At 39.3% G+C, this 118371-nt stretch overlaps 4 protein-coding genes across 4 annotated transcripts; 2 read left to right on the top strand and 2 right to left on the bottom strand.

The window, feature by feature from the left end:
• Window positions 1-14736: 14736 nt before the first annotated feature.
• LOC149081130 (uncharacterized) lies at window positions 14737-105463 on the top strand. Its single transcript, XM_089237924.1, has 4 exons — window positions 14737-15092; window positions 80771-80928; window positions 89080-89472; window positions 103956-105463. Exons 2-4 carry the CDS (start codon window positions 80898-80900, stop codon window positions 104180-104182), a joined length of 651 nt encoding a protein of 216 aa, XP_089094050.1. The 5' UTR covers window positions 14737-15092; window positions 80771-80897; the 3' UTR covers window positions 104183-105463.
• LOC149081133 (uncharacterized protein F54H12.2-like) lies at window positions 31123-32403 on the top strand. The gene has a single exon (XM_089238292.1). The coding sequence runs from the start codon at window positions 31123-31125 to the stop codon at window positions 32401-32403; it is 1281 nt and encodes a 426-aa protein (XP_089094418.1).
• On the bottom strand, window positions 39815-43156 carry LOC149081132 (uncharacterized). The gene is made up of 3 exons (XM_089237922.1): window positions 42885-43156; window positions 40536-40660; window positions 39815-39832 (listed from the first exon to the last, which is right to left on the bottom strand). The coding sequence occupies exons 1-3, from the start codon at window positions 43105-43107 to the stop codon at window positions 39821-39823; spliced, it is 360 nt and encodes a 119-aa protein (XP_089094048.1). The 5' UTR covers window positions 43108-43156; the 3' UTR covers window positions 39815-39820.
• LOC149081131 (uncharacterized) lies at window positions 43165-47124 on the bottom strand (the record flags this gene model as incomplete). The annotated part of the gene is made up of 2 exons (XM_089238291.1): window positions 46899-47124; window positions 43165-45167 (listed from the first exon to the last, which is right to left on the bottom strand). Coding segments are annotated over exons 1-2 (2229 nt in total), but the record flags the coding sequence as incomplete, so codon positions are not given.
• Window positions 105464-118371: the final 12908 nt, after the last annotated feature.

Below are 118371 nucleotides of genomic sequence, written 5' to 3'. Positions count from 1 at the left end.
GAGATATTTGATTCATGTTGCAGGGGTTACATAGTTATTAAAATAAAAATGTTAACTTTTTATGCGGACACCCTGTGCTCCAAAATCCAATTGGAAAGTTGTTTCCTGGTCTCCGACAAAAAAATTCAACGTGTCTAAGTTCAAATTTTCACTGAGATATTCGAAGAAAGTTGGAAAAAACAGCATTAGATGAGGGGAAACCATTTTACCCGCATCGAATGCTGTTTTTCCCCAAATTTCCTCAATTTTTCGAATTCGCATATCTCGGTGAATATTGCACTTATAAACGTGAAATTATTTTAGTTGGCATCGGGAAAGACAGAGCAACAACTTCTTAATTGGGTTCTTTGGCACACGGGGACGGTATAAAAAGTTTTTTTATTTTTATTTTATAGCTATACAACCCCTTACACCATGATTGACATATCTGAGTTGGACACGTGATTTGGATACTTTTTCTAGTTGGGTATGTCTCTAAGACTAATGGCTCACCAGTAAAGTGCCATACGCCCTGTTACCCATGCAGCCTCCAAATACACGTAAAAAAATAGTTTGAGACGAAATACAGTCGACTCTCATTTTAACAAATACCATTATAACGGGAAAAATATCGTTTTAACGAAAACTTTTCTAATCCCTCGGATAGGTTTACATAGGAACAATAAAAAAAATCTGAAATTCCTTTGTAACGAAATTTTGTTATTACGAAGTGATTTCTCGGGTCTCTTGGAGTTCCGGTCTAATGGGGTTTGACCAAAGCGTATTAATAAAGGGTCTTTAATAAGCTTTGGGTTTGACTATATTTCCCCCCAAAAAAAGCTGACATTTTTCAGTAAAGTAATTGAACTTCGGCAATTTGATCAGTCCTTTTTATAATGATTATGTCCTTTTTACTTTTATAAATTTAGGAAGGAAACAAAAGGAAGAAAGGGTGGGGAGAAAAAGAAAAATGGCCAAGACGGGCTCGGTTGTGCGTAAATGCCTCGAAATTCCACTTGTGCGCAATGGGATTCGTGCCTCACTCTCAGTTTTATGACAAAATTTCACATTTATGAGACTTTTGACTACGGGCACGATTAATCTCTATACATATAGCTGTCAATATTAAAATATTTCATTTATACGAAGCACAATTTCAATTATTTGACATTTTCATTTTGATTCGAACTCCAAATCTTTGGCGTTGAAACATAATTTCCAACTGTCAAATCCAAGCAGTTTTTGCAGATTGTGAAAACGCGCTAAATTGGTTTTGCATGCGTATTATCAACACTAAAAACCATAAATTTTAGGTTGACAGATACAAAGAGACGCATTGAGCGGGTTATTGACATTTCAAAGTGAAGACTTACGTGAGAATTTATTGCACTTTTTTTAAAAATCAGCAGATGCAGTGAGTCTCTAATAAACGGATTTAAATTGCTTTAAATGTAGTCATACGCCTTTTTAGAATTTTTTTTCCACAACATTGTTCTTGCAGGATAGGAAAATTGCATTGAAATTATTTAGGATGTGCTGCAAGCCAGTAGTAGGGCAGTTAAAAGGAAGCATTACAGTATCGATTAAAAAAACTTTAATGATGTGGTGTCAATCTTAGAGGAAGTCCCAATACAGGGGTGGCTCGAGCTTACCTGCCGCCCGTGTGCGAAGCCTCATGTGCCGCCCCTACTGGCGACCCTGCCAGGAGGCTGATAGGGATTCGGTGAAGGGCACCTGGAGATAAACCTGATTTTTTTGCAGAAGGAAGCCGCACATCATTGTTTACCGTGCAAAATGTGCGTGACCATACGTCCCGCTTTTGAAGTAGAAATTTTTTTTGTCTTTATCTTTTGTTCTAGAATTATTTTACCATTTTTTTTTCAAACCGAGCACAACTCAGGTCTATCGCCGTAGGCAATTTACTACCTTAGTGAGTTGTGCCGAAATTGTAAGTTTGTGTACCTAACAGTCTGAGTGCGTATCTAGTGTTGTGTATGATTTTTCAGTGCTGCCATCTATATCTCAGAAATGAAAGGAGTGATGTGTAGTGGCTGAATATTTGTACTGTTTGTAGGCCTGCTGCTCTTTGTGGTGAGACTTTTTAACTGGGAGATCGGCTCGCATTTGCGCCTCGAAGTTGGGAACCACAGAAAGCCAACTTCAGCCGACCCCGCGATGCGAGTCCGTCACTATGACCACTCGACCACCACGTCGGCTTATTATTATTTTACCATTCTTAATAAATGCCAGATAACTTAATCCTTGAAAAAACTCTTATTTTTGTGAGCCATCATCACTTATCCTGTGAAGATGATATTTAATGGGGAATTTAATTTTATTAAGAAAATTTTTTCAAAGGTGTTTCTGGTATTCCAGGGGCCGGACAAGTGAAAAACCAAATTTTTCCTTTGCCTTCATTTGATTATTGTGGATCAAATTCTCAGTGAGGGTATGGGCCCCTAGACTGGGATCTTTTGCCGGCCCTCTCCCAGTCAGATTTCTCACGGAACCTTCTATAGTTAATGTATAGCCTGAAAAAGCCAAAAAATTATGAGAATTATCCCGGGTTCTTGTGGGAGCCATGGGTGAGGGAACCAAAACGCACACATGGCCCTTGTAATAGAGTACAGGGGTGGCGATTGTCCATGAGACCCATTGCGGCCACACGGGGCACCGCTTAAGAGAATTCTAAATCCGGGGTGAATGGGTAAAAAAAAATTCCATTGGTCAAAAAAAACCAAACTGTCGGCTCTGGAGGGGCGCAAAATCCGAAATGAAAGGCCGAAAAAAATGTTTTGTTAGGAATTGTTTGGATAAATTGTGAGGGAGAGGCATGACCTTCTAAGGGTAGGGCTGACAGGGCTCCAGCTTGAGGCCCGGCACTAAATCCTTATAACTTTTCTTTTTTCACTCTATAAATTAACTGTAGAAGGGGCCCCGTGGAAAATCGGGCATGGGCCTCACGAAAGATTCCCTGACGCAGGAGGTAGGGGCTATGGAGGAAGCAATAGGTCGGAGGTGCAAAAAATAAGTCCCACACGGTTATAGATTTTGTCTTGAGCCGCCCCCAGATAGCTTACATTCTTGTTTCTGGTATTACGATAAGAGGCCTGGTTTACGGAAAATTTACCGCCAACAATTCACCGCCGGAAAATTCACCGACAACAATTCACCGCCATGCAATTCACCGCTAGGAAAATTCACCGACCAACAATTCACCGCCATGCTATTCACCGCTAGGAAAATTCACCGACCAACAATTCACCGCCATGCAATTCACCACTAGGAAAATTCACCGACCAACAATTCACCGCCATTCAATTCACTGCTAGGAAAATTCACCGACCAACAATTCACCGATATGCAATTCACCAACGACAGTTCGATGCGAGTCAGTTAGCGAGGGAATGAGCGATTGAGTTACTGAGTGAGTGAGTGACCCAGTGAGTGATTGACTGACCGAGTGAGTAAGTGATTCAGTGAGCGAGTGGGTTACTGATTCAATGAGCGAGTAAGTCAGTCCGTGAGTGAGTGAGCGAGCTGCTAAGTGAGTGAGCGATCTAGTGAGTGAGTGATCTATTGAGTGAGTAAGTGCCATGTCCTAAAGATATGGCGGAAAGTTTAAATAATGACTTTATGAGAAGAAATTCAGATGATACGGATTCGGGTTGCTGTATTTTTGAATTATATGACATCCATATTTATTGTGGGCATCTTTTTCTCAGCTACCTCGCTGGGCATTTTGCATGTTGTGGCCTTGTATTTGTATAAATTACAAATTGCTGTTGCCCAATACAAGATAGTATATTCAACAAAATTCCATTAACTCTGTTTTACTCAGAAACTTCTAATGAAATGTTAAAAGGGATAATAACAGAATTAAAAGATAATAAAGTAAGTGGATACGCGATGAATTAACTTCCTAAAAATGCTTAAAATCATCTCCTGTTATCACTTTGATGCTATAAAAAACATCGCTGTGATCATCAGTAACCAATGGATTTTTTTTATGCTGAACTAGCTGTTACCCGCGATTTCACGTGATGAACTTTCAAAAATCCCGCCTTAGTGCGTATCTAGTATATGTACTCTATATTTACTATATACGTATATATATACTTCCTATGCAACGGAAATTAGTGACGATTTTTTTTATTACGGGAGTCGGTGACTTTTTTTGAGTGATGGAAATCTGTTACGTTTTTGTGTTACGGAAGTCGGTTACGATTTTGGGGTCAAGTTGTCATTTAACTCTTGCATATATCTTGACCCATTTGACACATCGGGACCAAGTAATGTGCATGTACCCAGAGTTTCCCACATCCTACAGCAGGTCCCCTAAGCTGAAATAGATGGCGGGCCCCCAAACCAGCTTTTTCACGGGCCCCTCTGTGCTTAATTTATAGTGTGAAAATATCAAAAAGCGATAAGAAACGTTCCGGCCCCTGTCAGCCCTGCCCTCGTGGGGGTCATGCCGAGAGGTATGTATACGTAAAATATACATGTCACCAGTGCTCCCAACATACAGGGTCGGGGTACCCGGGGATTGCACATATACCTTCATGGGGAAGTTAAAAGGTTTCATTTCCAGGGGTCCTTGCGATAGTGGAAGCCCAAGGTATATCCAGTCTGGGACCCCATAAAATTTGCGAATTCAGTCAAGGGTAATTGCGTGGGGGGGGGCGGCTGGATTTTATTCGTTGGTAAAATGAATATTTGCAGTGGCCCTCACAGGGGGATGCCCGATTGGCTTCCGAGTCAGGGGTCTCGTTTCATTTTGGGGGCACTGGATGAATCTCATTCTTTTCTGTCGTTTAACATTGTAGAATTTTCAACAGCGGAAGCCTGAGATAAATCCAGTGTCTGGGTGCCCCACTAAATATCTGCGTATTGGGTCCCCGTTACTGGATGTGGGCCCTGGATTTATTTGTTTTAAAATTGATAAAAATTAAAAATTTTCGTGGCCACTCACAGGGGGTATGTCCAACAAGCCTTCAGGTCGGGGCCCCATGGGAAAAGTTGACAGGTTTCATTTCGGGTGTCCCTGGATGAATCTCATTGATTTTTGTTGTTTAACATTGTAAAATTTGCAACACATCGGTAGCCCGAGATAAACCCAGTCAGGGCCCCCACTACAATTCAACGAATTGGAGTTTGGGGACCCCCATGGGGAAGTTTTCTGGGGTTACTTGATGAATCACATTTGTTTTTTGTTGCTTTATTATTATAAAATTCGCTTCTTCTGTAAGCTGGTGCTTTCACGTGTCCCTTTCCATAGCACGCTGATGAAGTGAAACGAAATAAACAAGATATGTTATGAAGAGAAGGGGGGGGGGGGGTTGGCCGCCAAAGGTGGTAGGGGGGCAGAGCCCCCTAGTACTGTATATAAAATACCATGTCCTGACCGATTCATCATCGCCGAGCCAAAACCGCTGAAGCTGTAAATATCAAATTTTGTGAATAGTTTTTTTCACGACGTAAAGACTCACTACTCACTAAGAAATGGTTTTTCCATATTCGACAACCTAAGGGCGTCATAAGAGGGGAGGGGGGGGGTCAACGTTGAAATCATGCCGAGCCGAAACAGCTGAAGCTATAAATATGACATTAGATCAATATTGTAATATAGACTCATTGAGAAGGGATTTTTCCAAATTCAACCCCCTAAGTGGGGTTTCAAAAGTTATATGGAGCAATCAGCACTGAGCCGAAGTCGCTTAAGCCATAAAGTTAGTATTATATTTTATAACGTACATACACACTAAGACAGGATTTCTGAAAGTTCATCACCCATGGGGGTTATGAGGTGAGAGTAATTTTGAGATTGCAAAAACACACGAGTGCGAAGCCGCGGATAACAACTGGTAATAAAATATAATGCTTACTAAATTTTATATTTATGGCTTCAGGGATTTCGGCTCAGTGATGATTACTCCATATAACCTTTGAACCCCCCCCCCCTCTTTATTAGGGGGGATTGAATTTTGACATTTGACTTACAGTCTTAGACTTAAAACGAACATTCGATTATGTTGATTTAAATATTCTAACAAATAAAACACTTCTCAGCAGGCAAATGAGGTAATGTACTATATTGGTTTAAAACATATTACTACAATAGGAAACAAGCTGCCATAATAAATGGTAAAATCAGCACATTTGAAATATAATGAAAAGAGTCCCACAAGGATCGGCCCTTGCGTCATAATTATTTCTAGTTTATATTAATGATTTATGTAAAATTAAGTAGAACGGTAAAATAATTTCATTCGCAGATGACCCAAGCCTATATGTTGAAGACGGGGGTGGATTTAGAGCTCGCTATTGGTAGGGGTGATTTTAAAAACCTTTAAAAATCTAGTCTAAGCTTCGGTGACCACATGTCCTGCATTTTGTCTCGTATTTTCCGTGACAGTCCGGTTTTTCTGTTTTTTCTTCTCCATCCAGACTTTTTGAAAAATGTCACGGTTTTACTCGTTTATAGTCGAAGTTTTCTTGAATTTGTTGTTTAATTTTTTGTTGCAATATTACCATATAGAAGTTCCGAAAATTTCATAAAATATCGCATTTCGTTTGAGGGGAAATCTAAGGAGAACACCTACATCCAGCAGTGGATTGAAATTGGTTGTTGATGATGCCACACCTATTAAAACCAGTATTTTAAATACAGTTAAACTCGGTTATAACGACATCGAAGATTTTGCGGGATTTCGGTGTTATAACCGAGTCTGGCTGTATTGCTTTCACTTTTAGAATATTGTTCTAGAGCTCTTTTAGTTATTTTCTAACATTTACCGGTGATTATGTATGATCCCCACTTCATATTAGTTCACTACGACGCAGTTCGTTTTGTAGAGGCCATATAATTATGTCCTACTACTGATGTTGGAAAACAAATTAATGAAATAAAGTGAATATAAAGATAAGTTTAATTTTCTCAATCAGCAAAACTGGTAAAAGAAAGCCATAGACTCATATTGTTTAAAGTTATATGCGTGAGTTCAAAAATCGTATGAAATTATCTCGTTTTAAACATCCAATTCTTGGACATAAGGTGGACATAAGTGGACTCTTGGGTGACAAATAAAATTTTCGAAAACTGAAACTCACGGAACCACAGCTTCAAAAAACGATATAAAAAATGGCATTCTTTTTGGGCAATGTTAGAGGAGTATTTTAGAAGGATAATTTTCACACAGTTTTCATTACATACATATTTAATTGGTAATTTTCAATCAAAACCTACAACATTTAATTAGTAATATCTGACATAATTTTCATACAAAACATACAGTATTTATTTAACAATTTTCGACATGATTTTCTTCCTTACATATTTATAATTAAAGGGTTCCAATCTACTAATCTAGAAAAACAGATAACACGCAAATGTAAGTAAAAACTGGAGAAAAATATTCATTTCTCACAAATATTGATATCATAATTAAAATGATACATTATGAGCTATACCTCTCAAATAGCCTTTAATGTCACATCCTTGATGATACTTATCAACTAAATTCTTTAATCTCTGCGCAGAGTCCCGGTATTTCTTTCTCCTAATCAATGTGATGGTTTTGTCCACTTACAATTTGCTCCATCCGAACTTCATTCAAACTCTGTTCTCTTTTTATGGCACCAATGAACTTCCATATATCTGGGTGGTGAGCAGATAATTGCTGTTGGAACGCTCGATGCCATCCTTCTATAGAATTGTTGGTATTAGGGAAATCGTTATGCGTTCCTTGAAAGCAGTTCCAAATGTCAATGTCAAAGCGCGACGACCACCACGACGAAGAGGACGCCCGATCCAAGTGTCTTCAAATCTACACTTCATCATAAATACGTTTTCGGAACAATTGGATTTTTTAATCATTTGTGACACTACTAGGTTAAAAAAATTAACTAACTAACCAATTCACTCACTCCCTCACTCACTTACTGACCATTCACTCCCTCACTCACTTACTGACCATTCACTCCCTCACTCACTTACTGACCATTCACTCACTCCCTCACTCACTAACCAATTTACTCGCTCGCTCAATCACTGACTCGATCAACCACTTACTAACTCGGTCACTCAGTCACTACTGGGTCACTCACTCACCCGCTCAATCACTTACTCAGTCGGTCACTCAATCACTTACTTACTCGGTCACTCAGTCACTCACTGGGTCACTCAATCACTTACTTACTCGGTCACTCAGTCACTCACTGGGTCACTCAATCACTTACTTACTCGGTCACTCAATCACTTACTTACTCGGTCACTCAGTCACTTACTTACGCGGTCACTCAGTCACTCACTTGGTCACTCAATCACTCGGTCACTCAATCACTTACTTACTCGGTCACTCACTCACTTACTTACTCGGTCACTCACTCACTTACTTACTCGGTCACTCACTCACTTACTTACTCGGTCACTCACTCACTCACTGGGTCACTCAATCACTGACTCGGTCACTGGATCAATCACTCGGTCACTCAATCACTTACTCACTCGGTCGCTCAATCACTGACTCGGTCACTCAGTCACTCACTGGGTCACTCACTCACTCAGTAACTCAATCGCTCACTCCCTCGCATTGAACTGTTGTCGGTGAATTGCTAGTCGGTGAATTTTCCTAGCGGTGAATTTTCCTAGTGGTGAATTGCATGGCGGTGAATTGTCGGTCGGTGAATTTTCCTAGCGGTGAATTTTCCTAGTGGTGAATTGCATGGCGGTAAATTGTTGGTCGGTGAATTTTCCTAGCGGTGAATTTTCCGGCGGTGAATTGTTGTCGGTGAATTGCTGGCGGTGAATTTTCCGGACACGAAGAGGCCTTGTCTATTTTCTCAACGTTTCCGTTGTCGAGGTATAGTATGACTCAAAAGCGTGATGTCGTGAATTTTTACTGTGTTAAATTTTGTTGTCTTAAGTAAAGTCTACGCTGCCGCCCCTTACAACCTGCCACCCGGATGCGCCGCACCCCTTGCACCCTCGCTTAAGCCGCCCCTGTCCCAATACATTATCACAGCAATGTAGTTTTAAAAAATTTTAAATTTCGCGGGTATTTTTCCCCATGTATGATTTGGTCTCTTGGAGTTCGTTATAACTGAATTCGACTTTATTTCTTTTCAGCAGAGGCAATGGATTGGCACCCCCTTTCAAAATTCATAAAAAATACCCCAGAGCAATCATTCTCTATTCGATTTTTATAAATATATTCCCCATCAGACCACTCAGTGCTGGCTGAAGATAGCTTTGTGCTAAACTAGATGGCTATCAGTCTGTAATTGCATGAAAACAATTTGTTTTTTACAAGCTTTCATTTTTCACCCATCTACTTCTTGGATTACATTTACTACCAGCACTCAAAAGAATGTCAATGAATGGTCAACAAATCTTTGTCTGTTTTCTTTATGGCAACCCTCTTTGAATGAAAATTCTGAACACACAATTTTCTGTCTTTACAGTTATTCCATTTTGCTTAAACCTCTTCTATAGTTTGTGTCAGGGCCTACTATCACCCCCAAGTCGTAAACCACCGAGATTACATGAACCACTTTTTTTTATTTCCTTCTTCCTCATGTTAATGTTACTTCATGTTAATGTTACTTGAATGGGGAAAAATTACGAAAAATATATTCTATGCATTTTGTTTGAAATTAAATTTTTTTAGTCAGAGTGACTAAAAAAAATTTAATGTCAAAAAATTCTTTGTGGCCCCCGTATCAGTAGTCGTGGCTCTTCTTTTGCAAGATTTTCATCCGTGGCCCCCCCCCCGGAATATCCTAGGGCCCCCCTGGCACGACCACCTAGATAACCTATTAGTTATCTAGGTGGTCGTGCCCCTGGGGCCATATGGTCCCCGGTTGAGAACCACTGTATCCTTTGGCTCTGCCACAGGTGCTCTACTAAGTGTGTCTATATGTGTCATTTTGATCCTGATCGGTGACTGACCTCGAATTCCTGAATTAAATCGAACCACCTGGTTATTTGTGGATTCACGCATTTCTTTGCACTCATGTAAACCAAAGCTTGACAGTCAGTGAGGATACTGAACTTGATCCCAGTTAGAAATTGTCGCAATCTGTCCAACGTCCAAACAATGGCCATCAATTCCAATGGACTCGAGTGATATTTACTCTTGGATTTTGTGGTCTTCCTGCTCACACAATATACGATGGGTATTGTTGGAGCCATCACCCGCTTTTTTTCGATTCTGTCCACGCAGGCGTCCTTCCTTTACCTCAGGGTAAAAGTATTTTACAATAAATGAAATTCTGCAGTGTTGGGGCGATCAAGACACACGTTTCTTTCACTCGAATAAATGAATGCCAGCAAAAAAGTTTTTAAGGAAAATTTTTGTCCTTGTTTATGACTGATACCGGCAGATATGGGATAATTTTCTTATATGGTCTTGACAGTGGTCCAATTGTGCGTGCATTTATTTCCTTAGACCAGCGGTTCTCAACCGGTGCTCCGCGGTCACTCGAAGGAAATGAAATAAATCAATAAATTTGATAAATAAGTAAAAGAGACAAGCCTACGGAGCTCCGCTATAAAAATTATATGCTGAAAAGGGCTCCGCGAGTAGTGAAAAGTTCCGCTGCTTTAGACTGCTCCATTAATACTAACTAGTTTACACTAGTCTAGTATACTACTCTACTAACACTCGCCAGTTAAATAGGTACTGAGTTCTATTCATTTCCGTTCTCACTACTCTTTCGACTCGAAAAAGTCAAATTTTCAAAAAAGGATTCAAAAATATTTCATTTGATTGCAAATAAAATGCTAAAATTTCGCGTCAATCGTTTAATTTGTTCTTTCATAATTAAAGAAAGAAATACTGGATTATAGTGTAAACGTATACTAGAAAAAAGACTACGCGATTTTCTCAGATTGCAGTTTTTGAGCTCATCCGTAAGATTTAAAGAAAACTACTGCCCCAAAAATTCTGAATTTTTGCAAGAAAGTTTTGTCAATGTGTGTTAGTAGAATAGACCTCGGACTTTGATATCTGACCATTCGTTAGAATTTTATAAATTTTTAAAGTTTGGAAAAACATATAAATTTCAAAAAAATCTTAATTCAACATTTTTAAAAAATACTTTCCATTAGTCAATTGCTAAACCCGAGGTCTATTCTACTAACACACATTGACAAAACTTTCTTGCAAAAATTCAGAATTTTTGGGGCAGTAGTTTTCTTTAAATCTTACGGATGAGCTCAAAAACTGCAATCTGAGAAAATCGCGTAGTCTTTTTTCTAGTATACGTTTACACTATAATCCAGTATTTCTTTCTTTAATTATGAAAGAACAAATTAAACGATTGACGCGAAATTTTTAGCATTTTATTTGCAATCAAATGAAATATTCTTTGAAGTAATTTTTGAAAATTCGACTTTTTCAAGTCGAAAGAGTAGTGAGACCCCTTAAGGCCAGGAGCGGCTTAAGCAAGGGTGCAAGGAGTGCGGCGCGCCGGGGTGGCAGGTTGTAAGGGGCGGCAGCGTAGACTTTACTTAAGACCCCAAAATTTAACACAAAAAAAATTCACATGACATCACGCTTTTGAGTCATACCTCGACAACGGAAACGTTGAGGAAAATAGACAGGGCCTCTCTGACCGTAATATCAGATACGAGAATGTAAGCTATCTGGGCGGCTCGAGATAAAATCTGTACCCGTGTGAGACTTATTTTTTGCGCCTCCTACCTATTGCCCCCTCCATAGCCCCTACATCCTGTGTCAGGGCATCTAGGCTGGAATCTTCCGTGAGACCCATGCCAGATTTTCCATGGGGCCGCTTCTACAGTTAATTTATCGATTGAAAAAAGAAAAGTTATAAGGATTTAGTCCCGGGCCTCAAGCTAGAGCCCTGTCAGCCCTACTCTTGGAAGGTCATGCCCCTCTCCTTCACAATTTATTCAAACAATTTATAACAAACAAAATTTTCGCCCTTTCATTTCGGATTTTTCGCACCTCCAAAGCCTATAGTTTGATTTTTTTTCGGCCAATGGAACTTTTTTTATCCATTCACCTTGGATTTATCACCCCCACTTAAGCGGTGCCCTGCGTGGCCGCAATGGGTCGCATGGCCAAGCGCCGCCCCTCTACTCTATTACAAGGGCCATGGGCGCATTTTGGTTCCCTCACCCATGGCCCCCACAAGAGCCCGGGGCAGTTCTCATAATTTTTGGCTTTTTCACGCTATAAATTAACTTCCTTTTTTTTTTTTTTTTTTTAACCGAGCACAACTCAGGTCTATCGCCATAGGCGATTTTCTACCTAGTGAGTTGTGCCGGAAGTGTAATTGTGTGTACCTAACAGTCTGAGTGCGTATCTAGTGTTGTGTATGATTTTTCTGTGCTGCCATCTATATCTCAGAAGTGAAGTGAGTGATGTGTCGTGACTGAATATTCGTACTGTTTGTAGGTCTGTCGCTCTCTGTGGTGAGACTTTTTAACGGGGAGATCGGCTCGAAGTTGGGAACCACAGAAAACCAACTTCAGCCGACCACCACTGTGGCGACGGTAGAGCTCGAACCCGGGTCCCCGCGATGCGAGTCCGTCACTATGACCACTCGACCACCACAGCGGCGCTATAAATTAACTATAGAAAGGGTCGTGAGAAATCTGACTGGGAGGGAGGGGGGCCTGCAAAAGATCCCAGCCTAGGGCCATGCTCTAGAATGGTGGCCCATGCCCTGACTCGGAATTTGTTCCACAAAAGTCAAATGAAAGCAAAGGGAAAATTTGGCTTTCGACAAATTATAATAAGTATGTCGATAAATATTTATCGACAAAAAAAAATCTAATTTTTATAATGCACATTTTTCTATATCTTCTATATATATAAAATTGATTTTCTGTGTGTGTGTGTGTATGTTCTCTATACAAATCTACAATTTTAGATCGATCGTCGCCAAATTTTGCATATATACCAAATGGGACCCGACTTGAACGATAGGCTACTTTAAAATTTTGTCAGACCAGGGCAAATGCCCCAAATGGGCAAAAAACTGTCCGGCAACAATGGTTTTTGGGCCTCAACAATCACTTTCCGAACGTTTACTTTGGTTACCGTGGTTCCCTAGCGATGAGTTTCAGACGTGTATATGCCTTTACAATGGGTTGTCACTTCTTTAATCCTGTTAGTATATGTATATGTATATGTATAATAGTTTATGCCTTTATAATGGTTTGCCAATACTTTCAATACTACACAATACTACTATTCAATACAATTACATTTAAATACTCTCAGTAATGAGGCTTTTTGAATAGACGTCATAATCATCATCAGCATCGCTTTGAGGGTCACGAAAAGGGTGATACTCAGAAATCACTGTTGAAATTGCCGATTTTACTGTAGAAATGCTGAAATTTGGTGGGATTTTCCGCCACATCAATAATTTTAAAAATTGTATAGAATTCCCGATTTCTGAAATATTGTGTTTGTTTAGAGATATACGAAGCCCAGGAGATTGAATATGAAGTAATTAGTCGGATCTACTTTCGAGTTGGGTATTCATGCAATAACATTGATTTCAACTTTTTATTTATCTATTCTCAAGCATGAAAACTAATGTCTCCGTATTGTCTGTTAATATTGAACTGCATAAATTCACATATAGTTTAGGTTGTTTTAAAATTAATTATGGGCCCATAAAAAGTACATCGAAAAAATTCCGCAGCTTTAATTAAGCATTTTTGAAAGCTGAAACAGGCAGATAATAACTTGAAGTTTGGGGGGGGGGGAATAAAAATACATAGCGCCCCTTAAAAAGGAAAGAAAAGTATATATTCATTTCTATGTTTCTTTAAACCTAGATTTGTTTATTTCATGAGTCGCACAGGAAGTCGCTATATTGGTTTACTTAGACACGGTTTGCATGTCCCTCGAAGAAAGAGGGAGATATCACGTGTTTCTAACAGCCTCATTGAAGAAAACCTGGGCAGCGCCGGGTATTATAGCTAGTATATATATATAGGCCTATACTTAAACGAGAAATCAGTGATACTATGTATAAGTTGTCATGATTAAAAAACTGGTGGGTATTTGAGGAATACCTCTTACATAGCCGTGGAATATGGTAGCAAGTCGATAAGATATTCGCGAACTGTGCCACAAGTTGTGTATATAATATATATATATATTTTATTTTATTTTTTTTTTTTTGCGAGTAAATTCTCGGATGGAGACCATTTGCCCTCGGGCCGAATTTCATGCTCATATACTTTGCACTTTTCTACTCAGCAGAAACTGGATGTGACGAAATCTGTAACCATCCGCAGAAGGACCTAAAAGCAGCTTATACTTCAGCAAATATTGATTTGTAAACTTTTGTGTTGCTATACGGACAGAGCCTGATAATTATTAACTCACGTGGTTGGAAGTTGATGATGTGAGCTTTCTCAGAAGATTCGCGGAAATTCAAATCATTCACCTAAAGAAGAAAAGGGCGCAGTTGCTCTGACAGGAGGCGCTGTTGAAACCACATATACACGTTCAATTCCCAGTATACATACATACAGTACTTATTTTACTAGTTCGGACCAGCGAATATATCGGGCCCCGATGCCACTTCGAGTTCAAAAGTGACGCGGGCAACATTTCTTTTTCTTTTACTCCATTTCGTCCTACGGGGTAGGGTTCATGTTAACGATTTTTTGGCTCGTGCTGTTGGTCGGAACAAATGAGTTTGGCGATGGCCATTCCAATTGGTTTCGCCAACACGTTTTGTTCGGACGATTCGGCAGCCCTCGTGGACGAAGCACGACACGACACGGCAACCCTTTCCCAAGGTGATCCCGTCCGACAGTTTTTTTCCCCGGCAAGAGAGAGAGAGAGCGAGATAGAAGAAGCTCTTCTCCGGAATTTTTATTTTCATACTGAGCAAAGACGAAGCACTTATTACTCCGGGATTCTTTGAAAAAAAAAAGCGGGGGAAGAACTTCATAACTCTCTTTTCTATCATAAGGATGATAGTGTGCTGTCGGAATTAACTACACGACAGTAAAATGTCTAGCCGATCTTTGATAATGTGAATCACAGATTTATGGAGACGGAAGATGTTTCAAAGCAATAATAAGGAAGAGAAAGTGTTCACTACAGACCAACGTGAGTTTCTAAGTTTTCTGTTAATCTCATAATTTTTATCTCCGTTAAAATATAGCGAAGGATAATTCTATCGGTAACCGTCGTGAAATGTTTGAATGATTTTATCGGTTATTGTATGATTCAGTGGAAAAAAAACCAAACGTTTCATAAATTATTTTTTATTCTAACAATAAAAAAAATTTATGCTAAACAGTCATTAAAAATTGATACCGATCCATATGCTTTCGAGACTTTCAACAAGAACTGAACTCGGAAGCTCTTCTGAAAACTTTTCTCACCCAAAAAAGCTACATCAGAACTCCAGTTCGATATTTAAAAAAAAAATGCTTGGTTTTCTTTCTTTTTTTAAATTTCAAGTGAGAGAAATTTTTAGTTTTTTTTTTAATTTTTTGAGAAAAAAAGGTTGTTTCGGAAATGTTGTTTTTGTTGAAAATTTGTTGTTTGGATGGAATAAGAAAAATTTAGGTTCAGTGTCTTGCGGCTATCGAGAACCCTTTGGAAAACGATTTGACCAGATTCCTAGAACAAAATTTTGACATCATCATTGACGAAAATATTCGAAGAATATTATCATATAATCATATTTTAACATATGATTTATGAGAAAAAATCAATGAATGAGTTGCAATTTTTTTTTAGTCCGAACTATTACGGAATAAAATAATTACCTCAAATCGTATAATAGAACCGAAAAGCGCAATAAGAATCCCGAAAATGTGTTTTAATCATGAAAAAGTTTGAAGATCTCACCGTTGAAAAGTTAAAAAAAGTTATTAAACAGTTGTTGGAAAAAGGTGCGGCAATTTCGTGTTTTCAGCTTCCCTATGCAATGACGGTATTATTTCCGAGTATTAATTGTCCACCATTATCAACTAACTTTTCATCCAAAAACTGCGAAGAATGTTAGTATTCCGAACTTCATTTATATCGAGTAAACCAGCATTTCTCAACCAATGCGGACCACCTATGGTCCGCGGGCAGACCTGACGAAATTATTCACCCGTTGCAATTGATATTTGTGATATCCATATGGGTTCAAACAGAGGGGGCGCCCTGGTCCTTGAGTTGTGAAGGGCCCCGAAAAATCCCAACTTTAGACTTTTCACTAATTTAAGGGGCCCAATGGAATAAAATTATTTTGTCCTGAAGCGCCCCAACCACCTCTTGGTTCAAATAAAATGATTAGGTTCACATACATCATCGAGGAGAATGCAGGAAATTGCGATCTTAAATACTGGATATCATTAAATTTTGCCAAAAATTACAATTTGTTGCTTTAAATCAGGGGTGGCCAACCTTTTTCCGAACCATGCCACAATCCAGATTATTTTGTTGCGCGTGCCACTCTGCGTATTTTGATATTATTTCAAGCGTCCTCCTACGTTTTCAATTACCATTCTCTTCTCTTTAACAGCATTAACTGCTTCCACCAGGGGACCATTTCTTTCGCTTTATAGGAGCCATCTTAAAAATGTTAATTTGCTTTCAGATCACTACAAATAAATGAGAAAAAGTGGTACTTTAGGCGTTGTCTACAAAATGAGGTCTCAATATGAGATATCCCATATTAGGGACTTCATTGTATCTCATATTGGGCACAACCAATATTTAAGAAATATCATCGAATAAATCAAGAAATAAGCAAAACAATTGTGAAATCAATACATGAATATGAAACTACATGTAATGCTGAATATGTACTAATAACGAAATTTTTTAAAAACGACTTACATTGTGCGTTGTAAAACCCGTTGAAAAATAACTTCTAAAACTCTTGTGCAGAGAGGCTGCGCGGTTAAATATGCTCCTGATGCTGGAGCCGCATGCAAATGCGGTTTATGTATACGAGCCCGGGTGGGGGCCCATGCGTTGCGATGTCCCTGGTTTTGTGAGTATTTCTGCTAAATTCTGAGAGTAGCACCACACTTTTTCTCCCCATATTTCACTTAGAAGGTTTAATCCAGCGGTTCTCAACCGGTGCTCCGTGTGAACTCCCCAGGGGCTCCGCGGCAGCTCGAGAAAAATACAAAAAAACAGTAAATTCGGAAAAAATAATTATAAGTATTTTCGAATAATAATACTAAATCAGTAACCGATGAATGAATGAAAAATAGGTCTACGGGACTCCTCCATGGAAATTATATGCCAGAAAAATCTCCGAGAGTAAAAAAAGCTTGAGAACCGCTGGTTTAATCCTTCTCATCCCGCACGGAGATGTGGGAGCGTCGTATTCTTGTCTTACTATGATGCTAAAAATTTTCATTTTTCTATTTAGGTGTTAGTCCTTTTCCTATATATAATCTATACCGTATTCATAGGCCCAGAGGAGAAATTAAAGTGTAATAATTGGCACACAGCACAGACATATCAATTTAGCATCGTGAGTTGCCCCCTCTAGTTCAGATCCTGGGTACGCCCTTGACCGTGTTTTAAAATTTTTTATTTCACACATTTGCTGTCAATATTTTACCGGCGAACCCGCATCCATTTTCTGATCGTTTAATGTATATTTACCTATGTTTTGTTTACCATTCCGCCTATATGTTGTTTCCGGTTGAATCGCACCATCTCCGCTATTTTTTGTTAGAGGTTGTTCCATCATTGCATTTTCCCCGCTCTCTCCCACTTCCCCCCTATTCCTTCTCCTCTTGCTTTCTGGATATATCGAGTCGAATCCTGGTCCTAAAGCTATCCGCTCTCACAACTTGTCAAATACAAACCAGATCCAATTCCCTCTCCGAGGCAGTCAAAGATTCTTCCATCCTTCTTAACAGGGACGGCTCGAACTTACCTGCTCTGCCCGGGTGCAAAGTCTTATGTGCCGCCTCTAAAGACGACCCTAGCGGGAGGCTAACAGAACTGTATCCTAAGCACTGAGCAAAGTGGAGTGAGGACTGCGCGAGCCGTCGTCCTACGCGACCGCATCAACCTTTTGGAGCGAACCGGGCAAAACATTTCCTGACCATGTTAATGCAATGGGGCAATTCCAAATACGAGACATGTACATTCCGTTTTTTTTTTCACTTCTCGGCCAATAATTATGTATTCTTTATCTTCAAAAAAAAGTATAAAAATGAATACTTACTTTCGTACACGAAATACCCTTTCTTTTCCAAAACTTAAGAGGAACTATTTTTTTTATAAAAAACAACATATAAATACAACGCCACAACAGGCAAATTGCCCAACGAGGTGGCTGACTTAAGAACATCATGGATCCCCGAGCCATTTTTTGGAGGCCCTACCTACTACTGCTACACCACACATGCACCCCCCCCCCAACGAACCGGTACATGCGGGAATGTACGTGTAGTGCAACCTGACGTAAAGTTTGTTTCTGTGTAATGCTTGTTATGTGTAGTGCTGCCATCTGCCCCCAGTTTTTCTAACTATGAGTGAAGTGTTATGGTTGAATGATTTACCGTTGTAGGACTGTTGCTCTCTGTGGCGAGACTTTTTAACGGGGAGATCGGCTCGCATTTGCACCTTGAAGTTGGGAACCACAGAAAACCAACTTCAGCCGACCACCACTGTGGGGTTCGAACCCGGATCCTCGCATCACGAGTCCGGCACTATAACCACTCGACCACCACAGCGGCGAATTTCTAATTTTGTGCGATACATTTCTAATATTGTGTTTTTCATTTTGGTGAAGGCTTCCACTTCGAAAATTCGTATCCGTGAATATATCCGCGAATTAACTGCTGAAAAAAGAACTTTCAATGCAAGAAATTAAATAAAAATTAGAGAGAAAAAAAAGAGTTTAATATATTTTTTCAATCATATATACAACAATGTGCACATACAAGTTTTTTCCAATAAACAATTTACAAACAGGTCCACAGAGAATAATTTGGAATATTGAAATCACAATTCACAAGAGCACTCTATGTTTGCTATCAAATAATTACTTAGTTACAATGCAAACCTTTGTCTAGTATTTTACACAGACAAACTCTAAATTTGAAGGGATTTTTCCCTTTCCAACATATGCAATTATTCACAGAATATATAAGACAACATTCTTTAACATTTTCATTAGATTTATTTTCATCATGACTACAACTGCCATGCATTGCAAGGGTACCAGAAATGAACACTTTTTCCTCTGATTAAGACTTTGTAATAATTATTGTATACATAGCTCAGCAGTAATCAACACATTAAGGAAGATGACCAGGTGATGGCCCAAAATTTCAATAAAAGATATTTCACAGGCGATACATTAGAATTTAAATGAACTTGAAACTATCCAAAAAAACTGCATTAAATTGGCATTTTCACAATTATGCAATCGAAGCTCAAGGGGGGACCAGAGGTGCCAACATGAAGAAAGCAGGGCATTGTGTATTCATTATGAGTTGACATGGAAGAACATGAAGTCATTTTGAACATATGAGAAAGCTGCGCTCATGAAACCTGGGTAACATTCGGTAGAGCTCACCCAAGATCTCAGCATCGCTGGGTGGAGAAGAGTAAACTTTCTTCACAAATTTATATATAATTATATGAACAAGGAGAATAAAAATATAAAGTAAGTGCAAATTCTTTCATACACGATGTGTATCGTCTCCTACTCGGTTTCACATTTTTATTTTTTAGCTGATATACTAGGAGTTCAAATGGGACAACTCCAAAAGTGTCTTTTAACAAGGTAACAGTTTGCATGAGCATTCCACATACTTTTTGCACCGTTGTTAACACTGACGTAAGATCTGATATTTTTTTGTCCCTCCGTTTCAATCTTTACTGGAGCAGTTTTATTTTGCGCCCTCAGTTCAGCTTTGGTGGGACTATCTGACTTCGTCACTTCAGAACTGATCTGGCCTGGAAAATTAGGGCAAAATTAAGGATAATGCTGCAGCAGCTGCTTCAAATTCATTTTCAACATCTGATTCATCAGTGTTCGCCATGTTGTCATGATTGTGAACAGCAGTTTTCAACCTTTTAAAAATCTGCAAAAAAAAAAAAAATCCTAATTAAAATATTAATTTCATATACAGTAAACCTCTTATAATGGCCACCTCCGAACTACTGCCATATTTTGTTGAAACCAAAGGATTCCGTCTCAGACTTAACATTACAAGTAACCTCCGATCAACTATTTCCGAACGAACACTTGACACGGAGTTGAAAAAATATAATTAGCACAATGAGAAAAATTTAAAAAAAAATTCAAGTTGATTTTCAAGGCAGTTTTTTCACAAGAACGTCTTCAGCTATCGGACTGAACATAAAAATGCCCTGGAAAGAAGGCTTAAAATTATTTTGGATGGTCCTGTTAGTGGCCGCTGTTAGGAGGTTTCACTGTAATTTTCCATTATAGAGTTTGCAAATAAAATTGTTTCCAATTTTTACGCGAAACACAGAAGTTGCCAAAGATTTTGAAAATTATATAAATATACATATTGCACGTAGCCGGTCAATTTGTCGCACTCAACTTGTCGCGCTCAACTCGTCGCGCATCAATTTGTCGCAGTGCCAATTCGTCGCGGTACAAATTCGTCGCAGTGCCAATTCGTCGCGGTACAAATTCGTCGCAGAGCCAATTCGTCGCGGTACAAATTCGTCGCAGTGACAATTTGTCGTGTAACCAATTCGTCGGGACGTCAATTTATCGCAGAGTCAACTCGTCACGCGATCTGTATGTAGGTTTTTTGTCTCATACGTGAAAAAATAAACATGAAGAAAAGTTTTTTTTCCATCAAGAAATGCACACAGTTTATTAAATATTTTTTTTTGTCATTTCGAAAAAAATCATCGAAATTACATCGAAATTAAAATTGCAATTGATATTAATTTTTTATTATTCAATTATTGTAAATGTTAAAAAAATCATTTTTTCTATGATAAAATTTTAAAATTCTGTAAAAAAATGTCGGTGTTTATGATATTCCCCAAATTACAGTACTGTGGAGGCTCTCTTTAAGTGTAAACTTGTATCTGTCCCATGTGGAATCGAAACTCCCACCAACATTAACCACTACAGTATCTCCACAAGAACCTGAAATAATTAATAATTTAATTTAATTAATATTTCATTTTCACCGGATAAGCCACACTTGTCGCTTTCTCTCGAGATTTCCATTACTCGTAGCGAGGGGAGTTGGGGCGCACACCGAGATGATAAATTGCGATCACATACATTTTCAAAATTTAATTTGCACCGGATAAGTTGCTCAAGTTAAAAACTCAAAAAATCCAACCAATAAAGTTCATAGGTTACATTCGAGCAAATGCAACCGATAATCTTATTGGTTGAATTTTTCAAGTTTTATAAAAGGACTTTTAGAACACTTTCATAGTGTAATGCTGGCCTTAGATATATTGTCGGTAAAAAATTCCTCAAAGATGTATTCTCTACATGGCAGATACATATTCAATAGTGAATTAGGGCCATTCAAGTATTACGTAAGCAGATTTTCAGCCATTTTTGACCCCCCCCCTTGTCAGCAAAAATCAGCAAAACACTGACCCCCATCCCCTCCCCTGTCAGCAAAATTTCACCAGCAGCTTAGAATATTTCATATCTTCAAAAAGGTGAAAATTGTGGTCATACCGTGAAAATTGAATTTTGAAAATTTGTTTTATCGTAATTTATCATCTTGGTGTGTTCCTCCAACGCCCCTCGCTGCGAGAAATGGAGATCCCGCCAGAAAGCGGGAGTGCGGCTTATACGGTGAAAATTTAATTTTGAAAATTTATTTCATCGTAATTTATCATCTTCATGTGTTCCCCCAACGCCCCTCGCTGCGAGAAATGGAGATCCCGCCAGAAAGCGGGAGTGCGGCTTATACGGTGAAAATTTAATTTTGAAAATTTATTTCATCGTAATTTATCATCTTGGTGTATTCGCCCAACGCCCCTCGCTGCAAGAAATGGAGATCCCGCCAGAAAGCGGGAAGTGTGGCATGAATACCATGAAAACCGAATTTTGAAAATTTATTTGATCGGCGTACTGACTCTGCGACAAATTTGTACCGCGACGAACTGATTCTGCGACAAATTTGTACCGCGACGAACTGACTGCGACAAATTTGTACCGCGACGAAATGAGTCTGCGACAAATTTGCACCGCGACGAACTGACTCTGGGACAAATTTGTACCGCGACGAGTTTGTAGCACGACGAATTGACGCTGCGACAAATTGATTGCGACGAATTGTCGCGCGACAAGTACTGTGTACTATGGTGCACAATGGCAATTTGATTGTTAGCTGCATAATTGAATACACTGGTTAATCCAATATTATGTGCCAGAACTGTTGATAAATATTTAAGTGGGGCCGATTGTACTTAAGTTTGAAACCACTTAAACAAGGAGAAATAACTTAATATCTTACCAGTAGAGGGCGTTTAATAAGTGATCAGCGTCGCTTCTGCAAAGGTTGAGGGCGATGTGGAAAATTGAATATAGTAGAAACAGCATGTTCTTTCAAATAGCGTTGAGAAGAGGACTTATAGCTGTCAGCTACGAAATTCTAAGCTCAAATAACAAATGTTTTAGCAGGATGTCAAGACCTTCCTTTCACAGCTTCCACCCATTGTTTAAGAACTTCTTGGTTTCGAAGAGGGAACCTTTATTTAAAAAAAAAAGTATATTCATTACCAGGCTTCTCAAGAAAGCAATAGTATCAATCAATCATTGTTCATAATAGTAGCTTAACAATGATAACTGTTTGATGATTATAATACATTAACAATATAATTAGATGTGATCATAATTTGATGATTATGATTTTTCATATTTAGCAAAAACTGATGATGTAAATAATATTAATTTCATTTTACTACTCCTCATTCTCACATTATTTTTCCAAAATTATTTTTACCAGAAATAGAAAATTTTAGGTAATTTGTTTCTTTGATATTTACACGGGATAATTTTAGTTCTTTAAGGCATTATCAGTTTTTTCAGACATAAATGCATATGAAGCATATTTCGTCAGTATTTCTGTAATAAAAATTCTAACCCCAACAGTAATAAGCAATTTCTACACGGTTTCAAAAAATATTTTTGAAGTTTAAAATTCATGCGATATTAATTTGTTATTTTGAATTATGCTCATTAAACAGAAATTGAACGTGAAATGAAAACTACATGCGTTTAATTTTACAATTATAGTATAAAAATTAATGCATCTTTCAATATAAAACCACGTGTACTCACCTATGAAACCGAAGTTTATTTCCATCTTTCTTCAGTTTTCCCCATCGGTTGGTGCAAATATAGGCAGAACATGATATCAGCATTTGTGTATGTACAGATGGACGACTATATTAATGAAATAATATGAAAACAACTGAAAAAAACACCCGAAATGGAAGTTTCCCCTATTGTTTACGTGCTAAAATAGCAATGTTTGGCCGTCTCGCTCCGTCGCGCCCACTTTTGTATTCCTCCGCGTCGGCTCGCGCACGCCTGTGTTATTGTATAGGCAGTCTTCACTCCAGTTTACTCATAGCTCAGTGATCCTAAGAGGCAATTCTTTACCAAGAAAATGTTCTTGACCATACGTCCCGCTTTTGAAGAAAATGTTGCGTTTTCGAAGTAGGGATGTTGTCTTTTTTCTCCCGTTATTTTACCATTTTTGATTATACCAGATAACTCACAGAACAGCACTTACTGATGGGCCACTTTGACTTTCGGAAAAATTACTGTTTGCCTATTGTGATAGAGTACATTTTTATTTTTGGTAATACTGTTCAATTTCCTTGTCTTTTTTCTCCAGTTACCTCAACACCTTCGTTGTCAACGTGACGTCCTGCGAATTTTTACTGTTGGACATTTTTAAAATTTTTTGTGTCCAACGAAAGTCCAAGATGCCGCCCTAACAACCTGCCGATCGGGTGCACCGCACCCCTTGCACCCTCGCTTAAGCCGCCCTTGCTTCTTAATATACAAGATACTCAAATGACTATTCTCAATAAACTGACGCTTCTCTCACAAAACCAGGACTCTTTCAGTATCCAACTAAACGGTTTATCTCAACGAGATGTGGTTGAAGAGAAATTTTTCCCCATCGAAGACCTCCAAAAATAGGTTTCCGACCTTTCATCGGACTTCTCTGAATTCCAATCTTCCCTTGTCAGTAAAGTAATCGATCTCGAGGACCACTCCCTTCGTGCCAACTTAATTTTTCGTGGCATCCCAGAGGATCCCTCGGACTTGGAAACCCCCTCGACGCTTGAATCAAAAATAATCAAATACTGCTCCGATCTTTTGGAAATCATAATTTCTCCTTCCGATATTGATCGTTGCCACAGACTTGGGTCTAAAAGAGACGTCGATTCTAGACTCTCAATAATTAAATTTAATAAATTCAAAGTCAAAATCGAAATCCTTGAAAGCGCCTTCAAATTAAAAAATAGTGGCTCCGAGGATTTCTCGCCGGAGTTCCGCAGACTGCGGGGACAGATTTGGAGGGCTTCCCAAAAATTCCGCGATACTGGTTTCAAAGTTAAACTATTTCATAACTTTGCTCTTATCAATAACACTAAATACATTTGGGATCCCAACACTGAAGATATTTTCCCGATTTCCCTATCTCATTGTAGTCCTACCCCAGCTAACTCGGACTTCCTTCAATCTTCCTCCACCACCCCTTTAGGCCTCGCCCCGCGAACTTTGCCACTTCAAATTCCCTTGTAGCAGCTCAAAAGAATCCCTTCAAAATCGGAACTATTAATACAAGAAGAATTACTAATAAAATTCATTCTTTGGAATCCATATTGTTAGTTCATAATCCCAATTTTCTTGCTGTCACTGAAACCTGGTTACATAGCAATATCAACAATGCCGAATTCTTACCACCTACCTACCTTGCATTTCGTAAAGATAGAAACTCCAGTGGAGGGGTCGTTGCCCTCGTCTTTAGTAGCACCATCCCTCTTCTTGAACCCCAATTTTGAAATCATTGGTGCCGAGTGGCGTTACCCGAGCTGTACTCCTATTGCATTATTTTCTCTTTATTTACCCCCCACTCAAGATCTTCACTGTTTTGTCGAATTGGAATCAATTTTAGATAGATTTTATAATTCACACCTCTTAGTCATAGCCGGCGACTGAAACCTACCAGGAATTGACTGGAACAAAATGGAGTCCCTCTCGGGTAACCACTATATTAATTACAGAGATCTTTTTCTTTTCCCGAAGTTTAATCTCGTTTAAACTATTCCAGAACCAACAAGAATCAAAAAACCACTCTAGCTCTACATTACACCAAATTGCTGTTTCAAACAAAATCCCGGTTTTCGATTTCTCAGTTTTTGATGCCATTTCCGACCACAAAATTCCTTTTGTAAAACTTTTCCTCCATCACACTCTCCCTTCCTTTAAGCACACTGCAAAACTCAACTTTAACAAGGCCGATTTTCCCCTTATGCAAAATGTCCTTCGCACCCATTTCCCGGATTTCGTTTCATCATCTCCCTTAAATGATATTCATATTCTCTGAAGTAAATTCAAAGTGGTTATCGAAAAATGCAAAGCCTCTATTCCCATCAAAAATACCTCTTCTAAATGTCTCTTTAACCCCTTTATCAATCGTGATATTATCCATCTAAAAAGGAAAAATCGCCGAATTGTCTCCAAACTCAAATTCAATAACCCCCTTTCTCTCAGAAATAAGATCTCAGTCTCCACACGTAACCTTAACGATCTCATCTCTCACCGAAAAACAAATTACCTAACTAACTCCTTGCCTCAATACCTTAAAACTAACCCCTTGAAATTTTGGAATTTTCTTCGCCCTAAATCCGCTGGCCCTTCCTCCCTTAAAATTGATAACATTGACCTTACTTCTCACCTTGATATCACCACAGAATTTAATCGGGCTTTTTCATCTGTTTTTTCCTCTGACCCCATTCCCTCTCAGTACTCCTTTTCCGATTCATTATTCAATTCTTGTCCTATCTTCCTCACTAAAGTAGGCCTCCTGAATCTTTTTAAAAAATTGAAACCCCACTTCACTGGCCCCGGTGGCATTCCAAATCATATTCTGAAATTTTGCGCTGATAAAATTTCTAATTACGTTTTAGTTATCTTCAATGTCTCATTAAACTCATCTAACTTGCCCTCTGACTGGAAAATTAATAAGATTACCCCAATTCATAAATCGGGTTCTCTTTCGAATCCCCTTAATTTTAGACCAGTCGCTATCACATCCACATGCTGCAAACTTTTTCATCACATAGTTGCCAAGGAAATCCGCTTACACCTTGATTCAATAAACTTCTTTTTCCCTAATCAACACGACTTTCGATCATCTTTATCACTAACTACCCAATTAGTTCTTTTCATACATGATTTATCAAGCAGTATCGACAAAAGCGCCCAAATAGATATGATTTTTTGGATTTCTCTGAAGCTTTTGACAGGGTGCCCCACAATAAAGTTCTACTTAAACTCCAAAACCTTGTATGTGTTCAACTGTTTAAATGGGTAGAAGCCTTCCTTACCAATCGCGGTCAGTTTGTTTCTTTCAAGGGCCAGAACTCTCCATTTCTTCAAGTTAAGTCTGACACGACCCAGGGTTCGGTTCTCTCGCCATTATTATTTTTGATTTATATAAACGATCTTCCTAATTCCATCAATTTCCATATTGCAGACGATTGCGTCATCTACCAAACAGTGCACAACGAATCCGACCAATCATCTCTCCAAAACAATCTCAACATTATTTCGGAATAGTGCTCGTCCTGGCAATTACCCCTTAATTCTTCAAAAACAGTTTTTAAGAAACTTACGCGCAAAAGACTTCCTCTCTCGATTATTCTTACTCTATAAATAACTATCTAATCAACGAGCTTTCCTATTATATATGCCCGCTTCATTTTAAACTGTTGGTCGTCCTCCGTCTCCGTTACTGAACTCAAGTGCCAACTGAATATGCAACCGCTTTTCACCTGTAGATATATCTCTCGATTAACTTTTCTTCTCAAAGTACTTCGTGGCCATTTCCATATCTACACTTCCAATTTTTTTATAACTCCAACTTCATACTTTTCCAATAGAATTAACCATTCCCATAAATTGAAACCCATCTTTGCATCCACTGATTGTTTCAAATTTAGTTTCTTTCCTCGAACAATAACCGATTGGAACAACCTCCCACCAAACATTTTTGATTGTACAACAGTTTTCGATTTCTTTTGTAACATCAACCGTCTCTTCTGTCAAACCACATTCCCTTGCATAAGCCTCGACCAAGCAATATTGAATAAATAAATGAATATAAATCTGAAAAAATTTTCACAGCTCTCTGTTTCGCCCCCCCCCCCCCAGCATTCTGCCATGGTTCCCCTTCCATTCGATTTTACCCTTGCCCCCCCCCCTCGAAATATCCCAGTACCACAAGGAGGGGGGGGGGGCATATGGTTGTGGTAACAGGTTGCGAAGCATTGCTTTAAGGAATCCAACTATATTTCTTTTCACTTTTCTATAAAATGGTTCTAGAATGAATTTCAATGACATTTTTTTTGGTAGTCTCAAAATTGTCATTTTCTATGGAAAAGTGCGTCAAATTTTAGGCGAAAATCATGTAATATTCAAAACACGATTGCAAAAGAATGCTATGAAATGTGATGTTTTGCCATTCCTGTGCAAGAATTTGCATTTAGGCTCCTTCTGGTCCATTCAGGCCCATTTTGTCCCATAGGCCCATTTAGGCCCATACAATCAATACATTTTTATAACTCATGTTTCAAACTCAAGTGAAATGTCAAAAATAGCATTCTTTGTAAAAGCACGTTCAAAGTTTTTATGCCATATTAAAATTGGTGTTAAATTCAACACTAAAGTGGGGTAACTTCGGTTCTAGAGTCATATAAACAAAACAAGGCCTGCTTTGTAATAACATGCAAAAATAAAAAAAATAAAAAAAATAGCATGCCAACAACTTTTCCAGTGGAGTTGTCTCTCTCTCTCTCTCTCAGTATAAAATCTCTCCCTATTTCAACATCAAAAAGCGGATCCATGCATTTGGGCAGATGCACCGATCCCGAATATTATCAACTGGGTAATGAAACGTTGCAGCAATTAGATAAATGTTTGGATTTAGGTATTGCAATGAGCCGAATCCTAGATTTTATACGAACATCATTCACATTGGACAAATAATCAAAAAATATGGCTAATAAAATATTATACAATGCCCATAAAATGTATTTATGGTTGTCTCATGTCTAAATATGGATAGCTTCTCAATTTACCCAAACATATGATTATGGTATTTCTTTTTTAAACGTGTCAATTGTGTTAGAATTCATTACCCCCGAGGCTATTCGATTTATTAGCAACCCTATAAGTGAACAATTCCTTGCGACATCATAACCTAGAATTGTCCCTTACCAAACGATACTGGTGTCCCCCCTTATAAAAGTAGTTGATTGACGGCGTATTAATAATTCGTAGTCCATCCTATCCATCTCGTTGAAAATTTTTAACACTTCGATAATGTCTCCCCTTAGATCATATGCGCATACTTAGTCATATGCTTTCTGTGTGTATGTTTGTCCGACCCTGCTCAAGTTCTGCTCACAAGTATGGAGCCCTTAAGGCGCGTAAGTAGTATAAAAAGGACAGTTCAAACACAGGGGGAGGCGCGGAGGCGCGCGCCTCATATCCGGCCCCCTCACGCGCCTCACATCCACTCCCTCACACACCTCACATCCGCCCCCTCACGCGCCTCACATCCACTCCCTCACACACCTCACATCCGCCCCCTCACGCGCCTCACATCCGCTCCCTCACCGTGAACTTCATCCAAAACCTCATTCACCCAACCCTCATCAGCTGAACGTTGTCTCCCTCCAATCGATGGAGAATATTTATCAAAATCCGAGGAGCGTCGGAAGTTACGGTGGAGTGGATGCGTTGTACAGAGCGTTGAAAGGACAGGTGACACGAGCAAAAATAAGAAAGTGGTTGGAAGGAGAAAAGTCTTACACTCTTCACCGTCAGAGAAGGAAAAAATTTACCAGGAATCCCATTTTGGTAGGTGCCATCGACCAACAGTTTCAAGCCGATCTGGTGGACATGAGAAATCTAGAGAAATTCAACGATGGTCAGCGATACATCCTGACTTGTATCGATGTATTCTCAAAATATGCTTGGGCTATCCCGCTGAGAGATAAAACGGGGAGGGCTGTCGTGGGAGCGTTTCAGGAAATATTCCAGGAAAGACAACCGCAAGTGTTACAGACCGATAAAGGCACCGAATTCAAAAACAAGATTTTCCAGAAGTTTCTGAAAGAGAAGGGCGTAAAATTCTTCACGACTGAGAACGATGACGTGAAGGCTGCCATCGTCGAGAGATTCAACCGAACCCTGAAATCTAAGATGTGGCGGCACTTCACAGCGAAGAGCACGTATAGATATATCGACGTTTTACCGGACTTAATATTTAGTTATAATAACACTCATCATAGCAGCATAAAGATGACCCCTTCGGAAGTAGATAAAGAAAACGAGAAGTTGGTATGGGAGAACCTATACATGCGAAAGAATAGGAAAAAAGTTTACCAAAAATTTCAAGTTGGTGACCACGTTCGCATTACCCGCTCGAAACACCCATTCGAAAAAGGTTACGAGTCTAATTTTTCCCATGAAATTTTCGTAGTGGATAAATGTATCGAGAGAGAGGTACCCGTATATAAGTTGAAAGATTTAATGGGTGAAGAAATTAAAGGGACTTTTTATACAGATGAGTTGGTGAAGGTGAAATTGGATGAGACGTTCCCCATTGAAAAAGTGTTGAGGAAAAGAAAGCGGAATGGGAAAACGGAACATCTTGTGAAATTTCAACATTACGGTGACAAATTTAACATGTGGGTTGAGCTATAAATACCCCACTTCGCGATGATCTGGATTCATTACATCGACATGTCTTCTTTCTACCTCACGTTGCCCAGCGATGCTAGCATGAATTTTTTCCCCGATAATACTCTCTCAAACTTCACCATAAAGCTCCCGAATGCATTGGAACTCGAGTCTAACATGGAAGTAGCTCTCTCGGAGCTGATATTTCCCCATTCTTTCCACAACATAACGGAACGGTCTAACGGCTTTGAATTTGATTCTGGAGATGGTGAGTTAAATAAAGGTGTCATTCCTTGCGGTTTCTACGAGACTACCACCGACCTCATTAAGGCGATAACGAGAAATTTTAGAAAGGAAGACATTGATTTGACTTTCAACAAAACCACGAAAAAAGTAAAGGTGTTTACGAGGAAAAGTGCCAAGTTAATTCTGCATACAGGGATAGCAGAGAACCTAGGTTTTGAACCCGGTGAATATAAGGGAATGGTGACCGAAGGACCTTTCACGGCTGATCCGAAACTGGACTTTCATCTGTTGTACGTTTATTGTGATATAGTAGAACCGCAGATTGTTGGCAACACCCTCGCCCCATTACTAAGAATCGTGAAAACCGAAGGACATGATGGCGACATCGTCAATGCTGCATTCGAGAGAGGTCACTACATCCCTTTAGCCCGAAGGAGTTTTGAAACAGTTCACGTTCATATAAGGACACATACAGGTCATCTCGTGTCATTTGAACGTGGGAAGGTGATAGTTAAACTACACTTTAGACTGAAACATTTATAAACATGTCGTATCAACCATACCGCTGCTGTATAACCAGCGTTACCGATTATTACGTCAACCAGGCAGGTCAAGGACTTGGATATTATCAGGGTATACCACTACAACGAGGTTATGGTTTTGGATCCATTTTCAGCTCCTTATTCCGATCTGCTATGCCGCTACTGAAAAGAGGAGCAAAAGTTTTAGGTCGACAGGTTCTGAAATCCGGGGTCGATTTTGCGAACGATGTCGTGCAAGGTAGAGATGCGAAAACGGCAGCACTGGAAAGAGCCAAAGAAGCGGGTCGTTCGCTGAGCGACAAAGCGTCAACAAAGGTGAAGAAAATGCTTGGAGGTCATAAAAGAAAGCGTTTAGCGAGGAGAAACGTCATTCGCAAGAAAGCGAGGAAAGTAACAACACACGATATTTTTGATTGAAAAGATGACTCTAATCATGACAAACTCACCCGAGTGCTTGAAAAGCGAAGTGGACTTGTTTGCTTTACCTCCCACGCAAACCGCTATTGAAGGAGGTGAATGGATCGAATTTCTCCCGCTCTCAGGCATCAGAGACGGTCCGCTGGAGTTTAATATTGCTGGAAGCACTGAAGATTACATCGACTTATCAGCTACACAACTGTATATCAAGTTGAAAGTTACGAAAGATGGTAATCCTCTACCGGATAAAGATCCGGTCTCTCTCGTTAACCTCTCGCTACATTCTCTCTTCTCTCAGGTTGATGTATCTCTAAACGGGAGAAACATCACGAATTCGTCTCACACCTATCCGTATAGAGCATACATAGAAACCTTATTAAACTACGGTCGAGATGCGAAGATTGGGCCGCTCACGATGGAAGGCTATCACAAGGACACCGCGGGACATATGGCCGACGCAACAAATAATGATGGTATGAAGAAGAGAACCAAAAAAATCGCAAACAGCCGATCTTACGATATGATGGGAAGAATTCACTGCTCTTTATTCTTCCAACAAAGACTGTTACTCAATTTGGTGGATTTGAAAGTCCGTCTAGTGCGTTCTAAACCTTCGTTCTTCCTAATCGCAGCAACTAGCAATTATGACATCATCATTGAACATGCCAGCCTCTTCGTAAGAAAAGTAAGGGTTAGTCCCGCCGTTGCCATCGGACATGCAAAAGCTTTAGAGAAGACCACAGCCAAATACCCCATCGATAGGGTTCTCACAAAAGTCTATTCAGTGGCTCAGGGTAGCATGTCATTCGTGCAAGATAATGTGTACCTCGGTGCAATGCCGCGTCGAGTTACAATTGGTTTAGTGGATAACGAAGCATTCAATGGTACCTTTACAAGTAACCCGTTTGATTTCAAGCATTACAACCTCACCTTTGTCTCCGTATACGTAGACGGACGTCCGGTGCCTCATAAACCTCTGGAACCCAACTTTGAAACCGGGAACACAGTCAGAGCATACAACAACTTATTCAGAATCGAGGAAGATCGTGGCATCGATATAAGCCAACAGGAATTCCAAAACGGCTATACCCTCTTTTGTTTCTCGCTGCTCCCCGATCAAAGTGACTGCGGACACCTACATTTAGTCCGACAGGGTAACTTACGTGTGCAACTGAAATTTGCACAGGCATTACCCAAAACCATCTCGGTAATCATTTACGGTGAATTTCAGAGTCTAATAGAGGTTACAAAGTCTAGAAGTGTCTTGTGTGATTTCTCAAGCTAATGGATTCCGATCAAATTCGACGTGCTCTTCGAACAAACCCGATAACTAAGAAAACATTTGCAGATGTTTACGCTAGTAATACTTTACCCTTGAAAATACAGAAGTATCCAGCAGCTTTGATCGTTAACACTGATACTAACACTGAACCCGGAACACACTGGTTGGCGATTTATCTCCACGATAACATGACTGCAGAATTCTTCGATTCATTCGGAAGACCGCCTTCTAATTTCCAGAAAGGTAACATAACGAAATTCCTGAAAAGATATCAACGACTCAACTACAACGATGTGGCGCTACAGTCGGCTGATACACAAGTTTGTGGACATTACGTCATTTATTACGTGCACTGTAAATGTCTGGGAGAGAGCATGAATTCGATTGTATCCCGCTTCAATGTAACCAACGATTTGCGCGTGTTCAATTTTGTAAGAAAATATTTTTCTTTCTAATAAAACTGATTTACATAGTACGCATCTCGTCATTATTCAAAATGGAACCATTAACATTACACCACCCGTTCACGGCAGTCTGTGTCCGAGCAGAAGATGTCTAAACTATTCACTAAATACAGTCATCATAGAAATTTATCAGTGATTTTTATAACTCAGAACTTTTTTCATAAAGGGCTGCGGGAAATTACGCTAAATTCACATTATATATTTTTGTTCAAAAATAGGAGAGATTTGAACCAAGTCACTCATTTGGGTAGACAGCTGTATCCTACAAAAATTAAGTTCTTCCAAGAAAGTTACGCAGATGCTACGAAATCCGCTTATTCATACCTCTTGATTGATCTCCGACAAGAGACCGATGAAAAAATGCGTTTACGCACTAACGTGTTACCTACGCAGGTGCAATACGTATATCAACCGAGACGTTAAAAGACTGCGGCAATGAGCGGAGCTTCTTATTTAACGTCATGTCTACGAGAAAGCAACAAGTGTTGAGGTTGTTACGCGCATGTCCTCAAAAACAACGTGCGACATTATTAAAAAGACTTTCAAAATCAGATGTTAAAACAGTTTGTGAATGCGCGTTGAACTTGCTGCACGGTAATATTCCGGTATCGGTCAAGGAGAAGGAGAAACTTCGAAAATATAAGAACACACTCCGAGTGTTAGCAGAGAAGAAGGTACCTTTGTATAGAAAGAGAGAAGTCCTTATACAAAAGGGTGGGTTTTTACAAGTTCTATTACCGGCGGCTATCGGGTTGATATCCAACCTAATAGGATATGGAATTCACGAAAAAAATGGTGGTCACCGTCCCAGAAGAAAGAGTAAATCGTCACGTTGTCAAAGAGTCACAGCTTTCGGAACTTGACCGCGAGATGGACAAGATAATAAACAGTAAACTACCCGACGATGTTAAGATAAAGTTTTATCAACAAGTTCTGAATAAGAGGAACACCACGCTGGAGAATAACTCGCCGTTAAATCTTTCTTCGCTTATTGAAGAGGAAGAAGAAAAACCGAAAGTGCGCGATCTCGACAAACCGCCGGACCCGTTGCTGACTATACCGAAATCTCACCGTCCTTTTTCAGGAAAAATTTTGAATTATTTAAAAGACTTTCCAGACGTCATCCGATGGTCGCCGAATGGTCGACTCATATATAAAGGTGTGAAGATGAAAAACTCAAACATTTCCGATTTGATATCGAAAGTTGTTAGTGTACAAAAAAAGAAGAGCCTTCCAGCCGAAAAAGAATTCTTAGATGGTTTACAAAAGATACGCCTACCGCAACACTTGATAAGAAACAAGAAGTTCAAGAAGAAATGGTTGACTCTGTGAAGCTGCGTGTATTTAGAGGGCTGTTAACCGCGGCTTCTCTTCTCTCGCTGATAACGGTAGTGACACTTGTCTCTGAACATATCGTGCTGATATCAAAGAACTGTACTGTTTCCGAGCCGCTCGGTGATAATGTTTTTTTAACTCACTGTAACACAACATACGATGTTAGAATGTTTGCGAATAATGAAACGCAGATAATATTGAATTCAAAACAATTGCGTCTCTTGATAAACTACATTTGGAAATGAATAAAAAATTTATTCAAAATCGTCGTCGCTTTCTGACAAGTACCACAACCTGCCTAAATACTCAATCTCAGGCATCGATGATGTTGAGGGATCCCCAGGTGATCCAGGGTTTGAGGGCGATTCGGGGCTTGAGGGATCCCCGTGGTTTGGAAATGGTTCCGTTGATGCTTCATCATGAGGGGGTGACCATCGTGCATCATCATCTCTCTGGTGAGGAGGAGGCCAAAAGTCGATTGATGAAGAGCGTTGCGGTCCTTCATCATCATCATCATCATTTCTGCGGGTGGGGGAAGGCCAAAGATCAGCGGATGGTTCTGATGATGGCTCCGGAGTAACCCTCATCCTAGGGAACACAACAGCTACCGGTTTTACCACGACAACGGTTTGCTCTATCTTGAAAAAAAAAACAAAAAAAAACAAAAAAAAAACATTGGTTTTAATATAATTTCAATTTCTAAGAAAACGAATTGTTATTCAAGGGTGTTAGCCGGAGTGCCACCTCCGTTTCCGAGTTCGGTTGATATACGTATTGCACCTGCGTAGGTAACACGTTAGTGCGTAAACGCATTTTTTCATCGGTCTCTTGTCGGAGATCAATCAAGAGGTATGAATAAGCGGATTTCGTAGCATCTGCGTAACTTTCTTGGAAGAACTTAATTTTTGTAGGATACAGCTGTCTACCCAAATGAGTGACTTGGTTCAAATCTCTCCTATTTTTGAACAAAAATATATAATGTGAATTTAGCGTAATTTCCCGCAGCCCTTTATGAAAAAAGTTCTGAGTTATAAAAATCACTGATAAATTTCTATGATGACTGTATTTAGTGAATAGTTTAGACATCTTCTGCTCGGACGAAAGCTCAGACATAAGATCGTCAAAAATGAGCAACGCGTTATTAACCCCCTCAAAATCATAGTCGTTTCGGAATTCGACATCTTTAATTTCCGCGTGCAGTGGTTGGGATTCACCGTAGAACCATATTATTCGTTCCGGTAATGGTTTTATGAGTTTATCACGGTGTTCAAGCAACCCTTTCAGAAAATAAGTTTTTCCGCTGCCGCTTGCTCCGGCACAGACTGCCGTGAACGGGTGGTGTAATGTTAATGGTTCCATTTTGAATAATGACGAGATGCGTACTATGTAAATCAGTTTTATTAGAAAGAAAAATATTTTCTTACAAAATTGAACACGCGCAAATCGTTGGTTACATTGAAGCGGGATACAATCGAATTCATGCTCTCTCCCAGACATTTACACATGACCATAGAGCTAGGGAAATTCTAACTCCGAACCTATCTTGTGACGTAGTAGCCGAAGACCCGAACATTGCCGAAGAGGATTCGGAGCTTTGGATGTTACGTCACAATAAGTTTATTCCATGTGTATTTAGTGTTGCCACAAATTTTAGTTATTTTCTAACTATTATATTTTTTTGGTCCAACTGTGCTCGACGTATAAGCAAGCTGACCATACTTGCACGAGAAAAATACGTAAAATGGGGCTTCAAAACACTGAAAACACGCGTCATTACTAAGTTGACCATATTTTCTCGAGATAAATACGGGACATCAAGATTCCAAATACAGGAAAGTACGGGACATCGCCAATTATCGCTAATAATGACACCAAAACCAAAGTTGCCAAATATTGTTGAAATTACAGAAAAATAAAAATGGCGGGAAATGAACCATTACTGCAAATTGAAGTGGATTAAAATGAATTCCACGAAGAAAAACGTTCACCAAGACGAATGTGGGAGATTAATATTCTTTCATAGTTGTAATTATTATGAAATAATTTATGAGTTGAAAAATAATGTCAATCTTTGACTTCAATAAAGCGTAAATATTCAAATAGGCTTCGTGTAATATACGGGAAAAACCGGAACACTTTTGCCAAAAAGTCGGGACGACTAAAAACACAGAGAACACCGGGACTGTCCCTGTAAACACGGGACGTATGATCACCCTATTCATTACCAATTATCGCCAAAAGTAAGCAAAGTTGTTAACTCATGCTAAAATCACACAAAAGTTGCCAATCGAAGGAACAAAAGTGGCATTTCAAATTGCAGTGAATTAAAATATATTACAATTATGTGAAATATTCTTACTTGTAGTCCTACTTATCGTAATCTAATTTCTGAGTTGGAAATAAAATTTTAATCGTTAATTTGAAGAATAAAAGCTAAGTTGGCTTGAAAAACCACGACATTTTTACAAAAATTCAGGATAGCCGGAAAACAAAACTGTCCCGGAAAATACGGGATGTATGTTTACGCCACATGTAAGTCGAACCATTATAAATTGATTAATTATTAAATTGCTTTCGTCACCAGAAATAAGTAGTTTGTGAGCAGTTTGTTGATCAGGAAACCTGCTGTAGGAACCGATATTCCAATAATCACAAATTCAATTTAATACACGGTACTTTTTACCTTGTTGGGGGCCACACAAAATCACTTCGCGTGTCAGTTATTGGCGCCCCTGCTCTGGAACATACATGCTCAATCTATGGCCCGCGACAAGTAGCCAAACCACTCATGTGTGTTCCGTAGCACATATCAGGATCATTTGTGACCCCAAGCACATATTCAAATCACTCGACCGATCCGCGGCACATTTCCGAGTGACGCAAGTGGCCTGCTGCACACTTTCAGATTACCTGAGTGGCTCGAGGCATATTTTCAGATTACTGAAGTAGCCCACAACATGTTTCGAAACCAATAAAATGACCGCATTAGCCAAAAGAATGAGCACCCTTATTGTTTTAGAACTTCCTAGCTTATATGGCCCACTCAAACCTGTATGCTATATACAGGTAGATACATCTGTAAGGTATCCGACTACGTTGACAACGTCATTTTGGAAGAAAATATAGATTTTCATTTTTTTAGTTTTGATAAAAGCCCTATTTGTTGCGATTCCAAAATGGGCCTTGTTTTGTTTATGTGATGCTTAGAATCAAAGTTGCGTTCACTTTAGTGTTGCGTTTTTACATACAAGTAGTACGCTAATAAAGACTAAACGTGTTTTATGAAGAATGCTATTTTCGACATTTAACTTGAGTTTGTGACATGATTTGTAAAAATTTATTCATTGCAACCTTATACGAAATTTTAATGTGATATTTTACTATATATTGTTGAGGTTATGGGCCAAAATCTAAGGTCTATCACATATATTTTTGAACTAGTGTTTTATAGAAAAATTTTGTAAAAAAAATTAAAATTTTATAGAAAAATAAACAAAATTTAGGATGAAATTTCAAAAAATTCACACGTAAACAAACATATTTTGGTGTAATTAATGAGCATATCATGCAATCCTTTAAATTTTGGTTCATAACCTGCAACAGTACTAGCTAAATGCACTAAGAAAATCACAAAGCATTTCATTAACAAAATCTTTTTTTTTGCAATCATGTTTCGAATATTACATGAATTTTACCTAAAATTTGACATAAAAACGACGTTTTCATAGAAAATGTCATAGGTAGACCAAAATTTACCACAGTTTTCACTATTTCGAAACACTTTCTATCAAAAAATGTTATTAAAGTTCACTCCAGTACCATTTTAAAGAAAAGTGACAAGAAAGGTAGTCGGATACCTTAAGTAAAGCCCAGTCAGAAAGGTTGACATGCATCAGAGAACCACATAAAAACATACGTGAAATAAATTATATGGACCGCATTTGCTTGGTGGGGTGAATCACAAGGGTTGGATCGCCCTCCTTCCCTCCAACAGGAAAGGTGAATAAGATCATTAGTGACCATGCAATGAAGAAATTAGGGCCATGACGGTTAAATTTGTGAATTTATTTTTCAAGATAAAAAATAAAAGAATTATCGAAATTATTTAAATAAACAATCAATTAATTAAACAATCGATCATTGTTTATTAATTTGTCAAATTCAGCTCATTTTTATTGAGAGAGTTTTTTCCAATAACACACAATTCAGCCGAATCTCAGTTTATCTAAATTAAAAATGATTTTTTCAAGGATAGTGACTCAAAAAAGTAAAGTATCTCTAATCCACCAATGTGCCCCTCCCTTGCCATATATGCTATGACTATGCTTTTCCATAGGTGTGAAGTAGAATTTTGCCCGTAGGCCCAGGTTCCCTCTTAATATTTGACTCCATTTCCATAACAAATTAATTATTTAAAACAATTTTCACACAAGGAACAGTTCAAGTAACACCTCCATTTAAAGGCAGCTACATGCATAACTACAAGCGTGTATGCATGAAAGTAATAAAATTTCACACTTGAAACAAACAAAACTGAGGATTTGTACACACTTTTACAAGTCTTCTTGATTTGAGCGAATGTGAGCCGGTCCCCCTGTTTAAAAGTCTCGCCACAGAGAGCAAGAAGCTTACAATTATCCAATCATTACACTTTACTTATAGTCAGGAAAATAGATGGCAGATGGTAGCACCCACTAAACATAAGCATTAAACAGAAACAAAACTCACATTAGGTTCATAACATGTATAAGTACATTCTGGCATGTACCAATTCATTAGAAATTCCATAGAGAAATATGTATGAGATACATGTATGGCTAAGCAGTAGTCTTCATTATTCAGTAAGCTCTGCTTAGAGTTTTTTTTTGCTGTTTTTTTTCATACACAAACACACAGGCCGGTAAAGCAAGTGCATTACTATCCGAGCTCGACATATTCCAAGTATACTGGTTCTTGTATATGCATACTTGTACTGTGCAGTGAGGGAAGATAAAATAGTGAACATGCTTGTACGAAACATTTTATGCAACCCGCATGGTTGCAGTTATGTGTGTACACGGTACTGAAAAAACATGAAAAATTCTAGCATTTCCATCCTAACTACGGAAAATAGATGGGAGCATGACACGAAACAAGCATAACTTAACAACATAAATACATTAGGGCCAGACATTCAGGCATGTGCTGATTTGTTAGAAATTTCATGGAGGAATGTATATGGTTTAGTCGTTTGTGCGTAGCCACCTTAACCCTAGAATACTAACTGAAAGAAAAGCTGATAAAAAAACTATGCGAACGTTTCTGAGACGGCGAGTTAATATTCCTGGATGAAGTGGCAAAAATGCTTGTTCACTATAGAGGTTTCACTGGATAAATACAAAGCAAAACATCATGTCTACATTAATATAAATTTGAATGGAAATAATTTGATCAAAGTCAATTTTTCAAGGCCAAAATTTTTGGTTCAAGAGAATTTTGTCTTCAAACTACATTACATAATGCAACAAAAACATTTCAAATTGGCAACAAAACAAGTTGATAGTGAAGTTCAATATTTGATGTTATTTCTGGCTATAATCCAATGACTGTAATTCAAAGTTCCATATAACTTCTAACAATAATTAAGAGTGTTTCTGAAATGAAAAGAAAAATAAAACACAATATTATGGATTGGCATTCATACATGCACGTTTCTGTGAGGAAATAATATGCATACAAAATCAGCTAAGTTGGCCTTGACTGCCCTAAATATCAGACAATTTTAAACTAGTCTTTGCTGAAGCATCAGAAGTACTCTATCCCTGTGCCTGAGCAAAAAATCCTTGACAGTTGAATCATTCAAGTTGCATCAATACGCTTATTGTGAATTCATTTGAATTAAGTAAAATTATTATTTAATCCCTTAGTCAAATTTATAAGGGGGAGGATTCAAACAGCCTCAGCCCCAAGGTTCCAGCTCATACATATACAGCAGAGTTTCACATGTCTTTTTTATGTGAAAAAAAGATGAGAGTGAAACCTAGATAGATCCCTTCAGCCCCTAAAACGAGAAGGCTGCAACCCTGAGAGGGCCTTGGAATTTTATTTCAACTTATTCCACCATACTTTTTATAATTCAAGCATTTTGATAGCTTAAGTGACTATAGCCAACTTGATGAGATACGGTTTGAGATATAGGTAATTTTAAAATTTTTTTTTATCAAGACAAATTTTTGTTAATTTAAAATAATCAAATAATTTGTGCTGATCACTTGTACGTGATTGATAAATTCAAGGTTAAAAAAATAAGTGGTCAAACAATTGCCATAAGAATACCATACCCTTGTCTTATCTTACCTCTGGAATGTTTTCAACTTCCACTGTGGCTTCTGCTGGCGGGCCTACTGACTGACTTGTAACGGCTCCAACTTTCAGAGCGACCTCAGGGTCCAGAGCTGGAACGATGACTTCTTCCTGATGATCTGAAATGTTTGATAAATCTGTTACAAGTTTTGGTAATTCTTTTACATCAATTTAAGTGAATTTTTGCCTCATTAGTTTCCCAATCTGTTGCTTTTTTCAACTTGCTGTGTGTGGAACATTTGAAACGCAGGCATCTCAAAGCATTAAAATGGCAAATTAAAGCATGAAAACATGATGACAATGTTAAAAACTGATTATATTATTGAACGTTAAAGCTATTCTAATGAATCTGAATGGTATTGGATTTGAGGACACAATAAATTTCATCAAAATTCATACTTTACAATCTTTAAACACGTTTTTCTCAAAACACCTTTTGTCATTGCAGCATGATATCTCATGAACCATGTTTCCCATTTCCATAAAATTTGTCTAGTAATTGTACCTTGCCTAGGCGTATAAAATGAACTAGAATGGTTGGCATTCATATAAGTTTTTATTCAAATTTTGTAAAATTTCATAAAATTCAAATTCTGAATTTTTAAAAATACTTACATATCTTAAAAAGACTAGTTAATTGCATTAAAAAACATTTTAGGACATTAAGCAATGTTTTTTTACACAGAAATTAAATTTGGGTAGATGAAACCACGTGCGCAGTATATAGTGGTGTGTATAATAATTTTTTAACTTTTGATTGCAAGCAAAAACAAAAATATTTTGCAAATTTGATGCATGTACATGAAACTACACTAACTTTAAATATGACCCTTACAAATTTGAAGAAATTGGGTGAATTAGTAATTTTTGAGAAATTGGGTGAATTTTCATGCAGGATGAATTCGAGTATTTGGCCAAATGAATGGGGGTTATAAGCAAGTCCAAGTATATCATGAAACCCTCTTCCTCAACCCTGTCCTATCTCAAATCGTTTTTGAGTTATGGTGGATAATCAGTTATGGAAAAAAATATGTGATAAGTCTAAAATAACTTGCATTTGTGAAGTTTCTAAAAGACCTACACAAAAGCTAAGCACATATTTGGAAAGAATGGGGAAAATCATGCAAGATCACATCATTTTCATTGAAATATCTGGATGTATTGGCAAGCTACAAGCCCTGAAAGATTGAATTGTTCAAAATTGAATTGTCGTTAAAATTTTCTGTTTCCAATTACGTAAATACCCTTCTGGCCATAATCAGACAAATTCAACAAAAACTTGTTCATTGCACCAGTTTTTGAAAGAACCTACAATAAACCATATCAGTGTTCTATTTCAGGAGAAATTCAGTCTTTTGTTCGCAATACATTACTGGAAGAAGCGTTTGTATTGAGTAGATATCCAATGAAAATTTAGAACTGGCAGTTACAGATTTTTGTGAAAATTTGATTTTGCAGAAAAAAATCCTATAAAGTGACACTACCTCTGCCTACTGGATACCTATATTTATTGGCAAGCTTCAGGCACTGAGAGTTTGAGTGAAGTGAAAAATCAAATCGTCGCCAAAACCTACTAAAATTAATTTGACGAATGCAGATTTCAGTGATGTATTGCAAACTAAAAACTGAATTTCTCTTAAACTAGATTGCAGATATGGTTTATTGTAGACTGTTTTGAAAGCTGGCACAATGCACAATTTTTTTGTAAAGTTGACTGATTGTAGCTAGAAGGATATTTGCTTAATTGGTGATGAAACATTTTGGCGACAACTGAAATTTGAACTTTGCCAATCTTTCAGTGCTTGTCAATACATTAGATTTTTCAATGGAAATTATGTCATCTTACAGGATTGTTTCTGTTCTTTTCAAATATGTACTTAGTTTGCATGTAGGTATCTTAGATACTTCACAAATGTAGGTTTTTTTAGACGACACAGATTTTTTCCATAATTGATTATCCACCATAACTCGAAAACGGTTTGAGATAGGCCAGGGTGGGGTGTTCCATGATCCACTTGGGCTTGTCTATCACCTTTCATTTGGCAGAATAGGTCCGAGTCATCCTATATGCTCAATTTTTCTACATTTCTTGACTTTCACGGGTCTTGTGTCCCCTGCTGTAATGAAATAAGAAACACTTGTATTATTCCCAGACTCTAATTTAGCAATTATATATGTATAAAACTGAAAACTTTAGGTGTCAATACAGATTTTCTAGTTTGTGGCCTGGAATTTGTCTTAGCAAAATCAAATTTAGCATAAAAAAAATTCTCTCTCTCAAAATAATATGCAAACATGGGTTAGGGCGATACTAATTTTGAAAGAAATTAAGTCAAAAATTACCTTGTTGTCCAAATGGTTTGCTGTTCTCGTGATCCAGAACAAGAGAAAGTGCGATTTTCTGAGATTCTTCTGGTGTTGGCTTTGCGAACCTTTGTTTTCTGGATGCTTTCTTTACCGATATGAACCTTCTTTGTAATGAAATGTTCTTATTTGCTGGTATTTTACCTGAGTTGCCAATGGATGATTCTGTTGGCCTACTTTGGGATCTTGTTGCATGAATCATGGGTTGTATTTTTTTCAATTGCTTAAAAAATAACTGCGCTTCACTATTATTTTTTAGATCCCTCAACTGATTTTCTAAATGTTCTCTTATCTTGCTCTTCATACTCTCAAAAGATTGTTCTTTTTCTGATGAGCTGCTAGTATTATCACTAACTAAGCTTCTCATAATACCTTCTTCTTCACAGTCTTCCACAATAGTCAATTCTGACACTTCTGTGCTTGCAGGAATCGGATATTTTGTGCAAGCCAAATGAATATGCTTGCACATATTCCACTTGATGCAATAATCGATGCATGTGCAGCTGTATCGATGGATGCATATATTACATTGGCGGCACAGAATCTTGCAGTTGCAATTGACTGCATTTTCTTGGATTAAATAAACCCCCGACTCATCAGTCGAATTGATTATGTACCCATTATCAGTTTTCAGAAGTTCCGAAGAAAGAGACTCACTTAATTTATGCCTCTTTCTTAGAAACTTCACCTTACTTGATAGTTTTCCTTTGTGGTAAGCAATCAGCCTATCAAATAATTTATCTCTTATAAATTTCATTAACGCCACTATTGTTTTATCAAGTCTTTTCACGTGCTTACCCTTCAGGTAAATATGCTTGATAGTGCGGTGCATGCTCTCCACATGCATGTTTGTGTTGAGTCCTGCGTTTATTCTGTAACAAAATGCCCATGATTGGGGATTGTTCCCATAATATTTGGAAAAATATGTTCCAAATGAGTCTGTTTCTACATCATTCATAAAACATTCAATTGCTTTCTGAAGCATAAGGATGAAACTCTTTTCATCAGTTTCATAAAGAAGAGTTCTCAAAACTTTGTATGCTTCTGCCTGCTTTTCTAAATTTTTTATTTTACATAAATTTTTTCTCCATGCTCTATCAACATGCCAGCAGCAAAAGAGGCGTCTAGTAGGAGTGTCCATTTCTTCAATCCAAGCATTGTAGAAATTGTCAGCCATATCCGTCATGAAAACCTGTGGTTTTACTGTACCAGCTTTCATTTTAATGTGGGAAAAAAATTTTTTTAATGCTGTTTGGTCTGTTCTGTTTGATACCATGAAAGCACATGGAAAGCCTTGGCGAAAATCATCTAGGACCATGAGAGTTGTCAATTGGTAACCATATTCATTTAACCCATGAGTGCTGTCTATGGTTACACAATCTGATGAAAATTTTTTAAAAATCTCCAGCTGTCCCTCATTCATTATAATCAGCATGAAATCCTCTGCGTCCAATATAGTATGTGTGGTATCTCGTGCCTTGTAAAATAAAACAGCTTTTTTCATTTCATCCGACTGTACCAAAGTCTCCACACTAATCAAGTCATTCGTATGATTAGAAGTTGAGCAGGTCAAGTTTTCAATGTTACGCAAGTCTTGTTTTGTTAATATCTGGATTCTTCCAAAATCAGGACCCACATCATCACGTATGCCATCTAGAATAGCCTCAAATGGTATCTTAGATGCTATTTTGCCAGCGATAATAGATTTCTCTTCCTTGGATAGACGAAGATGTCCAAGATCAGCGTCGTGTCCAACATGGGTTAAACAGCAAGTGACTTCACACTTGCCTTTAAACACATTCACTTTCATGTAAGCAGGACAGTAGGCTTCAATTTTACAACTGCCTTTTCCCTTTAACTCGCGTACTCCTTTACCCTGTGGCGAGTATTCGCCAGAGCGACAGCATCTATAATAGTGATATTCGTTATCATTCAGTTTTTTTGATGAGAGTTTTGTATATCTTGATTTCGAAGTCTTTTCTGTACTTGTCTTCCAGTTATCAAAGTCCTGAAAAGTTTCAAACTGGAGTTGTTGGGTGTCAAGTCTAATGTCATGTGCATCATGTAGATGTGCATCCATGTCTTCCTTATGAAACTGCTGTACACATTTTGGACACTTATGTGTCTTCTTACTCTTACAGCTTTGTAATGTTATAGAATGTTTCATTTTCAAATGATACCGCAGATTTTTGAGTGCATTGAATTGCGATGTGCAAAAATCACAAGAGTGAGTGAAGTTTTCATTCTCAATTTCTCCAACAGCTGATGGGTGGGACAATTTAATGTGTTTACTCAAATTAACACCAGTTGAAAAATTCTTTTGGCAGACAGAACAAGTTTTCTTCACAGAGGGCTCTGGGGCTGAAAAGGGCCTTTTGAGTGACGAAGACATAAGTAGAGTTTAACAAGAAAAAGCTTAGAATATTTGAGAATAAGAAAATTACAACTATTGATTATAAAATATTGATACAAAAAAAATAATTGCAGGAAAATACACTCAATATCAAAATATAATTACAGGAAAATACACTTAATATAATAAAAATGATATAGAAAATATAATTACAGTAAAAGCAGAAAAATAATTACAGGAAAATACACTTAATATAATAAAAATGATATGGAAAATATAATTACAGTAAAAGCAGAAAAATAATTACAGGAAAATACACTTAATAAAAATGATATGGAAAATATAATTACAGTAAAAGCAGAAAAATAAATACAGGAAAACACAATATAGAAAATATAATTACAGTAAAATATAGTTAATCTAAAAATATAAATACTAACCTAAAAAATATCTAAAAATGTAAAAATAAGAACCAAAGAAAGAAAAGAAATGGATGAAAAAATTTAGGAAAGCGAAAAGCGAGCCCAAGCAGACGTTATAAGGGTTATAACGAAATAAACAACGTTGTGTCGTGACGTCACGAAATGCGGCGCATGCGCGTTATATCGTCGCACGAAGCTCGGAATTCCGAATAGGTTCCGAAGTCACCCGCACGAAATCACGAGAGGGTGTTGCTTCCCTAAGTTTAAGGCCTGCTGACATTTACAGTGCACGTAATAAATGACGTAATGTCCACAAACTTGTGTATCAGCCGACTGTAGCGCCACATCGTTGTAGTTGAGTCGTTGATATCTTTTCAGGAATTTCGTTATGTTACCTTTCTGGAAATTAGAAGGCGGTCTTCCGAATGAATCGAAGAATTCTGCAGTCATGTTATCGTGGAGATAAATCGCCAACCAGTGTGTTCCGGGTTCAGTGTTAGTATCAGTGTTAACGATCAAAGCTGCTGGATACTTCTGTATTTTCAAGGGTAAAGTATTACTAGCGTAAACATCTGCAAATGTTTTCTTAGTTATCGGGTTTGTTCGAAGAGCACGTCGAATTTGATCGGAATCCATTAGCTTGAGAAATCACACAAGACACTTCTAGACTTTGTAACCTCTATTAGACTCTGAAATTCACCGTAAATGATTACCGAGATGGTTTTGGGTAATGCCTGTGCAAATTTCAGTTCCACACGTAAGTTACCCTGTCGGACTAAATGTAGGTGTCCGCAGTCACTTTGATCGGGGAGCAGCGAGAAACAAAAGAGGGTGTACCCGTTTTGGAATTCCTGTTGGCTTATATCGATGCCACGATCTTCCTCGATTCTGAATAAGTTGTTGTATGCTCTGACTGTGTTCCCGGTTTCAAAGTTGGGTTCCAGAGGTTTATGAGGCACCGGACGTCCGTCTACGTATACGGAGACAAAGGTGAGGTTGTAATGCTTGAAATCAAACGGGTTACTTGTAAAGGTACCATTGAATGCTTCGTTATCCACTAAACCAATTGTAACTCGACGCGGCATTGCACCGAGGTACACATTATGTGAGACGAATTCGTGATGTTTCTCCCGTTTAGAGATACATCAACCTGAGAGAAGAGAGAATGTAGCGAGAGGTTAACGAGAGAGACCGGATCTTTATCCGGTAGAGGATTACCATCTTTCGTAACTTTCAACTTGATATACAGTTGTGTAGCTGATAAGTCGATGTAATCTTCAGTGCTTCCAGCAATATTAAACTCCAGCGGACCGTCTCTGATGCCTGAGAGCGGGAGAAATTCGATCCATTCACCTCCTTCAATAGCGGTTTGCGTGGGAGGTAAAGCAAACAAGTCCACTTCGCTTTTCAAGCACTCGGGTGAGTTTGTCATGATTAGAGTCATCTTTTCAATCAAAAATATCGTGTGTTGTTACTTTCCTCGCTTTCTTGCGAATGACGTTTCTCCTCGCTAAACGCTTTCTTTTATGACCTCCAAGCATTTTCTTCACCTTTGTTGACGCTTTGTCGCTCAGCGAACGACCCGCTTCTTTGGCTCTTTCCAGTGCTGCCGTTTTCGCATCTCTACCTTGCACGACATCGTTCGCAAAATCGACCCCGGATTTCAGAACCTGTCGACCTAAAACTTTTGCTCCTCTTTTCAGTAGCGGCATAGCAGATCGGAATAAGGAGCTGAAAATGGATCCAAAACCATAACCTCGTTGTAGTGGTATACCCTGATAATATCCAAGTCCTTGACCTGCCTGGTTGACGTAATAATCGGTAACGCTGGTTATACAGCAGCGGTATGGTTGATACGACATGTTTATAAATGTTTCAGTCTAAAGTGTAGTTTAACTATCACCTTCCCACGTTCAAATGACACGAGATGACCTGTATGTGTCCTTATATGAACGTGAACTGTTTCAAAACTCCTTCGGGCTAAAGGGATGTAGTGACCTCTCTCGAATGCAGCATTGACGATGTCGCCATCATGTCCTTCGGTTTTCACGATTCTTAGTAATGGGGCGAGGGTGTTGCCAACAATCTGCGGTTCTACTATATCACAATAAACGTACAACAGATGAAAGTCCAGTTTCGGATCAGCCGTGAAAGGTCCTTCGGTCACCATTCCCTTATATTCACCGGGTTCAAAACCTAGGTTCTCTGCTATCCCTGTATGCAGAATTAACTTGGCACTTTTCCTCGTAAACACCTTTACTTTTTTCGTGGTTTTGTTGAAAGTCAAATCAATGTCTTCCTTTCTAAAATTTCTCGTTATCGCCTTAATGAGGTCGGTGGTAGTCTCGTAGAAACCGCAAGGAATGACACCTTTATTTAACTCACCATCTCCAGAATCAAATTCAAAGCCGTTAGACCGTTCCGTTATGTTGTGGAAAGAATGGGGAAATATCAGCTCCGAGAGAGCTACTTCCATGTTAGACTCGAGTTCCAATGCATTCGGGAGCTTTATGGTGAAGTTTGAGAGAGTATTATCGGGGAAAAAATTCATGCTAGCATCGCTGGGCAACGTGAGGTAGAAAGAAGACATGTCGATGTAATGAATCCAGATCATCGCGAAGTGGGGTATTTATAGCTCAACCCACATGTTAAATTTGTCACCGTAATGTTGAAATTTCACAAGATGTTCCGTTTTCCCATTCCGCTTTCTTTTCCTCAACACTTTTTCAATGGGGAACGTCTCATCCAATTTCACCTTCACCAACTCATCTGTATAAAAAGTCCCTTTAATTTCTTCACCCATTAAATCTTTCAACTTATATACGGGTACCTCTCTCTCGATACATTTATCCACTACGAAAATTTCATGGGAAAAATTAGACTCGTAACCTTTTTCGAATGGGTGTTTCGAGCGGGTAATGCGAACGTGGTCACCAACTTGAAATTTTTGGTAAACTTTTTTCCTATTCTTTCGCATGTATAGGTTCTCCCATACCAACTTCTCGTTTTCTTTATCTACTTCCGAAGGGGTCATCTTTATGCTGCTATGATGAGTGTTATTATAACTAAATATTAAGTCCGGTAAAACGTCGATATATCTATACGTGCTCTTCGCTGTGAAGTGCCGCCACATCTTAGATTTCAGGGTTCGGTTGAATCTCTCGACGATGGCAGCCTTCACGTCATCGTTCTCAGTCGTGAAGAATTTTACGCCCTTCTCTTTCAGAAACTTCTGGAAAATCTTGTTTTTGAATTCGGTGCCTTTATCGGTCTGTAACACTTGCGGTTGTCTTTCCTGGAATATTTCCTGAAACGCTCCCACGACAGCCCTCCCCGTTTTATCTCTCAGCGGGATAGCCCAAGCATATTTTGAGAATACATCGATACAAGTCAGGATGTATCGCTGACCATCGTTGAATTTCTCTAGATTTCTCATGTCCACCAGATCGGCTTGAAACTGTTGGTCGATGGCACCTACCAAAATGGGATTCCTGGTAAATTTTTTCCTTCTCTGACGGTGAAGAGTGTAAGACTTTTCTCCTTCCAACCACTTTCTTATTTTTGCTCGTGTCACCTGTCCTTTCAACGCTCTGTACAACGCATCCACTCCACCGTAACTTCCGACGCTCCTCGGATTTTGATAAATATTCTCCATCGATTGGAGGGAGACAACGTTCAGCTGATGAGGGTTGGGTGAATGAGGTTTTGGATGAAGTTCACGGTGAGGGAGCGGATGTGAGGCGCGTGAGGGGGCGGATGTGAGGTGTGTGAGGGAGCGGATGTGAGGCGCGTGAGGGGGCCGGATATGAGGCGCGGAGGCGCCTCCCCCTGTGTTTGAACTGTCCTTTTTATACTACTCGCGTATACTTTAGTGCGCGGATCATGCAATGCAAGCATTCGCAATTGGTTGTTCGGTAGTTTGTACGGTGTTGTTAACGATTCTTGAGCTGTTTGAACTGGACTTACCTGGAATCAGTTTTTTCGACGAACACAAAGGAAGTGTGTGTACCCACGAACGGATTAGAACCGCTTCAGGGGGGTCGTACGTCACACGATTGGCGCGGTAATGTACATATGCGCTTTTACAAAATTAGACATAAAGCTCCTCGAAAAGCTACAGAGGTCCTTTACCAAACGAATAGCTGACAAGAGTGGCTAGTCTTATTGCGAGAGGCTTGAATTTCTGGGTTTGCACTCTCTGAAATGGCGTAGAATCGCTCCAGATTGTTTTTTCCACAGGTACAGATTCTGTGTTGCCAGAATATGGAACAATTTGTCATCAGAACTTGTATGCGCCTGCTGGGCAAGATTTGCTTCCGCTATTGAATGTTTCGACCTTTCTCGGTATGCAAAGTGCTTTCTCTACTATTTTTATTTTTTATTATCATTTATTTTATTTATATTTATCATTACTTTTCCAGTGCAAATGTATTTCATGCGTTCTGGGTTGCTATTGCAAATAAATAAATAAATAACAAGAAATGCGCAACTTCCATGAAAAAAATGAAAATAAATAAAATAGATATTTTCTTCGAAAATAATGTTTCAAACGCAATCGTATACTTTAAACTTAAAGTACCACTAATTTTTTAACCCCCGTAACATCCCTTACGTACGTTGTTGGGTCTTGGTATTTTGAAATTTAAAGGCTGCGTATAACTACTTCACCCTCTTACCAGATGATAGCACTATATGCATCACAGAACACAAAGATGTGATGCAAGAAAACACTGCTTGAAACAAAATGTTCCCTAATAAATGTATAAAACAAATGATGACTTTCATTGTGGTAAAATGAATAAAAATACATTATTGTGTATTATTTTACATTAACTGAATTAGTCTTCTTTATTTTTATTGTAAGCGTATAATATTGACGAAAATTTCAAGTACCAGGTAAATTAATTCGTTATGTACTAAATAATTTTTGGAAACTTTTTTTGTTTGTTTTTTATGTTTTAAATAGAAACAAAATAACCTACCAAAACATTTACATCTTCATTTCTTCATGTGATATCCGACAACGTTCAAAGCACCATTTTGATAGAAAATATTGACATGAAAGCCTTATTTCTTGTGATTCCAAAACAGGCCTCATGTTTGTTTATATGATGTTTAGAACCAAAGTTACGTAAACTTTGTGTTTTTGCATCAAGTAATCTGTGAATAAAAACTTCAAACACTTTTCGCGCAAAATGTTATCATTGACATTTTACTGGAGTTTGAAACAGATATTCTATCGTATATTGTTAAGGTTATGAACCAAAATATATTGAATGATCTATCACATGTATTTGTGTAATTACAGCGTTTCATACACACGATATGTTTCTCCATCCTTTACCATTTTTTCATCCTTCCTTTTCTGCTCAGAAGCTTGGGTGTCGGCTCAGAGGTCTCCTCGATCCCCAAAATCCCTTTGCATAAAAGGGTGTCTTTATACTAAACATGGCTGGGGAAACCGGCTTTGTAACTTTCTGTCAAAATTTCTACTCAACGAACTGCATAATTTGGAACAAAAAACAGCACCCTTTCTTCTTTGGGACTGCTCTTGTAATCAGTGATTGATATTTTTGTGAATATAAATTTTCCCCAAAAAATTCCCTCACACCAACTCTATGATATCTTGATTTCTCCTATCCAGAGCCGTACATCAACAATTCTATAACAACAGGACCTATATCAACAGTCCTTTTGCAGGCTTGCTGTAACTTTGTGTTGGGTTGCAACCGCTTTAACCACCATTGCCCACCATTGCCCCCCCCCCCATATACCCCACGGATTTTTTGCATTTCTTTTGTACCTGTCGGATGCTAATCTCCCTGTTCAATCACCTTTTTGATACGTCTCTCACCCCTCTCTTTCCGATGATTTAATAAATGTTTTGAACACCCAGCCAGATCGGAGTTGCGCGATTTCATTAATAAAGTAAAAACATGCGTCGATAACGCGCAAGTGTAAAATGTTTATTTTATTTTTAGATTTGTATATACATTATTTGATGTCTAGCTCTAGATAATCTGAATACCACACAGTGTCCTTAACGTGTATTATATCCGAAAAATCCATCCCCTCCCCACTTTTCTTTTTATTTTGTTCAATGCAGCTGCGTATTTATGTGTTTGCTCACGGGCTTTGGCCTCAAGCAGAAATAAATACATTTTATTTAATTCTACACGAATTTTGCTTAAAATTCAACATAAAAAATGTCTTTTTAACAGAAAATGACATATATATATCCTCCTTTTTTTTCACCATTTTGAGATACTTTCAATAAAATTTTTTTATTTCAGTACCATTTCCAAGTTCTCTCATTTCAGTAGCATTTTATAGAAAAGTGCTAAGAAAGGTAGTCAGATACGAGATAGATATACGAATTAGACTAATACAGATACAGTCGACATCGCTTACTAGAATCACGAATAATTTCATCATCCGGAATCGTCACTTTTGCAAAGAACGGAACAAACCAATATCATAACATGGAAAAAAATTCATTTATTGTTATCGGGACTTCGGATAATTTTTTTTTCCTATTCTGAAGCCAAGGTTTAACCAAACTTATTTTTTCATGTAAATGATCGTTATCAGACTGTAAGACTATGTAGGTGGCTATAGCAGGTGTTCTCCCCTCCCCTCTTATTGACAGACATTTCCGTACTTAATGTAATCAGTCAGTAGTATTCGCCGTGATCCATGTACGTGTGCAGCTGCTTTTGCAATGGTCTGCCTATAGTGTAGGACTGTAAGCAAATGTATAACAGAAAAAAAATCTTTTCTTCAATTCGTGATCAGCTGACCAGATTCCACAATTTCTTTTTCCCAGAGACTTACTCTGTATTGTATACACGTAATACTGTATTACATAATTTCATTCTAACACCTCACAATTGCTCGTAACAAAAATGCAGGATTTTAGCTCAAAGGAGGGGGGGGGGGCAGGGGGGCCGTTGCCCCCCATGGCTTTTGAAAATACACTAAAAATGTGGTATATATATATATATATATACAAATATATACATACATACATTGAGTACATGTGCTTTGCCCCCCCTCCACTGGAAAAAGTTGAAATGACGGCGCTGGGAGGGGGGGAAGAAGCCCGTTTTAGAACTGTAAGGTTCAGGAGAAAAAAGGTTGGAAAAAGGCCGAGGAGAAACAGGAGTCGCGAGAGAGAGAAACGAGAACGATTTGGGATATTCGAAGAAGATGGAGAAGTGTGAAAGTTGGTATCGAAGAGACAGGACGGTTTCGTTGGAGGTGTTGGATAATAAATTAAATAAAGTGCTGTTTTATTCTTTTGGGAGTCTAGAATCCAGTTATTTCGTCCTGGAATCGTAGTGGAGGTACAGCCGAGGACCTACGACCGATAAGAAGTCGGGGGAAAGTTTACTAGAACTGAATTTTAAAAAAAAATAGAACGATTGAACATTTCGCTACCAATTAGGTGGGAAAAGAAAAACGCGGTTGTCCCGTTTTACTATCCGTGCCATTCGACCAAACGGAATGTACGGTCACCGTACTTGTAAAACAGGACCTTTTTGGATATATTTATCATATGGTTATTGTTATCAGAAACTCCGAGTCCCGATGTGATCACATTAAGTGGCGGGACTGTATTCAGATAACAGAATGATATCAGAATGTTTGCATTCAAAGTGTTTAATCCGATTTTAGCTTGAAAGTTTAACCTAAAGATTGAAATTGGAAGTAAAACACGTGAGCTTATTTGTGGGACGACGGAACTGACGATTCGAAATCCAATCGTAGAAGAAACACCGGAATCCCGTCGAAGAAAATCGATGGCTCTGTGTGGGTAGAGCCGAGCCAGAGAAACACGTTTGCTCTGGTTAGAGTCAAATTCTAAGGAAGTTTATTATAGACATTGAGAATGAGTGGAGAATAATGGAAGGAAAATTTCGATGGCATGCCGGGAAGAGAGAGAGAGAGAGAGGTTCGAGTTGCAATCATTTTCGCTTTTCCGTCCGTCCCCCTCCAAATACCGAATGCCCTTCCGGATAATCATCGCCGACACACGATCGATTTATTCAGATCTTCCTTCCTTCTAAGCGTTTTTCCAAAAAAACAATTGTATTTTTTCTCTCGGATGCTTCTAGTCCAAGTCACCGTATGTCTGAAAGGTGATGGCCAAAAAGTTCGTCTCGCCATTCCTACTGTAAGCCTGGGGGTCTTCAACCTTTCAGACATTGCGGGCCAAATTATAACTTTTCATGAAGCCCAGCCCATGGGCTACCAAGTCATATCGTGGTTATAAATTATATTGCCCCGTTATTAAGCAGGCTCCTCCAAATTATTGAACACTTTTATTTACACTGAGATTATTTCTTTAATTAAATTTTTGAATTTTTATGTATTTTGAAGTGATTTCTTTTATTGAATGAATGAACGCCAGGAATTTACCATCGGACTTATCCAATTGCAGAGATCTCTTCCACCCCAGCTTCATAGCAGAGTCTGAACAAAGTGTGCGTACTTAACAGTCTGAGTGCGGATCTAGTGTAGGGTTACTATCCGTCCTCCTTTTTGATGTCGTTTCAAGCGTCCTATGACGTTTTAGAAAATTCATTCTTTTGTCCTTCTTTTCAGGCTGCCAGAATACTTTGTAGAGGAATTTTTTTCCACTCTGAAACATGTATCTCTTCATTGACATGAGTGTTTGCGTGTGTGTGTTTTTCCTCAACACATTTTACACGCTTTGACCAACGCCCTCGGAATTCCCAGAGGAATCCAAGTTGCATCTAAGCAAGATATATACTATTCTAACCATGGCCCAGCCTGCCCCAAGATAACACGAAAAAGACAGTCGGAAAAACAGCTCTGGAAGAAGAAAATTGCAATATTTTGAGAATACCATTGTTCACAACAGCAGATGCCGTGCACTGAAGGGAGGGGGGGATTACCTATTCCATTAAGATATATTTGATACAGAAAATAGGATGTAAACAACACTCAATGTTGATTTCTCAGGCAAAAAAAGTAAACACTCCCAAAAGATAGAAAAAAGAACTTCTGAGGTTATAGAAAGAAAACCCTCTCCTTGCTCCAGGCGAAGTAATAAAAGTGATAAGAAGGTGGGCACAATTCAATAAAAGCGAAGGTAGAAGGATCGTTATTATTTTTTCTTTTTTGCTCCAACTCATAATGTCCGTGTTAGAAATTTACGTCAAAATATAGAGACGTTTCAAGTATTGCACAGCTTTTTGGCATCCATCATCCTACTCCCCTTTCCACCTAGTCTGACATTCTGAAGGGAAAAAAATTAATGAATGAACGGTAACATTAAATAAGTTTAATTACGCATAACCACCAATCGTTTCGGTCAGTTTGATACATTTTTCTACATTTGTCACTTTTACCGGTAATTAAGCATAATTCCCGATGAGAAGTTCGTAAGTATGAATTAGATAAATATGGAAGAAGTCACGCGGGGAGAAATATCACTGAAATTTAATCACTTATCAGTTGCTTCCGCACTTGATGGGTGCACTACACATGTTTTGCCATAAAAACTAAAATACCGTATCTTAAACGGGTGTAAGGAACTCTCGTAACGGGGCTTGAAATTTGGAAAAAGTTTAAAAGACATATCTATCCACGTATAAGGAACGCCTCCGATTTTTGAAATCCAATTTTCGGCAAAAAGTGTTCCTTATACACGTTAAAATACGGTAAATGAAAATAAGTGTTATGAGAATAAAAAACACCGTATCATTTATTATCAGCATTGTAATGTTAGCCGTCTTCATTACATATTTATCAACATTTTTAAATATAAGTAGCATCACTGATTGAAACCATCATCCTAGACTGAAATTTGAGCAAAATTTCTGGTAAATTTAAATAATTTATACGACACGATTTGTATCATAATATCAGCTGAGGATTACACATAGTCACCAGTAAGTGAAAACAAAATTTATTAAACTTACAAAAATGGTTGATAACTATGCATAATAACCGGATTTATCAAATTTCTATGCTATATATAGTGGTTCTGTTTTAATTGGGAAAAATTATGGTGGTGGGTTTCTTTTTTTTTTAAAGAAGCGAAGAAAAGTGGCACCATCTGTTGTGAATATTAGGGAAAATGACGTCATCAAGAGTGCACGCACCCTCTTCCTCCTTTCTCAGTTTTTGAATATGGTAGCCCTAATCTGGTGTTACGTCTGATTTTTCAGTGCTTCCATCTATATTTTAGAAAATAAGTTATTTGTACCGTTGCAGGCCTGTTGGTCTCTGTGGGGAGACTTTTTAAAGGGGAGATCAGCTCGCATTCGCTTCTCGAAGTTGAGAACCACAGAAAACCAAATGCAGCCAACCACCACTGTGGCACCGGTAGGGTTGGAACCCGGGTTGTCACGATGCGAGTCTGTCGCTATGATCACTCGGACATCGCGGCGGCGAATTTCTTTTATTTCGATTCCGATTTTTTTATTGATTAATTCCTTTATTAATTCTGAAATTTGTCCCGATAATTCTGCAATTATTATTTTTCTCATTATTTATAAAATTATTTCTTTCACAAATGCTTAATTTTTTTTTTCACGAACTTTCACTTTTAACATTTCTGAAATTATTTCTTTCAGCAGTTTTGTAGCAATTTTTCAGTAATTATAAATTTTCAACAATTATGAAATTTTAGATAATTATTTTATTCGAACTAAAAAAATCATTTCTTCCATTAAGGGTGTTTTGAGCATTTTTCTGTAAATTCTGTAATTATGTAGCCTATACCTTTCGGATGCCGAGTTTTGCCCCTCGAAATATATCAAAAATCATCGGTTTTAAAAAGTGTTTTTTGGCTCCGGGTCCCCGAATTCGTTACGACGGCCCTTTTAATGTATACCTAATGCACAACATTACTATTGAGTCTGGAAAGTAATGCTGGCCAGCACTCTTTAACAGCCGCTGTGGTGTGGTCATAGTGACGGAACCACAGTGCTGGTGGTCGGCTGAAGATGGTTGGTTTGAAGAAGGCGCGAATGCGAGCCGATCTTCCCTTTAAAAAAGTCTCACCACAGAGAGCAACAGACCTACAAACAGTAAAAATGTAATTCAATCATAACACATCACTCACTTCACTTCTGAAATATAGATGGCAGCACTGAAAAATCAAACGCAACACTACATACGCTTTCAGACTGTTAGGTAGACACACACTTACGGCACAACTCACTTGTAGTAGTAACTCACTACATATGGTAGTTCACACTTTCCACTTATTATTTAGAAAGTAAGTGGCAGCAGTGACCGCACAACACGCTCAAGTTAGGAGAATTTACTACTTCCCGGCATGTGTTTTTCCGCACTGCAGCCGGGTTTTCCCAGGAGCAGGTTTTCTGTGCCGAGTGCAACGTGAATAGCCCAGCGCGATACGCCGTCCACTCACCAATAGGAAAAGCGATAGGCTACGACTGTTTTCTTACAGCACGCCAACACTATACGTTGGGCGTGATTGGCCGTCGATCCAGGCTCCGACTCCGACTTCCAATGAGGACAAGGCGAAGAAGGAGGAAGTCACGAATTAGTATTTAATTAAATAAGGGTGTCAGGCAGTTGAATGCATACAGTCGCTTTCGTGGCCCGGGGTATTGGGGGGGGGGACACACACACTCATACTTCCGGCACAACTCAATCGGTAGTAAATTGCCTATGGCGATAGACCGGAGTTGTGCTCGGTTTGAATGAATGAATGAATGTGTTTTCTTCCCCCCCCCCCACTTCGCAAAATCAAAGATACGTGGACATGCAGACGGCAGAAGAGATGATGCGCCACGCTAGGAAAACACAAACGTGTAGCGTGATAAAGTTACACGTTTCTGTCAACGTGAAATGGTACTATTCGGTTCACGTGGTGCCGTCCTATAGGAAAACCCGACTTGAAGCACCTATAAAAGAGAGCGGACTCATCGTCCACCTTTGAACAAACAACCGGTTTGTCGCTTCAGGTGGTGCCTCAGAAATCGTTGAACTAAAAAAACAGAATAGAGCAACTATTCATTACAATGATAATACTGACGTCACACTTTCGCTCAAAATATGACGGCGGATGAGCCGGCCTCGTGTTTCAAAAGGTGCTCTACTGCACACTAAAGCCAGGGCCACACTCGTGTCAAGATTGGCCTGATACGTTCCAAGGTTGGTCATAGGCAAGTAGTGCGACCACTCCACCATTGACAATAACTGTCAAATGTTGGAGCCTGTAAGGTATTGGAAGGCTAGTCGAACAGAACGACCAGTACCTTCCAACCAAAGTCGAAGGTGCTGCCTTCCTTCCCGATCTTCCAATCCGTCTGGCCACACATTTGTCGAGGAACGCCAACAGTCAAAACGCGGAGCGAGTTCTGGAAGCAAATATTCGCCAAGGAATATTGGCCAAGCTGGGCCAGTGTGTAGCCAGCCTATTCCGCTGCTGCTTTTGCATCAGGGGAAGGCAAATATTGGAAGCGAAATATTTGCGAATGACTATTGGGCCAGGCGTGACATAAACGTGACCATAGTTATGTCACGAGAGTCTAATCGAGTCTCCGAGACGAACGCCTCGGTTTGCGTGCAGTTCGGTTAACGAGCAAAAAAAATTGATTCGGTTTACGGTCAGTATTATCAACTTTCGGTTACGAACGTCTTGGTTTGTGAACATGCAAGCCGGGGAAAAAAAAACTAGACTAAATCCATAGGAACAATAAAGAAATTGAGAAGCACATGGCGGTTTTTTTTTTCAAGTTCTTTTCTCCAAATACGATTATCCGGTCCATGGATGCAGCATGTCATTTCAAACTTTGAGAACGTTTACATCAAAGAAATTTTTCAGAGATGTTTTACGATAATTTCTGACGCAGAATCGACACTCATTGGCTTCTGATAACCTCATTTCAATGTCCTTCATTGCTCATAGATAAAGTTTGGCAGTAAGTTGCCTTACAGAACCATGAATTCGGTTTAGAAGACATTATGGCCTTGCAGGCAGAAATTTCGGGGGATTTGACACTGAGAATAATAGATGAAATTAATGAGACTAGACGTGAGTCCGACTCTACCCTGGTGTAGGATATAAGCCCCTTATCTCGTAAGGTTCGCATTGTTTCTCTCTAGGGCAGTGGCTCTCAAACTTTTGTCACCCGCAGCTCTTTTACCCAATTCATGGTTCATGCGAGGCTCTCCAGAATAGTTTTGTGGCAGATATTTTCTCTTATAAAAAATCTAACGAATAAATATATAACTTAAAAAAATATGAATAGGCACAAAAATCAATCAGACCAACTTAAACAAGATTGCAGCATGGGCAAATGAATGGAGCATGACGTTTAGCGTAGATAAGTGCATGGTCGCTCATTTTGGTTCGAACAACCAACGGTTCTCTTACGAGTTGAATGGTGTCACTATCCCGGATGCAACTAGAGTCACCGATTTGGAAATTCTCATTGACGAGCGACTTAAGTTTTCTGAACATTGTTCAGCGGTTGTCAAAAAATCGAATAGAATGCTTGGTCTCATTTTCAAAAAGGTCTCTTCGCGTTCTCCTAAAGTCATTCTTCCTCTTTTTCGAGGCTTAGTTCGTCCTGGACTGGAGTATGCTGTAAGGTTTTGGAGACCATACCTACAGAGGGACATAGACTTGGTTGAAGGGGTGCAGAGAAGAGCTACGCGTGTCCTTATTGGCACACAGGGCTTGAGTTATGAAGAAAGACTTCATTTTTTGAATATGTTTACATTGGATGAACGCAGGTGTCGAGGAGATATGATCGAAGTGTTCAAAATTTTCAATGGGATGGATAGGATGGACCATGAACTTTTAGTACACCGCCAATCGACTGCTTTTACAAGGGGACACCAGTATCGATTGGTGAGGGACAATGCAAGGTTATGGTGTCGCAGGGAATTTTTCTCCAATAGGGTTGTTAATAAATGGAATAGCTTACCCCCGGAGGTAGTAAATTGTAACACAATTGACACGTTTAAAAAGAAATACGATAAACATGTTGGGGTAAATCGAGAAGCTATCCATTCTTAGAATAAGACAACCATAAGTAATCTTTATGGGCATCGTATAATATTTTATCATGTGTATATATTGTTTGTAATTTGTGTTAATTGCATTTTTAATTGGGTTGCTGTATTTTTGAAACATATGACAACCATATTTTTATGGGCATCTTTTTATCAGCCACCTCGTTGGGCATTTTGCCTGTTGTGGCGTTGTATTTGTATTTGTATTTGTATTTGTATCAGTAGCTCGCCGCTACGCCCTAGGTGTTGAGACGTACACTTTGAGAAACACTGCTCTACGGGAAAGTGTTTGCAGTGTTAATATGGTGATTTCAATTGGTTTCACGTTATTCTCACTTGAGCGTAAAACAGTGTTGTAAAAATTGACACTAGAAATCTCCGTCGTCTGTGGAATGACTTTCATTTTGTAACATCGACTCCTATGGGAAAAATTATTTCGGTTTACGAACCGACTTCAGGAACAAATTATGTTCGTAAACCGAGGGTTGACTGTAGTTGAAAAGAATCCTCGTGGTAACGTGGAACCGAAGACTGTTTTCTTTCAAGAATTTAATTTCGAACATTGTCGTACCTTCAAAATATCGAGTTTCGGCAAATTCCGCTAGTTTTTGAACATAGACGCTGAGACAATTTGAGCCCTCCCAATAAATTTTGTGAGGAGGGTGTATGTGCGTGTGCGCTGTGTATGTGTGTATGAGCCCCCCCCCCCCCGCAATAATGTCTGAAAAAAACAAAACAATGCAATGCACCTTCCCTCTCCTGCGTACCTGCTTGAGCCCCGTATATACGGGACGAACAGCAACTTTCAGGCTTCCCCTCCCCCAATGTTTTCTTCATGTCGGTACTTCTGTTTTTGAGCATCTCTGCTATTGACAGAAATTCCCGCCAACAGAAAAATAACTACAATTTTCTTTCCGAACACACAACGGGAGCAACAAGTTGCGTGATTTGACGAGTCACCAGTGGGGTTATTACCGCCAGCTTGTAAATCAAGGAGAGACAGGAAGAGAGAGCGAGAGAGAGATCACATTTTTCAGCCGTTCGATGGCTTTTTGCCAGAATGTACCCACGCAATAAATTCTCACACTTAATGAAAAGAGATAAGAAAATATCGAGGACGTATATGTATACATGTGTGATATATTATATATGAATGCAATGGGAGGGCGAGAAAATAAGAATCTCTGAGATTTCCGGCCATTACTTTTTCCGTGACTGTCGAGAAGAATGAATAGTGAATTAAAATCCCGTCTTTTCAGTCCATCTTTTATCTACCGTGTTATGAAAAGTAAAATAATAAGAAAGTTATAAAAATATAATTTATAATAATTAATAATTATCATGTATATATTATGTCTTAAGATGGCCCTGGTTTTATGCAGGGCCATTTCAGCACCATCGGGGAAGGTCCCTACTTCACTGGGAGTAGCTGTATACGAATGTACATACTTATTCTTGAAAAAATAGTATCAGTTTCATTTTCATGGTCAACACCCACGCATTTAAGGCCCAGGGATGTGTCCGGTGGGTGCCTGTGTTAAGGCGGCCCTGGCTCTACGGACAGTTCTACTTCATTCTTTATTGTCACATCCCCCCCCCATATTTCACTTGAAACTTTATTTCTTCATACCAGATTTTTTTTTTGCAGCACTTTGTGGCCCCGTTATCATCCTGTCTTGGCTCCCCTTCAACTTGATTTTCTGTTAGTACCATTGATGCTTTGCAACAGTTATTTTCTCTATATGGTTTACCCTCAGAGTTGGTTTCTGACAATGGTCCTCAATTGGTTTCAGAGGAATTCAGATCCTTTTTTAAAATCTAATGCAGTTATTCACATACTCTGATACCAACATATCAGCCTCAATCTAATGGACTCGCAGAAAGGTCAGTACAGACTTTCAAGCATGCATTGTCAAAAATGCAAAATGATCCAAATGATCATAGATCATTGAGTAAGAAAATTTCTCAATTCATGATGATATATCGTTCTACACTTCATTGTACAACTGGTGTATCACCCGCTGAACTGTTTTTGTCTAGACAACTCAGAACACCATTGTCTCTTGTGCATCCCAGTGTTCAAGCAAAGGTAAAAAAACAACAAGATTCACAGAAAATTTATTATGACCGTTGTCATAATGCAAAAAGGTATTTTTACCCTGGTCAGAAAGTTTTTGTTCGATCCAGTAAGAATCATCAATGGAGTCAGGGAACTTTAGTATCACCCAAGGGAAGCAAGACATGGATTGTCAACATCGCTAGGGAGAAATATCTTGCTCACATTGATCAGTTACGCCCCGATCATGCTTATAATCCAGTGACTACTAATAGTAGTGAATGCGATATTCCTAGGAAATCAATTGCAAGTGAAATATCTATTACACATGTTCCTGTTGATGAGAACATTACTCATTCATCACTTCCAAATCCCAGTCATGACAGTGAATCTTCATCTAGCTGTGGCAATTGTATTCCTGTGTCAGATGTACAGTGGAGTGAATTCTTTTGCTCTTGATAAGAACTGTGCAACAATAACTGATCCGGTGAATCATGATATTGCTGATAAAACTACTGTACCAGTGACTCGTCGATATCCATTGCGTGAGCGAAGAAAGAAGAAAGCCTTCACGTTTGATTTATTAACATTAACTTCTGTTTTGCATTCATACAATCATCTATGTGTTTCATTTTTTTTTGGGTGGGGGGGGGAGAGTATTGTAATAAATATACTTAGCCATTTAAAAGGCTAAAACCAAAGAGGGGTTATTTTGCTATCATGTAGTGGAAACCATGGAGGCAAGAATAACAGGAGGTGGCGCAACTATCGCGTCCGTTGGGAAAGCATGGGAAATCTGGGTTGGCAGAAGAAGCCAGTGATAGCTCTATTAAGGGACCATATAAGCCCAAACAAACCGTGGCTTCCAATGCTTTCCTATGAGAAACATTCCCGTTTTTTAAAAAACATTTAAAAATTTACTGTTCACTTTAGGAACTTGGTTTTTTTCCTCAAATTCTGTGGATACAATTGAATGAGAGCTTTAACAATTTTAGTTGCTATTTGTTTTCAAATATTAACTTCAACAACATGGGACCTTTTGCAAAAATAACCAAAATTTACCCATATCTTGTGCCACAAAATTTCTTTTCAGCATTTTAATTTTTAAAAAATTCTTCGAAAGCATGTAACACCTCAGTGCTGAGAGAGAGACAATGTTTTAAGGAACTTGAACAAGAGCAATTTTAATGCAAAATATTAACATATATAATGCTTTTCAGCTGTTTAAATCAAAATATTGTAGAAATACTTCTAGTCCAGGTAGAACAAAAACTCGAACACAGACAATTTTCAAATTCAATTAGAAACTGTGTTTTTTGTCAAATTTTCGTACACATACTACTTTAAAAGCAAAGTAATAGGTACAAAATGAAGAGGGAAAAAAAAACAGCCCGTGATTATTCTCCTAAATACTATAGGCCAAGGAGATGACTTATCCGGCTCGTAATAAAAAAAAAAAGTTTTTTATTTTTAATTTTTTTTTTCTCAATACTATATCTACACAGTGGAAGGTTCGGATGGGCGGCATATAGTTCAGTAATACGTGTTGAAGAATATGGGAGTAGAACGGCGAAATTTGTAAAGCTCACAGGCTTCAAAACCATAAATACACAGTGGCGGAGGACGCTCGAGCACTTCCAGTGCTTTGAAGCACGGGGTCGAGCACCCCTGGCCTAAGCTTAGAATTTATTCTGAAATCGAAATATTCTTTTTCATAAGGGGAAACGAAAGTGTTTTAGACTTATGGGTGCTCTGTTGAAAACTTTATGTACAAAATTTTCATTTCTGAATTTATCCTGCCGGGTTGTTTGGCCCAGGGTCGCAGCTGCAGGTGGGGGGGGGGGGGGTAAGTAGGTCTGGTGCCCGGGCGCTGGACCAGAAGTGGCATCGAATTCCCTTTTAACCTCTATAATGAATTTATGGCATGAAAAAAAAAAAATTAATCGTCCCGGGACTGGAGTGCTGTCAGCTCCACGACCCCCCGTCAAGGGTGGGGTTGACATGGCCTTAGCCAACACCCCCTAAAGAGGGTGTTGTTGAGTTCTTTAGGGGGTGTTGTCCTAGCCCTGGGCCAAGGATGATTCTTATCATTTTATGGGCAGTTATTTATATATATGGGCATATTATTTCAGTAATACGTGTTTGCTTTTTTTTCAAGCAATAAATTAACTAAATTGGGGGGGGGGGGGGGGGTCCGTTACCTATTTAACCTGGGGCTTCACCAAAAGTCCCAGCCTAGGAGTCCTGCTCCAGGATGGAAGGCCATGGTGTGCTTGCCATAAAACAGCTCTTACACCAACCACCCCACCCCTCCATCGAGCACTCACATGTTTGAAATACTGCCGAGTAATATTATGCAGGGCAATTGCCCCGGGCGCCCAAATTTAGGTGGAAACAGAACACCATATTGCAAAATTAATCAAATTTCAAAGTTGGGGGGGGGGCGGAATAAATACTGTTTGCCCCGGGTGGCAAAAATCCTAGTTACGGCCCTGTTAGAAGGTGCTCAAGCACCTCAGAATTGATTCAGAAATCAAAATTCTTCATGTAAATCGTAAAACGAGCGCCCCCATGGACTTGAAATACTTTCAAGATGACCCGGATCTACCTTAATCATGAACGAAAAAAAAAGCCAAAATAAAGAGTAAAAAGAAAAAAATTATGAAAATTGCACTTTTTATTGGAGCTTCATATTATTATAATTAATCGAATTCCCATAGACATTAATGGGATACATCGAATTTTTAAAATAAATGGAAGAAACTGAACTAAAAACTTATGAAGAGTTGAGAGTGAAAAATGATCTTCCCCTTTTTCAAAAATAAATTAAAAATATAAAAACCCCCCTCTCTCTTTCTCTGTAATAAATAAAGATAAACTTTTATCTTTCCCCATTATTGGATCATATAGATTACCCGAAGACGCATTAAACAGTCATGGTGCTTAAATTTTATTAATATTTTAAAAGAATTCTCTCTCGATCTGGCAAAACACATGTTAAGTATAGGGAAAAGAGTAGTTTGTTTGGGGCTTACTTGTCAGCCCACATAAGATTGTCACAACGGCTTCAATTTTTGTGCCTGATGTCACCTCCAGGGGATTATAACCTCCTTGAGTGGCAACGACGCTTTTGTAAACACAACGTTTTTGTCTCTAGCGAGTAAGCGGGTTGGGCATTTTCCCTCCAGTGCTTAGTTCGTACAGGACCGGGCTTTGGAATTTCGCGGCCCGGTGCAAAAAAATTTTTGCGGCCCCTCCAAAAACATTTTATGCGCGGTCGCTCCCCAGCTTATAAGTTCTTCGACTTCCGAACATAAATCTTGAAGGGAAAAAATTGTTCACAAAGAACTCATTTTATTACACTCATTTTTTAATTATTTCAGGAACGCGTTCATAGTTGAGATTGAATCAAACACGATGTATTGAGATGGAGTTGGATTTAAATTAATTTGATAACATTTATAAATGGTTAATAGTAATTGGCGTGGTCCACACCTGCTTAACACTTCATGGTGACTCGAATCATATTGAACAGACATACATTTCTGACATATATTTATAGTGTTTCATCATCTTTATCAAATATCTGTTGCAATTCGACAACTTTGATCACTCTTCGAATCTTTTATTGCTGTTTTTGTTTGATTAATGTAAATAATAGAAGTAAAGGAATCAAATACTGGGATTCCCAAAAATAAAAAAAAACACTCTGAAACACGTTAGAACTGCATTTGAAAATGTAGATTAATTTAAAATTACTGCAGTATATTCCGCTTATAACGTTCCCACTTAGAAAGTTTTCTCGCTTAGTACGACTTATTTTCGCAATCCTAACTTTTACTAATATCTATCGAAACTTCCCGTTTAAAGCGTTTTCCCGCATACGACGCTTTTTATGACGAGTTTTTGAAGTTTTTGGAAAACTCTATTAGAGTAGGATTCACTATTTATGAGCTCTCCAATGTTATTACTTGTTTAAAACAAAGAGTTTCTTATTACAAATAAAATACAAGATTGTAATTTCAATATTTGAATATATTCAAATTCGAAATTCAAAAAGACGCCCTGATATAGGTTGTCGAATATTAGCAACACTAGGTGCAATCAGCCTATAAGCCTCAGATATAATTTATTTAATATATAGTTGTCAAACACATTTTCTTATCAGAGAATGAACTGCCCGGGCTGCAAGCAACGTAGCCTACATCCTAAATTTTCGGACCTTTGTGATCTTAAAAGTTTTTATGCATGAATTCTCTATTCATGAAACAGAATAGCTCTAATGTCGGTACTGTACTAAATGAGTAATTAAATTGAGAAAAAAAATCAGAGACGTCGTACCTTTTTTTTTTCGGAAGTTCAGTAGTAAAAATTGTCAAAATTTACAATTTATACATTGTATATCCGTCTTCCGGAATATAAGTTCTCCGGAATCTCGAAGAAGTTCTCAAGCCTCTCAACATCATCATGACAGTTCAGAGCTTCCCAGGAAGGCATGCAATTAACACTCCGAAGGACAGTCGAAGTTGCCTCGCTCCGGGACAGTCGTCATCTAGAGATGTCTATGCCACAGGCTACTATGGCTAGTGGAAGCACCGCGGGATGAAACTATAAACATTCACCTTGTGCGAGAAAAAAATTACTAGATTTCTTTTAAGGTATCCCTTTTCGTTTGATGCCCTAAGCATGTTTTTTTCTTGGTTAATGTAGCTCTGTTATTTCTTTAACGGCAGAAAGAAAGGTGAACTTTTTTTCAGGGGTAAAGAATGTGACCACCTGCATACACTCTTTTCCTGTTTGAAATAAGCTAATGCCATACCTGTGAAAGCCCCCTTTCACAATCAATAATAGTTTAATGGGGGGGGGGGGGAGATTAAATTTTAATCGAAAATTTCCAAAACATCTGCTGAGAAAGAAAAGGAATTGCGAAGAGAAAGAATTGCGGCCTGGTGTGACCGCACCTTTCGCACCCCCCTAAGTCCGGCCCTGCTCAATGCCATACACACCAGAGCAAAATGGAGCATTTGAGAGGGAAAATCGAATTCTTGTGGAAGCTGCCAGGACCAGAGCCACAACTAGGGGGGGAGCAGGCGGGTCTTGTGCCCCGGGCGCTGGACGGAAGGGGGCGCCGAATGCACCCTTTAACTGCTTCTTCTATATTACGTGTGGGCGCCAAAATGCGTTCTTGCCCCGGCTGAAAAAGTACCTAGTTACGGCCCTGAGTGTAATGACTGAATATTTGTATCGTTTTTAAAATATTAGGCCTGTTGCTCTCGGTGGCGAGTCTTTTCAATGGGGAGACTGGCTCGCATTCGCGCCTCGAAGTTGGAAACCACAGAAAACCAACTTCAGCCGATCACCGCTGTGGCCGCTTATGACTCAGCAAAAGGTTGAGCACCACTGTGCTACGACCAGGGCCGTCTTAAGAGCCTCATGGGCCCCCGGGCCAATTTTTTTTTTTCTGAGGCCCTATCAGGTAAATTCTAGAAAATTTCAACCAAATCTCATTTTTGTGAGGTGCCCGGGTGGGCCCATGCGTTAAGAAGGCACTAGCTACGACCTTGAAGCCACGGCCGCAACTAGGGGAGGGGAGAGCAGGTGGGTCTGATGGCCCTGACGCCGGACAGAGAGAGGGCACAAATTTCACCCTTTAACCTCTCCTTAAACATTAAGGGGGAAGCCATTCTTGTGCTCGCTCCAGCTAACCGAGTATCTGGTTGCGACCCTGCTTGCAGTCAGTGCCGTCTTAATGCAAGGGCCCACCCGGGTAGCCCGAAGTGGAGAGAGGAGGATCTCGTTAAGATTTTTCGTATTAAGCATGTAAATTGGTAAGTAATCATTTATAATCAGGTAGGGGGCACTAAGAGAAACCAATTTGCTCAGGGGGTACTTTTCAGACGCCATGTTTGTGGCTGTTCGTACGACGGATTCGAAATGCCCTTTACTCGAGAAAAAAAGTAGTTTTTTTTTCAAGCATCTCTAAATAGTTTTGTTACACAACATTCGGAATCATCTTTAAATAGACTTTTTATGAAAATGGACCGCCATCAGTCAAACGATTTGTTTCACGAAGGTGCCTTCCCTATATAGAAAGAAGTGTCGGGAGAAAGAAAAGGAAAAAAATGAGATTTTCTTTTGTGGTAGTCCGGATATGTTCAATAATTCAAGAGGAGAGAGACGTGTTATGTGGTTCTCGATCAGACCTAATTTTCCGCCGCAAAACCAACGCTTGACGTATCGATCGAATTATCGAAAAGGAAAAGGGTCTCTCTCTCTCGGATCTTGATGATTTTATCTCTGGCCAGAGGAAAATATATCGAAGCTTTTCTACGTTGCGAACCTCGTGCGCTTCTTGTAATCCTCTCTCAATCGTTAGATAACAATATTGGAGTGAAACTTCTTTAGGGCCACGGTGTAGTGAAGTTGACTCATAGAAAATCAGCGTCACGGAAATTGAAACGCTTTTATCACATCTACTCAGTTGCGGTCTTAGGGCAGTGCAACCTGTGCAATTTCACATGGCGCCAAATTATAGGGGGCGCCGAAATGAGTTAGAAAACTTAGATCCACATAAATAGAAAATAACTCTTGAGGTATTTAAAAAAATTAATGTGCGAAATACACATGAAAAATAAGTCACGAGAAAAAAAAAATTCAAGGTTTGGGTAGATGAGCAGTACTAAAGCCTCCTGGATACTAGAGCATAGTTTCCCAAACTTTTCGTTCGATCGCCTCATCTTCAGAAATTTTTTTCTCTCATCTCCCCCAACTCAACTGAATCCATAAGATCTTACGTAAAATCCGTAACTTCTATCGCCCCCAGACCATTCCATCGCTCACCAGGGGCGATATTGCCCAGTTTGAACACTGTACTGTGGCAGTACTGTATATCGATTTCCGTGAAAATAAGAATAGGCGCACACTCTAGCTTTTTTCTTCTTTAAATCTTCTTTTTTCTTTAACCCTCCGGGAGATACTACGCAATTTGCTTTCTCTTTTGTGGTCCAGTAGTGGTGGAAAAAATAAAGAGAATTGAGAAATTCATCTCCCTCTCCCTCCATCACTCCATTTTTCTACTAGCAAGAAAAAGTGTTTCCCTGTGTGTGTATAGCGGGCAGTAAAAAAATATATTTTTTCTTTTGAAGTGATGACCAGAGACAGCTGAGCCGTACCCCCTTCCCCCCCCCCCCCACTCCACTGCGAATCGAACATGGAATCGAATCGCCAACACAGTATTTTTTTTTTAAATAAGAAATAAGGCATCTTTTTATGATTTGTAGGCCCTCTTTGAACAGGGGACTCTGCTCGGGCGTCGTTTTTCTATCCGTCTCACAAGAAGCAATTAGGAAAAGGTACTCTCAGTACTTGGAAAAAACAGTACTCTCTCACATTGGGAAACCGTACATTCTGGCGCCTCAGATCCCTGGTCCGTCTCCCGTCTAACCAGAATTTCCTAATAGAGCAACGCATGAATGTGAACCAGTTTCCACTAAAAGTATATGGTTTTGGTGATAAACAGTTTTAGGACCTTTCCATAGCCCACTAGACAATTAATGTCTAGTCGGCCGTGACCTTTCCCATCTGCCGAATTGGTGTAGGTGATAGTGTGTCAGAGGACGAACCTGAAGACCAAGGTTCGAATTCAGCTCGCGAAAGTTGTCCATTTTTTTTTCCCACTCCTCGCCAGAAAATGATTTAAACATTCAAACTACTATTGCAAGGTCGTAAAAAAGGCAATTTGTTATTTTAAGTTATTTCTTTGTCACAGAAACACAAAATGTAATCAAAGTATTATCTCGTTTTTGCGACTCCTAAAAATTTAACTGCCCGGTGCGGCTGCACCCTTCGTACCAGCCGAAGTTCGGCCCTGCTTTATTTCACTAGGATAGATTTTCCCAAATTATGATCCGCGGCATTATTTTGCACCTTGGTAAGCTACTGGGGGAAGGTGGGGGGGGGGGCACGATATGTCTCACCAAATAGATTTATTAATTCGATTGGATGACAGTTTATTAAAGCGTTTGTGTTTTATGTAATGCATTTTGTTTAGGAATTCGAATGATTGTCTTGAATTAATCAAACTGCACTATAGCTGTTAGGTAGGCTTGATTCAAGGCAAAACATTCCATACTTTTCACTCATAAAGGCAGGGACACCAGAAGTCAAAAGTGATTGGTGTTGCTGGAAGTGTTTTCTTTGCAAAAAAAAAAAAAGTAATATTTATTCGTTTATTTTTTCCCCATTTTTTTTTAGGAAGAGAGAGAGAGATTTGACACCTCTTCCTTCCCCCTCATTCCTACAATCTAGTCCTTTCGTGCGCAACCCAATCTTTATTTGGGACGCTTGTTGGACAGAGGTGTCTGCACAAAGAGCACAGCGAACCAAAAAAGTTTCACATTTATTTTTATGGGGGGTTTTTATGACCGTGTTGTGGGAAATGGAAACACTCGTGAAGAGAACATCTGAAAGAAATGCAGGATTTTTCAAGAGCAGATTGGGAGGGGGGGGGGGGTCTTTCATTACCATTAGAAGGGGAGATGTAAAACAGGTAAAAGTTAGAATCAGCTAATTTTTGTATGACCATCGTTGTCTTTCCTTCAAGAGTGGAAGAGGTTGATAACCATAAGTTTAACCAAAGTCCAGAGCAAAGGCAGCTAGATTGTGGGTGGAATGAGAAGGCAGAATCCAAAGTGATTGTTGGGTCCATTTTTTATGACTTTCAAGTGGGGTTGGGCTCGGCTAACGGTAGCACTTTCGACGGGATATTTTGTGACAGCGCTGGCTTTTTTGGAGTGGTCAGCCATTGAATGATCTTTCAAGCTGGAAGGTCGTAATCTCAAATCAACGCAGTAAAAATGTAGATGAAAATCTGGTGATCTCTCCTAGTGAAATTTTCGATTTTATTTTTGTTACACAGTATTAGTTTTCAAGTGGTACGAGTTTTTCAGCATCTTAAAGAGTGAGTCAATTTTTTGTTTTTCTCTTTCCTCGATGCGAATCTTGAATAAGAATTAAATAAAACAAACGTATTTTTCTGCGTATAATCCGTAGATGCGAATTTCGCTAGTTTCAGAGATAAAAAAAGACGTATAGCAACGTATATTCTGCAACGGTGTATAACTTCCATGAAAAAATTTTATTCATTAATAATTACATTTTAAGGATTGGGGGGGGGGTGTTTGCGAAGTTTTTGTAACTACGAAAATCGACATTTTTTCTACATCTATATCCCTTAAGAAATATTAAAAAAATTGTTTGTTATATACATAAATAAATTTTCAAAGCATAATTATAACAAATCAAACCGCTGAGGAAAAAAAAGCTTTAGGTAACTTTACTAATATAGCCAACGTCTCTAATTTGGAGTAATTATCTAAGTAATTATTACTTCTCTAATTATGGTCAACAAGAAGGAGGAGGGCAGGCACAAATCCGGAGGTAGGAGGGTTGATGGAAAGAACCCCTAACCCCCTCAAGAGTCCAATAATAATAAGATAAATCACAGTCCCATATTTTAGGGAGCAGTAGTGATTAGCAATAAACAATAAATTGTTCCCTCCAACGCATCATTTTCGATCCTCACCTGAAGAGCCGGTGGGGGGGTCGAAACAGTTGATTGACGATGTATCAGAGGACGAACTCGGAGTTCATTTTACCCATTCCGTTGAAAAATTTAAACACTTCAATCATATTCCAGTATAAGAACCATGTGCCATCAAGAGCATGCGTGGCTCTTTTCTTCCCCCCCCCCCCGACCAAGTCAATGTCCCTCTGTAAGTATGGTCTCTAAACCTAAAGGCAGACCCGATCCAGGACGAATTAAGCCCCAGAAAAGTGGAAGGATCACTTTAGGATAACATGAAGAGATCTTTTTAAGGATGAGACCGAGCATTCAGTACGCATTTTGACCACCGCTGAACAGTGTTTAGAAAATCTAAGCCGCGCTCTTCAATAAGAATACCCAGGTCTGTGATCATAGTTGCATCCAGATTCAACCGTCATTCAACTCGTAAGTGAAACGCGGGATGTTCCAACCAAAATGAGTGACCATGAACTTGTCAACGCTAAAGGTGACGCTCCAATCATTAGCCCACGCTGCAATCATATTCAAGTTCCTCTGGAGCTTCTTCCTTTCGCGTTGATTCCCGACTACCTAATACCACCTATAGAACAGTGGTGTTTTCTATAGGTGGTGTTGGACTACCCCGACTTCCATCACAACTGCGTTGATGGGAGTGGGTTCGAGCCACGACACGGAGTACCAATGATATTTTCCAACTGTTCCGGCTGTCGAGTCTAATTAGTAGTAAGTACAAGTATCCGTTTTTTGAAGTGAAAATTCTTTAGGGCCACGGTGTAGCGAATTTATTTCATAAAAACTCAGTGTCACGGAAATTGAAACGCTTTTATCACTACATCTACAACACGAGCGAGTCTCTGATAACGAATCGTTGCTAGCGCATTTGACGGCGTTTCGTGGTAACGTGTCTTTTTGTTTAACCGTTTCAGCGGCAATCCGGAGACATCTCGTCAAACTTGGCCTGCTTTATTTCGATCATCCCAAAATATCTCGGGTTCTTAAGACGCTTTTATTTCCAACGTGGCTGTTATAATGCGGATCAGGAAAATTTTAAAAACCGCTTAAATACAAGTGTATCGATGAGAGTAGGTTCTCCCTCCGTGTGCTAGGTATAAAATATATTTGCATAATTTCAGCACCTCAGAACCCGATTAAGCGGGAGGTATCTCATTCTGAAGCGGCTAACTTCGCGTTATAATCGAAGTGGAAAATTATTTCGTGAGATTTTGTAAGCCTTTCAAATCTGTATTCACGTGATGTTTAGAGATTTTTAAATCGAAAGTCTGTTTTTAAAGGAGTGTGTGTTGATGTACAACACATATTGTGTCATTCTCAGACTATACGCATAATTTTGATGCGAAATCTGTAATAAGAATGTAAAAAATTTAATGATTGTTAGTATATTTATGTACGAAATCCTTCACCGTCGTATTTATTACTTGAGTTCCAAATTTAAGGTGATAAAATGTTGATAAATTTTCTTAAATGAAGAATTATGAAAAATAATTGGCTAAATCAAAAGAGTTCACCAACGGTTATTGGTTGTTTTAACATTGGAACTACCGTCTTTTGATCGCTTTTCAGACTTTGATCGTCACTTGCAACTCTGTTTTGCAAAACTTTAAAATTTCCCTCCATTTTGTTTTTCTAATTTGTCGAAAGAAATCTTTTAGAGTAAAAACAAAAATTATGAATCTTTCTGTTGATTTTTAAAAACTACTATCTACCGAGCTGTCATTTTGACAGCAGTTGAAAATTTCGTTGCTTCACCAGATTTTAAATACAAATATTAGCGATCATCATCATCGAGATGGCTAAAAAATATGGATGTTGATATATAACCAAAATACACCAACCCAATATAAAAGTATATATCACGAAAGCATATAGTAGATATCACGTTGGGCATTTTGCCTGTTGTGGCGTTGTACATGTATTTGTAAGAAAAAAACTAATATATATATATAGTATATATAATTCATACTGTATAATAATACACTGCTCATAAAAAAAGATTATGGTTGTCTTAATTCTAAGTATGGATAGCTTCTCGATTTATCCCACTACGTCTATCGTACTTCTTTTTAAACGTATTAATTGTGTTAGAATTCACGACCTCAGGAGGAAAGCTATTCCATGTATTAATTGTGTCGGAGTTGAAATGAAGTGATGTATAACAATCGGATCGGGTGAAAAGGCTATGGAGCCGAAGAGATATAGTTGTTGACTGCTGGACGCTGATATTGAAGGACCGGACACACCCCACTTCACATCTCTCAGAGAGATATCTAAATATTCCCGAAGGGTGAATGTGTCCGGAAATTTTATTAAATAACAAGTAACATAGAGATAGACTTGGGGCAATCGGACCCAATAACAATGATTAATTTAGAAATCTCGCATATAACATCCGTCGATCGTCTCTCGGCACCGGGAGCGTCCGAGGTTCGGTGAGCGTCTTGTGTTACACAGTATGTCGACATTCCACCCATGGTTACATAGTCAGTTCAGATTCTTGCACCGCAGCTTACGCTGCTGAGGGGACTGGATGTCCAGTCGTCATAGTGTTTGTCCTCGTTTAGATAAAACTTCTTCATTCCTCTATTAATGTCACAAAAAGACGCATCTACAATGAGTAGTAGTGACTACTCATTGTAGAGTCACTAACTTTAGCAGATCTGCTCATTGCACTTGTGATCTCTGACTGTTGGGCGAGAGAGAATGTCGAACGCTCGCTCTGGTTTACGTATCTAGGTAAATACATTGTGATTCTAAATTGTTCTCGTTGACTCTAGTGTATACTTAAATCGCGGTATGTCTAGGAGGCCAAGCGAAATGGCGGCAGCTGCGGGATCCAGAAAGGGACTTTTCGAACGTCGTTGAGTAAGTCTCTACTTACGTTCGAATAACTAAGCCTAAATCGCTGCTTTATCATAAGTCTATGGTTAGGGCTAAGAACATGTCGACATCTCAAGTGCTTGTGTCCTGAACCGTTTTCATTTGCAACGCTATCCGAGTGGCCAAAATGGAAGAAACGCTTAGAAAAATTTCGTGACGCGTCAGGGCTAGCGAAAAAGGGCGAGAAAGACCAGGCCAACACGCTTCTCTACCTGTTAGGTAATCAAGCGGAGGGCATTTTCACCTCGTTTCACCTGCCAACAGTGGAACAGGAGAAGTTCGATTAGGTTATAGCGGCATTCAACGGACATTTTGTGCCCGATAAAAATACCATATACGAGCGGCCAGATTCAACAACCGTTTTCAACACTCCGGAGAACCAGTAGTTCATTTCTGCTCTCCGTGTGCTAGCGGAGTCATGTGATGAGTATCAAGCTCTCCGTCAAGAGATGATTTGTGATCGCATCGTCGTGGGTGCCAGCGACCGAAGATTGCCCGAAAAGTTTCAGCTGGAACAAGGTCTGACGCTGGAGAAACCTACGACCATGGCAAAACAATGCGAATCGGTCAAGAAGCAGCAGGCGAACATACATAACCCTGCGTTGAACCAGCTCAGAGCTAGCCTGAAACCCTGCAAGGGTCGCAGGAATCAACAGGGAAGCCGTGGTTCAGAGTCCAAGATACTAGAACAATCAACGAAGCCAGGGTCAGAGCAGGGACAGACCTCAGTAGAAATAAAGCCTTTTCTTGTTTTTGCAAAGTTTCATGACAAGAATTCCTGCCCGGCCATGTGCCGTAAGTGCGGTAAAAAAAAAGAAAAATCACTTCACTAGAGTTTGCAAGTCAAGGGTAGCTGCGAACGTTTTGACGATGCGTTTTTGGAGCTAAATAATAAAAATGTTTATGAAAAATTTCTTTTTTCCTAAAGTTAGAAATACAGTAAATCATATGAGGTCTTTGCTCGGAAACATTCTTTTAAATTGCAAAAGCGTTCATCACGGTTTAAGAAAAGAATAATATGGAAAACAGCATTATGGCACAAAGCAAGTAGATTAAGATTTATGGGCATCTTTTTCACAGCCACCTCGTTGGGCATTTTGCCTGTTGTGGTGTTGTATTTGTATTGTATTGTATGTATATAAGTTGGGTTGAAGACGCTGAGGTCATTCCTTGGCTACTTAGTATCATCCGCGTCATCACGCAAAGAGACTTGAGAAGACATTTTAGTTGGAGATGTCAGAATCAACTTTCTGCTAGATTGAGGAGCAGACGTGACAGTCATCCCAGCCAGTCTCTACAGACGAAAGAAAAACGGATTTCCGAAACTCAAGTCTCCTGACCGGGATCTTTCGAGTCCCGAGAACTTGGACTTCAAGGGAATGTTCGAGTGCCAACTAACTTGAAAGTCAGTCTCTACGTCGGCAAAAGTCTGTGATCAAGAGACCCAATCGTTCACTATTGTTGAGAGATCATTGCGTCCAACTGAAGTTGATTCAACAACTGAATGAAGTGACGGCACATCAATTAACTCAAGTCAACCCGGAAAAATAGTTTCCGCAAATTTTCGATGGAAGTGGAGAACTGAAGGGAGAACACGAAATCCAGCTGAATCCCGGTGCCGTGCCCTTTTTAGTTCACGTTCCAAGGCGAGTGCTTATCCCTTTATTTAGGAAATAAAATTATTCAATTTCTAGGAAACAGATATTTTCTCAATATTATGCCAAAAATAAAACTCATCTGGTCTTCACCAGACCCTCTTGCAAACCGGGCAAGCAGGGGCGTAGCCAGAAATTTCGTTCGGGGGGGGGGACCACTTTCATTTCGGGGGGTGGGACCAAAGTGACAGAACAATGGATTTGGCCATCTTTTTCCCTTTTTTCGGTCATTTTCTCACATTTCGGGGGGGAGGGGGCAGACCCCCAAGTCCCCCCCCCTCGCTACGCCCTTGCGGGCAAGCATGCTACGAAAAGGTTTGCAAGAGCACCTGGGGGTTCGAGTTCCGGTGGAGACCAGATGACTTTTCTTTCAACTCAGCGCATAATATCCAGAAAATATGTGTTTTATATTCCTTTTTTAATATATCTGTTTTAAATGTCTTTCCTTGATATCTTGGGCTGAGGAAGAAATACCGTCTTTACATTTTCTCTTCTAAAATTAGGGTATAGAACCGTTCATGTTTTTACATTTCATGCGTTTTTATTTTATACGGGGTGTTTCAAAAAAAAAAAAGATGGGCTAATTTCTATAAAAGGTAGTAGAAGCCCCCTTAGAATATCCCAGAATCACTTGCGGGGGGGGGGGGTGGCATGTTGCCCACGGTTGAGAAACACTGGGCTAAATTATCTGTCTTAAGATTAGGGTTGGTATGGCGAGTGAGAGGAAGAAAATACGGAGAGAGGGTCAAAGGCAGAGAAAATAGTAATAATAAGCGAGATTAAACTGAGAGATTCGAAGGAGGTAATTTCCTGGAGGAGGATTTTTTTTTACCGAAAAGTTAGTTTCTTGCAGCCGCAAATAGATTTAAGCAAATGCTTAACCCAGTGCATGATTTTCCGCCCAACCCCATTTTTTGTTTCTTTTTCATATAAAAGCAACTATAAAGATTCTTTCCTTTAAGATATATATATATATATATATATATATATATAGTTGCTTTCTCTCCCCCCCCCCTTTTTTTTTTACTTGAACTTAATTATTTTTTTCAAACTTTTTTGTGCTCTCAAAGCCATTCATTGGCTCTCATTTTCTTATTATTATCGAACTACATGACTATAGACTTGATCCATTCTGTTTGAATTTAAATGTTCTTCCGTGGGTTGTTTAATTAAACAGGATCATGCGTAATTAAGGGTGATTTCTCCCGTCCGCTGACTAAATAAAGGCTTCGATTTTAATTACTCTGTCCGACATTAATTACTCTGCACAATGGACTACACCGAAACTTGTAGTTAGCAGGGTATTTATTCATTGTATCTTCCAAACGAACACGTGAAAAACTTTCGTATTTAATAATAATAATAATAATTTATTTTGGAAGCTCATCGCATCGATAATTAAACTGATGTCCACGAAGTTTTATTTCTGAATTCCGGTTGATCGCGTACGTATATCACCCAAGCGTTAAAGCTTATATACAAACAAATACAACACCACAACGGGCAAAATGCCCAATGACGTGACTGAGAAAAAGTTGCCCATGACAAATATGGATGTCACATACTTCAAAATTACAGCGACAAAATTAAAAATGCAATCAAAAAGATTGTAAACAATCTATATGCATAAAATTGATTTTCTGTGTGTGTGTGTTCTCTATACAAATCTACAATTTTAGATCGATCGTCACCAAATTTTGCATATATGCCAAACTTGACTAGACCCGACTTGAAGGATAGGCTACTTTAAAATTTCGTCAGAGCAGGGCAAGTGCCCCAAATGGGCAAAAAACTGTCGGGCAACAATGGTTTCTGGGCCTCAACAATCACTTTCCGAACGTTTACTTTGGTTACCGTGGTTCCCTAGCAATGCGTTTCAGACGTGTATATGCCTTTACAATGGCTTGTCACTTTTCTAATCCTGTTACTATATGTATAATAGTTTATGCCTTTGTAATGGTTTGCCACTTTTTCAATACTATCAGTAAGGAGGCTTTTTGAATAGACGTCATAATCATCATAAACATCGCTTTGAGGTTCAGAAAAAGGGTGATCCTCATAGGAATCAATGTTAAAATTGCCGATTTTACTGTAGAAATGCGGAAATTTGGTGGGATTTTCCGCCACATTAACAATTTTAAAAATTGTATTGAATTCTCGATTTTTGAAATATTCAATTCGCTTAGAGATATACGAAGCCCGGAAAATTAAATATGGAGTAATTAGTCCCAGACCTACTTTCGAGTTGGGTATTCATGCAATAACATTGATTTCAACTTTTTATTTATATCTTCTCAAGCATGAAAATTAATGTCTCCGTATTGTCTTTTAATATTTATTTGCATTAATTCATGCGGGTTAGAATATTTTAAAATTAGTTATGAGCCCGTAAAAAGTGGATCGAAAAAATTCCACCGCTTTAATTAAGCATTTTTTGAAAGCTGAAACAGGGAAACACTGTCTCTTAAAAAAGGAAAAATATGTATTCATTTCTACGTTTCTGTAAATCTAGATTTGTTTATTTCATGAATCTCGCGGGAAGTCGCCATATTGGTTAACTTAGACACGGTTTGTATGTCCCTCAAGAAAAAGAGAGGGAGATATCACGTGATCCAAAAAAGCCTCATTGAAGAAAACCCGGGCAGCGCCGGGTATTATAGCTAGTATATATATAAATAAGATATTATGAAAAGGCGAAAAATGAGAAGTAATTGAAAAATTAGAAAAAATAGGAAATATGTGGAACAATGAGGAGGTCGTTCTCAAGGGGGAACCCCCTACGTTGCTCCAAACTGCAAAAATGTTTCTAATGATGGTAAGTCTAATAGGCATAAAATTACCATCAGTTCCCCCGACATTTTTGCGATAAACAAGCTTTGGAAGTCAAAAGGCAAATATGAGAATATACAATTAAAACCAAAAAATATGAAAATCAAATGAATAGCACAATATAAAAATATATATACACCAAGTGTGTTAAAATTGAAAAAATTGAAGAGTGAAGAAAACATACATATTTAAAACATGCCGCCTGAATTAGTAATTAGTGAAACGTGGGTGAAATTTATCCCATAAAAGATTCTTTTTTTGGAAATTGGGGAAGAATGGTCACGAGGCATTCAAATGTTATATAGGGGATCATCGTCGAGTAATTTTCAGATTACCAAATCCACGCGAGGGAAGCTGCGGATAACAGCTAGTTATTGCATAATTACAGAAGGAACTCGATAAGTATGATAAATAGGGAAGAAATCATGCAGAAATATCACTTAAATTCAACCACTTATCAGTATCTCGCGTATGTGATGAGTGCAGTACACATACAGGGTGGTTATAAATAAACTGACCCTACTCAGACGTATGTAGCGTCCATTATGAAAGAGGTATTTTGATGAAACTTGATATATGAGATATATGGACCATGGGGAAAATAAAGATTCATACAAAAAATTGTTCAGTTTTGGATCACCAGGTAAAAAAGTGGCGCTTTTTTAATCACAATTATCTTTTTCCCCCATGGTCCAAATGACGTATATACCAAGTTTCAATGAGAACTACGTTCATCACGACGGGCGCTACACTGTTCGGAGTAGTGTCAGTTGAATTATACTGACACTGCTGGTGGACATAGTTCAGTGAAACTTGATATATACTCTATTTAGATCATAGAAAAAAGATAGCTGTGATAAAAAAAGCGCCACTTTCTATCCTGGTGGGGAAAAATTTAACTATTTTTTTATATTGAATCTTTATTTTCCCCATTTTTCATATATCATATATACCAAGTTTCATCAAAATACCTCCATCAGAATGGGAGTTATCTACGTCTGAGTAGTGTCAATTTATTTATAACCACCCTGTATATTTTGCCATAAAAATTATATTCAGTATTATAAGGATAAAAAACGTATAAATTATTATAACTTTAACATTATGAACTAACATTATCAGTCTTGTGATGTTAAATTTTTTCACATATTTTTCAAAACATTTTAAAACATAATCAACATCACCGATCGAATCTATCAATCCTAGACCAGTGGTTTTCAAACTTTTGTCACCCGCGGCTCTCTTACCCAATTCGTTGTTCTGCTGCGTCTCCCGAGAATAATTTAATAGATATTTTCACTAATAAAAGAACCACAACAAAGCATAAATGGGTACACGAATCAGTACCTCAAGCTCGCCTCGACACCCTGACAAAGTTTGGCGACGCACAATTTGAGAAACACTGCCCTAGGCTGAAGTTTCTGCAAAACGTTCTGCAAATTTGAGTAATAAATTGACGATTCACTAATTATTTAAAAATACGAGCTGGAGATCATACATAAATCACCGTTAAATGTGATAACTTCGCCAAATTTATCAAAATTACAAAAATGGTAGGTAATTATGCATAATAACTGAATTTATCACATTTGCCGTAACGTATAATTTACCGTAAATTACCTACTATAACAAGTTTAGACATTACATCGAATTACGGTTGAACACTTGTAATTCTTGCAAGTGAAAAACAAGCAAAGGACGGGGGTGGGGGGTGATTCTGTGCTATGAATCTTCTGCTATGTGTAGATTTATGAATGCGGAATAACTTCGCGTTAAATAATTCATTTATCTCTCTCGTATGCAGACTTCAATCTCCATTTGAACGATTGTTTCCCTGCGATTCGACAGTGCAGAACAACGGCCACATCTATTGACCCGTCCTTTGTTGTCGCGTCTTCTTTAATGAATTGCAAGAATTGCATTCTACACAGTGCTGTTAAACATTTTTACTGCATTCATTTTCCCCATGTGTGTTAATCTATTTTATTATATCTATTTTATTTTATTTGTGTTAATCTAATCTTATCCAATTTTATTTCATTAGGGTCTGAGCAGTTAGTTAGCGGAAACAACTGTTCCGCATCTGCAACGCGGAGCCTCGATTGGAACCAGAGGAAGTGCATCCATCTCATCAGAAACATTTTGACTGACTAGTAAACACCGGATTGGCCATGTTCGCATACATTCGGCCGATTTTGTCAGGTAAGTTCGATCAGAATCAATCGCGCAAAACAACTCATTTCCATATCAAGCAATATTTCCACGTCACAATGAATTATTTGCGATTAAAGATTGGTATTTGCAAGTATATATATAATACTGTGAAAGTTTATCTTTTCACAAACACAGTATTTTTAGATTAAAATGTAATTTCCCGTGTCACGTCTAATGCTGTCATCATGTAGTAAAGTAGAACGCATAGGTAAATTTATGGTTCTCCCGCCTGTGGGCTACAAAATATTTCTGAAGATGTGACGTCAACCTCCGCTTTTCATGTAAAGGTTTCAACAACTGGCTGATGTGAAGATGAGTGGCTCACTGACTTGATACCTTACCCTCTGGGATATTCTAGTGGTCACCACTCGGATGCTTGCACACTTTGGATCACTTTTGGTCTCTCGTTGATCTGGTCCATCCTTTGGTCTCTCACATGCTTGCACAAACTCTAGGTCACTCTTTTGGTAGTTTCCATGCTTGATTACTCTTTTCATCACTCATTGATCTTACTCTTCGCTCTCTAGGGCACTCTTTTGGTCGCTCACTGACCTAGTCCCTCGGTCTCTAGGTGGAGCAGCAATTTATGTTTCTACCGCCTTTTTTTCTGAACCCTGGCTATACCAGGGGTTCTCAAAGTGTGCACCTTGACTATAATAAGATATTACACATAATGTTTTTTTTTTTCATTTCCAATTCAATTTCGTAGGTCGAGACATTAAAGCTTACCTAGTGCGAACTAAGTAAGTGGTTTGCGCTCCGTTTGCTGTCGAATTTTTTATGAACATATTGTTCCGTCGCACGGATCTGTAGTGGCATTGTAAAATAGCGGCACCGTAATATTATTGAAAGAGCAGGCTTTAGCCTATATGTGAAAATGTCATGTATAATCGAGTAGAGTGATAAAAAAAATAAAAGGTACAGCTTCGATATGGGGACACGCCAAGTTGGCGACTTTTTTCCGGCGATAAGTTGCCATCATTGGCGCGCTCTGGTTTGTTGCTGTTCTGCTGGGTTGTCGTTGTTCCAGAATATTCGAAGAATTCTGCGAGGGAGTGGCGCTGGTGGTTGTTTTTCCGTGTTCCTAGCGTCCTAGCGCGTCTTTCAAACGGGTTTTACTGCCATTTTCAAACTGGTTTTCTCTTTTTTCCATTCTATTCTCTCTCTTTTTTTCTTCCAAATGACGTCACCTTATAGCCGCGGCGTTTTGAAAAACTGTTGGGATAGTTCTTCATATTTTCTCTTCCTTCCGTATATACGATGTAGTGTGTGTGTTGGATTAATTGGAATTATTTTGGATATACTTTCCCTCAGGTTGTACCTTTAATATTTTCCAATATTTATTCTTTTCTACATGCAGGATGCCCCTGCATCGTTATTATTTTATTTATTTATTTTACCGTTGTTTATTTATAAGAACCCGGATTCCCGAAAAGAGAGTCCGGGTTTTAATTTATAATACATAGAATATATTTATTTATACAACATGCAGGACCGTTATTTATTTATAAGAACCCGGATTCCCGGAAAGAGAGTCCGGGTTTTAATTATTTTTTTATTATAATTATGCTTGTTGGTTTTAGCATTTTTATGCTCGCCCAATTCAGCTGTTATTTACGTTTCCATTTCTCTTGTGTTTCATGATATTTTTCATATTGTTTTCTATGCTGGCGATTTTTTTTTTCGGCGCTCGTAATGTGTCTAACGGCCTTGGCGACTTCTGATGGAGTCGTCGGACATATTTGGCGCCGAAAAAAAAAGTCGCCGAAAATCGCCAACCTGTCCCCTATATCGAAGCTGTTCCTATTATTTATACGTTGTCTCGGGGAGAATACGACACCCCGACATCAACATCTGGTGACCCGTCTACTATAAACAAAATGGATGAAGAAAAAGAAGAAACAGAAAACACGCACACAACATCAACATGCACGCCGTCGGAGCTGCACAAAGTAAGTCAAAAAATTTCCCCCTTCTGGACTGATAAACCGGAGATCTGGTTTTATCAAGTAGAGGCGCAATTTAAGATCAATGGTATCGTTTCAGATGATACAAAATTTAATCATCTGGTGTCTCAATTAGCACCAAAATATGTCGAAAACATATGGGACATTGTCAGCAGCGACAGTGCTAATAAATATGCGGAATCAAAATCGAGATTGCTGAATTTATTCAGGGAAAGTGAGACTGTTCGCATTAAACGGCTCATCACCGGAATCGAACTAGGTGACATGAAGCCTAGCCAGCTTTTGCAGAAACTGAAGTCTATGGCTACGGCCGATGTTTCGGATAATTTAATCAAAACTTTATGGCTTGAGAAATTGCCAGATCCGATTCGCAATGTGCTGATAGTGAGTGACGAAGACGTTGCTAAGTTGGCTGCAATGGCTGATCGAATATCGGATATGACTCCAAGATCCCAACCTGTGCTGTCACTAATGAAAATGTGTCGATCAAAGAACTCTTGGAAAAAATTTCATCGCTGGAGTAGCAATTATCGCAATTAAATGTGCGAGCGTTCTCGCAAACCAAATCGTTCCCGTGCTAGTTCTCGCAGCAATTCCCGATCGCGTTTCAATCCCAACGGAAAGTATTGTTATTATCATTTCCGATTCGGCGCAAGATGTCGTTCTGAGAAATGTAAAGCTCCGTGCAGTTAGGTTGAAAATCATTCAAAACAGGAAAACTCCAACCTGCAGTAGGATCTGCGGCAAGCTCTACGGCAGAAACACTGCACGATTGTCGCAAGTTTCGACTTTTCGTCAAGGACAGAAATTCGAAACTGCACTTCCTTGTCGATAGTGGGGCTGATGTAAGCATAATTCAAGCTACCACCCAAAACAAACAATCAACTGCCTACAAATTGTATGCTGCAAATGGTTCTAAAATTGAAACCTATGGTGTAAAAGTACTAACATTGGATTTAGGACTTCGGATCCTAAACATGATGTTAAACATTACATAGTGACTGAAGGCCAACCAGTTTATTCAAAAGCCAGACAACTTGACCCAAAGAGACTTTTAATTGCTAAGCAAGAATTTAAATTCATGCTCGATAACAATATAATTAGACCATCAAATTCTCAATGGGCAAGCCCTTTACATCTAGTTCAAAAACCTGACAGGACATATCATCCTTGTGGTGATTACAGGCGACTGAATTCACAAACAGTGCCTGATAGATACCCTATCCCAAGAATTGAAGATTTCCATCACATTCTAAAAGACACAAAATTTTTCGAAAATTGATTTGCTCAAAGCGTATTTTCAACTACCTATAGCAGAAGAAGATAAATGCAAAACGGCAGTTATTACACCTTTTGGGCTCTATGAATTTAACGTAATGAGTTTTGGTTTAAAAAATGCCCCAGCAACTTTTCAGAGATTCATTCACGAGGTTTTTAGAGGACTTGATTTTGTTTTTCCACATTTGGATGATGTCTTGATTGCATCAATCAACAAGGAACAACATAAACATCATATCAAACAAGTTCTCGATCGATTGAACCAATACGGTCTGCGTATCAACATCTCAAAATCGATTATCGAAGTTCCAGAAATCGAGTTTTTAGGCTATTTGATAACATCGAAAGGTTCTCGTCCATTACCATCAAAAGTCCAAGCTGTATTAGATTATAAGCTACCTGAAACGATCCATGACCTTAGGACTTTCCTAGGAATGGTGAATTTTTATCGTAAATACCTAAAAAATGCAGCAAAGGAACAAGCAATTTTACACAACTACCTCCAAGGTGCCAAGAACAAAGATAAGAGAAAAATACAATGGACTGAAGAAGCCAAAGAACAATTTCAACGATGTAAACAAGATCTAGCTATTATCTCTGCATTATTATCTTTTCCCGATTCTGAGCTACCTCTGTCCCTTTGTACAGATGCCTCGGATTTCGCGATTGGAGCAGTGGTGCAACAGTATGAAAATGATGGATGGAGACCTCTTGCATTTTATTCAAAGAAACTCAGCAATACTGAAAAGAACTATAGCGCATATGATCGTGAACTTTTAGGAATATATCTCTCCATTAAACATTTCAAGTATCTCCTCGAAGGAAGAAAGTTCACTATTTTCACAGACCAAAAGCCCCTAATATATGTGCTTCACCAGAAACCAGAAAAAGCTTCACCACGACAAATTCGACAACTTCAATATATTTCTGAATTTTCTACCGACATTCAACATGTGAGAGGACAAAATAATATCGTTGCAGATACACTGTCACGAATCAGTGAAATATCTCTCATCGATTATGAAAAAATTGCAGAAGATCAAACCCATGATGAGGAATTAAGAAATCTGCAGAAAAACAACACTGCCTTGAAATTCAAGCAACATCCACTTCCATCTGGAAAATTCTTATGGTGTGACACGTCCACAAATAACATTCGGCCATACATTCCTGAATCGCATCGAATGGGACTATTCCAACATTTCCATGGATTTTCTCACCCAGGAATTAAATCTTCAGTGAAACTGATGTCTTCGAAATTCATCTGGCGAAACATCAAGAAAGATGTACAACAATGGACGAAATCATGCTTGCCTTGCCAGAAAAACAAAGTTACTCGTCATACCAAGACTTCACAAAGATTTTGTGATGTCCATATTGATCTAATTGGTCCCTTGCCTCCTTCAAATGGACATGTTTATTGCTTGACTTGCATAGACCGTTACACGAATTGGATGGAAGTTGTTCCCTTAGAAAACATATCCGCAGAAACAGTCGCGAAAGAATTCTACAGTAATTGGATTGCACGATTTGGATGCCTGCAACGTCTGGTCACAGATCGTGGAACACAATTTTCATCAGAAACATTCAATAACTTAGCTCGAATTTGTGGAATAAAATTGCAACATACGACAGCTTACCACCCTCAAAGCAACGGAAAAATTGAACGATTACATCGGACATTGAAAGTGGCATTGGAAGCTCATAACAAGATCACTTGGACCGACAGCTTGCCTACAGTACTGCTTGATCTGAGATGTGCCGTTCCACCTGATTCCAATAATACCATTGCGCAAATGCTGTATGGACAATCCCTCAAGATTCCTGGAGAGTTTTTCGATGAACCTGAAGTGAAAACAACACCAGAGATGTTCGTCGGTAAACTTCAAGAGCAAATGGAACTGCTCGGCCCAAGAAAAGTTTTATACAACTCAAAGCCTCCAGTATTCGTACATAGAGATTTGAAAACATGTTCACAAGTTTTCTTACGAGTAGACAGGGTTCGTAAATCTCTCGAATCCTCGTACGAAGGGCCATATCCAGTGCAAAGCCGCACAGAAAAATATTTTATTATAAAAATAAAGGACAAACGAGTGACTGTATCAATAGACAGACTAAAACCAGCATATGTTCTAAATAACTATCAAACCATTCGCGATAAAACGCTGATTGTAAATGAACCAGAGAAGGCCGAACCCCAACGCTCTCGTAGTGGCCGCTTATTGAAACCCACCGTGAGGTTCAAGTTTTGAATTCAGTGAACATATATATTTATTCTAGACATATATATTTATTTTCTTGAATATTTCGCAAATAGTGTAACTTTGATACCGTATTATTTTTTGTACATATTTACCACATATTTCATGCATTATTTTCAGTATTCCCTCATGTATGTACCGTAAGTAAAATTAATGGAGGGGGAGTGGTGGAGTGGCATTGTAAAGTAGCGGCACCGTAATATTATTGAAAGAGCAGGCTTTAGCCTATATGTGAAAATGTCATGTATAATCGAGTAGAGTGATAAAAAAAATAAAAATTAGTCCACACGCTACGTTAGTCCTAGAAGAAGTTAAAAAGGAGTTTTCACATACGTATTTCTCTTCTCTATTATTTATACGTTGTTTCGGGGAGAATACGACACCCCGACATCAACAGATCTCTGGGGTTCTTCGCCGGTGACTTCAAGATATGTGAAAACCCACAAGAAGGAGGATTTGAGAACGAAGAAAAACGCACGAGAGTTGCTCGTCCCGGGCAATGTAGTGCTGAAATCAGAGTCCCCGTAATCCTTGCGATAATAAGCAAGTCTGTTAACATGGTCACCTTGAACTTCGGTGCCCCTTGAATCCACACCACGACGTTGTTCGGTTTCTTCATGACACGATAACGTCCTTCCCATGGCGTCTGAAGTTTCGGGCAAAATCCTTTCCGGCGTTTCGTATTTTAAAGCCAGACAAGTGTCTCCCTCCTTAAAGTCGTGAGACGTAGCCTACGTATAGTAGCAAACTCTCATCTTCTCTCTCGGAGCCGAGGTTAATTCCGCCCCTAGCGATGCGATGTACATCCTCGTGGTGCTTCTGGAGTTCTTCGACGTATTCTTCCGCAGGAAGAAGCAAATCGGATGATCGCCCAAACAGCAGATTGTTTGGCAGTCGAAGATCCCATCCCTTGAGCATCGACGATGGTGTGAATCCGGTGCTCTCATGGATCGCACTTACTTCGAGTCCCAATCTTGTTGGTACTTCGACACGAGAGGGGATTCAGGATGGTTTTATTAAATCTCTCCACCATCCCATCGGATTCTGGATGAAACGGAGTAGTTCGCATTTTTTCCGTTCCCAGAAGTTTGCACACCGCCGACGAAAGTTTCTTCCCTGATCGGAAGGGATCATGGAGACTCCGAATCGAGATACCCAATTCTGCACCAACACTTGTACTAGCGTCTCGGCCTGCTGATTGAAAACGCGAAATGCTTCCGGCCACTTGGTGAAACAGTCCACCATCACAAACATGTACTTGTTACCATCGTGTGATTTCAAGGGATGTTCAAGGCAATTCTCTTGAACGGTGCACCAACGTTACCGCGTTGAAGACGGGCACGAGTCCAAGGCAGTGGCGGGGGATTTGGGGGAGGAACTTGGGGGGTCTGGTCCCCACCCCGAAATGTGAGAATATGACCGATAAAAGGGAAAAAGATAGCCAAATCTATTGTTCTGTCACTTTGGTCCCCCCGAAATGAAAGTGGTCCCCCCCCCCGAACGAAATTTCTTTCTACGGGCTTGCATCAGTCCACTTCGGAGGTCATTTTTGGGGCGGCACAGGTGTCAGAGTTCTCGCACCTATTTTCCACATCGGTCCTGGACTTGTCCCAATAGAATCGCGCATGAACTTTCTGTAGCGTTCCGGTTAAGCCGTAATATCCATCAGCCGGGCTTCCGTGCAACTCTTTCAAAACTTCTTCCACACGGCCTCCGGGTATATAATGCGTTCCCATCTGGAAGTCTTTCGGGCCCCTGACTCCCAATGGCGGTAGAACATGCTGTTTCTCAACTCTAAGGACTCCCTGAGGATCCAATATCTGTTGATGGTCGGACTGAAAGAGGTGACGGCTTGCAACGCTGGTTTGTTCCCAGTGGATTCCTTCCGGTGTATGATCACTCGTATGTCGGGATCTTTCGGTTGTGCCTTTTGGGTGTTCTCGTCGGTCCAATGATCGCCACTCAAGTCCTGAGATGTTTGTTAACTGTCTACTATAGATCCGCAGGCCCGTATTTCCCTTCTGCCTTGAGGCAACGACGTCAGTTCTGTGGGCATGTTCTGATCGACAAGGAGCCAGCATCTCTACGTGATGCTGCTCTCTTACGATGCTGGATCCCTCTCGTACGGCTTCCCGGACTTCTCAATAGAACGGTTCCGATCCCGCCACCGTCCACTCCGAAATCAGCAAAAATCTGGAAGAACCCCGAGACACCGGATCAGCTCCCCGATGTCATTGGCTGATCGCCGTGAGAGAAGCCGGATAATGAAGAAGCGCGGTGCTTAGCGCCATCATGCGGGGAGCACTACACTTCCACACTGTTTTGGTCAATTACGTGCTTTCACACTGTTCAGTCCCTCATTTCCTAGGCAGAGGTGGATTTGCAGTACTACCACCCCATACAAATTTTGCTGTCCTCCTCTTGTTCTGGTCTAATCTTCTTGACCACTCATTCCTCAAAACTTGCCACCCTCGGCTACATAAAGCCAGCAAAGCCCTCATGTAAATACGCCCTCTGCATGCAAGACTCTTCTCGTTGCCTTTAATAATGCTGTTGATATGTCCCTGAATATATTTTACGGGTTTTTATTACAATTTTTGTAACTGAATTATTCTGTGTTTACAATGTTATAGAGAGCACGAAGGAAGCTATTGCGACAAACGATCGACTCCGGCTGGTCACCGGTAAAGTGTCGGTCTCATACAACACGGTTCGGACTGCGTTGACGTCATTGCACGAGAAATACGAACGTTCCAAAGAAGAGCGTAACATGTACCGACGCTATGCCATGCTCAAGACCATCGTCAAGGAAGTCATTCAGCTGGATGCTCAGTACTGGCTTCTGTTGGACGTCCCGAAGCAAGACAAACAGGAACAGGTCAATGTATACGTGTTGAGGGCCTGCGCAGTGCTCGAGAAGTCGTCGGACACGAGGCAGACGTCGACGACTGACTCCTCCAAGAGTCAAGCCGCCCAACAGGCCGAAGAAGAGGCTCGCGAGAAAGAGCGCAAGGCTCGCCTGGAAGGTGAGGGATCTAGTATTATTTTTTTAAATCAAATATACTCTCGTATAAATCATCATTCCTATTTCCTTGAGGCGGCTACACACATAACTGCAAACTTGACAAGCGTGCACACTTTCGCCACCACACGGTAGAGGCATGCTTGCACAAGCGCCAGTTTTTACATTGAAGCAATTTACGGAATATATTCACCGACAAACAATTCAGCTCAAGTGTGAGCCTATAAGCTAACGAGCAATTTGGCGACCAAGTAGATGAGCAAATGAGTGAGTGAATGAGCAAGCGAGTGAGTGAATGAGCAAGCAAGTGAGTAAATTAGTGAGTGAATAAGTAAGCGAGTGAGTGAATGAGTAAGTGAATGACCCCTAGCGAGAGAGCTTTTGTTCCACCTGGCTTTTTTTAATGACGTGATCTTGACGTATTCCCAAGGGATCAGCATGATTTGTCCAGGGAATTTGTTAGTGTTAGTAGACATCCATGTCATGGCGAATCGGGTTCAAACCTAGACCTGCACAGTCAGAGGCTCGCTCCCAAACCACTGGACTGCCAGGCGGCAACTATTTGCCGTCTTTTTAATTCCGTATCTAGCAAGTTGGACTGAACAACTCTACAGCGCTCTCGAATATTAAGTTTCCTCACCCTAACGATGACAAGTTTGCATCTCTAGTACCCTAGCTCATTTTTTCATTTCCTTACTTGCGCGGCTGCGCTCACTGACTTGTTCATTCACACACTCATCTACTCAATTGCTCACTCATTTGATCATTCACTTTTTCACTCATTTGATCATTCACTTTTTCACTCATTTGATCATTCACTTTTTCACTCATTTGATCATTCACTTTTTCACTCATTTGATCATTCACTTTTTCACTCATTTGATCATTCACTTTTTCACTCATTTGATCATTCACTTTTTCACTCATTTGATCATTCACTTTTTCACTCATTTGATCATTCACTTTTTCACTCATTTGATCATTCACTTTTTCACTCATTTGATCATTAACTTGTTCATTTGTTCACTAACTTTCTCAATCGCTCACTCAACCATTTGGTCACTCATTTGCTCACACTATTAATGACTCTCATTCACTTGCTCACTTGATTGTTCATTCACTGACTCATTTGATCACTTGCTCACTTGATTGTTCATTCACTGACTCATTTGATCACTTGCTCACTTGATTGTTCATTCACTGACTCATTTGATCACTTGCTCACTTGATTGTTCATTCACTGACTCATTTGATCACTTGCTCCCTCACTGACTCATTTGATCACTTGCTCCCTCACTAACAAGGTATCGAACGGTTTTTGGTGAATTTTCCAGCCCATGCATGGGCGTTATCAAAATTTGTACAAGTGGCTTCAAGATTGAACGATCAAAATGCTTGCGCAAAATTCTCATACAGACTCTTAAGCTTGCAGTTACGTTTGCAACCACCTTTAAAAGCAACGTACACGGAGGAAAAGACGCTTATGCTCCAAAGGAGCTCAACCTTTCTGGTGCAGTCTTCGCATGTACGGAAATGACTAATAATAGGGTCTACTTTGAGATAATTTTCTGCGGTCTCGACGCTGTACGCACACATAGTGGTGTGCATATACTTTTTTTTCGGTTTCATAGTTGAGCAGTTTCTCAATCATCGATTCGTGAATGTAACCCGCAGCCTGTGAGTCGAATAATTGCACGTTTTCGTGGGGGGAGTCTCCTTCAAGCTCACTGACCGTTGCCATGCTACAGCTGAGCAAACCATGTCTCTGCCGATCTACGGATCTACTTAAATCGAATGGCATTTTCTGATCCCAGGGATCAGGTAATGCGATATTTATTTAAAAAAAGTACAAATCTGTTTACTATAGTTTTCAGCACCATATTTTCAGCTTCCTCGTGGAGAGATTTTTACGATTCCTTTGATAACAAAAGAGGCTCTAAAATTCGACCAACCAACCAATGTAAGTCTTTCTTTGGAGACATGATGCATTATTTCGTGTGTTAATTCGGTTCTTTGAATTTGATAGAATTTTTTTTTGTAACGATTCATGTGGTTTACGATTTTTTTATGCGATTCATATCTTCACTTCGGGCGAGGTAGGCCAGGTCAATAAGATACTCACCTAAAGTACCAAAGAATGTTCAGAGGTTCCGCGAGTTCGATACCCGGTTCGTCCTGGTCATAAAACTTTCCTGACACAGGGATACAACAGAAACGGCGACATGACAGCAGTAAAAATTGCTACCACAGAGAGTCCCCCATCGAGGGGTTAGCGTGCCAACCTCTCGATGAGTATAAAAACGAGCCTGCCGTTCGGAATCGGCAATAAATTGTAGGTCCTGATCTAATTGGCCCTCGTGTGCAGAAAATGACCGTGGTGCGACAGAAATTATCAAATGATATATACTTATAATATCAATCTTCACTTCCAAATATAAAGGACAGATGGCAACACCAGCAGAACATGAAACAAGCACAAGTCTGACGACATAAAAACGTTAGGACCCCGCATGCATTCAGAACACATGTTTGAGGTAAGGGATCGATTTCTGCACGAGCAAATGGGGCATTCGCACAAATGATTCTAAAGGCCAAAATAATTAAGCAATATATAGGGTATCCCATGAATTCGTAAATAGGTTGAAAATTTATAAAAATTGAAGAAAGTGATGTATTTTTGCGAAAAATCTGTTCTCTCTCTCTCTCTCTCACGAAGGGGGATTTTTTTTTTTGATTCAGAAAAGAAATTTATTTCAAATATTTTTTGTTGATAGAGGGCATTAGGGCAGGAATGATTCGCCCTGAACCTTTCTTCAATCTCTTCTGAGCCTGAAACGTTCATAAAGCTTCAACCAGTGATTCGTGGCTGAGGTAAAACAACTTCACTAATAGTGCTTTATCCACCAATGTCAACATCACAATGAAACCCTTATATATACACTAGTGCACGGATCATGCAATGAAAGCATTCGAAATTGGTTGTTTAGTAATTTGTACGGTGTTGTGAACGATTCCTCAGCTGTTCTAGTTGGGCCCACCTGGAATCGGTTTTTCAACGAACTCAAAGTAAAGAAAAGGAAGACAAAGGCAATTTGTGCACCTACGAGAGAATTAGAACCACAACGTCGTACGCTACAAAATCAGTGCGCTAATGTATACGCGCCTTTATGTGAGCGCCAGTAACAAGAAATTGTAACAAAAATGAATTTTTTAACTATTTACGAATTTATGGGGCACTCTGTATATTCACTGGCTAACCAAACATCTTTCAGCCTTCGTTTCATTTGCTTTGTCTAGGGCCTCGTTATTCGAAAATGATTATTATGGAAAATTATCGCGAAAATTGCTAAAAAGTCGCAAAATCGTGAGAAATGAAGTGCTCTGCAAATCATATAAGATTAAAATGTATTTTTATTTTCCGTTGTATTTCACGGAAAAAAAATAATCGTCAAACATGACGGGAATATACAGGGTGGTACCTATCGACCGCACACACATGTAATTCCTCGTGAAAAACTAATATGGAGAAGTGTTTTCAGTTTTTGATTTGGCCCATAATTAATGAGTTATAACGCTTTAAACATTGATGACGTCACTTCCAAATTCACCAAAAGTACAAAAACCGTTTTTGAAACTGGATAATATTTACATAACCCTAATCATAAATCAAGAAAACCGCAAACCAGTTTTTTTCCTCTCTTTTGTGTGTGGCCTTTTTGTTTTTTACGCGATCGTAACACCCAAAAATAAAAATGTTTTTTGCTTAATATCAAAGTTGCACTTCGTCTGGGTTTACGGAAAATTTACCGCCAACAATTCACCGCCGGAAAATTCACCGACAACAATTCACCGCCATGCAATTCACCGCTAGGAAAATTCACCGACCAACAATTCACCGCCATGCTATTCACCGCTAGGAAAATTCACCGACCAACAATTCACCGCCATGCAATTCACCACTAGGAAAATTCACCGACCAACAATTCACCGCCATTCAATTCACTGCTAGGAAAATTCACCGACCAACAATTCACCGATATGCAATTCACCAACGACAGTTCGATGCGAGTCAGTTAGCGAGGGAATGAGCGATTGAGTTACTGAGTGAGTGAGTGACCCAGTGAGTGATTGACTGACCGAGTGAGTAAGTGATTCAGTGAGCGAGTGGGTTACTGATTCAATGAGCGAGTAAGTCAGTCCGTGAGTGAGTGAGCGAGCTGCTAAGTGAGTGAGCGATCTAGTGAGTGAGTGATCTATTGAGTGAGTAAGTGCCATGTCCTAAAGATATGGCGGAAAGTTTAAATAATGACTTTATGAGAAGAAATTCAGATGATACGGATTCGGGTTGCTGTATTTTTGAATTATATGACATCCATATTTATTGTGGGCATCTTTTTCTCAGCTACCTCGCTGGGCATTTTGCATGTTGTGGCCTTGTATTTGTATAAATTACAAATTGCTGTTGCCCAATACAAGATAGTATATTCAACAAAATTCCATTAACTCTGTTTTACTCAGAAACTTCTAATGAAATGTTAAAAGGGATAATAACAGAATTAAAAGATAATAAAGTAAGTGGATACGCGATGAATTAACTTCCTAAAAATGCTTAAAATCATCTCCTGTTATCACTTTGATGCTATAAAAAACATCGCTGTGATCATCAGTAACCAATGGATTTTTTTTATGCTGAACTAGCTGTTACCCGCGATTTCACGTGATGAACTTTCAAAAATCCCGCCTTAGTGCGTATCTAGTATATGTACTCTATATTTACTATATACGTATATATATACTTCCTATGCAACGGAAATTAGTGACGATTTTTTTTATTACGGGAGTCGGTGACTTTTTTTGAGTGATGGAAATCTGTTACGTTTTTGTGTTACGGAAGTCGGTTACGATTTTGGGGTCAAGTTGTCATTTAACTCTTGCATATATCTTGACCCATTTGACACATCGGGACCAAGTAATGTGCATGTACCCAGAGTTTCCCACATCCTACAGCAGGTCCCCTAAGCTGAAATAGATGGCGGGCCCCCAAACCAGCTTTTTCACGGGCCCCTCTGTGCTTAATTTATAGTGTGAAAATATCAAAAAGCGATAAGAAACGTTCCGGCCCCTGTCAGCCCTGCCCTCGTGGGGGTCATGCCGAGAGGTATGTATACGTAAAATATACATGTCACCAGTGCTCCCAACATACAGGGTCGGGGTACCCGGGGATTGCACATATACCTTCATGGGGAAGTTAAAAGGTTTCATTTCCAGGGGTCCTTGCGATAGTGGAAGCCCAAGGTATATCCAGTCTGGGACCCCATAAAATTTGCGAATTCAGTCAAGGGTAATTGCGTGGGGGGGGGGGGCGGCTGGATTTTATTCGTTGGTAAAATGAATATTTGCAGTGGCCCTCACAGGGGGATGCCCGATTGGCTTCCGAGTCAGGGGTCTCGTTTCATTTTGGGGGCACTGGATGAATCTCATTCTTTTCTGTCGTTTAACATTGTAGAATTTTCAACAGCGGAAGCCTGAGATAAATCCAGTGTCTGGGTGCCCCACTAAATATCTGCGTATTGGGTCCCCGTTACTGGATGTGGGCCCTGGATTTATTTGTTTTAAAATTGATAAAAATTAAAAATTTTCGTGGCCACTCACAGGGGGTATGTCCGACAAGCCTTCAGGTCGGGGCCCCATGGGAAAAGTTGACAGGTTTCATTTCGGGTGTCCCTGGATGAATCTCATTGATTTTTGTTGTTTAACATTGTAAAATTTGCAACACATCGGTAGCCCGAGATAAACCCAGTCAGGGCCCCCACTACAATTCAACGAATTGGAGTTTGGGGACCCCCATGGGGAAGTTTTCTGGGGTTACTTGATGAATCACATTTGTTTTTTGTTGCTTTATTATTATAAAATTCGCTTCTTCTGTAAGCTAGTGCTTTCACGTGTTCCTTTCCATAGCATGCTGATGAAGTGAAACGAAATAAACAAGATATGTTATGAAGAGAAGGGGGGGGGGGGTTGGCCGCCAAAGGTGGTAGGGGGGCAGAGCCCCCTAGTACTGTATATAAAATACCATGTCCTGACCGATTCATCATCGCCGAGCCAAAACCGCTGAAGCTGTAAATATCAAATTTTGTGAATAGTTTTTTTCACGACGTAAAGACTCACTACTCACTAAGAAATGGTTTTTCCATATTCGACAACCTAAGGGCGTCATAAGAGGGGAGAGGGGGGGGGGGGTCAACGTTGAAATCATGCCGAGCCGAAACAGCTGAAGCTATAAATATGACATTAGATCAATATTGTAATATAGACTCATTGAGAAGGGATTTTTCCAAATTCAACCCCCTAAGTGGGGTTTCAAAAGTTATATGGAGCAATCAGCACTGAGCCGAAGTCGCTTAAGCCATAAAGTTAGTATTATATTTTATAACGTACATACACACTAAGACAGGATTTCTGAAAGTTCATCACCCATGGGGGTTATGAGGTGAGAGTAATTTTGAGATTGCAAAAACACACGAGTGCGAAGCCGCGGATAACAACTGGTAATAAAATATAATGCTTACTAAATTTTATATTTATGGCTTCAGGGATTTCGGCTCAGTGATGATTACTCCATATAACCTTTGAACCCCCCCCCCCTCTTTATTAGGGGGGATTGAATTTTGACATTTGACTTACAGTCTTAGACTTAAAACGAACATTCGATTATGTTGATTTAAATATTCTAACAAATAAAACACTTCTCAGCAGGCAAATGAGGTAATGTACTATATTGGTTTAAAACATATTACTACAATAGGAAACAAGCTGCCATAATAAATGGTAAAATCAGCACATTTGAAATATAATGAAAAGAGTCCCACAAGGATCGGCCCTTGCGTCATAATTATTTCTAGTTTATATTAATGATTTATGTAAAATTAAGTAGAACGGTAAAATAATTTCATTCGCAGATGACCCAAGCCTATATGTTGAAGACGGGGGTGGATTTAGAGCTCGCTATTGGTAGGGGTGATTTTAAAAACCTTTAAAAATCTAGTCTAAGCTTCGGTGACCACATGTCCTGCATTTTGTCTCGTATTTTCCGTGACAGTCCGGTTTTTCTGTTTTTTCTTCTCCATCCAGACTTTTTGAAAAATGTCACGGTTTTACTCGTTTATAGTCGAAGTTTTCTTGAATTTGTTGTTTAATTTTTTGTTGCAATATTACCATATAGAAGTTCCGAAAATTTCATAAAATATCGCATTTCGTTTGAGGGGAAATCTAAGGAGAACACCTACATCCAGCAGTGGATTGAAATTGGTTGTTGATGATGCCACACCTATTAAAACCAGTATTTTAAATACAGTTAAACTCGGTTATAACGACATCGAAGATTTTGCGGGATTTCGGTGTTATAACCGAGTCTGGCTGTATTGCTTTCACTTTTAGAATATTGTTCTAGAGCTCTTTTAGTTATTTTCTAACATTTACCGGTGATTATGTATGATCCCCACTTCATATTAGTTCACTACGACGCAGTTCGTTTTGTAGAGGCCATATAATTATGTCCTACTACTGATGTTGGAAAACAAATTAATGAAATAAAGTGAATATAAAGATAAGTTTAATTTTCTCAATCAGCAAAACTGGTAAAAGAAAGCCATAGACTCATATTGTTTAAAGTTATATGCGTGAGTTCAAAAATCGTATGAAATTATCTCGTTTTAAACATCCAATTCTTGGACATAAGGTGGACATAAGTGGACTCTTGGGTGACAAATAAAATTTTCGAAAACTGAAACTCACGGAACCACAGCTTCAAAAAACGATATAAAAAATGGCATTCTTTTTGGGCAATGTTAGAGGAGTATTTTAGAAGGATAATTTTCACACAGTTTTCATTACATACATATTTAATTGGTAATTTTCAATCAAAACCTACAACATTTAATTAGTAATATCTGACATAATTTTCATACAAAACATACAGTATTTATTTAACAATTTTCGACATGATTTTCTTCCTTACATATTTATAATTAAAGGGTTCCAATCTACTAATCTAGAAAAACAGATAACACGCAAATGTAAGTAAAAACTGGAGAAAAATATTCATTTCTCACAAATATTGATATCATAATTAAAATGATACATTATGAGCTATACCTCTCAAATAGCCTTTAATGTCACATCCTTGATGATACTTATCAACTAAATTCTTTAATCTCTGCGCAGAGTCCCGGTATTTCTTTCTCCTAATCAATGTGATGGTTTTGTCCACTTACAATTTGCTCCATCCGAACTTCATTCAAACTCTGTTCTCTTTTTATGGCACCAATGAACTTCCATATATCTGGGTGGTGAGCAGATAATTGCTGTTGGAACGCTCGATGCCATCCTTCTATAGAATTGTTGGTATTAGGGAAATCGTTATGCGTTCCTTGAAAGCAGTTCCAAATGTCAATGTCAAAGCGCGACGACCACCACGACGAAGAGGACGCCCGATCCAAGTGTCTTCAAATCTACACTTCATCATAAATACGTTTTCGGAACAATTGGATTTTTTAATCATTTGTGACACTACTAGGTTAAAAAAATTAACTAACTAACCAATTCACTCACTCCCTCACTCACTTACTGACCATTCACTCCCTCACTCACTTACTGACCATTCACTCCCTCACTCACTTACTGACCATTCACTCACTCCCTCACTCACTAACCAATTTACTCGCTCGCTCAATCACTGACTCGATCAACCACTTACTAACTCGGTCACTCAGTCACTACTGGGTCACTCACTCACCCGCTCAATCACTTACTCAGTCGGTCACTCAATCACTTACTTACTCGGTCACTCAGTCACTCACTGGGCCACTCACTCAGTCGGTCACTCAATCACTTACTTACTCGGTCACTCAATCACTTACTTACTCGGTCACTCAATCACTTACTTACTCGGTCACTCAGTCACTTACTTACGCGGTCACTCAGTCACTCACTTGGTCACTCGGTCACTCACTCACTTACTTACTCGGTCACTCACTCACTTACTTACTCGGTCACTCACTCACTTACTTACTCGGTCACTCACTCACTCACTGGGTCACTCAATCACTGACTCGGTCACTGGATCAATCACTCGGTCACTCAATCACTTACTCACTCGGTCGCTCAATCACTGACTCGGTCACTCAGTCACTCACTGGGTCACTCACTCACTCAGTAACTCAATCGCTCACTCCCTCGCATTGAACTGTTGTCGGTGAATTGCTAGTCGGTGAATTTTCCTAGCGGTGAATTTTCCTAGTGGTGAATTGCATGGCGGTGAATTGTCGGTCGGTGAATTTTCCTAGTGGTGAATTGCATGGCGGTAAATTGTTGGTCGGTGAATTTTCCTAGCGGTGAATTTTCCGGCGGTGAATTGTTGTCGGTGAATTGCTGGCGGTGAATTTTCCGGACACGCTTCGTCTGTGATCATTTGGTTTGTCTCGTTCAAATGAATAAAATATCGCTAACAATTTTAAGATCAGATTCTTTTTCATAGTTCCAACTTCGAAGTTTCCGAAGATTTACATATTGCATCCATGCAGTGTCGTCTCAACGACAAGAAGAGCCTCATAAAAACGAGATATAGTTGAAATTTTTGAGGAGCATACAGGTAAATTTGCGTGGTAGGGCCTCTCTGGCCCTCCACGTGGATGGGGCTGATAGGGCTCTAGCCCTGGGGCCCGGAAAAATTATCATAATTTTTTTTCATGCTATGAATCAATTCACTATGTGAAAGATCCCAGTTTAGGCGTCCTTCCCTAGATATGTGGGCCATGGTAGCGCACGGCTTTTGATTGTAATTCTGCCACACAATAAACTCGATCGACACAATGAGGTTGTTGAATGAAATCGATCAATGACAAACTTATCTCACGATGAAATTTAACAAATACAGTTTAAATTTTTTACGACCTCTCATTTACGTTATGAGTGTGTATAACACACAATACTCGAAACCACATTTAGAAAAACAAACAGTAAAGAGGTGGCTTCCATTCTGAAAATTTGGGGGGGGGGAAGGACATGATTTTTCGGGGTGAAAATTAAGAAACGAAATTATAAGAACATTTCAAAGGGGCGGCAAAATTAGTGATGCCTAATACGGCGAGAGCCTGGAGTCTGTTTCTGCTAAGAGGGGCCCAGGGCGACCACCCTCTTGTAAATACGGCCCTGAATAAAATTTCATCTGAAGAAATGACGAAGTCTGAGCGAATCATGCAGGCCGGAATAAATTTTTCAAAAAATTTTAAAAATATTTCTTGTATAAAAAGGTAACGTAAATTTAGTGGCATTTCATCGCGATAAAAATCAACTGCAGTCACATGAAAATTAAAAATCTTTACGGTGAAGGCGAACAAACTACCACATTTTGGCAAAAAAGTGCTGATTTTTTAGAAAACAATTTTTCGAATAGATGTCTTTTGGTTAACGATTTACAAATCTGGTGATAAATTTGGCAGTATGGTGGGGCGAATGTAACACGTAATACAGAGCCGTAACTAGAGGGGGCAACTGCCCCGGGCGGAAAAATTTAGTGGGGGGGGGCAGTTTAAGATGGAAACAAAGAACACCATTAGAGAGTTATCGAATTTTAATGTTGTAGGGGCGGCAAAAATCATAGTTACGGCCCTGCGTAATGTAAAACGTAATACAAGGTTAGCATCACTCTACACTACACGAAGAGGAAAGAGGGCCAATCGAGAAAGAAAATAGCTGATCTTGGCTTTTCTATCGAGATTGAATATTTCAGTTCAATTTCAAAAAAGCCTGCAACCTCTGCTGTGGCAGAATTTTATTTGCGTCGGTTGCTTGGCTCATAACAGACCGTTACAAAAATGACACGTCACAAAAATTCAAAGCGTTATAACTCATTACATATTCGTTTGACCCAAAAAACGGAAAACTTTTACCCATATTAATTTTTCACATGGAATCACGTGTGTAATTATTGGGCGGTCGATAGTTAGCACCCTGTATATGTATGTACGGTATAAATTTAGAAGTCATGAAAATAATCTAAGCCGTTGAAAGTTAAATTCCTTAAGTTAATCCTTGGTTGAAGAGCAAAAAACTCCAATAAGTTTGGTTGAAAATTCGAGAAAAATAGGGACGTTTTTTAGTCAGAATGACGTCACTCTCAGGCATACGTAAATACACTCATGTCCATAAATTAAGGATAATTCAGAATCACACGGAAATCGAAATCTAAAGTAAAAATTTCACCTGTAGAATTATCACACACATCTGCAAGAATGATATGCAAATTTTAGGAAGCCACCAGATGATACCGATAGTACGTCACAATGACGAGAGTGTAAGAGGGGGTACATAAGGAATGGTGGCAAAGAAGTGAAATTGTTCGCAAGAGTTCTGTAAGCGTTCAGTGCCATAAGCGAATAGTTCTGACACAGAGGACGCATGTGGATGATTTTTTACGTGGTAGAATTATCGGCCGCGTGGAATGCAGATGGACGTATCCTAGGAACTTGGAATTGCCCAAAGTGTCATCTCTAAGCTTTGGCAACGATTCCAAGATAACGAAAATGTCAGTAGACGTTACAGTACAAGTCGCCCCCGAGTTACAACGCCGAATAAAGACCGGTATTTTGCAGTAACTGCCAACATAAGCAGACGGAGCACAGCATCCGACCTGTCTCGTCAGCTATCTGCAGCCACGGGTACCACAGTTTCAAGGCAAAACGTGTACAGACGTTTGGGAGATATTGGTCTATATGTTCGCAGGCCTGTCAGATGTGTTCCGCTCACGGCAACTCACTGTCGGCAGCGATTAGCCTGGAGTGGAGAACATGCAATGTGGACATCGTTACAGTGGGATCACACAGTTGTGTGATGTATTAACCATCATACCAACCATGTAATAGTAAGTTTTTGTAAAGGAGATATTTTTTACAATTGCTCCAGGGAGCAAAAATCGTAGTTTTTATGAATGGTATCATACAGGGTGATCAACGAATAAGCCCTTATTTCAAAATTAAATATCTCTACAACAAAGATCAATAGAATTATGCGGTAAACGGTACGTTTATTAGCAAAATTGTAAGAATGTTGTACAGAAATTTCGAAAATTTCGTTTTTTTTTTAATTTTTTAAAATTTAAAAACAAAACTGGAAATTTTGGGGTTCCGAAAATCCTCATTTGTGTGAAGAGAAACCACTGCATTCGCCTAAAGTTACTGCATAGGCTGCGGTATGCGCCAGAGGCATTATCGGCCCCTTCTTCTTGCGAGAAACGATTACTACTGAACGTTACGTTACAATTTTGGAACAATTTGTCAGCACACATGGCGCGTACCGCAGCCCATGCAGTAACTTTAGGCGAATGCAGTGGTTTCTCTTCACACAAATGAGGATTTTCGGAACCCCAAAATCTCCAGTTTTTTTTTTTTTTAATTTTAAAAAATTTAAAAAAAAACTAAATTTTCAAAATTTCTGTACAACATTCTTACAGTTTTGCTAATAAACGTACCGTTTACCGCATAATTCTATTGATCTTTGTTGTAGAGATATTTAATTTTGAAATAAGGGCTTATTCGCTGATCACCCTGTACATACACCATCGTTTTTGTTCTTTATCTTTTGTTTAATAAATGGGCTTTATGAATAAAAAACGTTTGTTTTGTTTCTGAACCATTATTTGCCGGAGCTGGCATTATCCTTAATTTATGGACATGAGTGTACATTATGGACGCATACGACAATTTCTGGCACACACCAGTTCGTTTGAAGCAGTGCTTCCCAAACCTTTTTGGATTCAGGGCAGCCTCTGCTTGTGCGTCTGTAATCTAGTGGTATGTGATTGCCATTGTACGGTCGAGTGGGCATCATGATGGACTCGTATCGCGATGATCCCAGTTTGAACCCTACTAGCGGCACAGTGGTGGTTTACTGTGAAGCGAGTTTTTTTTCTCTCTCGTTTTTACGATTTCGAGGTACAAATGCTAACCGACCTTTCGTTTGAAAAACCTTCCCGCAGACAGCAAGCAGGCTTTCATCGTGGTATTTGCATAACACGGAAATTCAGGCATCTGCCAGTTTTGCTTCTAATATGGAAAACAAATGGCAAAACTTTTGGAACACAAACTACGCATAACTATGGCATCATGATCATCATCTATAGACACGTCATGGTCACGCATAATATAAGAAAGAACTTTAAAGCAAGCACCAATTTGGTGGAAAAAAAGAGAAATGTCTTGGAAGTTACATGCACGATTGAGTAGAAGTAGTGTAGATACATGTGATACGTGCTTACGATAAGAGTGTAACGTGATAAAAGCGATTAAATGGAAGCATGAAGATTTCTCTGTACTTTCATATCTTGGAATAATTTTAGAGAGAGAGAAAAAATAAATTTTTCCCTTTTTATTTTATTCTCCTATCATTTTTTATATTTTAATCTAAATTTTTTCCAACTACTTGTTAGGGTGACTTCCCAGTTGTTTTTGGTGTTTGCATTTATATAAGTACAAAATGGAATTTACATTGTTTTTAAATTAATTAAAAAATTAAAATACATTAATCAATTTAATTTGAAAAAAACATCAACTGAAAACGAAATAAATTTGATTTTTTTTTTAATTAGGAAATTTAAAGTTCTTTTCACTAATGCATAATTTTAAGTTTGCGCCTTAAACACGAACAAAAAATGATCTCTTTCCGAATTTCTTTCCCCCACGGACCAAAACCTGGCTACGCCACTGGCAGTGGCTCATAGAGTTTTCAAGTGTTGCTTGGTTAAGCAGTTAAAAGTCGAAGTGAAATTTTTTTCATATGGTTGATTTTTATTTTACTGCACTGTGCACGCCAATTCCGATTATATCGGCAAAGAGCGACTTACTACAGGTAGAATTCGGTCGGGGAGAGAGAAGTACTTCCCATCTTTAAAAAAATACTTCTAGACCAGAGTTCTTGACCTTGTTTCTATGCTGCAACCCCCCCCCCCCTTCGGGACGATGCGTTTTCTAACTGTAAAATTTAGTTTTCTGTAATTACATTAATTATCCATGAATTAATTTTTATAAATTTTTTAAAATATTCTCAATTTCCCTTTTTAGCCTACGGTTGATGGTTTTAAATTATTTTCCTTTAACATTTTTCGAAATTTGGGAGTAAAAGACCCAATGAGTTGTTGTTCTTTTAAATTCAATTCTTCTCATTTTAATTTTCCTTAAAATCAGTCAATATATTACAATTTCTTTCCATCTCGCACCCCAATAATGCTTTGTCGTACCCCGGTTGAGAACCACTGTTCGAGACTGCACTTTCTCCCAACGTATTTCACCATCCCATGATTCGAATTTCACACATCGGATTACGTACTTCTAAGAACATTAAGAATTACTTATACCAAACTTCTTTAGAAAATTTATGTCAACATGAATTTTTATAACTGACCAACTGTTTTTCTTTTGGTTTCGTTTCTCACAGCATCTACGACCGAGCAGATCGAAGAAGAGAACACTCTGCTCATAAACGACTTGTACCGCCTCCTTAAAAAATACGCCAATCTCCGGCAAGTTGTCCACACTTTGCATTTGTCGTACAGGTCATCGAGGATGTACCCGATCTTCCCGAGGTACAACATGCTGAAAGACATGATCAAGTCCGTTCTAAGGGATCCCAGCTATATGGAAGTGTGCCACGAAGAAATGTAAGGGAAAAAGAGCGAGAAGGTACGCGGGCGTCATCTCACAATGGAAAATATTAATGGAACATAAAATCGTTTTAACATCCTTTCCCCCAAATTTTCTAATTGTTTTCTTCCACGTGGTAAAACAGCTCATAGAGCAGTGGCATCATATCATCATTAGCTTCCAGTTGAAGGCGTTGACCGATCCGGTGCTAAAGAAATTAATCATTTCTTTTCAGACTCCCTCTAATAGGATTTGCTTTGAAATCGTTTCATATTGTCAATGTTTTATGCGAACTGGTGCATTTTCTTAACCTTTTGTGCAAGCATTAAATAAGAAACCCACCAACGGTTGGTTACGTGCCCGCTGTATGCGCCAATTCTTGTTAAAAGCTAGCAACCAAAACAATCGAAAGATCAGGGAAACCTGATTTTTTTTTCAATCAAAAATTGTTATGCATTTGCAACCATAAATAAATTTGCACGTTTATACATTACCATATACGCGCCATTATTATAACCAAGATATATATTTAACAGATTTTCACCTATTTGGCGCAATTCGACTACGAAAATCATGTTAAATTTTATTGAATGGTTTAAACATCCTCCATGAAATCAACGGTAGTTGTTATATCCAGTGTTAAACATCCAGACAAAACACCCCACATCCTTAAGTGGGATCCCCCCCCCCCCATGGCTTACACCTTTACAAACCCCATACGTTATTTTTTTAGTGAATTTACGGTATAAAAATTGAAAATATAATGCCATCGATCCCGGGTACCCCCCAGCCTACATCTCGTGGGGTTTTTGCACTCAGATGATTATAAATCTTATCGGGAGAGTGGGGGGGGGGATCGAAACTAAGAAAACAGTTTCATCAGTAACTCATATTATAATCAAATTTTCAGTAATAATTTTTTAAGCTTGAATTTATCAATGAACAATCATCAAATCATTGAAAAAACCATGAAAATCATTTTTCCCTAAGACGTCAAATGTATTTTACACATACATATTAAGGTGATGCGAACCGCGGGAATCCATGACAAAAATTCTAAGGAAAAAATCCTCACACTATTTCTATTATCACAGCTCCAGCGCACGACGTTTATTCAGGAGTTATCAAAAATAATAATTTTCATATCCTGAAAAATTCGGTCCATGGCGAGTGGAGGGCCCGACGAACAACAAGCGAGAACAATTGAATGCGTCCTCCGGTCATAACATTGTTCGCCTCGATATGCTAAAACCCTTTTTTTTTTATGTTGAATAAAATTTCAAAAGCAACATCCAGAATGAGAGAAAAAGAAAAAAAAAGCTTCCTTTTTTTTGAAACATGATTTATCACGTCAATCGGGATCAAACTGGATATGCGAAAACAAAGTCTAGATAAACGGATATTTTATGTATGTTCAAAATCCACAGGGTGTGTCAAAAGTTCGTTAAACTACAAAAATTAATTAAAAAGGAACAGTTGATGATGAAAAAAATTTTGTTTTGCGTGAATCAAGGGATCAGAGAAAGATAGGTTTTATTTTTTAATTCCACAAGTCAATTATTGACGACACTAACGTGCAATATATGAAGCCTATTATGCATATCAGGCTACCGGCATCGAATGCGTGTGCATCCATCCCATTCATCAACGCGGCCGAATTTTCATAAATCTGCGGACCAATTTTTTCCGGCTCTTGGGAGGGTTGATCACTTCCCCTCTGGGCCCGCGCTTGTGGCTGAGTTTAGTTTTGCTGCCCAGTGAATAAAATTATTTTGTCGTCAATTCCTGGTACTTGTTCGTTTAACAAAGAGTGGGAGCAGCATTTCTTTAGGGCTCGGGGCGTACAAGCTCATATCTTGTCATGATCCAAGAGACCAATCCTCAATGAGTTTGTCCGCTACTAGGGACATAAACTGATATTCAAGTTATTCTTTCGCAAATACAAAAAGAGCAGCCATATCAGAAATTAGAAGAAAGCAAGCGTAGCCAAATCATGCGTGAAGGCTAAAAATCCTAATGGCGTGAAGCGTTTCAGCCAATCCTGTTTACTTTATACCATTACTGTGTTCGCATATATTTTTTGTTGTTGTACCAAAGTATTTGAGTTTTTCCTGAGCGTCATCGAAATCGATTGAAAAAAGGAACTTTTTGTCCTTCGAGACAGTGGAAAATACAATTATACAGGCTTTTATTTTTTTTCATATCACTAAGATAAAACACTGGGTGCCTTATTGCACTTCTTTACTTTTTGCTTCGGGACCAGTCGAATCGAAAATAAATTAGCGTCGAAGCTCATCCATGCGATTCAAATTTACGACACTCATAATTATATGTATGCAAAAATATATACATGAGAACAAAGGACGTTCCGTCATTTCAGGCGGTTTATTCTACGAGTACGGAATATAATAAACCCCGGAATATACTTATTTAGATTGCACTCCCCCCCCCCCTTTCCTCAAGGGATTCCCTCGCAGTATCTTAATCATAATTTTTCTGAAGAAAGTAACCGGATCGTGTTTGAGCTGAATTTGATTAAAAATGTTATTTTCTTCTAATCTTAAGCATTCTGCGTTGCATTTGTGTTTAATGCGTACAACGGATTCCCTCTTGTGTCCAGCTAATACTTTTTTTTTAAACTTCAACTTGAAGCGGGAGATTTGTCCTATAGTTATTGTTTCGAACCTTTGCGCGGGAAAATCCCCCAAAAGACCTTACGTCGAATAAGTAGCGAAAATATTGTGGTTTCAGCACAAATTGAATCGGTGGAAGCTTGAAAGATTCAACGACGAAAATTAATTTAAATCTGAAAAAAAAAATTAGCATCATTGTTCTATCCACCTGGTGTGTTTTCTTCCTCGATTTTTCTCCATCTGAATGTCTTAATTCCGTGTCGAAGAGCGAATTTCAAGTTGAATTGTTCTCTTCATGGGAAAAGAGGTTCCATCAATTAATTCTGTAACTTACCGTTGTTATATCTGTGCTTGCCACTATTGATGTGTTTCTCGTTGTGCTGAATGTCTGACATGGTTATTGCCATCTGTGTGTGAAGTGCTATTGTTCAGTGTGTGTTGATATTATTGATTCAAATTGCAAATAAATCCGATGTGAAAAAGGAGTATAATACATATTATCCTTTATATCCCCCCCCCCATAAATTTCACGATTTATGTGGCAGATTTATGTAAACTGCTTCGGATATTTATGGAAGGTTAATGTGCGTAAAAGCTTCCCCCCCCCCCTTCCAAGTTTATATAATATTGCGATACTGTCGAATTTTGCTTACTAAATACAATGGAATCCCAATCGAATCGATTACCTGGAGTTCGTGTTGACACGAGTTGCGTTCGGACGCGAAAGAATTTCTGAAGCTTCTAACAGGAAAACTGACGTTACAAAAGACACTTGCATAATAGTCTCTTCCCACGAAGAATATTTTTTAATAGCTTGTCGGGAAAAAAGGAAACACTGCCATTGAGATCTTAAGCTTTTATAGAAGGAGGATTTTTTTTAATTTTAGATTTCTTTTATAAACGAGAAACATTTACTAAATGTGACCAAGCATATCCCGCTATCTCCCACCCTTTGGTTCAATTCCATCATCAACGCATAGCTTAATTCACAGCACCAATCATCAGATGCCAAAGCTCGTTGTTTTGCTTAAAACTGCTTCGCTCGCAAATGATTTTCGATCGTAACCGATCGGGACGTGAATGTGATGCTGTTGGTCGGCGATATCTGTAAAAAAGATGGAAACAAAAACAGCCGTCGGGTATGATCACTCAATTATTATAAAGTGTTATATCATATGCAGTGTATATCAAGGTCTGCTCACTTCTTCAATTTCATAAAACTCATTGAAAGTATTTTGGCCATCGCCAACTGGTCGGCATTGTGTTCACGCGCTCGTTATCGCAATCTAAGCAGGTACAAACTAAAATATATGGGAGAAAAAACTAAAAGCTTCGCAATAGGAAAGCACAAGGAGCCAGGAAACATAGAGGAATGGCAAATTTAGCAATATAACTGATTCCATGTTTAAAAAGAACTAAAAACATAGCTCTTCATTTAGGCGTATGAGCAGATAGGACGCAATTGAGGTAAAGGAGACATAAAAGAAATGAGCAAAAGAAGAAAATAACCAAAAGCACACCTAGTAATTTGCACTAAGGATGTACAAGTATTTTTAGAAGAGTTTAGCCCGTTTGCGAAAGAAAGTAAGAAGATGGGGGAACAAAATTATTTTGAGCTTTACAATTTTTTTCAAACAAGCAGCAATTTTGTTTTTTCTTCAACGTTTTGCAAACAACGTGTGCAGATATATACATATATATATATATCGATTTGAAAAAAACAAAAAACCAGTAAGCAGATCAACAAGCGCTCATTTGCAGGAGTCAAACATTTTATTGAAGTTTTTAATATATACAACACACATATATATTATATATATATACGAATTTTAACTCTCTGTGTGCAACGTGTGACATAAATGTTTTCGCTTGAGAAAAAATATTCGCCAGTCAATGTGTTGCTGTAATGTAAATTGCTTCTATATATATAAAACCGCAGATTCTTAAAAGATTTTCCAGAACGTGCCAGTTCTCGTCAATACACAATTTCGTCCAAGGTAAAAAAAGCGGTAAAAAAAATATTTTTGCCATGATATATCTAAATTTTTTTGCTCGGAAAAAAAAAAATTGTGTATTTTTGTGCTGGTCAAAATGCGATAAGTGATCGAGTTCTAATTATTATTCTTTGTTGCTGCATCAGCTATATTTCCTTGAATCCACCAAAAAAAAAAAAAATAATCAAAAAGGAGGAAAAAGCAGCATCTCTTGAAAGACTACGAACAAAGGAACCAGAACCGAAAATTCTTCGGAATCCGCGGATATTACACATCATCCATTTCCTTGAGTTAGTAGATGAAATTACCGAAGTGAGAATTGCATTTTTTTTCTCTTTGTTTCGATTGTTAGTGAAAATGGGATGTGTGAACTCGATATTATAGGGAAATTTTACCCCCCCCCTTTTTTTTTGTCTTTTGGAACTCGTCATAGAATGAATTGTTCATAAACGAATACAATCTTTCTTCAAGCTGAATGGTTCCTCACCTCATCACTTGAATAAGAAACCACATTCTCAAACGCGTTAAAATTCCACGAATGGTGTATTGATTAGTAACGGTTCAAAAGAAAATTAACGATTTAAATATTAAAAAAATGTTTTCCTTTTACAATTTATTTTGTCAAAATTAAATTTGGTCACGATGTAACTGTATTGTATTGTCTTCATTCCTGCATTTGTGGTCAATGTAAGCTTCGATGTTTGCTTGATGTAATTCTTTCGCAAAACATGAAAAAAAAAATTACTGTATCTGCTATGTATGTCAAAGTTACATCGCTATGCATTGTTTGAAAAGAGTCACTGTTCTAAACAATGGAATAAAATGTATATATTTCTCATATACATACATTTCTCGATTATTTCTTAAAACTAAGATACATGAAGACAATATGAAATATGACTGTGCTGAGTGATCGTCAGTGAAAAAATCATCTATCAATGATTTCTATTGAAGTTGGCTGTGGAAATAATGGTGAAAAAAATACAAAAAAAGGAATGCTACGAGAAGAAAAAATTATCGAAACATATACCCAGGGTGCATAGGTAATAGGGCGTATGGCATTTTACTTAATTTTGGTTGATCTTAGAGGCATACTTCCAATTAGAAAAAGTATTCTAATAACGTGTAGTGCTTAGATATGTCATTCATGCTGCAAGGAGAGGATAACTTATTATACCCGTCCAGTGTGCCAAAAACCCCAATTAGAAAGTTGTTGCTTTGTCTCTCTTTGATGCCAACAAAAAAAAAAATTCCACGTTTTCAAGTGCAATATTCACGAAGATATTTTCTCTAATTCAATTCAAAAAATGGAGGAAAGTTGGGGGGGGGGGGGAAACAGCATTAAATGCGGCTAAATCGGTTTACTCGCATTTCCGTATATCTAATCAACACGTTATTTGGATACGTTTTCTAATTAGCAGTATGTCTCTAGGATCAATGGTTCGTCAGTAAAATGTCATACGCCCTATTACCTATGCAGCGGCGTATCTACTGTTTTGCCGCCCTTCTCTCATTCTATTCAAATATTCTTCGAATTTAACCAACAGCTTCTATAGCAGGAAGCCTCAACGCGAATCTCGTGAAGTCGTTCATTTCACCTAAAGCAATTGCAGCTAGTCATTGAATGTACTGCAAAAAAAAAGGTAAAGATTTCGTATACTTCATCCTGCTATATCTAATGGCTACAGGTGAAATGGGCGACTTGTGACGTCAAAGCTTCGCGCGAAGGCTTTCTGGTATAGGTGGTGTTGGCAATACCCGGCTTGGTCTCCTGTGTGTGCTTCTGTGAATACGCCTGAGTCTGTAAGTCACTCTTTGGATCATTTACATGCTGGCATACTGTTTTCGTCACTCACACTATCTCTACGTCGCACTTTTGGTGACGCATTCACATGCTTGCACCCGCTCTAGGTCACGCTTTTGATCACTCACTGACGCAGACGTGCCAATTTTTAAAATCCAGAAATTCTCCTGAGGGGGGTACTCCCCCCCCCCCTCTCGGCACTCATAATATAGACTCGATCAAAAGAAAAGTTCATAAAAAATTTTCGAAAAAAATTTTTTTTTTTAATCAATCAAGAAAAAGTTACATACCCCCATCCCAAGGCAGGTTCTGCATTGCCCCTGAGCAGAATATAATTCCATGTCAGTCTTTCCATGCAGAATAGAAAAATCACATCTACATACTGTTCATAAAACATGTGTTTCCTTTCGTGGATGCTATCAGTGATTGATAATCTTGGGTATATGAACGCTTAAAAGCTTTATATTTAGCTTTATATAGCTTAAAGTTTTATATTTTCTTTCTAAAGATGTTTAATCGGAAGAAATAATTAAAAAAAAAAATCAAATTACAAAGCTGCCGACGAAAAAACGTGTTTGCCGCACGGCTGTTAATGGAATACAATAACGATTATACAGGAATTTCGGCAACCTAGGTCATGCCCCTGATAAATGATTGCCGATAAACGCTACAAAAACGAAGTCGAATCTTTGCCAGTTCCTTAAATGCGGTCACAGAGACTTTTCTGAGGCTGCTCGATGGAAATGACTACGGCTGTCCTTTATGGGTGTTTTCCCTAACGACGACGGTAATCATTGATGCGACGACAACGTGAAAGCTCACGTAAAATCTAATTTTCAGTCAAAATCCGGAGGAAATTTTAACAAATCCGGAGAGCGGGAAGAAAGATGAAAAATCCGGAGTCAGGTACAGCTTTCAAACAGACTGAACTCAATTCAGAGAGGATACCTGTTGTACACCTCAGGAGCTTATAGTACAACCCCGACAAATGCTCTCCAGACTATCTTGGGCCTCCCTCCGTTGAGCCTGAAAAGTTTCTAGCGAAGTCGGCTCGCCTACTCCAGCTCCGCAAGACAGTCTCAACGACGGAAAATACATTGGATCCTCAGGCATATGAACGAAAAATAAAGGGTTGGTCATCCCACCCGTCAGTCGGGCTGCGGAACAGCCAAATACGTTTTGACGAACCAGAAAACGAAGGTGAGCTGCTTCAGTCATCCACACTTATATACTACACGGATGGATCAAAGTCGGAAAAAGGGACTGGATCAGCATACGTTAAGACTAAAGGTAAACAAGTAATAGCCCGATGGTCCGTCAAGCTAAAGGATGATAACTCAGTGTTTCAGGCTGAGCTTTTCGCCATCTACAACGCAGTCTTAGATGCTTCTTTACATCGAAAAGCTGCCCTAATTAGATCTGACAGTCGCTCCAGCATACTGGCGGTCTCTAATCCTCAGTCTAGTCATGAAATGGCTAGGATTGGATTGGATTGGATTTTCAATTTATTGGCGCAAGGACCAATTTGGTCAAACTGCGCCAAAGCAAGACATAAAAATGAGAAAAATGTCATTCTGTCATGTCAAAAAACTAAAACATATAAAACGGAACATGAAATGTAAAACAATGACATAAATTGTAAAAACTATAATTTGTCGTAAAAACCAATGGCTTTGATGAATTTAAAAATGCGAGATGCATCGCTATTGTCATTTAAAATGTCATGAAGTGAAAGATGACTATGACCAAAAGCGGTCGTAAAATGATGACGATGATGTGAACAAGTAAAAGCATGAACAATGGTCAATGGACTTTGACAATGAGGGCACTCTGGTTGACTCTCTCGTAATAACAAATATGATTGTGTTAGGCGACTGTGTCCTATGCGGAACCGGGCAAGCAGAACTTCCTCCTTTCGGTTAGTCCTGCAGCTCGAACGCCAGTGGCCAAGTGTGGGCTTGATGGCATGAAGTTTATTATTAATTTGATTGTTCCAATGATCCTGCCAGTGGCGATGCATCACTTCCCGGAGGATTGAGAAGTGGTCACTGGCAGGTACCAAAAGGCTATTGTCAATGTTAGTTGTTGTTCGAGCTGCGTTGTCTGCTTTTTCGTTGCCCGGTATTCCTACATGACTTGGTACCCAGTAAAATTTTACTGTGGTACCGTGATAAATGAGGTGATGCAGTTCATGAAAAATGGCATGAATAAATGGATGAATGTGAAAAGTAAAAGAACACAATGCTTGCAATGAGCTAAGAGAGTCGCTATAAATGATGCATCGTCGGTGGCGTTTGCGTCGTATATGACGTAGAGCCTGAAGGATTGCGTACAGCTCTGCCGAGTAAATAGAAAATATGTCGGGAAGTTTGAAAGATGTCTCCTCACAGCAGATGTAGGCACAACCGACATGCCCAGGGCTCTTAGAGCCGTCGGTATATATGGGAAAGTACCTGTTGTACCTACCCCTGTGCCTAAAGAATATCTGTCGATATATGACATCTGCTGTGGTGGCTCTAGAGTATGATGATAATGAAAGAGAGACATCTGGCAGAGACTGCTCCCATGGTGCCAGTTGCCAAGCAACTGGGGCCACACGACTGATGTCTAATTGTAGTTCTTCCACAAGTGCCCTCATACGAAGACCGTAAGATGGAACACATGAAGGGCGAGCAGCAAATAGTCTATGAAATGAGGGATTAAAAATGACACGATGAAGTGGATGATCTGGTAAAGACTTCATTTTGAAATAATATTTCAAGGAAAGTTGCTGGCGTCTTGATGTCAGTGATGGCTCCTTGCATTCGACATAGAGGCTTTCCATGGGAGAAGTTCGGAAAGCTCCAGAGCAAATGCGGAGAGCGAGATGATGAATTGGGTCGAGCACACTCAGATAGCTCCGAGGTGCTGACCCGTATACAATGGAGCCGTAGTCAAGCTTTGATCTTATTAGAGCTTTATACAAGTGAATGAGTGACTTACGGTCTGCTCCCCATGATGTAGACGAGATGACCTTCAAGAGGTTCATCGTCTTCATGCAACGAGCTCTCAATTGTGCAACATGAGGTTTGAAAGTAAGTTTTTTATCGAATGTGATGCCGAGGACTTTTGTATTTTCTACTATTGGTATTAGACTATTGTTTAGAAACAATTGTGGGTCATCATGCAGGTCTCGACGCCGACAAAAGTGCATAGTGACAGTTTTGTCAGCGGAGAATGAGAAGCCGTTATTATGTGCCCACTTGCTGATCTTGTTGAGTGCGGTTTGCAATTGTCTCTCGGCTGTCCTCATATTCACTGATTGATATGATATCAACAGATCATCCACGTAAAGTGCGCCAGTGACAGACAACGGGAGTTGGTTCAACACCCCGTTGAGTCTTAAAATAAAAAGTGTAACACTTAAAACGCTACCTTGAGGTACACCTTGTTCTTGAATTTGGGGAGCTGATAATGTGCTTCCGATCCGTACCTGGAAGATGCGGCGAGCGAGAAAGTTCTTAATGAAAATGGGCAAGTTGCCCCGCAAGCCGCAATTATAGAGGTCGGAGAGAATTCCGTGCCTCCAAGTACGATCGTAGGCCTTTTCTATATCGAAAAATATGGCTAGCATATGCTCCCTCTTCACAAATGCTTGTCTTATTGATGTCTCAAGGCGTAACATATTGCATGTTGTGGACCTGAACCGTCTAAAGCCGCTTTGATGTTTCGATAAAATATTGTTAACCTCAAGGTAGTGCATAAGGCGATAGTTGACCATGCGTTCCATGAGCTTACACAAACAACTGGTCAAAGCAATAGGTCTGTAACTGTTAGGTTGCTGAGGATTTTTTCCAGGCTTCGGGAATGCAAGAACAATGGCTGCTCGCCAGGTGTCAGGAAATGAATGGCTGACCCAGATCCGATTGAATAAAATAAGTAAATGTGACAGTGATTCTGGTGATAGATGCCGAATCATGGAATAATGAATAGCATCGGGCCCTACAGCTGAGTCAGGACTTCGCTGCAAGGTCAGTTCATGAAGGGTGAACAATGAATTGTACCCCTCCGGTGTAAAAGGCCGGAAGGTGTACGATGTACGTTCGGCTGATGATTTAATGGGATGAAACGATGGGGGATAGTTCGCATCACTGGAGACAGCGGCGAAATGGGCGGCGATGGTATCCGCAATATCCCTCACATCGCTGATGATAGTGCCATTGGTATTTAAAACGGTGATGGGATGAGACTGATAATGACCATTGATTTTTCGGATCCGGTCCCAAATGACTTTAGATGAAGTAGATGAATTGATTCCCGTGGTAAACTTTTGCCAGGACTCGCGTTGAGCCTGGCGCCTGGTTCTTCTCGCTATCGCCTTTGCTTTTAAAAATGCCAACTTGTTGTCATGGGTAGGATACCGCCGGAACCTACTCCATGCTTTCTTTTGTGCTTTAATAGTAAGATTACATTCGTGGTTCCACCAAGGTTTAGGAAATTTAGGAAGTTTCGAGGAGACTTTGGGTATTGATTCATTTGCTGCAGAGATGACACAACTGGTGACAAGGTCGACACAGTGGTCGACGTCGGGTTGCGAAACCATATCCTCCGTGATTTCTGCCTTGACCGTGAAGTCTGCCCATCGGGCGGCCACAAGCTTCCACCGAGGAGGACCCTCAGGTATGCTATGGCTTCGATCAAGGCACTTAACCACTAGAGGAAAATGATTGCTCCCGTGGAGGTCCGGATTAACCGACCAGGACCAGTTGGGCAAGAGTGAAGGTGAGCATAACGATAAATCTATTGCAGTGAAACTATTGTTTGGGGCATGGAAATGAGTGAAACTGCCATCATTCATGATGGCAAGGTCCATGTCTTCTAACAGCCGTTCTACCATTTCCCCACGAGGGGTGTTGTTGTTAGAACCCCATATCATGTTATGAGCATTGAAGTCTCCAAGAAGAAAAAATGGTGGAGGTAATTGATCAATCAGATCTTCTAGATCTCTCTGTAAGATGGTGTCATTTGGTGGCAAATAAATGGAACAGATGGTAATTCTTAGGCCAGTAGAAATTTCCACCGCGATGGCTTGCAGGTTCGTGCGCAGCGTTAGAACGCGCGACGACACGTGATGTGGAACCAGCAGAGCAACACCGCGGCAAGCTCTACTCCCGTCATCGTAATTGATACGGAACAGGGAATGTCGCCTGATGTTCCATGTCTCCGAGGGCTTCGTAAAAGTTTCCTGGAGTGCCACGCAAACAGGATGATAGTGATTGATCAAATCCTTGAGATCTTCGTAATTGGATCTAAGACCACGAATGTTCCATTGAATAATGTTGGCCATAAATTTCAAATAGATGTAGACGGTTCAAGGTCTTTGAACTTATTTCGGTCCAATTTCCGGCGAGTAGTACCGGATTCTGTAGGATTATCGAGATTCATGTCACCAATTGATTTGTCATCAAGAAGTGACATGTTTTGTAATGTAGGCTGCTTCTTTGCTCCCTGAATGGCTTTTCTTGAATATCCGGTCTTGAATAGTTTAATTTTAGATTTATTTCCACTATTGATTTTTGGCTTAGTAGCTGTAGTTACTTTGAATGTGTTCGCTGTTGCTTTTCCTGCTTCTTCGGAGGTGGTGGACTCCTTCCGTAATCCAGCAGAGCAACAGCAGCCACAACTATTACACGATTGGTTAGATGATGTTTGAGTTGATGTATCAGCTATTGGTTCAGTCTGAGTTGTTACGGATGCTTTGGTGACTTTGTTAGTCGTATTAGCTGTTGATGGATTTGTTACCATATTAGAGTATGATCTACTAGCTATTGGAGTTTGGTTAGGGATTATACGACGACGTGCTTCAATATATGAGATGTTATTTAGGACCTTGATCTTCTGAATCTCTTTTTCTTCATTCCATTTCGGACACTTTCTGTCAAATGCGGGGTGGTCGCCACCGCAATTGACGCACTTGAATGATGTTGAAGTGCAGTTGTCCGAAATGTGGTCCTTCTCACCGCATTTTGCGCAGGTGGGTTGACTGCGGCACGCCGTTCGTGAGTGACCGTATTTTTGGCAGTTGAAGCATCGAACAGGGTTAGGAATGTATGGCCGGATTTTGAGGTTATAATAACCTATTTTGATATCTTTCGGCAATGTTGGGGAAGAAAATGTCAGGATTATATTACGTGATGGAGCTAGATTGCCATCTTTGCGGCTCATAATATGTTTGGCAGATGTTACGCCTTGAGACTCTAGCTCCTGGGTTAGTTCATCTTCATCCATGTTAATTAAGTTATTATCTGAAATGACACCACGTGAATAATTCAGCGTGGGGTGGATTTTGACTGTTATGGGTATGTCCCCGAGAGATGTGAGCTTTTGAATGAGTTCGGCTTGTTTGGGAGTGTTAGTTTCGACGAGAAGGTCTCCTGAACGGAGAGCCTTCACTGATTTCAGAGTTCCAACTGCGCCATAGAGAGCTTTATCAATCAAGAATGGTGATACTTTTGACAGCTGTTTATTGGTATCAGAGCTATGCAAGAAGAAGAATGAGACAGATGATAGATTTGAAGAAGCGGTTTCTGTGACAATTGTTTCACTTAGAGTAGTTCTTTGACGTTTTGGTGCATTTTTTGTTTTTCCCACATTTGAATGGGTATTGTTCCACTCCCACCCACCATGCCCACCATGGAGCCCTACGAGGGGACGCGCACACGTAACCGGTGAAGGTTAGTAGCAACGTCAGGTTAGGTGGGAGCTATACACCACCAAAGCAGGCGAGCAGACGCGTTCAAGATCCAAGATCGTCGTGAAGCAGCACCAACAAACCTCAACGACGTCCGGCAGGCCCGGCCCCTCTACCTGCCCAGTAGTGTAACCCCTTCAGCCACCGGGGCGACCACAGCCGATTGACCTGGACGGGGCTAATCCAAGCCTCCCGTTTCGGCTGAATCCGAGGCCAAAGCTAGCGCATCAGGCTAACCAGGATCCCCATCTCCAGCCTTACGGGTCTCCACGCACGGCAAACACGCAGGTAGACAGCGTCCCAGACAGAGCATACGCTAGAAGCAACGCCCCGTCTGGGAGGACCCCTCTCCGCCTAAGCGGGGTCCACAATGAGGGGTTGGACACAAGACATAAACATGTACAGGACAAAACAAGACGCAAGACAAGTACTGCAAGATGTGTAGAAAAAAACATGTAATCTGGGCTATTGAAAGTGTAGGATATGAGCACAAATAAGCGATGACAATGACGTGTGATAGATTTAGCATTACCCAGGGTGCACCACGAGGAGGCCTATCACATTATACACACACACACACACACACACACCACATTACACAAATGGCTAGGACAATAAGAAAGCTTCTCTGCAATCACACCAGAATAAGCCTCTCTTGGGTAAAAGCACATATAGGCCAATGGGGCGGATACCGCGGCGAAGGAAGCTACCGAATGCGAAATCATTACAGGTGATCTGCTGCTTCCCGCATCACACGCCAAAGCAATCCTATGGAAGGATCTAATGAATAAATGGCAACAGAGGTGGGATGACAACACAGAGCCCGGTCGATCAACTCATAGCACCCTGCGACATGTAACGCCTCGGAACCATAAATGGTCACGTGAGATGATTATGTTCGTAACGGGCCATGGTCCATTTCCGGCTAACCTTCATAGGTTCAAATCAATCCCCAGTGATAAATGCTCATGTTTGGCCATAGGCACGCTTCTTCACTACGCAACTCTATGCCCCAAGACAACGGCTTTCCACTTCAGAGAGCCAGCTGA

The sequence above is a fragment of the Pholcus phalangioides genome, unplaced genomic scaffold (assembly GCF_987345545.1).
Source record: "Pholcus phalangioides strain wild (caught in Gottingen) unplaced genomic scaffold, Ppha-v1.0 ptg000010l_1, whole genome shotgun sequence".
Classification (NCBI taxonomy): Eukaryota; Metazoa; Arthropoda; class Arachnida; order Araneae; family Pholcidae; genus Pholcus; species Pholcus phalangioides.
This window is presented reverse-complemented; position numbering and strand designations above follow the sequence as displayed.

Excerpts from the sequence above, each read along its gene's own strand:
- LOC149081133 (XM_089238292.1), top strand. The coding sequence starts at position 31,123 with ATGACTCTAATCATGACAAACTCACCCGAGTGCTTGAAAAGCGAAGTG.
- LOC149081132 (XM_089237922.1), bottom strand. The coding sequence starts at position 43,107 with ATGATTCATGCAACAAGATCCCAAAGTAGGCCAACAGAATCATCCATT. Across the intron at positions 40,661-42,884 it reads CAAACCATTTGGACAACAAG|ATCATCAGGAAGAAGTCATC; the intron begins GTAATTTTTGAC and ends CAAACATTTCAG.
- LOC149081130 (XM_089237924.1), top strand. The coding sequence starts at position 80,898 with ATGTTCGCATACATTCGGCCGATTTTGTCAG. Across the intron at positions 80,929-89,079 it reads CATTCGGCCGATTTTGTCAG|AGAGCACGAAGGAAGCTATT; the intron begins GTAAGTTCGATC and ends ACAATGTTATAG. Across the intron at positions 89,473-103,955 it reads GCGCAAGGCTCGCCTGGAAG|CATCTACGACCGAGCAGATC; the intron begins GTGAGGGATCTA and ends CGTTTCTCACAG.